Source organism: Mustelus asterias, chromosome 23 (assembly GCF_964213995.1).
Source record: "Mustelus asterias chromosome 23, sMusAst1.hap1.1, whole genome shotgun sequence".
Lineage (NCBI taxonomy): Eukaryota > Metazoa > Chordata > Chondrichthyes > Carcharhiniformes > Triakidae > Mustelus > Mustelus asterias.
In genome coordinates this window covers 30,393,509-30,537,687 of record NC_135823.1, presented here as the reverse complement: position 1 = coordinate 30,537,687, position 144,179 = coordinate 30,393,509, and the positions used below count along the sequence as shown (strand labels likewise).

Here is a 144,179-nt window from a genome sequence, read left to right as displayed (position 1 = left end):
GATTAATGAAGGCCAGTACGCCGTACGCCTTCTTGACCGCATCCTCCACCTGCGAGGCCGATTTAAGAGTCCTATGGACCCGGACCCCAAGGTCCTTCTGATCCTCTACACTGCTAAGAATGGTACCCTTCATATTATACTGCTGCTTCATCCCATTGGATCTGCCAAAATGGATCACCACACACTTATCCGGGTTGAAGTCCATCTGCCACTTCTCCGCCCAGTCTTGCATTCTATCTATGTCTCGCTGCAACTTCTGACATCCCTCCAAACTATCCACAACACCACCTACCTTGGTGTCGTCAGCAAACTTACCAACCCATCCCTCCACTTCCTCATCCAGGTCATTTATGAAAATGACAAACAGCAAGGGTCCCAGAACAGATCCCTGGGGCACTCCACTGGTCACTGACCTCCATGCAGAGAAAGACCCCTCCACAGCCACTCTCTGCCTTCTGCAGGCAAGCCAGTTCTGGATCCACAAGGCAGCAGCCCCTTGGATCCCATGCCCTCTCACTTTCTCAAGAAGTCTTGCATGGGGGACCTTATCGAACGCCTTGCTGAAGTCCATATAGACCACATCCACCGCTCTTCCTTCGTCAATGTGTTTGGTCACATTTTCAAAGAACTCAACCAGGCTCGTAAGGCACGACCTGCCCTTGACAAAGCCGTGCTGACTACTTTTGATCATACTAAACTTCTCTAGATGATCATAAATCCTGTCTCTCAGGATCCTCTCCATCAACTTACCAACCACTGAGGTTAGACTCACCGGTCGGTAATTTCCCGGGCTGTCCCTGTTCCCTTTCTTGAATATAGGGACCACATCTGCAATCCTCCAATCCTCCGGAACCTCTCCCGTCTCCATCGACGATGCAAAGATCATCGCCAAAGGCTCCGCAATCTCCTCCCTCGCCTCCCACAGTAACCTGGGGTACATCCCATCCGGTCCCGGCGACTTACCAACCTTGATGCCATTCAATAGTTCCAACACATCCTCTTTCTTTATGTCCACATGCTCGATCCTTTCTGTCCACCGCAAACCAGCAGTACAACCACCCAGATCCCTTTCCACCGTGAATACCGAGGTAAAGTATTCATTAAGCACCTCCGCCATTTCTAACGGTTCCGCACAAACTTTTCCCCCTTCACCTTTTAAGGGTCCTATGCCTTCACATCTCATCCTTTTACTCTTGACATATTTGTAGAAAGCCTTGGGATTCTCCTTAATCTTACCCGCCAAGGTCTTACCCTTCTCGCTCTCCTAATTTCCTTCTTAAGCTCCTTCCTACATCCCGTATACTCCTCTAAATCCTTAACACCTCCTAGCTCTCTGAACCTTCTGTACGCCTCTCTTTTCTTATTCACCAGGTTCATCACAACCTTCGTGCACCACGGTTCCCGTACCCTACCAACACCCCCCTGTCTCATCGGAACGTTGTCATGCAGAGCTCCAGACAAACATTCCTTGAAAATCCTCCACTTTCCTTCGGTACTTTTCCCCAAGAATGCCTCCTTCCAATTTACCCGTCTAATTTCCTCCCTGATGACACTGTATTTCCCTTTACTCCAGAGAAACACTTTCCTAGCCTGCCTGATCCTATCTCTTTCCAATGCTATCGTGAAGGAGATAGAATTATGATCGCTATCCCCAAGATGCTCACCCACCGAGAGATCCTCCACCTGTCCAGGTTCATTAGCCAGCACCAGATCAAGTACAGCCTCTCCTCTAGTAGGCTTATCCACATACTGTGTCAGGAAACTCTCCTGGACACACCTAACAAACTCCTCTCCATCCAAACCCCTAGCCCTAGGGATATTCCAATCTATGTTTGGGAAATTAAAATCTCCCATCACGACAACTCTGTTATTCCTACATCTCTCCAGGATCTGTTTCCCCATCTGCTCCTCAACATCTCTGTTACTATTGGGCGGCCTATAGAAAACACCCAGCAAAGTTACCGACCCCTTCCTGTTCCTAACCTCCACCCACAGAGACTCCGTAGTCAATCCCTCCACGGCGTCCACCTTCTCTACAGCCGTGACACTATCCCTGATCAACAGTGCCACTCCCCCCCCTCTCTTGCCTCCCTCCCTGTCCTTCCTGAAACATCTAAAACCCGGCACCTGAAGCACCCAGTCCTGTCCCTGAGACATCCAAGTCTCCGTAATGGCCACCACATCACAATTCGAAGCAGCAATCCACGCTCTAAGCTCATCCACTTTATTCACTACACTCCTGGCATTAAAATAGACACATCTCAGACCTTCAGCCTGAGCACTTCCCTTCTCCATCACTCGTCTAACCTCCCTCTTACCCTGTCTACATTCCTTATCTATTTGCGAGCTAACCTCCTCGCTCTCAGTCCCCTCATTTTGATTCCCTCCCCCCAACCTTTCTAGTTTAAAGTCTCTCCAGTAGCCTTAGCCAACCTTCCCGCCAGGATATTGGTCCCCCTGGGATTCAAGTGCCACCCGTCTTTTTTAAACAGGTCACACCTGCCCCTAAAGAGGTCCCAATGATCCAAGTACCCAAATCCTTGTCCCTTGCTCCAGTCCCTCAGCCACGCATTCATTCTCCACCGATTCCTGTTCTCACTCTCCCGCGGCACAGGCAGCAATCCCGAGATTACTACCTTTGCATTCCTCTTTCTCAGCTGTCTACCTAACTCCCTATATTCTCTTTTCATGACCCCTTCCCTCTTCCTACCTATGTCAGCAGTACCTATATGCATCACGACCTTCGGCTCCTCTCCCTCCCCCTTCAGGATTTCTGGGACTCGACCAGAGACATCCCGGACCCCTGCACCAGGGAGGCAAACCACCATCCGAGAGTCCTGTCTGTGTCCGCAAAAACGCCTATCTGACCCCCTCACCGTAGAGTCCCCAATTAGCACTACCCTCCTTTCCTTACACTTTTGCACTACTGGGCCAGGCTCAGCTCCAGAGACACTGCCACCGCTGCTTCCCCCAGGTGGGCTGTCCTCCCCAGTAGTACTCAGACAGGAGTGCTTATTATTAAGGGGCACATCCACCGGGGTGGGTTTGGGGGGTTATGTGAGGTTAGGAAGGGTTTGGGAGGGTTAGGTGAGTGTAGGAGGGGTTTGGGTTCGTAATGTGAGTGTAGGAGGTGTTTGGGGGGGTTATGTGAGTGTAGGAGGGGTTTGGGGGGGTTATACGAGTGTAGAAGGGGTTTGGGGGGTTATATGAATGTAGGAGGGGGTTTGGGCGTGTCATGTGAGTGTTGGAGGGGTTTGGGGGGTTATGTGAGTGTAAGAGTGGTTTGGGGGGTTATGTGAGTGCAGGGGGCGTTTGGGGGGTTATGTGAATGTTGGAGGGGTTTGCGGAGGTTATCTGAGTGTTGGAGGGGTTTGCGGGGGTTATGTAAATGTAGGAGGGGTTTGGGGGAGTTATGCGAGTGTCGGAGGGTTTTGAGGGGTTATGTGAATGTAGGAGGGGTTTGCAGCGGGGGGTTATGTGAGTGTAGGAGGGGTTTGGGGGGGGTTATGTGAGTGTCGGAGGGGTTTGGGGGGTTAATGTGAGAGTAGGGGTTGTTTTGGAGGGTTATGCGAGTGTAGGAGGGGTTTGGGGGGTTATGTGAGTGGAGGAGGGGTTTGGGGTGGTAATGTGAGTGTAGGAGGGGTTTGGGGGTGTTCTGTGAGAGTCGGAGGGGTTGTTTTGGAGGGTTATGTGAGTGTAGGAGGGGTTTGGGGGGTTATGTGAGTGGAGGAGGTGTTTGGGGTGGTAATGTCAGTGTAGGAGGGGTTTGGCGGGGTGGTTATGTGAGTGTAGGAGGGGTTTGGGGGGGTTATGGGAGTGTAGGAGGGGTTTGGGGGGTTATGGGAGTGTAGGAGGGGTTTGGGGGGTTATGTGAGTGTACGGTTGGTTTGAGGGGTTATGTGAGTGCAGGGGGTGTTTGGGGGGTTATGTGAGTGTTGGAGGGGTTTGCGGAGGTTATGTGAATGTAGGAGGGGTTTGGGGGAGTTATGCGAGTGTCGGAGGGTTTTGAGGGTTTATGTGAATGTAGGAGGGGTTTGCAGCGGGGGGTTATGTGAGTGTAGGAGGGGTTTGGGGGGGGTTATGTGAGTGTCGGAGGGGTTTGGGGGGTTAATGTGAGAGTAGGGGTTGTTTTGGAGGGTTATGCGAGTGTAGGAGGGGTTTGGGGGGTTATGTGAGTGGAGGAGGGGTTTAGGGTGGTAATGTGAGTGTAGGAGGGGTTTGGGGGTGTTCTGTGAGAGTCGGAGGCGTTGTTTTGGAGGGTTATGTGAGTGGAGGAGGTGTTTGGGGTGGTAATGTCAGTGTAGGAGGGGTTTGGCGGGGTGGTTATGTGAGTGTAAGAGGGGTTTGGGGGGGTTATGGGAGTGTAGGAGGGGTTTGGGGGGTTATGTGAGTGTACGGGTGGTTTTGGAGGGTTATGTGAGTGGAGGAGGGATTTGGGGGGCTATGTGAGGGTAGGAAGGGTTTGGGATGGTTATGTGAGTGTAGGGGGGGTGGTTTGGGGGCTTATGTGAGTGTAGGAGGGGATTGGGTTCGTAATATGAGTGTAGGAGGTGTTTGGGGGGGTTATGTGAGTGTAGGATGGGTGTGGGGGGTTATGTGAGTGTAGGAGATGTTTGTGGGGTTATGTCATTGTCGGAGGGATTTGGGGGTGTTATGTGCGCGTAGGAGGGGTTTGGCGTGGTTATGTGAGTGTAGGAGGGGTTTGGGGGGGTTATATGAGTGTAGAAGGGGTTTGGGGGGTTACATGAATGTAGGAGGGGTTTGGGGGTGTTATGTGAGTGTAGGAGGGGTTTGGGGGGTGTTATGTGAGTGTTGGAGGGGTTTGGGGGGTTATGTGAGTGTAGGAGTGGTTTGGGGGGTTATGTGAGTGCAGGGGGCGTTTGGGGGGTTATGTGAGTGTTGGAGGGGTTTGCGGAGGTTATCTGAGTGTCGGAGGGTTTTGAGGGGTTATGTGAATGTAGGAGGGGTTTGCGGCGGGGTGGTATATGAGTGTAGGAGGGGTTTGCGGGGGGTTATGTGAGTGTAGGATGGGTTTGTGGGGTTTATGTGAGCGTAGGGGGATTGAGGGGGTTATGTGAGTGTAGGAGGGGTTTGGGGGGTTTTGTGAGCGCAGGAGGGGTTTGGGGGATTATGTGAGTGTAGGAGGGGCTTGGGGGGGTTATGAGAGTGTAGGACGGGTTTGGGGGTGTTCTGTGAGTGTTGGGGTGGTTTTGGAGGGTTATGTGAGTGTAGGCGGGGTTTGGGGGGTTATGTGAGTGGAGGAGGGGTTTGGAGGGGTTATATGAGTGTAGGGGGGGTTTGGGGGGGTTATGTGAGTGTAGGACGGGTTTGGGGGTTTATGCGTGTGTAGGAGGGGTTTGGGGGGTTATGTGAGTGTAGGAGGGGTTTGGGGGGGTTATGTGAGTGTAGGAGGGGTTTGGGGCATTATGTGAGTGTAGGAGGGGTTTGGGGTGGTAATGTGAGTGTAGGAGGGTTTGGGGGTGTTCTGTGAGTGTAGGGGTGGTTTTGGAGGGTTATGTGAGGGTAGGGGGGATTTGGGTGGTTATGTGAGTGTAGGAGGGGTTTGGGGGGTTATGTGAGTGTAGGGGGGGTTTGGGGGGGTTATGTGAGTGTAGGACGGGTTTGGGGGTTTATGCGTGTGTAGGAGGGGTTTGGGGGGGTTATGTGAGTGTAGCAGGGGTTTGGGAGGGTTGTGTGAGTGTTGGAAGGATTTTGGGGGGCTATGAGTGTAGGAGGTGTTTGGCGGGGTTATGTGGGTATAGGAGGTGTTTGGGGGTTTTTGTGAATGTAGGAGGGGTTTGGGGGTGTCATGTGAGTGTAGGAGGGGTTTGGGGAGGTTATGTGAATGTCGGAGGGGTTTGGGGGTGTTATGTGAGTGTAGGAGGGGTTTGGGGGGTTATGTGAGTATAGGAGGGGTTTGGGGGGTTATGTGAGTGTAGGAGGGGTTTGCGGCTGGGTTATGTGAGTGTCGGAGGGCTTTGGGGGGGTTATGTGAGTGTCAGAGGGATTTGGGGAGTAATGTGAGTGCAGGAGGGGTTTGGGGGGTTATGTAATTGTAGGAGGGGATTGGGAAGGTTATTTGAGTGTAGGAGGGGTTTGGGTGGTTATGTGGGTGGAGGAGGGGTTTGGTGGGGTGGTTATGTGAGTGTAGGAGGGGCTTTGGGGGGCTTATGGGTGTGTAGCAGGGGTTTGGGGGGGTTATGTGAGTGTAGGAGGGGTTTGGGGGGTTATGTGAGGTTAGGAAGGGTTTGGGAGGGTTAGGTGAGTGTAGGAGGGGTTTGGGTTCGTAATGTGAGTGTAGGAGGTGTTTGGGGGGGTTATGTGAGTGTAGGAGGGGTTTGGGGGGGTTATACGAGTGTAGAAGGGGTTTGGGGGGTTATATGAATGTAGGAGGGGGTTTGGGCGTGTTATGTGAGTGTTGGAGGGGTTTGGGGGGTTATGTGAGTGTAAGAGTGGTTTGGGGGGTTATGTGAGTGCAGGGGGCGTTTGGGGGGTTATGTGAATGTTGGAGGGGTTTGCGGAGGTTATCTGAGTGTTGGAGGCGTTTGTGGGGGTTATGTGAATGTAGGAGGGGTTTGGGGGAGTTATGCGAGTGTCGGAGGGTTTTGAGGGGTTATGTGAATGTACGAGGGGTTTGCAGCGGGGGGTTATGTGAGTGTAGGAGGGGTTTGGGGGGGTTATGTGAGTGTCGGAGGGGTTTGGGGGGTTAATGTGAGAGTAGGGGTCGTTTTGGAGGGTTATGCGAGTGTAGGAGGGGTTTGGGGGGTTATGTGAGCGGAGGAGGGGTTTGGGGTGGTAATGTGAGTGTAGGAGGGGTTTGGGGGTGTTCTGTGAGAGTCGGAGGGGTTGTTTTGGAGGGTTATGTGAGTGTAGGAGGGGTTTGGGGGGTTATGTGAGTGGAGGAGGTGTTTGGGGGGTTATGTGAGTGGAGGAGGTGTTTGGGGTGGTAATGTCAGTGTAGGAGGGGTTTGGCGGGGTGGTTATGTGAGTGTAGGAGGGGTTTGGGGGGGTTATGGGAGTGTAGGAGGGGTTTGGGGGGTTATGTGAGTGTACGGGTGGTTTGAGGGGTTATGTGAGTGCAGGGGGCATTTGGGGGGTTATGTGAGTGTTGGAGGGGTTTGCGGAGGTTATCTGAGTGTTGGAGGGGTTTGCGGGGGTTATGTGAATGTAGGAGGGGTTTGGGGGAGTTATGCGAGTGTCGGAGGGTTTTGAGGGTTTATGTGAATGTAGGAGGGGTTTGCAGCGGGGGGTTATGTGAGTGTAGGAGGGGTTTGGGGGGTTATGTGAGTGGAGGAGGGGTTTAGGGTGGTAATGTGAGTGTAGGAGGGGTTTGGGGGTGTTCTGTGAGAGTCGGAGGCGTTGTTTTGGAGGGTTATGTGAGTGGAGGAGGTGTTTGGGGTGGTAATGTCAGTGTAGGAGGGGTTTGGCGGGGTGGTTATGTGAGTGTAGGAGGGGTTTGGGGGTGTTATGGGAGTGTAGGAGGGGTTTGGGGGGTTATGTGAGTGTACGGGTGGTTTTGGAGGGTTATGTGAGTGGAGGAGGGATTTGGGGGGGCTATGTGAGGGTAGGAAGGGTTTGGGATGGTTATGTGAGTGCAGGGGGGGGTGGTTTGGGGGCTTATGTGAGTGTAGGAGGGGTTTGGGTTCGTAATTTGAGTGTAGGAGGTGTTTGGGGGGGTTATGTGAGTGTAGGATGGGTGTGGGGGGTTATGTGAGTGTAGGAGATGTTTGTGGGGTTATGTCATTGTCGGAGGGATTTGGGGGTGTTATGTGCGCGTAGAAGGGGTTTGGCGTGGTTATGTGAGTGTAGGAGGGGTTTGGGGGGGTTATATGAGTGTAGAAAGGGTTTGGGGGGTTACATGAATGTAGGAGGGGTTTGGGGGTGTTATGTGAGTGTAGGAGGGGTTTGGGGGGTGTTATGTGAGTGTTGGAGGGGTTTGGGGGGTTATGTGAGTGTAGGAGTGGTTTGGGGGGTTATGTGAGTGCAGGGGGCGTTTGGGGGGTTATGTGAGTGTTGGAGGGGTTTGCGGAGGTTATCTGAGTGTCGGAGGGTTTTGAGGGGTTATGTGAATGTAGGAGGGATTTGCGGCGGGGGGGGGGTATATGAGTGTAGGAGGGGTTTGGGGGGGATTATGTGAGTGTCGGAGGGGTTTGGGGGATTATGTGAGAGTAGAGGTTGTTTTGGAGGGTTATGCGAGTGTAGGTTGGGTTTGGGGGTGTTCTGTGAGAGTCGTGGTTGTTTTGGATGTTTATGTGAGTGTAGGAGGGGTTTGGGGGGGGGTTATGAGAGTGTAGGAAGGGTTTGGAGTGGTAATGTGAGTGTAGGAGGGGTTTGGGGGTGTTCTGTGAGAGTAGGGGTTGTTTTGGAGGGTTATGTGAGTGTAGGAGGGGTTTGAGGGGTTATGTGAGTGGAGGAGGGGTTTGGGGTGATAATGTCAGTGTAGGAGGGGTTTGGCGGGGTGGTTATGTGAGTGTAGCCGGGGTTTGGGGGGATTATGGGAGTGTCGGAGGGGTTTGGGGGGTTATGTGAGTGTACGGGTGGTTTTGGAGGGTTATGTGAGTGGAGGAGGGGTTTGGGGGGTTATGTGAGGGTAGGAAGGGTTTGGGATCGTTACGTGAGTGTAGGGGGGGGGGTCTGAGGGGTTATGCGAGTGTAGGAGGGGTTTTGGTTCGTAATGTGAGTGTAGGAGTTGTTTGTGGGGTTATGTCATTGTCGGAGGGATTTGGGGGTGTTATGTCGTGTAGGAGGGGTTTGGCGTGGTTATGTGAGTGTAGGAGGAGTTTCGGGGGGTTATTTGAGTGTAGCAGGGGTTTGGGAGGGTTGTGTGAGTGCAGGGGGGCTTTGAGGGGTTATGTGAGTGTTGGAGGTGTTTGTGGGGTTATGTCATTGTCAGAGGGATTTAGGGGTGTTATGTGCGTGTTGGAGGGGTTTGGTGGGGTTATGTGAGTGTAGGAGGGGTTTGGGGAGGTTATGTGAATGTGGGAGATGTTTGGCGGTGTTATGTGAGTGTAGGAGGGGTTTGGGGAGGTTATGTGAATGTAGGAGGGGTTTGGGGAGGTTATGTGAGTGTAGGAGGCATTTGGGGAGGTTATGTGAATGTAGGAGGGGTTTGGGGAGGTTATGTGAATGTAGGAGGGGCTTGGGGAGGTTATGTGAATATAGGAGGGGTTTGGGGGTGTTATGTCAGTGTAGGAGGGGTTTGGGGAGGTTATGTGAATGTAGGAGGGGTTTGGGGGTGTTATGTGAGTGTCGGAGGGGTTTGGGGATGTTATGTGATGTAGGAGGGGTTTTGGGAGGTTATGTGAATGTAGGAGGGGCTTGGGGGTGTTATGTGAATGTAGGAGGGGTTTTGGGAGGTTATGTGAGTGTTTGAGGGGTTTGGGGAGGTTATGTGAGTGTAGGAGGGGTTTGGGGGTGTTATGTGAGTGTCGGAGGGGTTTGGAGATGTTATGTGATGTAGGAGGGGTTTGGGGAGGTTATGTGACTGTAGGAGGGGTTTGGGGGTGTTATGTGAATGTAGGAGGGGTTTGGGGATGTTATGTGAATGTAGGAGGGGCGTGGGGGTGTTATGTGAATGTAGGAGGGGTTTTGGGAGGTTATGTGAGTGTTTGAGGGGTTTGGGGAGGTTATGTGAGTGTAGGAGGGGTTTGGGGGTGTTATGTGAGTGTAGGAGGGGTTTGGGGGGGTTATATGAGCGTAGGAGGGGTCTGGGGAGTTATGTGAGTGTAGGAGGGGTTTGGGGGGGGTTATATGAGTGTAGGAGGGGTCTGGGGAGTTATGTGAGTGTAGGAGGGGTTTGGGGGGTTATGTGAGTATAGGAGGGATTTACATTGAACAGTACAGCACAGAACAGGCCCTTCGGCCCACGATGTTGTGCCGATCTTTATCTGAAACCAAGATCAAGCTATCCCACTCCCTATCATCCTGGTGTGCTCCATGTGCCTATCCAATAACCGCTTAAATGTTCCTAAAGTGTCTGACTCCACTATCACTGCAGGCAGGCCATTCCACACCCCAACCACCCACTGCGTAAAGAATCTACCTCTGATATCCTTCCTATATCTCCCACCACGAACCCTATAGTTATGCCCCCTTGTAATAGCTCCATCCACCCGAGGAAATAGTCTTTGAACGTTCACTCTATCTATCCCCTTCATCATTTTATAAACCTCTATTAAGTCTCCCCTCAGCCTCCTCCGCTCCAGAGAGAACAGCCCTAGCTCCCTCAACCTTTCCTCAACCTTGGGGGGGTTATGTGTGTGTAGGAGGGGTTTAGGGGGTTATGTGAGTGTCGGAGGGGTTTGCGGAGGTTATGTGAGTGTTGGAGGGGTTTGCGGGGGTTATGTGAGTGTAGGAGGGGTTTGGGGGGTTATGTGAGTGTAGGTGGGGTTTGAGGGGTGTTATGTGAGTGTTGGAGGGGTTTGGGAGGTTACGTGAGTGTAGGAGGGATTTGGGGGGTTATGTGAGTGTTGGGGGCTTTGGGGGGGGTTATGTGAGTATAGGAGGGGTTTGGGGGGTTATGTGAATGTAGGAGGGGTTTGGGGGGATTATGTGCGTGTCGGAGGGTTTTGGGAGGTTATGTGAGTGTAGGAAGTGTTTAGGGGGTTTATGTGAGTGGAGGAGGGGTTTGGGGGGTTATATGATTGTAGGAGGGGTTTGGGAGGATTATTTGAGTGTAGCAGGGGTTTGGGAGGGTTGTGAGAGTGTAGGTGTCTGGGGGGGTTACGTGAGTGTAGGAGGTGTTTGGGGGGGTTATGCGAGTGTAGGAGGGGTTTGGGGGTGTTCTGTGAGAGTAGGGGTTGTTTTGGAGGGTTATGTGAGTGGAGGAAGGGTTTGTCGGGGGGTTATGTGAGTGTAGGGGGGGTTTGGGGGGTTATGTGAGTGTAGGAGGGGTTTGGGGGGGTTATGCGAGTGTAGGAGGGGTTTGGGGGTGTTCTGTGAGAGTAGGGGTTGTTTTGGGGGGTTATGTGAGTGGAGGAGGGGTTTGGCGGGGGGTTATGTGAGCGTAGGAGGGGTTTGGTGGGGTTATGCGAGGGTAGGAGGGGTTTGAGGGGTTATGTGAGTGTACGGGTGGTTTTGGAGGGTTATGTGAGTGGAGGAGGGGTTTGGCGGGGGGTTATGTGAGCGTAGGAGGGGTTTGGGGGGGTTATGCGAGGGTTGGAGGGGTTTGAGGGGTTATGTGAGTGTACGGGTGGTTTTGGAGGGTTATGTGAGTGTAGGAGGGGTTTGGGGGGTTATGTGAGTGTAGGAGGGGTTTGGCGGGGGGATTATGTGAGTGTTGGAGGGGTTTGGGGCGGTTATGCGAGGCTAGGAGGGGTTTGGGGGGTTTTGTGAGTGTACGGGTGGTTTTAGAACATAGAACATAGAACATTACAGCGCAGAACAGGCCCTTCGGCCCACGATGTTGCACCGACCAGTTAAAAAAAAAAACTGTGACCCTCCAACCTAAACCAATTTCTTTTCGTCCATGAACCTATCTACGGATCTCTTAAACGCCCCCAAACTAGGCGCATTTACAACTGATGCTGGCAGGGCATTCCAATCCCTCACCACCCTCTGGGTAAAGAACCTACCCCTGACATCGGTTCTATAACTACCCCCCCTCAACTTAAAGCCATGCCCCCTCGTGCTGGATTTCTCCATCAGAGGAAAAAGGCTATCACTATCCACCCTATCTAAACCTCTAATCATCTTATATGTTTCAATAAGATCCCCTCTCAGCCGCCGCCTTTCCAGCGAAAACAATCCCAAATCCCTCAGCCTCTCCTCATAGGATCTCCCCTCCATACCAGGCAACATCCTGGTAAACCTCCTCTGCACCCTCTCCAAAGCCTCCACATCCCTCCTGTAATGCGGGGACCAGAACTGCACACAGTACTCCAAGTGCGGCCGCACCAGAGTTGTGTACAGTTGCAACATAACGCTACGACTCCTAAATTCAATCCCCCTACCAATAAACGCCAAGACACCATATGCCTTCTTAACAACCTTATCTACTTGATTCCCAACTTTCAGGGATCTATGCACACATACACCTAGATCCCTCTGCTCCTCCACACTATTCAAAGTCCTCCCGTTAGCCCTATACTCAACACATCTGTTATTCCTACCAAAGTGAATCACCTCACACTTCTCCGCATTAAACTCCATCCGCCACCTCTCGGCCCAACTTTGCAACCTGTCTAAGTCTTCCTGCAAACTACGACACCCTTCCTCACTGTCTACCACACCACCGACTTTGGTGTCATCAGCAAATTTGCTAATCCACCCAACTATACCCTCATCCAGATCATTAATAAATATTACAAACAGCAGTGGCCCCAAAACAGATCCCTGAGGTACACCACTTGTAACCGCACTCCATGATGAATATTTACTATCAACCACCACCCTCTGTTTCCTATCCGCTAGCCAATTCCTGATCCAATTTCCTAGATCACCCCCAATCCCATACATCTGCATTTTCTGCAGAAGCCTACCATGGTGAACCTTATCAAACGCCTTACTAAAATCCATATATACCACGTCCACTGCCTTGCCCCCATCCACCTCCTTGGTCACTTTCTCAAAAAACTCAATAAGGTTAGTAAGGCACGACCTACCTGCCACAAAACCATGCTGACTATCACCTATCAATTCATTACTCTCCAAATAACTATAAATCCTATCCCTTATAATTTTTTCCAACATCTTGCCGACAACAGAAGTGAGACTCACCGGTCTATAATTCCCGGGGAAGTCTCTGTTCCCCTTCTTAAACAATGGGACAACATTCGCTAACCTCCAATCTTCTGGTACTATACCAGAGGCCAACGACGACCTGAAGATCAGAGCCAGAGGCTCTGCAATCACTTCTCTTGCCTCCCAGAGAATCCTTGGATAAATCCCATCCGGACCAGGGGATTTATCTATTTTCAGACCCTCCAGAATATCCTGCACATCCTCCTTATCAACTGTAATACTGTCTATTCTACTCCCCTGCAACCCAGTGTCCTCCTCAGCTATATTCATGTCCCCTTGCGTGAACACCGAAGAGAAATATTGGTTCAATGCTTCACCAATCTCCTCCGGTTCCACACATAACTTCCCTCTGCCATCTATAACTGGCCCTAAACTTGCCCTAACCAACCTTCTGTTCTTGACATACCTATAGGAGGGTTATGTGAATGTAGGAGGGGTTTGGGGGTTTATGTGAGTGTAGGAGGGGTTTGGGTTCGTAATGTGAGTGTAGGAGGTGTTTGGGGGGGGTTATGTGAGTGTAGGATGGGTGTGGGGGGGTTAAGTGAGTGTAGCAGGGGTTTGGGAGGGTTATGTGAGTGCAGGGGGGCTTTGTGGGGTTATGTGAGTGTCGGAGATGTTTGGGGGGGTTATGTCATTGTGGGAAGGATTTGGGGGTGTTATGTGCGTGTAGGAGGGGTTTGGGTGGGCTACGTGAGTGTAGGAGGGGTTTGGGGGGGTTATTTGAGTGTAGCAGGGGTTTGGGAGGGTTGTCTGAGTGTTGGAGGGATTTGGGGGGGTTATGAGTGTAGGAGGTGTTTGGCGAGGTTATGTGAGTGTAGGAGGGGTTTGGGGGTGTTATGTGAGTGTATGAGGGGTTTGGGGAGGTTATGTGAATATAGGAGGGGTTTGGGAGTGTTATGTAAGTGTAGGAGGGGTTTGGGGGGGTTATGTGAATATAGGAGGGGTTTGGGGGTGTTATGTGAGTGTAGGAAGGGTTTGGGGAGGTTATGTGAATATAGGAGGGGTTTCGGGGTGTTATGTGAGTGTAGGAGGGGTTTGGGGAGGTTATGTGAATGTAGGAGGGGTCTGGGGAGTTATGTGAGTGTCGGGGCGTTGGGGGGTTATGTGAGTATAGGAGGGATTTACATTGAACAGTGCTGCACAGAACAGGCCCTTCGGCCCACGATGTTGTGCCGATCTTTATCTGAAACCAAGATCAAGCTATCCCACTCTCTATCATCCTGGTGTGCTCCATGTGCCTATCCAATAACCGCTTAAATGTTCCTAAAGTGTCTGACTCCACTATCACTGCAGGCAGTCCATTCCACACCCCAATCCCTCTCTGCGTAAAGAACCTACCTCTGATATCCTTCCTATATCTCCCACCACGAACCCTACAGTTATGCCCCCTTGTAATAGCTCCATCCACCCGAGGAAATAGTCTTTGAACGTTCACTCTATCTATCCCCTTCATCATTTTATAAACCTCTATTAAGTCTCCCCTCAGCCTCCTCCACTCCAGAGAGAACAGCCCTAGCTCCCTCAACCTTTCCTCAACTTTTGGGGGGGTTATGTGTGTGTAGGAGGGGTTTGGGGGGTTATGTGAGTGTCGGAGGGGTTTGCGGAGGTTATCTGAGTGTTGGAGGGGTTTGCGGGGGTTATGTGAATGTAAGAGGGGTTTGGGGGCGTTATGTGAGTGTAGGAGGGGTTTGGGGAGGTTATGTGGGTGTAGGAGGGGTTTGGGGAGGTTATGTGAGTGTTGGAGGGGTTTGGGAGGTTACATGAGTGTAGGAGGGGTTTGGGGGGGTTATGTGAGTGTAGGGGGCTTTTGGGGGGTTATGTGAGTATAGGAGCGGTTTGGGGGTTTGTGTGAGTGTAGGAGGGGTTTGGGGGTTATGTGAGTGTAGGAAGGGTTTGGTGGGGTTATGTGCGTGTTGGAGGTTTTGGGAGGTTGTGTGAGTGTAGGAGGGGTTTGGGGGGGTTATGTGCATGTCGGAGGGTTTTGGGCGGTTATGTGAATGTAGGAGAGGTTTGGGGGTGTTATGTGAGTGTAGGAGGGGTTTGGGGGGTGTTATATGATTGTTGGAGGGGTTTGCGGGGTTACGTGAGTGTAGGAAGTGTTTGGGGGGTTATGTGAGTGCAGGGGGCATTTGGGGGGTTATGTGACTGTGGGAGGGGTTTGGGGGGTTATGTGTGTGTAGGAGCGGTTTGGGGGGTTATGTGAGTGTAGGAGGGGTTTGGGGGAGTTATGTGTGTGTCAGAGGGTTTTGGGGGGTTATGTGAGTGTAGGAGGGGTTTGCGGCGGGGGGTTATGTGAGTGTAGGAGGGGTTTGGGGGAGGTTATGTGAGTGTCGGAGGGATTTGGGGGGTAATGTGAGCGCAGGAGGGGTTTGGGGGCTTATGTGATTGTAGCAGGGGTTTTGGAGGGTTGTGTGCGTGTTGGAGGGATTTGGGGGGTTATGTTAGTGTAGGAGGTGTTTGGGGGGGTTATGCGAGTGTAGGAGGGGTTTGTGGGTGTTCTGTGAGAGTAGGGGTTGTTTTGGAGGGTTATGCGAGTGTAGGAGGAGTTTGGGGGTGTTCTGTGGGAGTAGGGGTTGTTTTGGAGGGTTATGTGAGTGTAGGAGGTGTTTGGGGGGTTATGTGAGTGTAGGAGGGGTTTGGCGGGGTTATGCGAGGGTAGGAGGGGTTTGGGGGGTTATGTGAGTGCAGGAGGGGTTTGGGGTTTATGTGAGTGTAGGGGGTGGGTTTGGTGGGTTATGTGAGTGTAGGAGGGGTTTGGGGGGGTTATGCGAGGGTAGGAGCGGTTTGGGGTTTATGTGAGTGTAGGGGGTGGGTTTGGTGGGTTATGTGAGTGTAGGAGGGGTTTGGGTTCGTAATGGGAGTGTAGGAGGTGTTTGGGGGGGGTTATGTGAGTGTAGGATGGGAGTGGGGGGGTTGTGTGAGTGTAGGAGGGGTTTGAGTTCGTGATGTGAGTGTACGAGGGGTTTGGGGGTGTTATGTGAGTATAGGAGGAGTTTGGGGTGCGTTATGTGAGTGTTGGAGGGGTTGGGGGGTTATGTGAGTGTAGGGGCGGTTTGGGGGTTATGTGAGTGTCGGGGGCGTTTGGGGGGTTATGTGAGTATAGGAGGGATTTACGTTGAACAGTACAGCACAGAACAGGCCCTTCGGCCCACGATGTTGTGCCGATCTTTATCTGAAACCAAGATCAAGCTATCCCACTCCCTATCATCCTGGTGTGCTCCATGTGCCTATCCAATAACCGCTTAAATGTTCCTAAAGTGTCTGACTCCACTATCACTGCAGGCAGTCCATTCCACACCCCAATCCCTCTCTGCGTAAAGAACCTACCTCTGATATCCTTCCTATATCTCCCACCACGAACCCTATAGTTATGCCCCCTTGTAATAGCTCCATTCCCCCGAGGAAATAGTCTTTGAACGTTCTCTCTATCTATCCCCTTCATCAGTTTATAAACCTCTATTAAGTCTAAGCCTCCTCCACTCCAGAGAGAACAGCCCTAGCTCCCTCAACCTTTCCTCAAACTTTGCGGAGGTTATCTGAGTGTTGGAGGGGTTTGGGGGTGTTATGTGAGTGTAGGAGGGGTTTGGGGAGGTTATGTGAATGAAGGAGGGATTTGGGGGTGTTATGTGAGTGTAGGAAGGGTTTTAGGAGGTTATGTGAATGTAGGAGGGGTTTGGGGGGTTATGTGAGTGTAGGTGGGGTTTGGGGGGTGTTATGTGGGTGTTGGAGGGGTTTAGGAGTTTACGTGAGTGTAGGAGGGGTTTGGGGGGGTTATGTGAGTGCAGGGGGCTTTTGGGGGGGTTATGTGAGTATAGGAGGGGTTTGGGGGGGTTATGTGACTGTAGGAAGGGTTTGCGGGGGTTATGTGAGTGTAGGAGGGGTTTGCAGGGGTTATGTGAATGTCGGAGGGGTTTGGGGGGGGTTATGTGCATGTCGGAGGGTTTTGGGAGGTTATGTGAGTGTAGGAAGTGTTTAGGGGGGTTATGTGAGTGTCGGAGGGGTTTGTGGGGCGGGGGGGTGTTATGTGAGTGTAGGAGGGGTTTGCAGGAGTTATGTGAATGTAGGAGGGGTTTGGGGGGTTATGTGAGTGTAGGTGGGGTTTGGGGGCTGTTATGTGAGTGTTGGAGGGGTTTGGGGGGTTACGTGAGTGTAGGAGGGGTTTGGGGGTTTATGTGTGTGTAGGAGGGGTTTGAGGAGGTTAGCTGAGTGTTGGAAGGGTTAGCGGAGGTTATGTGAATGTAGAAGGGGTTTGGGGGAGTCATGTGTGTGTCGGCGGGTTTTGGGGGGTAATGTGAGTGCAGGAGGGGTTTGCGGCAGGGGGGTTATGTGAGTGTAGAAGGGGTTTGGGGTAGGTTATGTGAGTGTCGGAGGGATTTGGGGGGTAATGTGAGTGCAGGAGGGGTTTGGGGGGTTATGTGATTGTAGGAGGGGTTTGGGAGGGTTATGTGAGTTTAGGAGGGGTTTGGGGGAGGTTATGTGAGTGTCGGAGGGATTTGGGGAGGTTATGTGAGTGTAGGAGGTGTTTGGGGGTGTTCTGTGAGAGTTGGGGTTGTTTTGGAGGGTTATGTGAGTATAGGAGGGGTTTGGGGGGGTTAGGCGAGGGTAGGAGGGGTTTGGCAGGGTTATGTGAGTTTAGGAGGGGTTTGGGGGAGGTTATGTGAGTGTCGGAGGGATTTGGGGAGGTTATGTGAGTGTAGGAGGTGTTTGGGGGTGTTCTGTGAGAGTTGGGGTTGTTTTGGAGGGTTATGTGAGTTTAGGAGGGGTTTGGGGGAGGTTATGTGAGTGTCGGAGGGATTTGGGGAGGTTATGTGAGTGTAGGAGGTGTTTGGGGGTGTTCTGTGAGAGTTGGGGTTGTTTTGGAGGGTTATGTGAGTATAGGAGGGGTTTGGGGGGGTTAGGCGAGGGTAGGAGGGGTTTGGCAGGGTTATGTGAGTGTAGGAGGGGTTTGGGGAGGTTATGTGAGTGTAGGAGGGGTTTGGGGAGGTTATGTGAATGTAGGAGGCGTTTGGGGGGGGTTATGTGTGTGTAGGAGGGGTTTGAGGGGGTTATGTGAGTGTAGGAGGTGTTTGGGGGGTTATGTGAGCGTAGGATGGGTGTGGGGGGGTTATATGAGTGTAGGATCGGTGTGGGGGGGGGGTTATGTGAGTGTAGGAGGGGTTTGGCGGTGTTATGTGAGTGTAGGAGGGCTTTGTGGGGTTATGTGAGTGTCGGAGAGGTTTGGGGGGTTATGTCATTGTCGGAAGGATTTGGGGGTGTTATGTGCGTGTAGGAGGGGTTTGGGTGGGCTACGTGGGTGTAGGAGGTGCTTGGGGGGGTTATTTGAGTGTAGCAGGTGTTTGGGAGGGTTGTGTGAGTGTTGGAGGGATTTGGGGGGGTTATGAGTGTAGGAGGTGTTTGGCAGGGTTATGTGAGTGTAGGAGGGGTTTGGGGAGGTTATGTGAATGTAGGAGGGGTTTGGGGGTGTTATGTGACTGTAGGAGGGGTTTGGGGGGTTACGTGAGTGTAGGAGGCGTTTGGGGGGGTTATATGAGTGTAGGAGGGGTTTGGGGGGTTATGTGAGTGTCGGAGGGGTTTGGCGAGGTTATGTGAATGTAGGAGGGTTTTGGCGGTGTTAAGTGAGTGTAGGAGTGGTTTGGGGAGGTTATGTGAATATAGGAGGGGTTTGGGGGTGTTATGTGAGTGTAGGAGGGGTTTGTGGGTGTTATGTGAGTGTAGGAGGGGTTTGGGGAGGTTATGTGAGTGTAGGAGGGGTTTTGGGGCGGTTATGTGAATGTTGAAGGGATTTGGGGAGTTATGTGAGTGTAAAATGGGTTTGGGGGGTAATGTGAGTGCAGGAGGTGTTTGGGGTGTTATGTCTTTGTAGGAGGGGTTTGGGGGAGTTATTTGAGTGTAGCAGGGGTTTGGGGAGGTTATGTGAATGTAGGAGGGGTTTGGGGGTGTTAAGTGAATGTAGGAAGGGTTTGGGGGTGTTATGTGACTGTAGGAGGGGTTTGGGGGGTTACGTGAGTGTAGGAGGCGTTTGGGGGGGTTATGTGTGTGTAGGAGGGGTTTGGGGGGTTATGTGAGTGTCGGAGGGGTTTGGCGAGGTTATGTGAATGTAGGAGGGTTTTGGCGGTGTTATGTGAGTGTAGGAGTGGTTTGGGGAGGTTATGTGAATATAGGAGGGGTTTCGGGGTGTTATGTGAGTGTAGGAGGGGTTGGGGTGTAATCTGAGTGTAGGAGGGGTTTGTGGGTGTTATGTGAGCGTAGGAGGGGTTTGGGGGGTTTATATGAGTGTAGGAGGGGTTTGGGGGGTTATGTGAATGTCGGAGGGGTTTGGGGGGTTACGTGAGTGTCGGAGGGGTTTGCGTAGGTTATCTGAGTGTAGGAGGGCTTTCCGGGGGTTATGTGAATGTGGGAGGGTTTTGGGGGGTCATGTGAGTGTAGGAGGGGTTTGCGGCGGGGGGCTTATGTGAGTGTAGGAGGGGTTTTGGGGCGGTTATGTGAGTGTTGAAGGGATTTGGGGGGTTATGTGAGTGTAAAAGGGGTTTGGGGGGGTAATGTGAGTGCAGGAGGTGTTTGGGGGGGTTATGTGATTGTAGGAGGGGTTTGGGGGTGTTATTTGAGTGTAGCAGGGGTTTGGGAGGGTTGTGTGCGTGTTGGAGGGATTTGGGGGGGTTATGTGAGTGTAGGAGGGGTTTGGGTGTTTATGTGAGTGTCTGGGGGGTTTGTGGGGGTTATGTCAGTGTCGGAGGGGTTTGTGGGGTTATGTGAGTGTAGCAGGGGTTTTGGGGGGAAATGTGAATATCACGGGGGATGGGGGAGTTATGAGAGTGTTGGGAGGGGTGGTTGGGGGGGGATATGTAAGTGTAGGTGGAGTTTGGGAGGGTTATGTGAGTGTAGGGGGGGTTTGGGGTGGTTATGTGAGTGTAGGAGGGGTTTGGGGGGTTATGTGAATGCAGGAGGAATTTGGGGGTTATGTGAATGTAGGGGGTTTTTGGGGGGGTTATCTGAGTGTGGGAGCAGTTCGGCGGAGTTATTTGAGTGTAGCAGGGGTTTGGGGAGGTTATGTGAATGTAGGAGGGGTTTGGGGGTGTTAAGTGAATGTAGGAAGGGTTTGGGGGTGTTATGTGACTGTAGGAGGGGTTTGGGGGGTTACGTGAGTGTAGGAGGCGTTTGGGGGGGTTATGTGTGTGTAGGAGGGGTTTGGGGGGTTATGTGAGTGTCGGAGGGGTTTGGCGAGGTTATGTGAATGTAGGAAGGGTTTGGGGGTGTTATGTGAGTGTAGGAGTGGTTTGGGGAGGTTATGTGAATATAGGAGGGGTTTCGGGGTGTTATGTGAGTGTAGGAGGGGTTGGGGGTGTTATGTGAGTGTAGGAGGGGTTTGGGGGGTTTATATGAGTGTAGGAGGGGTTTGGGGGGTTATGTGAATGTCGGAGGGGTTTGGGGGGCTACGTGAGTGTCGGAGGGGTTTGCGTAGGTTATCTGAGTGTTGGAGGGCTTTCCGGAGGTTATGTGAATGTGGGAGGGTTTTGGGGGGTTATGTGAGTGTGGGAGCGGTTTGGGGGAGTTATATGAGAGTAGGAGAGGTTTGGGGCGTTTATCTGAGTGTCGGAGGGGTTTGGGGAGGTTATGTGAATATCGGGGGGCTTTAGGGGGTTATGTGAGTGAATGAGTGGTTTGGGGGGGTGTTATGTGAATTTAGGTGTGGTTTTGGGGTGTTATGTGAGTGTAGGAGGGGTTTGGGGGGGTTATGTGAATGTAGGAGGGGTTTGGGGAGGTTATGTGAATGTAGGAGTGGTTTGTGGGTGTTATGTGAGTGTAGGAGGTGTTTGGGGGCTGTTATATGAAAGTTAGGAGGGGCTTGGGGGGGTTATGTGAGTGTAGGAAGTGTTTGGGGGGTTATGTGAGAGTCGGAGGGGTTTGCGGGGGGGGTGTTATGTGAATGTAGGAGTGGTTTGGGTGGGTTATGTGAGTGTAGGAGGGATTTGGGGGATTATGTGAGTGTAGGAGGGGTTTAGGGGGGTCATGTGATTGTAGGAGGGGTTTGGGGGTGTTATGTGAGTGTAGGAGGGGTTTGGGGGGTTATGTGAGCGTAGGAGGGGTTTGCGGGGAGGTTATTTGCGTGTAGGAGGGGTTTGGGGGGGTTATGTGAGTGCTGCGGGGATTGGTGGGTTATGTGTGTGTGGGAGGGCTTTTGGGGGGGTTATGTAAGTGTCGGAGGGGTTGGGGGGTTACGTGAGTGTGGGAGGGGTTTGGGTTGGTTATGTGAGTGTAAAAGGGGTTTGGGGGGTAATGTGAGTGCAGAGGTGTCTGGGGGGGGTTATGTGATTGTGGGAGTGGTTTGGGGGCATTATTTAAGTGTAGCAGGGTTTTGGGAGGGTTGTGTGCGTGTTGGAGGGATTTGGGGGGGTTATGTGCGTGTAAAAGGGGTTTGGGGGGGTTATGTGAGTGTAGAAGGGGTTTGGGTGTTTATGTGAGTGTCTGGGGGGTTTGTGGGGGTTATGTTAGTGTCGGAGGGGTTTGTGGGGTTATGTGAGTGTAGCAGGGGCTTTGGGGGGAAATGTGAATATCACGGGGGATGGGGGAGTTATGAGAGTGTTGGGAGGGGTGGTTGGGGGGGATATGTAAGTGTAGGTGGAGTTTGGGAGGGTTATGTGAGTGTAGGGGGGGTTTGGGGTGGTTATGTGAGTGTAGGAGGGGTTTGGGGGGTTATGTGAATGCAGGAGGAATTTAGGGGTTATGTGAATGTAGGGGGTTTTTGGGGGGGGTTATGTGAGTGTGGGAGCAGTTCGGGGGAGTTATTTGACTGTAGGAGAGGTTTGGGGAGGGTTTATCTGAGTGTAGGAGGGGTTTGGGGAGGTTATGTGAATGTCGGGGGGCTTTGGGGGGTTATGTGAGTGAATGAGTGGTTTGGGGGGGTGTTATGTGAGTTTAGGCGGCACGGTAGCACAGTGGTTAGCACTGCTGCTTCACAGCTCCAGGGTCCTGGGTTCGATTCCCGGCTCGGGTCACTGTCTGTGTGGAGTTTGCACATTCTCCTCGTGTCTGCGTGGGTTTCCTCCGGGTGCTCCGGTTTCCTCCCACAGTCCAAAGATGTGCGGGTTAGGTTGATTGGCCAGGTTAAAAATTGCCCCTTAGAGTCCTGAGATGCGTAGGTTAGTGGGATTAGCGGGTAAATATGTGGGGGCCTGGGTGGGATTGTGGTCCGTGCAGACTCGATGGGCCGAATGGCCTCCTTCTGCACTGTAGGGTTTCTATGATTTCTATGATAGGTGTGGTTTTGGGGTGTTATGTGAGTGTAGGAGGGGTTTGGGGGGTTATGTGAATGTAGGAGGGGTTTGGGGTGTTATGTGAGTGTAGGAGGGGTTGGGGGAGGTTATGTGAATGTAGGAGGGGTTTGGGGGTGTTATGTGAGTGTAGGAGATGTTTGGGGAGATTATGTGAGTGTCGGAGCGGTTTGGGGGGTTATGTGAATGTAGGTGGGGTTTGGGGGTGTTATGTGATTGTAGGAGGGGTTTGGGGTGGTTATGTGAATGTAGGAGGGGTTTGGGGTGTTATGTGAGTGTAGGAGGGGTTTGGGGAGGTTATGTGAGTGAAGGAGGGGTTTGGGGGGTTATGTGAATGTAGGAGGGGTTTGGGGGTGTTATGTGAGTGTAGGAGGGGGTTGGGGGGTTTATGTGCGTGTCGGAGGGTTTTGGGAGGTTATGTGAGTGTAGGAAGTGTTTAGGGGGGTTATGTGAATGTCGGAGGGGTTTGCGGGGGGGTTTATGTGAGTGTAGGAGTGGTTTGGGTGGGTTATGTGAGTGTAGAAGGGATTTGGGGGATTATGTGAGTGTAGGAGGGGTTTGGGGGGGTTATGTGAGCGTAGGAGGGGTTTGCAGAGGGGTTATTTGAGTGTAGGAGGGGTTTGGGGGGGTTATGTGAGTGCTGCGGGGGTTGGTGGGTTAAGTGTGTGTGGGAGGGGTTTTGGGGGGTTTATGTGTGTGGTGGAGGGGTTGGGGGGTTACGTGAGTTTGGGAGGGGTTTGGGGGGGTTATGTGAGTGTAGGAGGTTTGGGGGGGTTATGTGAGTGTAAAAGGGGTTTGGGGGGTTATGTGAGTGCAGGAGGGTTTTGTGGCGGTTATTTGAGTGTCGGAGGGGTTTGGGGGGTTTATGCGAGTGTCGGAGGTGTTTGGAGGGTCTTGGTGTGTCTAGGGGGGTGGGTGTGGGTGGCATGTGAGTTTAAGTGAGTGTAAGGGGTATCGTGTTTTTGTGAGTTTGGGGGTTTGAGTTTTGAGTGTAGGTGAGTGTGAGAGGGGTATGGGGGTATGTGAGTGTGAACGGGTATGGGGTTATGTGTGAGTGTGGGAGTTTGTGGGGGAGGATCTGGGTGAGTATGAGGGGCTATGGGGGGGGTGTTGTGTGTGTGGGAGTTGTTGGGGGAGGGTCTAGATGAGCGTGAGGTGTTATGGGGGGGCATGTGTGAGTGTGGGAGTTGTTTGGGGTCTTCAGGTGACTATGAGGGTATGGGGGGTATCTGTGGGAGTGTGGAAGTTGTTGGGAGAGGGTCTGGGTGAGTCTGAGAGTTGTTTGGGGTCTCTCAGTGACTATGAGGGGGTATGGGAGATTGTCAGTGTGAGGGGGTATGGGGGGATGTGAGTTTGAGGGGGTATGGAGGGGTATCTGTGTGAGTGTGGCAGTTGTTGAGGGAGGGTCTGGGTGAGTGTAAGGGGCTATGGGGGGGTGTTGTGTGAGTTGTTGGGGGAGGGTCTGGGTGAGTGTAAGGGGGGTATGGGGGGGTTTGTGTGAGAATGAGTGTTGTTTGGGGTCTCTTGGTTACTATGAGGGGTATGGGGGTGTCAGGGTGAGGGGGGAATGGGGTTATGTATAAGTGTGGGGGAGTTGTTGGGGTAGGGTCTGGGTGAGTGAGGGGGTATGGGGGGTATCTGTGTGAGTGTGGCAGTTGTTGGGAGGAGGGTCTGGGTGAGTGTGAGAGTTGTTTGGGGTCTCTTGAGGGGGTATGGGAGGGTGTCAGTGTAAAGGGGTTATGGTGGTATGTGAGTGTGAGGGGTATGTGTGAGTGTGGGAGTGTGAGGGGTATGTGTGAGTGTGGGAGTTGTTGGGGGAGGGTCTTGGTGAGTGTGAGAGTTGTTTGTGTCTCTAGGTGACTATGAGGGTATGGGGATATCAGTGTAAGAGGGGTATGGGAGTATGTGTGAGCGTGGGAGTTGTTGGGGGAGGGTCTGTGTGTGTGATAGTTGTTTGGGGTCTCTAGGTGACTATGAGGGTATGGGGGGGGTGTCAGTGTGAGGGGGTTTGGGGTTATGTGTGAGTGTGGGAGTTTTTTGGGGTCTTTAGGTGACTGACGGTATGGTGGGGGGGTATCTGTGTGAGTGTGGGAGTTGTTGGGGGAGGGTCTGGGTGAGTGGGAGAGTTGTTTGGGGTCTTTAGGTGACTATGAGGGTGTGGGGGGGGGGTATCTGTGTGAGTGTGGGAGTTGTTGGGGGAGGGTCTGGGTGAGTGGGAGAGTTGTTTGGGGTCTTTAGGTGACTATGAGGGTATGGGGGGGGGGTATCTGTGAGTGTGGGAGTTGTTGGGGGAGGGTCTGTGTGAGTGTGGGAGTTGTTGGGGGAGGGTCTGGGTGAGTTTGGGGTCTCCAGGTGAATTGCAGTCAGCTCCCTGCGGGTTGGAGTGTTGCTCTCTGGATGGTGCGGTGCCTGTGTGGCCCTGGGCTGCTCTGGCTGTGAGGTGTGAGCATGCCCGCAGCCTTATCGGGAGTTGATTTGGCGTCAGGAGCGTCCCCAGCTTGGCCACTGACAGCTCGCTGAGTACATGCGCAGTGTCTGTGTGCTGGATGCGATGGGTTGGTGGCGGATCAGGTAGCGCTGGACACGGATAAAACCCTGAGAGAGTGGCTGAGCCAAGACTCGGCTTGTGTGGATCACTCCCAGAACACAGTGTGTGCGTGTGTGGAGAGAGAGAGAGAGCAGAGGTAGAGAGCTGGACCCAGACTAACTCCCAGCCACACTGACAAGTCTGTAACGCAGCAAGAGCCTGGAACCCGGAGCATGGGAGTCACTCGGTGGAATTGTCTGATCTCACCCACAGTGTGAGGAGGGAGAGGGAGGGGGGGCTCTGCTTTTCCCCGAAGAATTCCTTCTCTTGATATTTCCTCTGTGTCAAACCCCTGGGGATCTTTAACGGAGCGTGTTGGTTCACTAGGATGAACAGGTACAACCACTTCCCAAGTTTGGATGCTGGATTTACAGCGGGATCCCTTCCCCTGCCCGTAACATGCTCCCAGAGCTTTGGAGAATGAGGGATATTTGGTCTGTCTCGCCGCCACCACCACTACTCGCCTGAAGAGGTGGTGGGAGGAGGGAGGAGGACAGTCCGAGAAGCAGGTGAGCAAATAATAAATAAATCAATAAAACACCTTCTAATTTGATTTTAAAACATTAGTAACTTTAAGATGCTTGAAACGGAAGGAGAGGGTTCACTGGAACACTTGTCCCAACACTTCAATCCTCCAGCCTTCCAAGTCCTGCGCACTTTCCATTTAAAAATGACAAGCCTGTATTTTAAATTCAGCATGAAAGGTAACCCCCCCCAAAAAATATTGAGTCAAGTTGTCCTGTTGAAATAGCTGTTTTCAAATCGAGACAAATAAAAGTTAGCTCACAAGAGCTGAATTTAATGTGAAATAACGGACCAGTGGAACATATACCGTTAACTGCAAAACTGTTCTTAGCCCCAAGCAAGGTTTTAGGTGGAAGCGAATTCCACAGCCCCCCATCTGATCCAGGGCATTTTGGTTTAAATTTCATTATTTGCTTGTACTGCCCGCGTGACATTTATATATCCAGTCTGAATTGCTGTAGCGGAGGATTTATTGTTTTGGTCTGTTGTTATCAAGTGCCTTAATTAAATATGAAGTGGCAACGGGAGCGCTTATTCAAACCGTTCTTGGGTGGGAAAAAAAAACACCGTAGAAGTTAAACTGACACGTAACTTTTTTTTTAATGATTCCGATTTATTTTGGAATCTGACGTTAGTCGCCCGAGTCTTCTAAACCACAAAGTGTCCTCGTTAACTCAAGATCAATAATCTTAGTCAATAAATTTATCGGGCGTATTGTAAAATAAGATCATCTGCATTGCTGGAATTCAAACGTCTTTTAGCAAATCCATCAGCTGAGATGTATATACCTTAGTGAGGAGAGCATGCACCTGGGTATATCTGTATATATATCTGTCTCTATTATCTGTATATCAATCTGGCTGACTGGATCTGTCTCCCCCTGTCTAATGAAGCGCAATTGGTAAAATGCTATTTGAATTTAATACAAAATATCCAACGACAAACTCGTGCAGCTGAATTTAAAATATTTTCCATTATGTCAATTGTGTTTTTGACTGCAGATTGTTTTATGTTGGTTTCTGTGTATGTTGGGGTATTGCAGACTACCCGCTCACATTAACAACTGTGGGAACAATCCCATGCAGAAAAAAAAGGCTTGCATTTGTTTGGGAAAAGAAGCAGACACGGGTATGTTACTTTTAAGGATTGTTGCTTTTTGGCCAGTTGTATGTGCATCAAACCCAGGTGATTGGTTCTGCTACATGTGATTTCATCTCCGCCTACTCCCCTCCCCCACTTCAGTCTATGGGGAGTCTGTTGACACTCAACCCCAATGGTGACTGCTCTTTTACCTAAGTACTGATCACATGGCTCAACAGTGAATCTATGGAAGGAATGGTTTGGGGGAGGGTCAAAAGGGTGATGATGATGGTGGGCGGGGAGGGGGAGGGGTGGTGGGAGAAGATGCTGGGTGGCAAGGGGTGAAAAATAGAGGGGCGGACAATGAAAAGTAGGAGAAAGAGGTGTGAAGAAGGACAGGTAGAGAGGCAGGGAAAGTTCAGAAAGAGCTGGAAGGATACGTAGAGGGTTGCAGGGATGTGGGCAGCAGGGAGAAACATTACAACAGGATGAGAATTTTTTTTTAAAGTGCGCAGAGTGAGAGACACAAGAAGAAGCAAGTATTAGCCAAAATAACTTGTCAATCCAATAAAAGACAGAAATAAATGGTCACAGGAGATTGAAACACATGGTCATGCTTCACGTTCCAGAAAAGGAACGGTCTCGGTAAATTAAGTAAGCCAAATACTGATGCAACAAAGAAGCAAAGGAAGTACGTAGAAGGGTTCATACCAAATAAGCTGTAAACCGATCCAGAGTCTGGAATACAATATTCATGAAAATGAAATAAAACATCTCAATAAAACACAGAAGGAAGAAGGAATGCTATAATGGGAAATTTATAAGCAATCGTCAATATGTGAATACAGAAACAAGAGGACTCTATGACAAAAGTGTTAAATGGTTAAATTAAGAACTCAATCTTAATTTTGTCAACACTTTATCTATTTAAAGCTTTAAGCATTTTTAATAGAATTACATAATTGAACTGCATTCTGGAAAAAAAGCTATTCACTCATCTTAGTTCCCTAAAGAGAGAAATGCCTCTTACTGATGTCTTACTGCTGACTTGTGCAGCAAAAGGTTCTTCCTTAAAACTAACATTGAAACATTCTCCAAATCCAGACCTTCTGACTTCTACTAGCTCTGTTACTCAGCCCTTGATAGGTGTCGTACCTGACAGTCCTAGAATATTACATGCTGTTAGCAAGAACCTAATCCTGGGGAGAATGTCTGAATGGATGAAATTATAAACGTCTGTAATTTTTAAGCAAAGATTGTGGTTCTGTTTCAAAAGTCTTGTTGCATTATTATCAGCTGTCAATCAACTACAGTGCTTTAATAAGCCACTGGGAGAAGGGATTTTGAATCCCAGTCCCTTGACTGACATTTGGAATGAATTCAGGAAAGCCTTAGAGGCAAGTCTGCTAGAGTCGGCTAAGTCAAATTGAGGGATGGGAGAGAGGCACGATGGTTGGCTGGCTAACCTGTCTCCTGATGCGCTGATTAAAGAATGTAGTTTGGACAATGTCTGCTCATAAATACACAGGCTATAGTGTCCAGACATCTGATCCAGGAGCACAGGATTGATAGAGAGCACCGAGCTACTAAGGGGAAAGAAAAAAACTGGGAAGAGTTCCAATATAATGTTTTTTAGCCATTGGAATGGCTTTGGAGTTATGATATGTATTTGGCTCGACACACATTTCTGTGGGAATACTAAAGCAGTCTGCATACAGAAAGCAACAGTGGCTATCCAGTTTACACTGACATGCTCAAACCAATCCCACCCTCACACAGTCACTCTAAACATCACAACAACATGTATTTATACTGCTCCTTCGTCAGAGTCAAAGATCCCAAATTGCTTCGCAAGAGTGTTACCAAACAAAATTTGGCACCAAGCCACATCAGGGGTTAGAAGCAGAAATGACCAGTAAAAAACTTGGTCAAAAGGGATTCAAGGAACATCTTAAAGGAAGTGAGATGGGCAGATTTTTAAGGAAAGGTTGACTAAACTCTCTTGAATTTAGGAGAATGAGATGTGATCGCATTGAAATGCAAGATTCTTTGAAGGGATTTGGCAGGGTGGAAACTGCAAGATTGGTTCCCCTGGCTGTGGAATCCAGAACACATTGGGGAACCCTCAGGATATGTGGTTGATCTTTTAGGACCAAGATGAGGAGAAAGTTATTTTCTCAGAGGGTTGTGAATGTTTGGAATTGTGTACCTTAGAGAGTTGTGGAGTATCTTCAAGGCTAGGATAGATAGGTTTTTGATCTATCAGGGAACCAAGAGATATGGGGAGTGAGTAGAAAAGTTGATTAAAGCAGAGTATCACCATGAGAGACCATAGTCTACTCTTGCTTCTATTTCTCATGTTCTAATGAGTCATAGTCATAGAGATATACAGCATGGAAATAGGCCCTTTAGCCCAACTCGTCCTTGCCGACCAGGTTTCCTGAACTGATTCCCAATTGCCTGTACTTGGCCCATATCCTTCTAAACTTTTCCCATCCATGTACCCGTCCAAATGAGGGAATTCCAGAACTTAGGAGGCCAGGCAGCTGAAAGATGACTATGGATGAAGGTGCGATTGAAATCAGAGAGAGGTGTACGAAGTCAGAATTGGAGGAGTGCAGAAAATTTGGAGGCATGTGAGGATTGGAGGAAGTCACGTAGATAGGGAGTTAAAGGAGTTTTAAAACATAATGCCTCACAGGTCCTTTTCTCTCCAGCCATAGTCTCTCTCTCTCCCTCTGTGGAACAGAGCTGTGAGGAGGGGCAGGATATATATTGAGCCACAGGTAGAATCAATGGTCGAAGTGTGCCTTGCCTTCTACCACCTTCACTGCTTACAAAGATTGATTCAGAACCTTGATGACTTTGTTGATTAATTCATATACAGAATAAGACATGGAAAATAATTGGGAGGGGAGAACAATTTTACGTTTTAAAAGGAGAGTTTGTGTTGCAGAGTGGCTCAGACTCAAAACTCAGACAGTCCAAGACCAGAAAAATGACAAGTGTTATTCACAAAATATGCCACGTTCTTAAAGTCCATGGAAGGCTTTCATAAACTCAGTCACTAGACCCCACAAATTAACTCCAAGATCTTAATCAACTTCCATTGACCACAATCAATCCATTTGATAAATCCTTTTGCATTTGGATGAACAATAAATTACAATACAGCAGGATCCTTCAGCAACAATGAAAAGAAACAGTGGTCTGGATTTAATGTAGCCCATCAAATTGGGGAAACATAGCCCACTTAATGGTGAGAGAGGCCCTGTGTCAGGCCCCCTGTGGCGGTGGGGGGAGTGGCGGCAGGGAGGGGGGGACGCTGAAAGCTGTGAACATCTGCACGCACCAAGGAAATGCCTAACTTTCCAGCAATTTTGCAAGGCATGTGGCAGCAGCAGTGCAATAGTGTTCACTGATCCAAACAGACTGTACACAACAGCTACCTTCAAGCAACAAGAATGACCATCCAGTATCCTGTCAACAACATACGCGAGGTGATTGACAAACCAGAAAATGACACTGATGTGCACAGTGGAACGATGAGTTGTGAACACATGCTTCACTCTGCCAATCTCATGGAAAACAAAGACAGCATCATTGCCATCTCAAGTGTTTGTCAGGTTTCAAATTATTTTTCCTAAGAAAGTTGGTTACTATTCATTATTGGCCAAGATTGACACAGGTGCAACTGTCAACATTCTACCTCTGCAGATTTTAAAAGATATGTATCCACAGACACTGAAGCCCAAGACAAAATCTACCACTGCGCAACTTTCAGCATACACTGGTTCACTATTTCCATGTGGAGGATGCATTGTCCTGGAGTGCAAATACAGTCAATCCTCCTGGGTATCACACTGATGTTCTACATCCTGGAGACTAAAGGCCCATTGATTGTTGGTCTACGTGCCATAGCCTCGCACTAGTGTCAATCCATGGAATCAGTCAGACCTCATGTGACAGATCAACGTCAGAAACTTCTTCAATTTTCTTTGTTCATGACCTAACATTGAAATATCAACAATCTTTTGAAAATTTAGCAGTTTCAAGGGAACTGTTATGTAACGCTTGCAGGAAAATGGTGGTCTGTCAATTGATCTGGTACATTTTGTGGAACGCAAATGCCAACAGCTACAAGAAGAAATGGTGAAAGATTCTAAACTCAAGAAACTGTGGAAAGCCATCAGTGAAAGGCAGCCTGATTCAATTTGCATTTTCACAAACATATGAGATCATTTTGGCCTTTCAAGGAGCTAGGCATCTCCCGGGGAGTCATGTTTAAAGGCAGGCAGGTCATCATTGTGACTTGATATTCTTTAGCAACTTCATCATTCACACATGGGTATAGAACAGACAAGAAGACTCTCGAGAGACAGTCTATTGGCCAGGTTTGAACAATGACAGTGAAGTTGTCATCAAGAATTACAAGGGTCATTGTCCTAGATTCTGCATGAAGTTCCTACCCATCCTTGATCCAAAATTGCATACGATCTGTTTCATTTCCTTGGCACTAACTTCAGCGTTTTTGTCAACAAAGTACCCCATTATTCGACAATTGCACAATATGTTAAGCACAACTGTCGTGCAAACTCTAAGTGCTATTTTCAGTTTATTTTGTGTGCCAAGAGTGATCATCATGGATAACAGTCTGCAATTTATTGATATGCCATTTCAGGATATGTGTGAGAAGTGGAATATCGATTACACTATTTTTTCTCCTCATTACTCGAGATCAAATAGCCTAGCTGAATGAATGATATACACAGTGAAATCTTTAATCTCGAATGTAGACAGACCAAGCAAGATCTTCACATTGCAATCTACACATCCCCTCCCCCTAACCTGCACCTCTTGGGACACTAAGAGCCAAGTTAGCATGGCCAATCCACCTAACCTGCACATCTTTGGACTGTGGGAGGTAACTGGAGCACCCGGAGGAAACCCACACAGACACAGGGAGAACAGGCAAATTCCACACAGTCACCCAAGGCTGGAATTGAACCCAGGTCCTTGGAGCTGTAAGGCAGCAGTGCTAATCATTGTGCCACCATGCCGCCCTGATACTGTGCTGCTGATATCTTGAAGCTTTCTACCTATGTGGGTAGTCTAAATAAATGAGCCCACAATGGTTTCAACCAATCTCTTTTGCGTGATTGGTGTCCGTACATCAGTATAACAACGCTGGGGCACAAGGAACTGTTGGCATCTGATTGGCTGGAAGCTCTAGTGGGCAGTACTTCTATTGCTGGGGGACCTCAATTGTGGGGAAGGCCAATGCTGGGCTCATTCGAGCCTCCTCCTCAGAACTGATGAGGGTTCTCTGTGGTTCTCTGACCAGTAGATGAGTCCCCTATCTTCCTGACAGAATCCCAACCATTGACTATCATATAATTTTCTTTTTTTGTTGCAGACACGCTATTTTGGACCTGGGGTGTCATTCTGTTACAAAGAATTAAGTAGAAATTTCAGCACATGAAGGTTTAGGACAGATGTTGGGAAGTATTCCTTTACTTGGAGAGTGCAAGACAACAATAACTTGAACTGTTAGCTGTGGCCAGTACATGGGGCCCATGGAAGAGACAGCTAGTTGCTCCAACAGGAAGATGGTAGAGTAGGTATTCTGGAAGGAAGAGCCAAATAACTATCTTCACTTGAATTTACTTAGTGATCATTGTACCCTGTAAAGACCTCTTCTAAATTACCCTTTAACTTCCTCATTTCACAAGAGAAGATCCAGCCTGGTCATTCCTGATTGCTATAATCTCACAATTCTGGTATGATCCTGGAATATCTTCTCTGCATCTCTCCAATGCTTCTATATCTATGTCACAATATGGTATCCAGAACTGTACAGAGTATGCCGGATGTGTGGGCTTAACAAGATTTGATACAAGTTTAGCATAACTACTCTTTCTTAATTCCAGCTCTCTGCAAAAGAAAAACTTAGCTCTCGTTTTGTTTCTGTCCTTGCCTTATTACCTTTTCATTATCTGTGTACTCTCAGATCCCTTTGCTCTATATTGTGTTTAGATTCTTATTTTCAAAGTAATATGTGATCTCCTTATTTCCTTAATAATTTTCCTTTGATTTAATACCTCACACTTATTTATGTTGTAATTCTTGTGCCAGTTATATGCAAATTCTGCAAGTTTATTAATGTCTTTCTTGAATGAGTGTAGTCCTCCCGGCATTAACTATCCATCTAATTTGGCGACATCTGCAAATTCAGGAATTGTGTTTTTGAATTTTAAAGTCCATAATCATTAATGTAGATTTTGAACAACACCAGCCCCAAAATTGGTCCTTGAGGGACCCCACATCTCCAATCTAACTACCGTTTCCTCTTACTCTCTGCTTTGTGTCTTGTTTGTGACCCACTCAGATACTTGTCTGCAGAATCCACTTGCCACCTTCATTCATTTGCCCAATATGTGCGACCTTGTTGAAGGCCCTTGGGAAATCTAGATATTTACATATACGACAGTACTTTTGTCTACTCTTTCTGTTAACTCTTCAAAGAATTCTGTATGGTTGATAAGAAATCCATGTTGATACATTTTTTGGTTTCCAGATTCATTGCTATGTTCCCCTTTAGTAAGAATTAATTCCTGCCACAGATGTTAAACTGACTGGTCCATAGTTCCCTGGACATGTTCCATCTCCTTTCTTAAATATAGGTATAATGTTAGCTGCCTGCCAGTCCTCTGGCACGACACATTTTCTAACAAATTATTTAATATGTGTCAGGATGCCGCTGCGACAGATTCTCTCAGTTCTTTTAAAATGCATTGTTTGCATTTTATCCAGACCGCAGGTTTTATCCTCTTTGATTAGTTTATTTAATACTCTTTTTTTATTTTAAATACAGTTACATAATTTCTAATTCTATCATCTGATGTCATGTCCACCTGGCAAATACTGAAGCAAAATAATTATCTAGCATTTCTGCCGTTTGTCTATCGCTTCCTGTTATTTAATCTGGCCCATCCCTTAGTGGCCCTATTCCCAGCACGATTTTTTATTTTATCCAGGTGTCTGTGGAATACTTTGCTACTTTGTTTTATGTTCCTTGATAATTTAATTTCATGGGTCCTCTTTGTCTTCCTCAGTCTTTTTTTAAATTTCTCTCCTGATCTCTTTATATTCTTCCTTTTCATGTCCTCCCCTGTCATCCAAACACAAAGTGCATGTCTCTATCCTTCCCCTTACATGTCTTTATTCATGATGCCTCATTGTTTGCAAGTTTTTCTTTAGCAGAGTATATTTTTCCTGAGCTCTGTTGAGTACCATTTTAAATGTTTCCCATTGTTGTTCCTGATGATTTTTGGGCAATATTCTTGTCCAGTTTGTTTTTCCAAGGTTTATTCTCAGCTTCCCAAAGCCAACTTTTTTTCGGTCTAGTACTCCAATCTTCCACGTGCTCATGTTTTTCCCAATTATTATCGGAAACAATGTTATATTATGCCTTGGAATTTTGAAATTGGGCTTTGAATTTCTGACTGCACTGTGGCATTTCAGAGAATGGCATTATTTGACTAATTAGTGTTAGCGTCAAATGTTCCTAAAAAAAAAGCGGAGTAAGCACATCTGGATGCAGAATAATGCTGTGGATAATCTTTGAAGAACATCCTTCTCTCCTATAGAAGTGTAAACCTTCCACATGTCTTGTGGTCACTCTAACTAAGGTTGACAATTTAGTGCCAACATGTGACATGCTATAGTATTATTATGTTGTTTTGTACCCATGAGGAATTGGGTTCACCATTTCAAGCTGGTGTCAATGTAGGATCTTAACAACTCAGTTGAGAGTGAGCAAGAAGACTATATTGAATTTGAGCCTATTTGCCAGAGTGTCGGACAGAGTGCTAACCCAGCATATCACTCACTTTGTTCACTAGTTTGCGAGACCTGATGTTGTCAGATAAACAGAAAGCTTTGAACTTTTCACTGTCATACTTTCAGGTTCTGAAACTGATGTTTTTCAGAATGATAATGAAGTACTGGGAGACTGTTGTCAGGGCAACACTTCACATTCTAGAACTAATGTGTTTTTTTTTATTTTTCTTCTTGTGGTTGGAAGTAATGGCTATGTGTCACAAGCAATCACCCGGCTCTGATCACAGGAACATGTATTGGTTAAGGGACTTTTGTCAGTGGAAGAAATTGCTGCACAGATTTCTGTCATCAGTTAGCTTGATGTGACATCTCTTTATTCCAATTTATTGCCCTTACCTCTCCGCTGGAGGTTTTGCCCCTTTTAGTGGGGTACAATCCCATGCCTGCCGATTGTCAGCTAAGTTTCCAGTGTGCAAGACTGGACTGTTAGCAGGTCCTTCAATTAGCTCTTCAACACAATGTCCTGGCCAACATTCATCCCTCAACCAACACTAAAAGAAAACAAATTACACGGTCACTTTATTGAAGTGTGCAAATTTGACTTCCGCATTTGTCTGCATTATTGCAGTGACTGTGTGTCACAATTACTTAGTCGGCTGTGGGATCTGCTGGGTTTGTGAGAGGCGCTATATAAATGCGAGTTCATTCTTTGTGGCAATATCATAGTTGAGTGTGATCTAATCCTTTTGACATTCAGAGATATGACTGTACAGATACTGTAGCTGGAGCTATTGGAGAAGAATAAGAAGCAATAACCCAGGGTGATTTCTTTTCCCCATAGAGCCGAGTCCAATTGTACTTCCTATTAAATGTGGCTGAGAGGGTTTATCATCACACCTCCACCAGTGTGGAACTCCCTCAGTACTGAACTGGAGTGCCAGACTAGACTTTACCATCAAGTGCGTGGACTGGAGTGACTGTGCAGCATAAGCAGGAGTAGAATTAACCGGGGCTGTTGCTACAGATAGGTGTTCACCAAGCCCTTTATGGAACTGTGTGCATCAACATCACACACTCAGCCTTGGTACCCCCTGCCTGGGCACTCACCATCTATGTTTGTGCATGAACAATCCTGGGCAAGGCGGCGCCATTAGAATTGAGCCTCAGTGTAAGGAAGCACCTGGGTAAGAAGATCAGGGAAAACAACTTGGCCAATTTTTACTGTCGGTATTTTTGAACCAGTTATTTTCCCATCCTTGCCGGCGACTTTGACTTAAACCTGTCATTAGTTATTATACAGTGGGACTGAGTTTCTCAACAGCACAGCTTATATTTGTGTATTCAGTATGTGCAAGCAGTAACATCAGACATAAAACATACCAAGACGGTAACTGTTATTTCTGCAGCTAGAATGTGCCAAAAGATGCACAGGTGAAGTGGATTGGCATACTAAATTGTCCCATAGTGTCCAAAGGTGTGTAGGTTTAGGTGGATTAGCCATGGTGAATGTGCAGGGTTATGGGGATAGGGTGTTGGGGGGTGGGGGAGGGGGGGGGTTGGTTGTTGTCAGTGGGGGCAAGGAAGTGGGGAAGAGGTGGTGGGCCTGGGTGAGATGCTGTTTTGGAGAGTCAGTGCAGAGTTGATGGGTCAAAAGGCTTCCGTCTGCGCTGTTGGGACACTATGGATTCTAAGACCTGCATCTCACCTTTAGAAGCCTGCAGGAAGCTGAGAGCTATCTGCAGGTGAATAATGAAAGAGAAACTAAATGTAATTGGTATATAAGGATCAATTGCTATAATGGAAGGTGCTTAGTGCCTGTGAGTGCTGCTTTGTGTTTGCAGCAGGCCAGAAACAGACATTCTGTGCAGTGTCTCTTCCTCAGTCATTGCATGGCAAAAGGAGGTCTTCTCAACCTTTTGTCCTTCTGTAGTTGAGATCACTATGTAAGCTAATGCAGACTGACCTCCATGGGCAATCTTCGCTTTCCCTTGATCCATCGAGAATGCCTACAAGAACTTCCAATAATCTGAGCACCTTTAATGTAGAAATATTTTCAGACACTTTGTTGGGAGCCGGGGGAAACAAAAAAGTAGAAAGAACCGATCAATCATGGGAAAACTAGGAGAACTGACTGGTCTAAGAGCTAGGTGGAGAAAGTGGATTGGCTTTATACTGTGCCGTGATGCTCTTCGGATGCCCCAAGGGTCTTTACAACCAGTGATGCATAGGCACTCTTGTAATGTAATATAAAGCAACCAATTTGCGCACAGCAAGGTTTCAAACACTACTAATTAAATAAACTACCAGCTCACCTGTTTCTAACCCTGTTGTTTGAGGGATACATATTGACAAAGACACTGTAAGGACGCTCCAGCTCGTCTCCAAAGTTTTGCTGTGGAATGTTTCACTACAACATGAGAGAGCAGATGGGGCCTCATCTGTAAGACTGCTGGTGGGATTTTCCAGCCCTTCCTGCCAGCGGGATCTTCCGGTCCCGCCAATGGTGAACCCCAGCAGAGGGTTCCCCAGCAGCAGAACGGGCAAGCCATGCAAAATGCCACAGACGTCAGCAGGACTGGAAGATCCCGCTGGTGGCCAATAGCAAGTGGTCTACGCCTCCAGGAAACATGCCACTGACGGGCTGGAGAATCCCCCCCCCCCCCCTCCCCCACCCACCCTGTGTCTCTGATAGTGTACCACTCATTCAGTACTACACTGGAGTGCCAACCTAGAGTATTGTACTCGGGTCTCTGGAGTGGGTCATAAACCCACTCCCAGAGACCTGAGTGCAATACTCTAATGCTAAAATAGGTGGGAAAGCAGGCAGTGAAGAGGATATAAAAATTTTATCGACGGATATAGATAGGCTAGGAGAATGGGTCAAAATTTGGCAGATAGAGTTTAATGCGGATAAGTGTGAGGTTATTCATTTTGGCAAAAAAAATAGAAAGGCAAATTATTACCTAAATGGAAAGCAGATTCAAAATGCAGAGGGATCTGGGCGTCTATGTTCATGAATCACAGAAAGTCGGTATGCAGGTGCAGCATATAATAAAAAAGGCAAGTGAGATGTTGGCATTTATTTCAAAGGGACTGGAGTATAAAAGTAGAGAAGTGTTGTTGCAATTGTTGGTGAGACCACATCTGGAGTATTGTGTCCAGTTTTGGTCTCTTTATTTGAGGAAGGATGTGGTGGCATTGGAGGCAGTTCAGAGGAGGTTCACCCGATTGATTCTGGGGATGAAAGGGTTGACGTATGCAGAGAGATCAAACAGTTTGGACTTGTACTCGCTGGAGTTTAGATGGATGAGAGGGGATCTGATTGAGGGATATAAAATACAAAAAGGGATTGATAAAGTAAATGTAGACCAAATGTTTCCTGTTTTGGGGCAATCTCGAACAAGCGGTCACAGGTATCGGTTGAGAGGCGGTAGATTTAAAACTGAGATGAAGAAGAACTATTTCTTGCAGAGGGTGGTGAATTTGTGGAACTCACTGTCCCATAGTCCGGTTGAGTCTGAATTATGGTTTCAAGAAGGAGATGGATACATTTCTAATAAAAAAAGGATATGGATATGAGGAACAGGTGGGGAGATGGATTTCAGACCAGGGAGAGACCAGCCATGATCTGATTGAATGGCGGGGCAGGTTTGAAGGGCTGAATTTGCCTACTTCTGCTCCTAATTCCTACATGCCTATGTTCTAACTCTGAGATGGGAGTGATAACCATGCTGAGGCACAGCTAGCACCCAACTGTGGACTGTGTAAAGCTGCAGTGGCTAAAGGTGTGTCAACAGCTGTGGAACACAGGGTTGCACAAATGGCCAGAGTCAGGGGAGCAGATGGTGAAGGAAGTGGTACAAGGTTGGAGGAAGCTGCAGAGATACTGTGAGACGAGGTCACGGAAGGAATTGAAGATGAGGATAAGCAGACAGATAATGTAGGTCATGATCCACCTCAGAAAGCCAGGCGGTGAAGGATAAGACTGGAGTCTAATCCCTACCTACTTTCCAAGCTTTTATTTAGAAAGATACACAAAGTTACAATCATTCACCTCCAAAACTAACAGCCATAATTTCAAGATATATAGGAGTGCAAGCGAATCCCCAGTTAATGCCTACCACCTGAATATAATTAAAGGCTCACTTAGCATACAATTAACAGTCATCAAGGAGAAGAAGTAATGTGCAAGTGGGACAAGATATAAATAACTGAAATTTATACACGTTGAATTTTGTGGGGGATGGGAGGCTGACAAGAAGAACATTGAAGAAATTAAATCAAATGAATCTGTCGATAAGGGTTTCAGCAGTGACTGAGGCAGCAAGGCACAGCGCTGTGGAGCTCGTACTGTAAATAGTTTGGTGATGGGTATGGCGGTAAGAATCTGTAGGCACTCGAGATGGCAAAAGCATTTGGTGGGTCAGAAACTTACTCACAGAGGTGACTGACATGGTTCAATTGGAGAGTAAGGCATATTTTTTGAGGGAAGTATTCCGGCTTCAAAAAAGAAATGAGTCACATTTCCATGGAGAAATAGAAATAAGATCATGAGAGAGAAACTGGGAACATAGGAATTGGAGTCAGCCATTTAGTCTTTTGAACCTGTTCTGCTATTCAGTGAGATCATTCCAAACCTATGACCTCATTCCATATTCCTCTCTTTATCCCATACCCCAACCTTCAATTAACAAAAGTCCGATGTAGAATTAACCGGTAATCCAGCACCAATTGCCATTTATTGAAGAGAGTTCCAAACTTCTGCCACCCTTTGCGTGGAGAAATGTTTCCTGACTTCACTCTTGGAACGCTTGATTCTAATTTCAAGCTATGCCTTCTTGTCCTCCACTCTCCAAGCAGTAAGAAAGAATTTCTCTTTCTCGCTGCCCTATCAGTTTCCCAGAATATCTTTAAGACTTTGATCACATTACCTCTTAACCTTCCGAATTCCAGGGGATACAACACTCATTTGTGTAGTTCAATCCTTGGAGTCCCCAATACCGCTCCTAGCGGGCACCAATAGTCACATGCTGCCAGTCAGAGAATCTGCCCAGTCCTTTCTCCCTGCCACTCTGCTAATTTCCTCAAGTCAGTAATTTGTCTTCAACTCCACGAGCTTCAATATTTTTCACCTCTACCCCCTCCCCGCAAAAAATACATTTTTCACCTGTTAGGTTCTTAAAGGGACAGCATCGAGAAGGAATGTGTGGAAATCTTTGACAAATGTTTTTGATTGGGGGAGGGCCTGAAGTGCCATTTGTTATGCTGATCCCATGGGTGATTTGGATGTAATTTATGTTACCGAGTTACATGTTTACGAAAGCACAAGGGAAAGGTTTGCCAAACACTTTGTCATGTCGACACTGCCCGCTAATCCTCTTGTAATTCTGTTTTGGAACTTGCAATTCCTGTAAAGTTGAACATAGAGGAGATGATTCAGATGCCTCTGTTGAAAGATATATCCAGTTAATACAGCTCTCCCACTCTGCCTCTTTGCCTTTTCTCTATTGCTTTGCAAATATTTCCTTTTCAAATCCATGTATCCCATTCTCTTTCTGAAAGCTGCTATTGAATCTGCTTCCTCGGCTCTTTCAGGCCATCGTTCCAAATCATCACAATTTGTTGCATAAAAAATTTCCCCCCCCCATCTTCCCTCTGGCTCTCTGGCCGATTACTTTGAATCTGTGTCCTTTGGTTACCAACCCTCCTGCCAGTGTAAACAGTTTCTCCTTGTCAACTCTGTAAAAACCTCTCACAGTTTACCAATACTCTGAAGGATAGGATTCCAGTAACGATCACTGTTAAGTGCAGTGATTAGGTCACAGAGAGTAACTGTTCCAGTCACCATGCATCAATTCTATGGATTATCCTGGCCGCTGACATTCTGTTACTAATGCTCAGTGCCAGAAAAAAGGAGTATTTTAAATGGGTTAACAGTGCCCCACCTAGTGCGTCTTACATTGTTCCTGCAATTTCTTTAATTGACAGTTAGACCGGACGATTCTTGGGCTGTGGTCTCTCTTTACTCTTGCATCTTGAGCTGCGAAGCTATTTTAGTGCCTTAGAGTCACTCTCAGAAGCCCATTCTAAGTGCAACGCCTTCCTGTGCAATCTGTAACTATATCTTTCTGCACTATGCATCTCCACATCTTCGTTCAATGTCATTTCGCCAGAACTTATAACTGTTATCAGTGCTGACTTCATTTTATTAAGACTATATATAGACACTCACTTCTTAAAGAGGAAGTGTATGCTGCATAATTGTCACACAATCCTAAATGTTATGAAGAGAGTGATCCGTTTGCTTACTGGCATTTAATAATTCTTCCATTTCCCTCTTTCTGTTCAATAATAAAATTCAAGGCGCAGTGGGATGTAATTCAATCAGGGAATATTCCAATGGACTGATTGTGTTCCGTTCAACAGCCACGCAGTGCTCACTCTCTGAAGCAAGGCTGCACTGAATACTGATTGGGTTGAAAAAGAATGATGGCGTCTTCACCTCTTCCGCAGCCCAAGGGCATTTGGTCCACATGCATCCCAGTTGCTGGCTTGACAGAGGTCAACTCATTCAGCAAATAGCAGAGAATCAAGCCTGTGACCTTGCTACTCCCATAAGGACAGAAGTAAACTGCCCATCCTCTCCAGCTACCCTACCTTAGATTGTGGTATTTCAACCTCATATACCCACCTTAGCTCCATATCTCTTAGTAGTATTCTTACCCAACAAAAATCTATCAACCTCAGTCATGAAAGTTCCAACTGACACCCTTTCACAACTTCTTGAAAAAAATGAGTTTGGGAATTATTTTACCATTTGTGTTAAAAAGTACTTCCTGATTTCCCTCCTCAATGACCTATCAGAGGAGATTCTCCTCACTGTGCTGAATCCATTTAACATTTTATGCATCTCAGTTAGATCACCGCTACTCCATTCAAGGGAATAATGGCCAAGTTTCTGTAACCTTTCCTCGTAACTTAAACCTCTTTAGCCCTGGCATCGTTCTGGTGAATTCACCCACTGCACCTACCTGAGGTGCCAAGCCAGAAACTGACCACAATGCTCTGAATGGCGCCTGGCCAGGGCACCAGACAACGGAAGCATGACTTCCCTTGGTAATCCAGTCCCCAAAAACACCTCTGTGACTCAGTAGCCTCATTGGCTGATGGTGGATTTAAACTCAGTGAGGAGATCTCCATAACCCAGCCATCAGGATGCTGTATTCCAATGGGCACAGTAAGCTGTGTTGGGTTCGCCCATTCTTTACAATTTCAGGTACAAAACTTTTGTGGCAGTGGCGTAGTGGTATTGTCGCTGGACTAGCAATCCAGAGACCCAGGGTAATGCTCTGGGGACCCCGGTTCAAATCCTACCACGGCAGATGATGAAATTTGAATTCAATAAAATATCTGGAATTAAGAATTTACTGATGACCATGAAACCTGTCAATTGTCGTTAAAAACCATCTGGTTCACTAATATCCTTTAGGGAAGGAAATCTGCTGTCCTTACTGGTCTGGCCTACACGTGACTCTAGATCCACAGCAATGTGGTTGACACTCAAATGCTCTCTGAAATGGAGGGCAGTTAGGGATGGGCAATAAATGCTGGCCCCAGCCAGTGATGCCCCCTACATCTTGCAAAAATGAATTAAAAAAACACATCCAGTTTTTTTGGCTTCATTTCTAGACAGTACTTTTTAAATCTATGTAGATAACTGAGAGACTCCAGAAAGTGTGCAGATTCTAGCCTTCCGTGTCAGATAGGAGTGTGTGATTAAGCCACAGAATCTTTAGTTCCCCAGTTGTTGGGTCCTCTCCCATTTTTATAAGCACCTTATAAACGTTCCAACCCCCACAAAGTGGGTAATGATGATGAAGGCTAATGGCCTCATTATACCCACTTAAACGATCCAACTGCCATTATTACAACAACGAGCTAAACCAGCTCCCACAGCTTACCCACCTTCTCACCACAACAGTGTAAATCTCATCCTATCTTCTATTGTCTTCAGCTCTGATGAAGGGGGTCACCCAGAAAGAAACATTGTTTCTTTCCCCACTGATGCTGCCAGACCCAATGAGATTTTCTCGAATTTTCTGTTTTTGTTGTAGCTAATATTTAATCAAGCCCTGTTTCCCACCCAGAGTATTGCAAATTCAGAATTGACTTGTAGTTTGCACTGTAAAACTGGTCTGTTTTTAGGTTGATATGGTTCATAATGAATTTGTCAAAGTTGGTTAATGTGCAGAGTCTGGGATGACTGCATTGGGAGGTCTGTTGCTGACTTGAAATTGAGGATCAGCCATGATCACATCAAATGGAGCAGGTTTGATGGGCCGAATGGCCTATTCCTGCACCTCTTTCTCATGTTTTTATCTCTCTGTAAAATAAAATAGTAAAGTGTTGGTCGGTGTGGAATTAAGTCATTTGCAAGAGGTTTCTAAGTACAATCAAAGATTATCTTGCATTTATGTAGCACCTTCACAACCTCAAGATATCCCCAAGTGCTTTACAGCCAATTGAAGTAACTTTGAAGTGCAGTCACGGTTGTAATGTAGGAAACAGGGCAACCAATTTGTGCACAGCAAGCTCCCACAAACAGCAAGGGAAATGCTGTTCTTGCGATGTTGGTTGAAGGGCAAATATTGGTCAGGACGCTGGGGAGAACTCCCATGCCCTTCTTCAAAATGGTGCCATGGCATTGTTTAGGTCACAGGATCACCACGGACCATCAAGTCCGTGCCAGCTCTTAATGGAGTGATTTCAGTTTGTCTCATTCTCCCACTTTATCCCCATAGGCGTCAGGTACCCATCCAGTTCCCTTTTGAAATCATTATTCATCCCTGCTTCCCCCATCCTCCGAGACATATCCCACCACCCCCCCCGCCCCCCTCACCATTGCATCTCATGCCCAGAACTGTGAATCTCTATCCTCAAGTCCTTGTACCATCAGTTAACAGGAACAGTTTTCTTTATTTATCTTTATTCCCCTTACCTAAACATGCCACAATCTTGTACACCTCCATCATTAATCAGCATGGTGGCACAGTGATTAGCACTGCTACCTCACAGTGCCAGGGACCCGGGTTCAATTCCGGCCTCAGATGACTGTGCAAACTCCACACAGACATTCTCCCTGTGTCTGCGTGGGTTTCCTCCGGGTGCTCCGGTTTCCTCCCACACTCCAAAGATGTGCAGGTTAGGTTGTCTGTCTGTGCTGAATTGTTCCTTAGTATCAAGGAGATTAGCAGGGTAAATAACGTTGAGTTACGGGAATAGGGCCTGGATGGGATTGTTGTCAGTACAGGCCTGGTGGGCTGAATGGCCTCTTTCTGCACTGTAGGGATTCTGTGATTCTATCAAATCTACCCGCCATGTCTTTTGCTCCAGACAGGAGAGGCAGATTGCACCTGGCCTGTGATGAGCTGTCAGGGTGAACTCAGTCTGGCTGTGGCATGGAGGGATCAGTGCCCCACACCTGGGACATTTTCCACTGATGACCACTGGCCAATTCATCATCGTGTCCGACGGGTGACAGTAGGCTTGAGTTCAGCCATGAATCCACCTCACCGTCAACGAAGCTGGTGATGCCAGCCAGGCTTGGGCACAAAGAGTGGGTGAGCCGGGTGAAGAACCACATGCATGTGGAATCGTTATCTCAACACAGCTGGCACCTTCAGGAAGAAAGAGAACAGGATGGGGAAACAAAGATAAAATTCAATTGGGAAAGCTGTTTATATAAAAACAGTAACTCAGGTTCAGGCACAGGGTGACTTTTTAAATTGCTCAGGACATGTTATTGAAATCCCTCTCCCTCTCACACCACCCATGGTGCCTACATGTACATCATACCCCACTGTTTTTATAAATGAGGCATTGAAATCAAACATTGTGACATACTTGATCCTTGTTAATTGTTGCCTTTCACTTTTAAAGGGTAATTTTATTTTCCATCTTGGTTTTGCCTGAAAATGTCAGGAAACCTTAGACACACCAGCACATCTTTCAGCTGTCAGCTATGGAAAACTGTAGAAGGTACATCCGCCATTACTTAATTAGCACAGTCAGCAAATAGAATAGACTCCTCACTGGTGACATGAGTTCAGAACTGTCACCCTATTTCGGACATTTGTCTTTCTGAGTATCGCTGCCACCGATGGGCAGTTGAACGCTGCGGATTTCCAGCTAGGACTTGACTGGAGGTGGCATCCTTACAGCCATCAGCGAGTGACAAACATTGGGCTGGATTTTTATCCCCAAAGTGCCAGGAAGGAGGGGATCTGCATTTCATAGAATCACAGAATCCCTCCAGTGCAGAAGGAGGCCATTCTGCCCATCAAGTCTGCACTGACCACAATCCCACCCAGGCTCTATCCCCATAACTCCATGCATTTACCTGAGTTAATCCCCTGACTCTAAGGGGCAATTTAGCATGGCCAATCCACCAACCCGCACATCTTTGGAGTGTGGGAGGAAACCGGAGCACCCGGAGGAAACCCACTCAGACATGTGGAGAACATGCAGACTCCGCACAGATAGTGAACCCCAGCCAGGAATCGAACCCGGGTCCCTGGCACTGTGAGGCAGCTGTGCTAAGCACTGTGCCACCGTGCCACATTTCTGGGGGCTGGGTGCAGGATGCAGTTGGGCTACATGGCCCAGAGATAAGTTCAGTGGGAGACACAGGGCCTGCCAGGCACTGAGGCGGGCTTTTTAAAAGGCCTGCCTTGGTGCTGTGGGCCTTTCTTCCAGTTATAATGAGAAAGGTAAAGCCCTCAAGTCCTCACCCCTCACACCTACCTTGCAGGCCCCATGCCCCGTTCATGCTGCCTCACACCTCCCATCCACACCCAATGGCCCCTCATGCTCCCATACCAAGGTATGACCCCTACCCACTCCCTATTGCTTCCCATGTGAAGATGTGCCCCCACCCACCCACTACAGTTCCTCATGGTCCCCCTGCCCACCCCCTATTGCCATTATGCTCCCTATCAAGATCTGCCCCCACCCAATCCCTATGGTTCCTCATGCACCCCATGCCATGCTATGCCCATTCACCCACTATACATGCTGTTGAGCCAATGACCCCTATGGTAAAAATAGGATTGGTGTATGTATCTTTTGTAATCACCATTGATAACTTCCCACTTTCTTTTATTACTACAGGCCAATAAAAGTTTCAATCATCCAGAGATACTCTGTTAATAAACACTAGACTATCCTTCACCAATGTTCCAAACTGCCTGTGACAATGAATATCTCTTTGCTATGTATGATGGGATCAAGAAAGTGGTGCTACCGGCACCGAACTTGCCCCTGAAATTGGCAGACAGTGATGTTCTCAGTGACAGAAGTCCCGCTGGTTTGAAGTTTAATCGTTGAGCCTGCAAGCACTTGACATCATTGTCTGGTGTAAGTAAACATTGTTAAATCACTCAAGCGATCAGAGAGACAGAGCTGTCAATCAAGCAATGTTTTCCCTGGGACTCAGATGTTTCTGTACTCTAATGGATTTCTGGGCTTTCAGCCAAGAATGAGGTTTGGCTGAGAACCCAGAAATTCATGAGAGTAGAGCAGCTCTTTGGGACATTTTGCATCCACCTGGAAGCGTAAGCCAAACGTTCAATCTGAAAGATGACACCAAGTACTGTATTGGAGTGTCGGCCTAGATTTTGTTCTCAAATCTTGAGTATAGGACTTGAGCGCACAACTTTCTCACCTAGAGGTCAGAGAGTGCTCCCTATTGTCTTTCATCAATGACCTCATGTCATCCTAAACCCCAAACTACCATCCAATGCAAATGTTAGCCCTGTTTTAGCCTGTGATATGGCACAGAAGAAACAAAATGCTCCTTATATAGAGGACATCATGGTAAGCTTTTAATGGAATAAGACTGTTCCATACTTTGTGCAAAAAAACATTCAATTCTCTGAATTGTGTCATTGTAGAGAAATCTGTGGCAGGCACTTAGTCATCAGGATAATGCCCTTTAGTGATTCGTCATTTCATACATGGCTCATTGACTCAATTGATCAGAGGTGGATATTAAGACATTGTAACAAATGTCATTATATTAACTTAGTTCTCTGTCTGAAGGTAGTGAAGAACATGAAAGTTCAATGCCGAATGAGCAAAAGACAGTACAAGAGGCTGTCCATGCTTTACACAAAGAGGTTACTGTTCCACAATCCTTAGAGGTTGACATGCTCAGAAAATCCGTTCCCAAATATTAAAGTAAGCAATCACAGTAACTATGGAATGAATGTCAGGATGAGGGGTTGAGTGGGAGTTATGATGGGGGTGGAGTGGAATTGAGGGGGAACAGTGAGGTAGTAACAGTGAAGAAGAGTGTAGAGAAAGAACGAGGTTAGAGAATGGAGGGAGAGTGGGGAGGATTTGGGGAATGGGGAGGGGGAGTGGTGACAGAGAATGGAGAAGGGGAGCGGGAAGAGTGGGGAGGGGGGTGCTGAGGGATAGTGGGGAGGGAGGGGGAATAGGGAGTGGGAGGTGGGGAGGGATAGTGGAGAGGGCGAGTGCTGAGGGCGAGTGGGGAGGGGGAGTAGGGGGAGTGGGGTAAGAGGGAGTAGGGGAGGGAAAGTAAGGAGGGAGAGTGGGGTTGGGGAGTGAGGAGGGGTAGTGGGGAAGAAGAATGGGGAGGGGGAGTAGGAGTAGGGAGTGGGGTGGGGGGGAGAGTGGGGAGTGGGGAGGGAAAGTGAGGAGGGAAGGGGAGGGAGGAGGGGGAGTGGGGAGGGAGCAACAATCCATTGAGGGCTTGGAATGAGGATGGAGATTGAGGTGGGCGTTCGTAGTGTTACAGAAATACCTCTGTCTGTGTTAAGTTGATGTTGCAGAGTTCCTGAGACAGAGACTGCGGGGAGGACCTTCACCCCACCATAGGCCATGACCGAGAGAGAGACAGGCTCATTGCTTCATGCTGCTGGCCAGTGTGCAGTTCCCTTTCTCTCCTGTCCCTCCTCCCCTGGGGAACAGCCATCCTGCATGCAACTGATATGATGCAAATTAAATGATCGTGTAAGACCAATGGTCAGAGACTGGAATTTCTCAGTCAGCCTGCTGAACCTATGTCCACATCTCAGAACAGGTTAAATAGTGGTTTAAGGAAAGGAGATTAAATGGATATGGGAACTGGGCTGTCATATGAGATAAGAACTACTGCGTTTGTGGAGGATAAGCACCAACATGGACTGGTTGGGTACATGTTGCAGTTTCCGTGTATGTATCAGCAAGAAAATAACAGATTCAAAATTACATCATTTAACATGGTCTTTATGGGAAATACATCTTCTCACCCACTGGGTCACCCAAAGTCAAAGTACATGTTTCTAGGTATAAAATGATGTACCTGTTGCAGCATTTGTCTGTTTCACTTATTCAGATTTCTGTATGCCACGTGCACCTGATTGGTACAAATTTCACATTCATGAAATATCATAGCTCGGTGGATTGTACCAATCAGCAGGTTGGGGTCAGGAGCACTGGTTGTGAAGTTCAAAGCATTTCCCAACCCAAACTAAGCTTCCATTAAACCCTGTAAAGAAGGCCTGCAAAACCCACATGGTCATGCCTGGACTGGAAGCAAGCATTGTAATATTACAGGAGGGACCGTGCACCTAGGCAGCACATTTCACCACCTCAGCTATCTGAAAGTGTTTTACAACCAATTAGTTATTGGAAAATTACAGACGCTGTTGTAATGAAAGAAGCATTAAATACATTAGACATTGCAAAAAGATGTTTTGAACATACTTGTCCACCTAGAAATGCCTGTAATAATGGTTTTTGTTGGAGGTCCATGCAGGAAGCCTCACTACCAGTTAAGGAAATTAGACAGAGTAACTGCCAACAGTTTCCAGCATATATCTATGCCTATGCCGTCCAGATATTATGATGTGGAATTCATGACGTGAGCACCACAAGTGTAACTTTCAAAAGGGTGGCACAGTGGCGCAGTGATTAGCACTGCTGCCTCAGAGTGCCAGGGACCTGGGTTCAATTTCAGCCTAGGCTGACTGTGTGTATGGAGTTTGCACATTCTCCCCGTGTCTGCATGGGTTTCCTCCAGGTGCTCCAGTCACAGTCCAAAAGACATGCTAGTTAGGTGCATTACTGTGCTAAATGCTCCCTCAGTGTACCGGAACAGGTGCTGGAGTGTGGCGACTAGGGGATTTTCACAGTAACTTCATTGCAGTGTTAATATGACTGAGAAGGAAAATGTTATATGATTGAGGAGGAAAATGCTCCATTCACGGAACATGTTGCATGTTAGTGTTTGCAAGGCACTGTCAATGGGAATTCCCATTGACAGCAGCGGGACCAGAGAATCCCGCCGCTCGCAAACAACTCTCCACCTCCTGCAGGCGGGAAACATGCGGCTGGGAGGCCAGAGAATCTCGTCTGTTGTGTCCAAAGTCCTTAAATTAAATTCGATAAAGCCATCTGAAGATTGATACATCTGAGGAGGAAGCCAGTGAGTGAGGAAGGTGCAGGCCCTGATTTATTCAAGGTGTTCCAAATAGATGCGGCAGTTGCCCTTATTTATATTCTTAACCGAGAACACAAAGTAATTATTATTTACTTAAACGTTAATAATTGTGGTGGATGTTACACATCCCGTGGAAACCACTAACACAAAAGAACTTCCCTAATGACCCCAAACAGAAGAAACTGATGGACAAGATTTCACTTTTTAGAACTTTTACTGTAACTATCAAGCAACAATCATCAGGAATTAAATATGAATCAACAGGCAAATTATATTCAGTAAAAACTATAGATTACACTTTAAATAGCTGAAACAACAAGTTCCTTTATTCACAGAGGAGGTCGGCAAAGTGTCCCATCAGCAGCTTACACCAGTCAAGTACCACGGGTATAATTTTCATCCAAGGGCATCCCTTTCCAGATCCCTCACATGTCTGGCTCACGGACTGAATCTCTCTGGCCCTCTTTCCCAGTTGTGCCACTATTTCCTTCCTTGGCTCCTGCACAGCCACTGGACTATTTTGACTACTGGTTGAAATTTCGCCCCTGCGTGTGCTTTTTTCCACTCAGCTGCCTTTTCCCTGGTAACTAAAGCCCACCAGGCTGATTGCTCAGATGTCTGATATCACAGCCAGGAAACTCAATTCACAACCCTCCCGCTCCCCTGCCCTGCATTCCCAGATGGAGCTTTATTCTTTCAGTTGGGGACTGTCTCAAAAGAAAACAGGTTTTGAAACTTCAGTCAGTGCAGACAACAGCTTGCAAACGACAAATTTCACCATAAGGGATTGCATTATTATTCAAGTTTGGAGCAATAAAAGTCCTGCTTCAAGCATGCAAATATAAGTAGCACCTAATGGTAACGATTTAGTGTTGCTGAAATTGTAGTTGGTACGTATAGATGGCATTGAAATATCTGTACTATTCCAATATTGGAATGAAGGCTTTGAGCAAATGTCCTGAATTTAAGTGTTTTAAGAAAGATCCTACTTTGGTACAGTTACATATGGTTACAAAGATGTTTGTTAAAGAAAGTCGAATGAAGAACAAAGTGAATTTTGTTTTGGATTATTCTGTCTGAAGCCAAACCCCAAAACAAAATACTCCAGATGCCGGAAATCTGAAATAAAAACAGAAAATGTGAGAAGTATTCAGCAGGTCAAACAGTGTCTGTGGGGAGAAAAACAGAGTTAATGGCCAGAATGTTACAGCCGTTCACACCGGTGGGATTTTCCCATCCCGCTGCAGTGAACAGGGATTTGGCTGAGCACCAAATTCTCCGACTTTGCTGCAGCGGGAGTGTGGCGTGAATGGCCGGTAAGATCACGCCCAATATTTCAAGTTGCAAACCCCATATAAGATGCTTATGTATTTTCATTTATTTAAGCATGAGCTATATTCCTTTACGATCGTTATAAAGCAGGCTATTTACTTTGCAGGAAACTTTTCTTCACTCTCTCTCTCTGGGAAATCTCTTGCTTCCAATTGAGACTTAGGCCGGAATTTTCCAGCTGTTTCCGCCGGCGGATATTCCGGTCCTGCCGACAGGAATCCCGGCAGTGGAGGGTGCGAACAACAATGGGTAGAAACCCATTGGCAGTGGCGGGGCTGGAAATCCCACCGCCGGCTATTGGCGGGCCACCTCCACTGCCACAAAGCACGCTGTGGAGGAGGGAAATCGCACCCTCTGTTTCCACACCAGATCATTTTCAACAGTTTAATCTTTAAGCCAGTGAGCAACGCCCACAGGACACCTTCACAATAGCTAAGGATTTTTCTCTCATCCAAAACCAATGGAAATATTTAAGTCTAATCATGACAGGGTATTAGGGTATATCACTGCCTGATTGCAAAATGAGGAAACCAGTGTTAAAGCCACATCACTATTTTCACTTACATTAGCAACTGTGGGAGGGTATATTTGACAAAAGTCTCATGTTAGAGGTGAATATAGAGCTCCAGTCCTAGCTCTGGTGGGTGAAATTGAACACTGGAAAGCCACACATGATTTGTGGTAGCTTCCAACTTCATTTCGAGAGATGGCAAGGACGGCTGGTGTTGGAAATAGACATTCCACGCCAGCATGTTGTCTAGAAGAAACAAAGCTGGGAACAACATTCTCAGAGACACCAAGTGAGCTGAACAAGAGGGCACAGGTTCAGGGTTTCTGAAGGACAACTCAGTGACAGAAACCAGGAAGTATTTCTTTACCAATTAAATGATCAACAGATGGGAGAGATTTCCTGGAAGGGTGATTGAGACCAGAGCAGTAGCCATGAAAGACGGAGCTGCGTGCTGTAATGGGAAGACTGTAGCGTTGGTATTCTGGAATGATGACAGGAAATAGGACAAAAGCTCTTCTTCATTTACAACCTCCCATTCTTGCAGAGAGATCGGTAATTAATGTACACTCCACAAGTGTATTAGAGGAAATTCACTCTGCCCTCTGGCACAGGTGGTGCTCAATGTGGGCATGCCTGATGCCAACAACATCGCTTTAGTGCAAATGGATCTCCAATAAGTTAGAAAAAGAGAAGATCTTGTCAAAGCAATGTGATATTAAAGAATTGATGCACGGCTTATGACAAAGCTGATAGTCTTGATATAAATACAACTCAGTAGCTGTTAAGTAACTGGAGACCATCACTGTGAATGTTTACTGTCACTGGCACCTGGAAGTGTCACTCAAATCCGGGACTCGGCTCCTCCAATTTGTTGACTCAGGGACGATTTAGAAGGAAATAAGACAAAATATCAGAAATTCAGGAACTGCACAGTAGGTCCATCAGTACCTCGAAGATTCACACATTAAAGATCCTTTCGCACAGACTGGTTTTCTCCTTCAGATGCTGGTTGACCCGCTGTGTATTACCATCACCTCCTGATTTTACCTCTGACATTTTCCATTCTTTTACCTCTTCTGGTCAGCGTCCCCACCTTACACACCCCAGAAACCTGAGTTCATCCAAGATTCTGCTGCCCGCATCTTAACTCATTCGGAGAGCACCGTCCCTCCATCTCACCTATGCTCGCTGATCTACATTGACTCTCAATCCAGCAATGCCTTACTTTATGAGTTCTCATCCTTGCTTTCAAATCTCCTCACTCCTCCCTGTTACTGTAACGTCCTCCAGCCCGGCAAATCCTGCAGATCATTGTGCTCCTCCAATTCTGGCTTCTTCCAAAATCCCAACTTTCTTTGCTGGTGGCCAGGGTGCCTTAACCCAGAGCTCTGGGATTTCCTCCTAAACCGCGCAGGTCCTTTTTCTTAGCATATCTTCACACCTGCATTGTTTTTTTTTTAACCCTGTGGGGAGTAGTGAGGGAAGGATTCCCAATCTGATTCAACCACATTGTCAATGCTCCTTCCATGACCAACAAGTCACAGCATTGGACTTGAACCTGGAGCTTCTGATCCAAATGCAGAGGCGCTACCCACTGCACCCATTTGTCTTTTCCTGGTATCTCCTCATGGTGTCAGATTCTGTTAGGTAATACTCCCGTGAAGCCTCCTGGGATGTGTTATTATATAAAGGTGGAGGTGGGGTGGGGGGAGGGGGAGCACGATGGCACAATGGTTAACGATGTTACCTCACAGCGCCAGGGACCCAGGTTTGCATCCAGGCTTGGGTGACTGTCTGTGTGGAGTCTGCACATTCTCCCCGTGCCCACGTGGGTTTCCTCCGGCTGCTTCGGTTTCCTCCCACAGTCTGAAAGACATGCTGGTTAGGGTGCATTGGCTATGCTAAATTCTCCCTCAGTGTACCCAAATAGGTGCCAGAGTGTGGCGACTAGGGGATTTTCACAGCAACTTCATTGCAGTGTTAATGTAAGCCTACTTGTGACACTAATAAATAAACTTAAAAATATGAATGCAATGTGTTGTTATTGGTGCTTTTCTGAGTTGATTACTTTGTGGTTCCTGATTTTGGCCTTTTGCTACGTGAGGCGTTAGCAATGAATTGGCCGCGGGCTGTACTGTGATGAATAATCTGCTTTTCTCTGAGCTACTTTAATGATTGGAAAGATGAAGAGAATCTTTCAGAAAACTGTACAGCAAATCCACTGGGGCAAGGGATTGGGGAGGAGGTAACCTAGAAATGTCAGCCCCATCACACGTCATGGCTTACTAAACACTGGTTCAATTTCAAAATGCATTATAAACTGTGTCGGAGGTGGTTAAATCCCAAGCAGCGGCCTCACCTCAGCTGGGGTTCTGGGAAAGTTCTGGAACAACTCTGACAGCAGCACAGTCTCGGAGAGAGTGGCTGCGCAGCCGAAAATAGTAAGTGTTCACTCAAACGGCAGAATCAGTTCCCGTTCCGTTCTTATTTTAGTTCAAACTGCAACATTTCTCTGACTTCACGCCATTGAAAAACAGAATGACAAAACTTGCGTTTATTTATTTTTGTCGTTCACAACCTTAGGACATTTCAAAATGCTCTACAGCTAACGGAGTACTTCTGGAGTGTAGTTACTGTTATTATGTAGGAAACATGTCAGCCAGAGCCCAGGAGAGGGGGGGGTGTGGGGGGAGGGGGGGGGGTGCGCATAAGGTGCAAGACATTATAGCCCGTACTCTGGGGCCCAGCCTCATTCGTCCAGTAACCTGTCAATTAGGATGGTCTTTGTGTTGGATTGGCTGTTTTGGATTCTGACAGTTTCCAAAGAGCCAACCAGAAGCATAGATCATCCTGATTGACAGGACACTTGGCCAATGATTGCTGTTGTTCTGAACAATCATTAGCTGTGTAGGATGTGTCAGATTCTCCAGTTCTTCCTTTCTCTTTTAAGTTCAAGTTAATTTATTAGTGTCACAAGTAGGCTTACATTAACACTGCAATGAAGTTACTGTGAAAATCCCCCAGTTGCCACACTCCGGCGCCTGTTCGGGTACACTGGGGGAGAATTTAGTGTGGATGATGTATCTCATCAACATATCTTTCGGACTGTGAGAGGAAACCGGAGTACCTGGAGGAAACCCACGCACATAAGGGAGAATGTGCAGACACCACACAGTGACCCAAGCTGGGAATTGAACCCAGGTCCCTGGTGCTGTGAGGCAGCAGTGCGAACCACTGTGCCACTTCTTTCATGGACTGTTCTCTTTCTGTTGGACGTTGTCAGGCACTTTCCTCACTCTTCACTTAAGACCTGGCTGGAGCGCAAGGTTAGGTGAAGCAACTAGTGCCTCACTTCTTTGTTTAGTTTATCCCCAGAAGGTCTTTTCTAATCTCCTCCCTTGGTGGTGTGCCCTGACCCTTCCTGACCCGACCTAACTTCTCCTCCCTCGGGTCGTAGGTGTGGCCTGGACCCTTCCCGACCCAATGAGATCCCTCTTTCACCGAGTTGATGGTATGGCCCTAGCCCTTTGCAATATCTCCTCTCCAGATGGTGTGAGTGGGTGGTGGAGTAGTGGTGTTGTCGCTGAACTAGTAACCCAGAGGCTCAAGGTAATGCTCTGGGGACCCAGGTTCAAATCCCACCATGACAGACGGTGAAATTTGAACTCCATAAAAATCTGGAATTAAAAGTCTAGCGAAGACTGTGAAATCATTGTCAATTGTTGTAAAAACCCATTTGGTTCACTAATGGCCTGCAAAGAATGAAATGTGTCATCCTTACCTGCTCTGGCCTACATGTGACTCCAGATCCAGAGCAAAGTGAATGACCTATCTTAAGGGCGGCATGGTGGCACAGTGGTTAGCACTGCTGCCTCACAACGCCAGGACCTGGGTTCAATTCCGGCCTTGGGTCACTGTCTGTGTGGAGTTTGCACATTCTCCCCGTGTCTGTGTGGGTTTCCTCCGGGTGCTCCGGTTTCCCCTCCCATAGTCCAAAGACGTGCGGGTTAGGTTGATTGGCCATACTAAATTAAATCTAGTGTCAGGGGGATTAGCAGGGTAAATATGAGGGGTTACAGGAATAGGGTCTGGTGGGATTGTGGTCGGTGCAGACTCGATGGGCTGAATGGCCTCCTTCTGCACTGTAGGGTTTCTATGATTCTATTATTCCAATTAGGAATGGACAATAAATGCTGGTCCAGCTAGCAACGTCCACATCCCATGAATGAATTTTTTTAAAGTCCCTAGGTTTTTGTCCTTCTCCTTTGAGTCAATGGTGGCTGTGGGGTGTGCGTCATCAGATGCGAATGCAATGTCAGTATTAGTACAAGCCAACACCTTAGCTTGGTCATTATCTGCTCTCCTTTTCCTGGTGACTATGAGGTCCGTACTCTCAATCTGGCTCTGCTGCTTAAGCAAAAGGCAAAAAAGGTTTTATTAGCTAGCTCAGCTGCTCGGCGTGTTCTGATGGCCATTTTTATTAATTGCTCATTTTTATAATTATCAATTTATTGCTTTGGCCTTGATTTTTGTTTTGCCCAAGAGCTTGTTTATGTTTCAATCATACCTTAACTTCAATTTTTGCAAATAAGAGCTTGCAAAGATCGTGAACCTGAAGTGTTGGTTCTGTTCCTCTCTCCACTGATGCTGCCTGACCTGCTGAGTATTTCCAGTATTTTATATTTATATTTCCGATATTCAGCATCTGTGGTACTTTGCTCCCGTATTATTTGCTGGGCATTTGTAAATGTGGTTAGTTTCAATTTAAAATGAAAAAAATAGTTATCACTGAATTTAAAAATGGCATTTTTCTGTTAACAAAGTCTATTTGCATGGACAGAAACAGCGCTTTATTGCAGGTGAATTGGTTGTGCTGATTTACTCAAAGGATTTTTCCATTTTTAACCTCGCAAGTCTAACTAGGAATCATGCACCAGTCAAATATGTCACCGTTAATTCAAGATATTCTCATTTGTACATGGGATTGTTGTTTGCTGTGCTTGTGAAGTTCAAGTCTGTTGGATGTTGCTGTCTTGATATTACATCGGGTCAGGTTCAATGAAGCGGACCTGGTTACATATAATATCAACAACAAAGTTGTGTGTAATTGCCTGACAAAGCAGTGGTTGTAAAGTACATCACATGGAAACCTGCGTTCCCAATAGGCTTTATAAATAGAGACAGAGAGTAAAAATTGCAAAGAGGTTTTGCTGGACCTGGATACAACAGTTCAAACTCCACTGTGACTATGGTTCCCAATTCAGGACACCTGAAAGATGCAAAGGCTTTGTCCAGGGTTCAGAAGAGATATACTAGAACGGTTCCAGGGATTGAAAGATTATAGAGAAACTGGGGTTGTTAGAATCATGGAGTCATAGAGCAAAACAGCACAGAAACAGGCCGTTCAGCCCAACTGGTCCATGTTGACCATGGTGCCCTCCCAGTTGGTCCCAATTGCCTGCGTTTGGCCCATATCCCTCTAATCCTTTCCCATCCATGCGTTTATCCAAATGCTTTTAAATAACTGCCTGTTCTTCTCAGAACAAGAAGCCTGAGGGGATTTAAAATGATGAGGAGTGCAGATGAAGCAAATAGAATTTGTTGGCGATGGATTGATAATCATATGGCCCCCACTTAACTTCATTTCAGTTGATTGAAAAGAACAAGAGGCGAGAGGAGGAAAGGCTTTTACATAAAGAGTGGTTAGGATTTGGAACACACTCCCTCCCTAATATTGTGGTGGATACAATTTCAAAATAGTCTTCAAAGGGAAATTGGAGAGAAGCTTGGAGAAAAGAACTATAGGGAAAGAGCAGGTGGCAGAGGTCATGGAAGGACTAACTGAATTTCTCTTCCAAAGAATTGGCGCTAACTTGATGGGTTGTATGGCCTTCTTCTGTGCTGTACTATTTTGTTCTATAGGACCATCACGTGCGAAGGAAGCTGTTGAGGGTTAAAGGGGGTGAATAGAGGGACTGGAAACAAGCACCAGTTCCTGTGCTTTCTCTCCCTATTCCTGAAGACAACTAGTTTGTTGACACTAATGTGATCATAGCCATTTAATTGACATGCGCTGAGGAATTATCCCTCCTGTTCTTCTTGAAAAATAAAGCACTTATACATCTACCTAAAAGGTTGACTGGGCCTTGGTTTAATGTCTCATCTGAAAGATGGCATCTGCAGCAGTGCAGGAGTCCCTCATTATTGTACTGGAGCATGAGCTTTGATTTTTTTTTTCTCAAGCCTCTGAAGTGGGACTTCAATCTTCTGCCTCAATGGTGAGCATGCTGCCTACTGAGACACAACTGATAACTAATCGCAACAGTAACACTCAGCCTACTCTTAGATAATTAGCACATATCGCCTTCCACTGTGCAGTCAATTTATGTCATTGGGTTGCTGTTGTTCAATAGCTGCGCATCATCTTTGATAAATTGCTGCTGGTCCAATACATTGCAAGGCCAATATCAGGGCGCAATAGAAAAATAATGTAAAAACGCTACACTGTAAGTAGAATGTAAGTGGTGAGAACACGTTTCCTCCTAGCAACTCACAGTATCCAAGGAAGGTTTGGGGAGGAGTGTGTGGGATAATGGAATTCTTCATCATTACATCAATCCTTCTCCCCATCCATATTTTCTTTTATTTGCCTTGTCCCTGAAGATGGTAGTTAGAATGCTAAGCAACCCGCTTTTGTATCTTTCAGGGTCACTAGATGACAAGGGTGCTGGGGCCAGCGTCACCTCAAAAGGATTTATCCCGGCATCCAAAGGTAAAGGGGCCTTTCCAGAAAGATCCACCTGGAACCCAGAACCATCGATTAACCCCCCATGCAGTAACAAAAAGGACAAATGCCCTCTTTTGGTGAGCACCTCTCAATCTTGGTCAAACATGTTATACCTTTGGCTGTGAGGTACAGCAATGCTGAATGCAGATATCAATTTGTGTCGTAAAGGATGCGCGTTGTGACAGGATAATACTCTGACCAATTTTGCCGCCGGGTTTGCTAACTTAGCCAGTCACCACCCAAGAGGTGGACATGTTTTGAGAACAAGAGCAAGCCATTCAGCTCCCCGAGTCTGCACTGCCTGCATTTGGTAGCCTGCCCAGCTCTTTGTATTTTCTACTTCAACTTGAAGCTGTCCCATGCAATGTGAACGGATATTATGTAGAAACTACAGCACAGTGACAGGCTATTCAGCCCAACTGGGATATGTCAGTGTTTGTGCCCCACACAAACTCCACCCACACCTCCTCACCTCTCTGAAGCAACAAATGCCACGAGTCCTTTATCCTGAGTATGGTTATGTAATATTCCTTAATTGCATCTATGCTATTCATCTCAATTACTTCTTGGGAGGAATTTTCTCATCCCGCCTGCCACGGAAATCATAACGGGCAGGACAGGACCATGCAAAGGTCCATGGACCTCCGGTAGGATTTGTCGGTCTTGAGGTGAGCGTGGCCGGAAAATCCCATCTTTTATGTTTGAGGTAAATCTTCATAGCTCTTCAATTATTAAACAATGAAGCTCCTTTCCTGCAGGCGTATAGAATCACGGAACAACAGAATACTACAGTGCAGAAGAGGCCCTTTGGCCCATCGAGTTTGCACTGACGCATGAAATGCCCTGACCTGCCCATCTAATCCCACTTGCCAGCACTTGGCCCATAGCCTTGAATGTTATGATGTGCCAAGTACTCATCCAGTTACTTTTTAAAGGGTGTGAGGCATGCCGCCTCCACCCCCCCTAGGCAGTGCATTCCAGACCGTCACCACCCTCTGAGTAAAAAAACTTTTCCTCAAATCCCCCCTAAACATCCCACCCCTCACTTTTAACTTGGGTCCCTTCGTAACTGACCCTTCAACTAAGGGGAGCAGCTGCTCCCTATCCACCCTGTCCATGCCCCTCATAATCTTGTACACCTCAATCAGGTCACCCTTTAGTCCTCTCTGCTCCAATGAAACAACCCAAGCCTATCCAACCTCTCTTCATCACTTAAATGTTCCATCCCAGGCAGCATCCTGGTAAATCTCCTCTGCACTCCCTCCAGTGCGTTCACATCCTTCCTATAATGTGGCGACCAGGACTGCACACAGTATCCCAGCTGTGGCCTCACCAAAGTTCTGTACAAATCCAACATGACCCTCTGCTTTTGTAATCTATACCCCGATTGATAAAGGCAAATGTGCCGTATGCCTTTTTACCACCCTATTAACCTGCTTTCCGTCTTCAGAGATCTATGAGCAAGCAAGAGAATGGACTGAGTAAAATGGAAGGGAATCGGAGGTGTATGGTAGTAAAGAATAAAAAGAAAATGGTTAAGGATTGGATATGGATGAATTCTAGATTTATTGTGAGCACAAAATTCCAACTTGATTTATCAACGTCAATAGGAAACTAGGAACCAGCTCTCCCTTGTCTGTGCTTATATAGGGACACAGGAACAGGACTAGGCCATTCAGCTCCCCCCCAGCCTGTCCCACCACTAAATTAGAAGAAGGAAAGACTTACATTTATTTAGCCCCTTTGACAGCATCAGGATGTCACAAAGCACTTTACATCCAATGAAACACTTCTGAAGTGTAGTCATTGCTGTAATGTAAGAACCGTGGAGGCCAATTTAACCCACAACAAGCTCCCACAAACAGCAGTGAGAGAATGACCAAGAGAATGGGGATTTTTTGCAATGCTAGTTGAAGTGTAAATATAGGCGGAAGAACGTTCCTGCTTTGAGATGAATAGTGCCATGGAATTGTTCACCAATAAGGACTCCGTTAAATGTCTTTATCCAAAAGACAGCACCATGGACAGTGCAGCACTCATTCAGTATGCCAGTGATAGGCCTACCTTTTGTGTTTTAAGGCACTGAAATGGAACTTGAGTCTCAACTTTATAATTCAGAGGCAAGAGTGCTAACCACTAAACCATGGCTTTCACTTGAAAACTGACACATCAAACATGAATTCAAATTTTAATGCTTTGAGATAACTGTGCATGGACATTAGATTTAAATGCTTCGAATCAAATTCTGATGACCAGATTTGGATACTTTCTCGACAAACAGGAAAAAGAAGTGAAAAACTTGCATATTCACTTTTCACAACCACCTCAATTTTCACACCACAAAATCCCATAAACAACGGTGATGACCAGATACTTTTCTTTTTTGTAATGTCAACTGAGGAATAAATACATTGGTCAGGACATCGGGGATAACCTCCCTGGGAGAGAAAGAGATTGACACTTGAGAGGGAACAGTGAGAAATCGAGAGAACAAGACAACATTGAGATGGATGGGAGAACAGGAATAGTGAGAGAAAGAGACAGATGGAGGTAATCCAGTGAAAAGACATGCAGATGAATTGACGGAAAGGGTTGGAAACCAACTTTTGGAGACAGGGATTGCAACGGAAAAGAATTTGTGAAAACAGGAAGCAAGAAGATACAGATTACTCAGACAGAGCTGCAGTAGAAAAAGAAAGCAAACTGTAAAACCGGCAAGGAAAGGTTGACGAGAGAGAGAGAATTGAATTGCATAGTCAAAGGTTAGAGAAGCACCTCTAATAATTGGTTTCTAGGAGCAGAATTTTCCCATCCTGCCTGCCACGGGAATCGTAGCGGGCGGGGGCAAACCATGCAAAGGTGGGATTTTCCGGTCTTGGGGCGAGCGTGGCCAGAAATTCCTGCCCCCAAGGGCAAAATGTTCCCATCCCGCCCGCCACGGGAATCATTCATAATAGGTGCGGGGGAGGGGGGGGGGGACCAGGGAAACGTCCGTTGACCTCGGGTGGGATTTTCCGGTCTTGGGACAAGCGCGGCCAGGAAACTCCATCTTTAGGCGATAGATCATGTAGTGTGTTCTTGCATCTCACAATAGGTTTTAATGTTGGCGTAATTGTCTATCTATTACAATGTGACTGGGCTTTTATCCATTGAATTTTAAAACAGCTTCCTTCTATTTTAGTTGATACATGAATGCACTGTGATTTTGGTGAGAAGCAGCGAACTAAAGCAGTCAGGAATTATAATGGGAGTGAGCAAACAATGGGAGGGAGAATGATGAGCATCTTACAAGTGGATGTCATGAATCAGTAGCATCATGGTTTACAGGATTAAGGATTAATCTCGTGGGGGGCTTTGCAGTTACATTTCCGCACTATATCCATAAATAATTAAAGATTCAAATTTTCTGTACTCTGAGCAGTTATCCCAGTTGTTCCTTTTTGCATTCAACAAATCTCAGAGCTATCTTTACATATTTGTTTAATTCTCTGTCTTTTATCCTGAGAAGTCACAAAATGATTTAAGAGAGTTTTTAAGTGAGCACTGGGAGGAAAATATTGCTGCTTTGAAAATAAATTGATTCTCCGGAGAGGAAACGTATAGTGCTGCTATTTTGATGGAGATGTTGGGATATTATAGGTGTGTGTCTCAGAAGCAGGAGTCAATGCGCTATAGAACATGTTTGTCCCTGTGATTCACTAACAGTAGCAGCACGATGATATACCGAGGTTTGCTGTTCACATTGATGCTGCATGTGTTGCCATTTACAAGCCATACAAAGAAAATGATGGAAGCTTAACGACCCTTCCAGCCTCTCCCATAAAATAGTCTTGCAATAGAAAGGCTCTTCACCTCACCTAAAACCTCCTGATTCCCTTGGATGGGCAAAAAGAAAACGATAAAATTCCAGACCAATTTGGAGAAAGAAAATTTGGGAAATTCCTCTCTGATCCATCCGGGAGATCACTCCGGCCCTGGATGCACTCCACTACCCACCGCTGATGTCCAGCCTAAGCCCCGTGTCTGCTTACAGCAACTCAGGGAGCTGAATTTTGCTTTGGTTGTTGAGGTGACATTGAAGGCAGATGGACCTGCAATTTCCCACCATGGTCCCACCAGGATTGGGCAGTGGGCGGTGTGAGGTGGGGGGGGGGGGTGCAGGTGGGGGGGTGTGGTGGGCGATGGCTTCCCATCCTTCGAGTGAGAGATGAAGGCAACCTCTTGGTGGGAGACCTGTGGGCCAACACATCATCCAACTAGGAACCCACCCCGCTTCAGAATGGTAGTCTGGCAGCTGCGGCTGCTTTGATTTTAATAATGTATCAAATCTTTGCACCAGGTTTCTCCATGTTGGGACAAGCTTTCCCCTACCTACCGTGGCAGCTGCCACTTCTGATGGTGGGGGTGCTGATCTCTTAGTGGTGGGGAAGGATGGAGGGGTTGCGGAGGGGGGGGGGGGGGGTCTTATCAGTCTGTCTGCCATAGGAACCCCTTCTCAATCCTTATCTGAATGAGATTCCCAATAGTCGAATCCTGGCAAATGGCCCTGGTGTGTGTGGGTTCCCAATTTGCATTTTGTCCCGAAGATGGGATCGGGACCTAAAGATTAAAATCTAATCCAAAGGATTATTGTCTGCTGCATGAGGCAGCAGGCAGTTACAGAGATCCACTGGGAAAAGAACCACCTTCTGATATCTAACCTAGATCTAGCCTGATGCAACTTAGAACGATGTTCCCTGGTCCTCCCCAGTATTTATCACCAGGCCTGTTTTCAGACACAAGGCTAGAAGCAGAGCGGACAAGTGTTTCTGTTGGCCCACCCGCTGTTCTCAAATGGTCCTCAGCTAAACAGGATGGGGCTCAGCTACAATACCAGTGGCTGCTGGGATTCACTCGGAGCTTTATTTCTTGGCAGATTCCCTTTCACTGCTGATATGCAAAAGCAATCTACAGATTAAGCATAATCCTCGTGCTAGATTTCTTGACTGGGACCTAGTTTGACCATCTCAATGGACTGCACCATTGTCTGAGCAGACCCCACTTCACCTTTTCGCCCCCGTTCGCTTGTATGTAGGAAAGGAAACAAGGAAGGGTTGCATTCATGGAATCTTAGAATCATGGAACCATGCAGAACAGAAGGAGGCCATTCAGCCCATCATACTTGAGCTGGTTGTTTGAAAGACTTAGTCCCACAATCCAACCTTTTGCCAATAACACTGTGAATTAATTCTCTTCAAGCACATGTCCAGTTGTCTCTGAAGAGTTCAAAATAAATCTGGTTGCATCAGCCTTTGAAATAGTGCATTCTGGATTTTAAGATCTCTCTGTGCCTCATTTCCCTCCAGACAGCACCTTTCCTGACCTCAGAATGCCCAAAAGTGCCTTACAGCAAACTAAATGCATAGTCACTGGTATAATGTAGGAAAGCCAAGGCATTGGGGAGATCAAGGGAGACTAATCAGAGAGGGGGGAGGGGGGGTAGTAAGGAATAACACATTCAACAAACTTAGAATGTGACCAACTTTTTAAAAATCCTAATTAAAATTGTACTTTGAGCACTTATTTTGGTAGATTCTGGTGAACAATATGATAAAAGGATGACTTTAAGGTGGTGGTATGACTGGAAATTAATATGCTGGATCAGATTAGGTTAATGTGCTTTGGATTAACACCGACAGAATGGAATCAATTCCCATTTCAGCTGAGGTAGACTTGGAGCCTGCCTCCTGGCCCCAACTCTGAGAGAAGAAGGCAATAGCAAATCCCCATTAACAAAGACTGTCAAGGAACTGGCTCTAGATGGAGCATGGGCAGTTGGTGAGCCAAGGACCTGCCTTAAGTCAGAGCACACCTGAAGGAAGGATCAAGAAAGAAATCGCTTATCATATTTCAAAAGCACTTTGTTAAAATAGCAGACAGGGAATATCATACGAGTATTTTCATTGCATCTGTTACTTATATCGCTTAGGGAGATCTCTGCTCGTCGTTCAATGTCAGGAGTGCATCAGGAATTCTGCGGAAATCTAAGAGTTAGAAGAGAAGTCAGTGAGCTCTTTATAACAAAACGACAAAACGACACAGTAGCACAGTGGTTAATACTGTTGCCTCACAGCGCCAGGGACTCGAGTTCAATTCCAGCCTTGGGTCACTGTCTGTGTGGAGTTTGCACATTCTCCCCATGTCTATGTGGGTTTCCTCCGGGTGCTCCAGTCTCCTCCCACAATCCAAAGATGTGCAGGTCAGGTTGATTGGCCATGCTAAATTGCCCCTTAGCATCAGGGAGAATTAGGAGGGTAAATACATGGGGTTATGGGGATAGGACCTGGATGGGATTGTTGCCAGTGCAGGTTTGATGGGCCGAATAGCTTCCTTTTGTATTGTAGGGATTCTATGATTCTATAAAATGACCAGCATTATGGGAGCAATCTTCCTTGGATGTACAACCGGCAAGGAGCCTGGCCCGGTTTCTCAATTTGGGAAACTGCATGCACTCTGAACGTTACCTCTAGTAGACAGGGCCCCAAAGATGTTTGCACATTTACTAAGAGGAATTAGGGGAACGGCACTGAACTGGTGCCCTACTAGTCCTGCCAGTGACTCCTTTGTCTATTACCTGGCTTTGCTTGTAGATATGACTGGGCCAATTCTTCTGGCTAAAAATGAGGGAAGCCCAGTCCGTGCTTTTATCTTCAAACCTGGAATTGAACACCTCGTTCCGAACTATGAAGTTTGGGCCATTAATATTTCCCAATTGCAACAAATGGTGAGGGAATTGCTTGGTTAAGCATTTTATAAATAAGTGAACTTTGTTACCACTGCAGAAAACATTTTATAACAAATTACGCTCCTTGGGAGCTCGTTGGAGCTGTGAGATAGAGGCAAATCTACCTATCAAGGTGATGGATAGTGGACAGGAAAATAGAGGATCCCAAATTGTTCACCTCAGCATGAAGTGCCACACATGTGGTGTAAACATTGACTAAAGCTCTCCTTTACCAGTCTCTGAGTCAGAAGGTTGTGCATTCGGATCCCACAAAAATCAAAGTTAATAACCCACTGCATTACTAAACGAGTGCTGCAGTGTAGGAGGTGCCATCTTTCAGATATGGCCTTAAACCGAGGCCCCGTTTGTCCTCTGAGATTAAAAATCTCATGGCGCGGTTTCAAAGATGAGCAGGGGTATTCCCTCCCTGTTGTGGTCAGTGTTTACCCCTCACTCAGCATCACTATAATCGCTAACTGCTCATTATCATGTTGTTTGTGTAAATCTGCTGTGCACAAATTAACTCTTCTCTTGCCTAGATTACAACAGTAACTTTACTTCCAGAAAGTACTTAATTGGTTGTAAGTGCTTTTGGACATCTGAGATGATGAAAGGTGCTATAAAAATGCCAGTCCTTCTTTCTTACTTAGTGCACATTCACATCAAGCCTCAAACAAAGACTCCCTTTCTTCCAATTCCGACACCTACCATTCTTTGAGTGAATGACTATTTGTTAGTTTGTTTAGGATAACGTGATCGGCGCAGGCTTGGTGGGCCGAAAGGCCTGTTCATGTGCTGTACTGTTCTTTTATGCTCTGGACTCATGCCCAAAAGGAAGTGGATCGAGACAGGCATGGGGTCACTTCAGTGAGGTTTCCTTACAGCTGCCAGAGAGGGGAGACTTGCCCTCACATCTGTCTATGCTGAATTTAAATCAAGGCCCCAGAGGCGAAAGGACAGTGTGTCACTGCTATTACAAACCTTTGGGTCAATGGTAGCATTTCCTCATGAGAAGGTGCAGGATTCGAACCCCGCATCCAACATGTCCTAGTGAGTGTAGTTCAAAGTTCTGAATTCTGGATTGACTATCCAGTGTGGCGCACTCTTGCCACAGAGGTGGGTATGATGCCACCCCCTCCACCGTCACCCCCACCACCTTATCATATGGGTTGTGGAGATCCAGAAAATCCACATTGGATTCACCACCCTGGTGACTGGATGGCTGCTGTCAGACTGTGAGACAGCGCGTTATCCTTCAAATCCTGGGAAATTCACACTTCTTCAAAGCTGACATCTGATATGAAAATAAGAACTGCCAGACCTGACCCAGACCCATTGACTGGCACTCCTATCCCCAGCATTCTTTGTATCCACCTAATGGAATGAGATGAATAATTCTGAGGTATAAAGTAGGTATTAGCTAATGGGCAACAGAGCGACAAACTTAAACATCTGAAGATTTAATAAAGAGATTCACAGTTCAGCGCAACATTATGCTGAAATATTTGTTGTGTTTAAGTAATAATGGGCGGCCACTGTGCTACCACAGATAATAGAGAACAAACAGGTCAACCTGAAAGATGAGAACCCAGGTTAAATCCATTAAATTGACTCGCTATCCTCAGTCCCCTGGTACAGTACAGCTTATTTTCCCAGTTCAAGGCTCGGCACAATCTGATTCAGTTGTAAAAAGCTGCCAGAGGCATTCGTCAAACAAGTGAAACACAAACACACAAACAGAACAGCCTGAATGCCGTAAAACATCCCAGCGAGGCACATCTATGTCCAGAAGCGTCTTGGCCCAGAAGGTGAGATACCACCGAGACTGAAAAGTGTGGAGGCGATAAGATAGGACCTGCATTTCTGTAGCACCTTGTATAACCTCTGGGCACCCCAGTACATTGCCTATCCAGTGAAGATCCAGTGAAATTTGCACAATGCAAGCTCCCCATAATGCAATTCAATAATGACCAGGTAATCTGATTTATTTATCAGAAAAGTTGGTTGAAGAATAAACGTTGTCCAGGATACCAGGGACAACCAACCCCACTCCCCTTCCAAACAATCTCCCTCCCCACCCTCCACCCAACCTGCTGTTCTTTGGATTAGTAAGAAGTTTAACAACACCAGGTTAAAGTCCAACAGGTTTATTTGGTAGCAAAAGCCACAAGCTTTCGGAGCCTTAAGCTCTTTCTTCCTTGGAGCCGGCAGTTTGCGGTGTCGATGGTAGTCATGATGTGGAGATGCCGGCGTTGGACTGGGGTAAACACAGTAAGAAGTTTAACAACACCAGGTTAAAGTCCAACAGGTTTATTTGGTAGCAAAAGCCACAAACCTTCGGAGCCTTGAGCTTCCAAGGAAGAAGGAGCTTAAGGCTCCGAAAGCTTGTGGCTTTTGCGACCAAATAAACCTGTTGGACTTTAACCTGGTGTTGTTAAACTTCTTACTGTGTTTACCCCAGTCCAACGCCGGCATCTCCACCTCATGACTACTTTGGATTTGTGCCATGGAACTTCTTAAGCCCACGTTAGAGAGGGCCTCAGTTTAACAGCTCATCTGAATGGCAGCACCTCCAATTGTGTGGCTCTCCCTCTGTGCCTCACTGCAGTGTCAGCCCAGATTTTGGGCTCAGGTCTCAGCAGTGAGAGTTGAACCCACAACCTCCCAGATTCAGCGGTAAGAGTTCCAATTTTAGATTCACGTGATCAATCCTGTAGGTTTAACAGAGCGAAGCGAAGGGAGGTGAGGAGGCCTGATGATGTAGATGTCCTGGGAAAGACCAGGTTAGAGAGGAGACAAGACAATGGCTCCTGATTCCAGCAAAGCAAGGATCTAAGTAACAGCTAGAATCTCTAAATAAAGGATATCAATGAGGCATTGAACATATTCAAAGAACAAAGAAAAGTACAGCATAGGAACAAGCCCTTCAGCCCTCCAAGCCTGTGCCAATCATGATGCCCTAACTAAACTAAAAGACAACAAAGAAAAAGAAAAATTCAAACCTTAAACTCATTCTATAGATACTTGAAGAGAAAGAGGTTGGTGAAAACAAATGTAGGTCCCCTACAGACAAAAACAGGGGAATGTATAATAGGGGACAAAGAAATGGCCAAGCAACTGAATACATACTTTGGTTTTGTTGTCACAAAAGAGGACACAAATCAAATGTTGGAGAATGCAAGATTTAGTGAGAGGGAAGAACTGAGAGAGATCAATATTAGTAGAGAAATGTTGCTGGGAAAATTTATGGAATTGAAGGCGAATAAATCCCCAGGGCCTGAAAATCTACATCCCAAAGTACTTAAGGAAGTAAATGTATGCGCATTTAGAAAGGAATAAACTCATTAACGATAGTCAGCATGGTTTTGTGAGAGGGAGGTCATGCCTCACTAACCTGGTGGAGTTTTTTTGAAGAAGTGACCAGAATGGTTGACGAGGGAAGGGCCGTGGATGTCGTCTACATGGACTTTAGTAAAGCGTTTGACAAAGTCCCTCATGGTAGGCTGGTGAAAAAGGTTGGATCTCATGGGATAAAGGGGGAGGTGGCTAGATGGGTGGAGAAGTGGCTTGGTCACAGAAGACAGAGGGTGGTAGTGGAAGGGTCTTTTTCCGGCTGGAGGCCTGTGACTAGTGGTGTTCCGCAGGGCTCTGTATTGGGACCTCTGCTGTTTGTGATTTATATAAACGATCTGGAAGAAGGTGTAACTGGGGTGATCAGTAAGTTTGCGGACGACACAAAATTGGCAGGACTTGCAGATAGTGAGGAGCATTGTCAGAAGCTACAGAAGGATATAGATAGGCTGGAAATTTGGGCAAAGAAATGGCAGATGGAGTTCAATCCTGATAAATGCGAAGTGATGCATTTTGGGAGAAATAATGTTGGGAGGAGCTGTACGATAAATGGCAGAACCATAAAGGGTGTAGATACGCAGAGGGACCTGGGTGTGCAAGTCCACAGATCCTTGAAGGTGCTGTCACAGGTGGAGAAGGTGGTGAAGAAGGCATATGGCATGCTTGCCTTTATAGGACGGGGCATAGAGTATAAAAGTTGGGGTCTGATGTTGCAGATGTATAGAACGTTGGTTCGGCCGCATTTGGAATACTGCGTCCAGTTCTGGTCGCCACACTACCAGAAGGACGTGGAGGCTTTGGAGAGAGTACAGAGGAGGTTTACCAGGATGTTGCCTGGTATGGAGGGGCTTAGTTATGAGGAGAGATTGGGTAAACTGGGGTTGTTCTCCCTGGAAAGACGGAGGACGAGGGGAGATTTAATAGAGGTGTATAAAATTATGAAAGGCATAGATAGGGTGAACGGTGGGAAGCTTTTCCCCAGGTCGGTGGTGACGTTCACGAGGGGTCATAGGTTCAAGGTGAAGGGGGGGAGGTTTAACACAGATATCAGAGGGACATATTTTACACAGAGGGTGGTGGGGGCATGGAATGCGCTGCCAGGCAAGGTGGTGGAGGCGGACACACTGGGAACGTTTACAACTTATCTAGACAGCCATATGAACGGAGTGGGAATGGAGGGATACAAAAGAATGGTCTAGTTTGGACCAGGGAGCGGCACGGGCTTGGAGGGCCGAAGGGCCTGTTCCTGTGCTGTATTGTTCTTTGTTCTTTGTTTTTTGAAGTGGCTCGAGAAATAGTGGGTGCATTGGTGGTCATCTTCCAGGATTCTGTAGACTCTGAAACAGTACCTGCAGATTGGAGGGTAGCTAATGTCACTCCAATGTTCAGAAAGGGAGGTAGAGAGAAAACAGGGCATCATAGACCAGGAAGCTTATCATTGGTAGTGGGGAAAATTCTTGAATGCATTATCAAGGACTTTATAGCAGAGCATTTAGAAAACACTGGCAGGATCAGACAGAGTCAGCATGGATTTATGAAGGGGAAATCATGCTTGACAAATCTGTTGGAATTCTTTGAAGATGTAACAAGTAGAGTTGACAAGGGGGAACCAGTCGATGTGGTATATTTGAACTTTCAGAAAGCATTTGACCAAGTCCCGCTCAAGAGATTATAGTGAGAGATTAAAGTGCATGGGATTGGGGGGAGTGTATTGAGATGGATAGAAAACTGCTTGGCAGTGAGGAAACAAAGAGTAGGAATTAATGGGTGCTTTTCAAATTGGCAGGCAGTAAATGCGCCTAGTTTGGGGGCGTTTAAGAGATCCGTAGATAGGTTCATGGACGAAAAGAAATTGGTTTAGGTTGGAGGGTCACAGTTTTTTTTTAACTGGTCGGTGCAACATCGTGGGCCGAAGGGCCTGTTCTGCGCTGTAATGTTCTATGTTCTATGTTCTATGTAAGTAGTGGGGTATCACATGGATCAGTGCTGGGACCCCAGCTATTCGCAATATATATTAGTGATTTGGATAGGGGAACAAAATGTAACATCTCAAAGTTTGCAGATGATACCAAGTTGGGTGGGAGGGTGAACTGTGACAAGGATGCAGAGGTCCTTCAGAATGATCTGGCCAGGTTAGGTGAGTGGGCTAATTAACGGCAGATGCAGTATAACTTGGATATATGTATGGTTATTCACTTTGGAAGCAAAAACAAGAATGCAGATTACTACCTGAATGGCTGTAAATTGGGAGAGGGGAGTGTGCAATGGGACCTGGGTGTCCTTGTGCACCAGTTACTGAAGGTAAGCATGCAGGTGCAGCAGGCGGTAAAGAAGGCAAATGGTATGTTGGACTTCATTGCGAGAGGTTTCGAGTACAGGAGCAGGGATGTGTTGTTGCAATTATACAGGGCCTTGGTGAGGTCACACCTAGAGTATTGTATGCAGTTTTGGCCTCCTTTTCTGAGGAAGGAAGTTCTTGCTCTCGAGGAAGTGTAGCGAAGGTTTACCAGGCTGATTCTGGGGATGTCGGAACTGATGTATGAGGAGAGATTGGCTAAGTTAGAATTGCTTTCGCTGGAGTTCAGACGAATGAGGGGGGACCTCATAGAGACTCGTAAAATTTAACAGGACTAGACAGGGTAGATGCAGGTAGGATATTCCCGATGGTGGGGGAGTCCAGAACCAGCGGTCACAGTCTGAGGATTCAGGATAGACCATTTAGGACAGAGGTGAGGAGACATTTCTTCACCCAAGGAGTGGTGAGCCTGTGGAATTCATTACCACAGGAAGTAGTTGATGCCAAAACATTGAATGTATTCAAGAGGCGGCTGGATATAGCACTTGGGGCGAATGGGATCAAAGGTTATGGGGAAAAAGCAGGATTAGGCTACTGAGTTGGATAATCAGCCATGATCTTGATGAATGGCGGAGCAGGCTCGAAGGGCCATATGGCCTCCTCCTGCTCCTATCTTCTATGTTTCTATGTTTCCTTGGCTTTTCGGAATTAGACCAAATGCTGGATGTTGGGAGTTTTATTTAACATGGCTCTCAGTATTTGTCAATAACTGAAGATAGCCTAAATAAAAAGTAAAGGTAGGTTTACTGCTTGTTATGTGCTCAGTGGTGACACTGCTGGACAATTAAGGAATTGCAGTGGAATCTCAGTGCATTACAGTGTATTTCACACTTTTACGATATTTTTTATTACACACTGTTGGCTGCCACTAGATTTGAACCTTTGTTATTTTTGCCTCTATACTTGACTCTTGTGTTTTTTTCCTACTCTGTCTCTCAATGCCTATTTTGCTGGACGATTAGTTTAAACATTTCTCATCTTCCACTTTCAATTGTTGGCCAATCAACTGCATTTTGAGTATTTTCGTTTACATTTGCTGTTTGAATATTTTGGCCGCGGTTCTCTGCTTGGCCTGAGGTGGTGCCAGAGAGCCCTCATTGGAATCAATGAAGGGGGACTAATTGAAGCTCAGAGGGTACCATGAATAAACAATAAAGGATATTGTAGCATTCACAGCATAAAACAGGCCATTAACAGGATAGAATAATTAAATGGAGTATAAAAGCTAAAATATAAGTACAAAATAAATGTAGATTTTTTTATACATGATACATGAGTAGACAGAAAAAGATGGAAATGGACAACGTAGAGGCAAAGGTCTTTAGTTTGGAAAGGGTCATGCATTGGTGCAGGTTTGGTGGGCCGAAGGGCCTGTTCCTGTGCTGTACTGTTCTTTGTTCTTTGTTATCAAACAGAATTCCATAATTGTTTAATAAATAACTGCATAATGTATTGGATAGGTGAGCTTCTGCTATGATAGTCACTAATATATCTAAAAAGAAAATAAGGAGAAACTTCTTTACTAACTTGGAGATGCAGGAGAATGAGGTGCTTACTGGTTAGAAATAAAGTCTACTTTATTTTGAGTCTAAATTTTACAATAAATATTCTAAAAGTAAGCTTAAGGTATGGCTGGGCAGCACGGAATGCCAATCCTGTGATATGTGGGAAGTTGTGGGCACTTCAAGTGGCCTAGACAAGCGCGTGTACAAGAAGTGTCACCAGCTGCAGAAACTTGAGCTTCATGTTTTAGAACTCGAGCTGCAGCTGGACCCATTGCTGCAATTCTACAATGCTGAGGACCATGTGGATAGCATGTTTAGGGAGATGGTCACACCACAGGTGAGAAACCTGCAGACAGAGAAGGAATGAGTGACCAGCAGAAAGTCTGGGAGGACCAGGCAGGTAGTGCAGGAGTCCTTTGACTGTATCTCACTCAAAAAAACAGTTGTCCATTTTGGACGCCAGATGGTTCCTCAGAGGAGTGGAGTAAGAGGCAGGTTCAAGGCAACACAGGTGGCCCAGCTGCACCAGCAGGAAGAAGAGGTTTACATGGATTTTAGCAAGGCTTTTGACAAAGTTCCACATAGAGCAGACTAGTCAAAATATGGTATTTAGCAGAATGTAGCAAGCTGGATACAAAATTGGCTGAGTGACAGAAAACAAAGGGTAAACTGTTAATGGATGTTTTTGTGACTGGAAAGCTGTTTCCAGTGAGGTTCTACAGAGCTCAGTACTAGGTTCCCCACTTTTTGTGGTGTATATTAGCAATCTGTAAATGTAAGAGGTAGGATCAAGAAATTTACAGATGACACAAAAATTGGCCACATGGTTGATAGTGAGGAGGATTATTGTAGACATCAGGAAGATATCAATTGACTGGTCAGTTGGGCAGAAAAGTGAGTGATGCATTTGAGATACTTCCTTTTTTCGCTGAGGCATAGAAAATAAGACAGGAAGGTTATGCTGCAACTGTATAAGTCATTAGTTTGGCCACAACTTGAGTATTGTGTGCAATTCTGGTCCCCTCATTACAGAAAGGTTGGAATTGCATTAGAGAAGGGTGCGGAGGAGGTTTACGAGGATGATACCAGGACTGGAAAATTGAAAGATTGATAGACTGGGGTTGTTCTCCTTGGACCAGAGGAGGCTGAGGGGAGAGGTAATTGAGATCTTCAAAATTGTGAGGGGGTTGGATAGATTGTATAGGAAGGACCTATTTACTTCAGCAGAGAGGTTAGTGATTGGCAGAAGGCTTAGAGTGGAGGTGAGGAAATATTTCTCACCCAGAAGGTTGTGAGGGTCTGGAGCTCACTGCCTGAGTGGGGAGCAGAGACACAAACCCTCAACTCATTTTAAAAGGTGTCTGGATCTGTACCTCATGTGCCGTAACCGGCAGACCAAATGCTGGAAAGTGGGATTAAACTGTGGGTGGCTCGTTTTTCAGCCGGCCCAGACATGATGGACAAAATGGTCTCTTGCTGTGCCATAAACTTTCTTTGATTCTAATTAAGGGTATTTAGATGTGGAGCTCTTACCATGTAGAGTAGTTGAGGCAAATAGCAAATAGCATATAAGGGGAAGATAGGTAACATGAGGAAGGAAGGAATAAGGGGATATTTAGATAGGGTGAGATGAAGTGAGGTGGGAGGAGGCTTGTGTGGACCCATTTCTATGCTGTAAATTCTTCACAATTTTCTGCATAGTTCACACACGTACAGAGAAGGGTCTGCGCTCTGAATCTCAGTTGCACAGAGCACTCTAGCTGACCTCCACCTCCTCAGACTTGCCAGGGTTGCTGAACTGGCTGAGTGCTCAGTGACCCTTGCTAAGTAGATTGCATCTCACAATCCAATATGCCGTCACACCCGATATACAGTCAAACCCTTTGTCTAAAGTCAATGTTGCTTCAGGGCAATTTGCTGCTCCAGATTATCACCCAGATGGTCGAGGTGAAAATTCCCCCCATTGTTTTGACCCATTATGACCTGGATGAAATATGGGGGAAGGTGGACAACAAGGGGGCATAGCTCTGGGACATCACCCTCGAAAAAAAATCAGCCCCTTTGAGAGAGCGAAAAAATTTTTTTTAAATGTTACAGTAAATGTAACAGGTAAAGATTGGCAAGTTAATGGGTATGATAACCTGCGCTGGAAAATGTTCCCCTCTTCTCACTAACATGTAACCGTTGACAGCAATGTTTGGTGTGGTGATTTGCCAGGCGTCTATTAGTCTAAAAATTCTCCCATTGCTGAGAAGACAGTGTAGTTTCAAATTTCTCCAGTGCTGTGTACAAAGGATGTTTTATTTCCTGAAAATCTAAGGAAGGACTATTGTCCGATTATTTGAAAGATTGATGGGGGTCAGGAAGGAGCCACAAAGCTCTTTGCGATGATTTAAAAAGCATCGTGTCCCTCAAAGCTAAAGCTCCACTAGCTTCCACATTACCATGGACTCTGATAGCTAATGAAAGACAGCTTAAAACAATGTCCTTCCATTAACACCCAGCTCTGACTGACTGGTAGCTGTTTAGTGCTGGCATGTTCCATCAGTCACTTTTTAATTCAATGTTTCTTATTACCTCAGTGATATGAGTTTCACATTGTAAGTAAACAGGGCCCCAGGGAGAACATCAATGCTGATGGACTTCCCCTCAATCTGAGCAAGTCATTATTGAAGTGAATGAACTATTTAGTCTTCATTTGGATTCTGGCAGCCTGTCTGATTGAGGTTGTGTATTGACATTTGGCACGGAGCAAAGAGAAAGTTTAATATGATATCGCAGGCTCACCACAGGGTAGATGAATTAGTGTCTGCCGGTGTGCACAGAAGCAGCATTGCGCACTCCTGCACAAGTCCATTGAGAGGCCACTTTTCTCTGTGAGCCCTAATGTTGTAAAATACTCACCTTCCATCTATTCCCTTGGTCCTTCGCTGTCAGAATCAATGAGGGAAAGTGGGGAGGCAGGAATCAATGGAAAAGAGATGTGGATTAAACAGGGGGAAAAGCAAGGAAGAAGCAAAGGGAATAGGGTGGCATGGTGGCACAGTGGTTAGCACTGCTGCCTCACAGCGCCAGGGACCTGGGTTCGATTCCCAGCTTGGGTCACTGTCTGGGTGGAGCTTGCACATTCTCCCCATGTCTGCGTGGGTTTCCTCCAAGCACTCCGGTTTCCTCCCACAGTCCAAAGATGTGTGGGTTAGGTGGATTGGTCATGCTAAGTTGCCCCTTAGTGTCAGGGAGACTAGATAGGGTAAATGCATGGGGTTACCGGGATAGGGCCTGGGTGGGATTGTGGCTGGTGCAGACTTGATGGGCCAAATGGCCTCCTGCTGCACTGTAGCAGTTCCATGAAAAGAGAAGGGAAAAAGAGCAAGGAAAGGCAGATCTGAATCAATTTCAATTCAGCTCTTTAATGTATTCATAAATAGAGTAAATAAAGCACCCTCCAGTGGGACAACTGCACACAAATGGAATACGGGTCCAAGATAGGGCCTCAACACTGTGGGCCCGATCCTTTGGCCCTTGATCCCTCAGAGTGTGGCCCCACACTCTGAGTGTGAGAGCATTAAATTTACACTGAAATGCCTCATCTGCTATTTTAACCAAAGACTTGACCCATTTAAAATGATCCTGCTTGCACTCCATCCAGGTACAAACACTTCTGTCTAAAGAGCCTAATGTCAAAGCAAAAAACACCAGGAAGACGTGATGGAAAAGAGAGCGATTGAGAGTAAAGGTTCATTGATTAAAGAAAGGCAGAGAATGAAAGGAAAACTGTCAGGAGCACCAAGGGGAGACACTTCCAAATTTATATAGACTTCCAGAAGGCATTTATATGATTCCATATAAGAGACTGTCAGCTAATTTTAAAGCTCATGGAATTATATACAAATGAATGGCCTGTTTAGAAGATTCGTCAGGCAGTGCAGGGATAATGAATATGTACTCCAATTAGTAGATAGTGACGTGGTGATGTTCCACAAAGATCTGAGCTGGGGTTTATTCATTAACGACTTAGACAACACAATAAAGAGTCATACACTTAACACAAAGATTGGTGGTACAGTAAGCAATCTCGTCAGCAAAATACATGGATAAATTAAGGGATTGGACAATAATGGCAAATGGATTTCAACAAAGGTAATTTTAAGGTCATCCACTTTGGACTGAAAATGGATAGATCCAAGTATCTAAGGACGTGGTAGGGTAGTGGTATTGTCACTGGGCTAGTAATCCAGAAAGCCAGCATACGTTCTGGAGATGCAGGTTTAAATCCCACCACAGCAGATGGTGAAATTTGAATTCAATAAAAAACTGGAATTGAAAGTCTAATGATGTCGATTGCTGTTAAAAACCCTCCCGTGTCCTTTAGGGAAGGAAATCTGCCATCCTTACTTGTATGTGAATTCAGACCCACAGCAATGTGTTGACTCTGAAACAGTCTAGCAAGCCATTCAATTTAAGGGCAATTAGGAATGGACAATAAATGCTGGCCCAGCCAGCACCACCCACATCCTAAGTCAGAATTTTTTAAAAATTATGTAAATGTTTAAAAAGCTAGGAGCAGTGGAGATTTAGAGTTCAATAAAATGTAGTAGAGATAAAAAATAATCAAAAAGGCTGGAAAGCTAGAATATAAAAATTATGCTTGCAGCTCTACAAAGCTTTGGTTAGAACGTGTCTGGGATACTCTGCACAGTTTTAGGCAATGGATATACTATTCTTGTTCTTTAGATACAGATTGACCAGAATGTTACCAGGGCTCTAAAGGTTAGATTTTAACAGATTATATACACAAAAAGCTGGACTTGTGGATAGGAACAGGAGTAGATAATTTAATGCATCAACCCTCTCCAGTCATTCAGTAACAGTGGGGGCTTATGCGTTGTGGGAATACCTTCACCACAGGGCAGCACAGTGGCAAGCACTGCTACCTCACAGTGCCAGGGACCCGGGTTCAATTCCAGCCTCGAATGACTGTCTATGTGGAGTTTGCACATTCTCCCTGTGTCTGGGTGGGTTTCCTCCCACAGTCCAAAGATGTGCAGGTTAGGGGGGTTAACAGGGTCAATATTTGGAGTTCCAGGGCTAGGGCATGGGTAAGATGCTGAGTCGGTGCAGACTCGATGGGCCGAATGGCCTCCTTCAGCACTGTAGGGATTCTAAGACATGGACTACAGTGCTTTAAGAAAAAGCACCTCCCCACACCATCTCAAGGACACCATAATGCTGGCCTTGCCAGTGATGCCCACATCCCTGAATGAATAAGTATTCTGATAACCCCTTCCCCCCCCCCCCCCCCCCCCCCCCCCCATATTCCCTGATCCCTTTAGCCCCAAGAGCTATATCTAATTTCAAAAGAACAAAGAAAATTACAGCACAGGAACAGGCCCTTCAGCCCTCCAAGCCTGCACCGACCATGCTGCCCGACTGAACTAAAACCCTTCCGGGGGCCATATCACTCCATTCACATCCTGGTCATGTATTTGTCAAGATGCCCCTTAAAAGTAATTATCGTATCTGCTGCCACTACCTCCCCCGGCAGCGAGTTCCAGGCATCCACCACCCTCTGTGTAAAAAAACTTGCCTCGTACCTCTCCTTTAAACCTTGCCCCTCGCACCTTAAACCTATGCCCCCTAGTAATTGATTCTTCCACCCTAGGAAAAAGCTCTGACTATCCTCTCTATCCATGCCCCTCATAATTTTATAGACTTCTATCAGGTGGCCCTTTAACCTCCGTCGTCCCACTGAGAACAAATCAATTTTCTCCAACCTTACCTCAAAGCTGATGCCGTCCGTACCAGGCAACATCCTGGTAAATCTTTTCTGTACCCTCTCCAAAGCCTCCACATCCTTCTGGTAGTGTGGCGACCAGAATTGAACACTATATTCCAAGTGCAACCTAACTGAGGTTCTATAAAGCTGCAACATGATTTGCCAATTTTTAAACTCAATGCCCCAGCCGATGAAGGCAAGCATGCCTTATGCCTTCTTGACTACCTTCTCTACCTGCGTTGCCACTTTCAGTGACCTATGCACCTGTACATGCAGATCCCTCTGTCTATCAATACTCTTAAGGGTTCTGCCATTTACTGTATATTTCCTATCTGCATTAGACCTTCCAAAATGCATTACCTCACATTTGTCCAGATTAAACTCCATCTGCCATCTCTCCGCCCAAGTCTCCAATCGATCTATATCCTGCTGTATCCTCTGATGGTCCTCATCGCTATCCACAAATCCACCAACCTTTGTGTCGTTCGCAAACTTACCAATCAAACCAGTTACATTTTCCTCCAAATCATTTATATATATTACGAACAGCAAAAGGTCCCAGCGCTGATCCCAGAGGAATGCCACTTGTTACAGCCCTCCATTCAGAAACATACCCTTCCACTGCTACCCTCTGTCTTCTATGACTGAGCCAGTTCTGTATCCACCTTGCCAGCTCGCCTCTGATCCCATGCGACTTCACCTTCTGCGCCAGTCTGCCATGAGGGACCTTGTCAAAGGCCTTACTGAAGTCCATGTAGACAACATCCACTGCCCTACCCTCATTAATCATTTTCGTCACTTCCTCGAAAAACTCGATCAAGTTAGTGAGACACGACCTCCCCTTCACAAAACCATATTGCCTTTCGCTAATACATCCACTTATTTCCAATAATCTCTCCCTCAATGTCAACAAAACGAAGGAGATTGTCATCGACTTCAGGAAGCGTAAAGGAGAACATGCCCCTGTCTACATCAACGGGGACGAAGTAGAAAGGGTCAAGAGTTCAAGTTTTTAGGTGTCCAGATCACCAACAACCTGTCCTGGTCCCCGCATGCCGACACTATATTTAAGAAAGCTCATCAATGCCTCTACTTTCTTAGAAGACTAAGGAAATTTGGCATGTCAGCTACGACTCTCACCAACTTTTACAGATGCACCATAGAAAGTATTCTTTCTGATTGTATCACAGCTTGGTATGGCTCCTGCTCTGCCCAAGACCACAAGGATCTACAAAAAGTTGTGAGCGCAGCCCAATCCATCATGCAAACCAGCCTCCCATCCATTGACTCTGTCTATATTTTCCGTTGCCTCGGCAAAGCAGCCAGCATAATTAAGGACCCCACGCACCCCGGACATTCTCTCTTCCACCTTCTTCCTTTGGGAAAAAGATACAAAAGTCTGAGGTCACGCACCAACCGACTCAAGAACAGCATTTTTCCTGCTGCTGTCAGACTTTTGAATGGACTTACCTTGCATTAAGTTGATCTTTTCTACACCCTAGCTAACACTGTAACACTACATTCTGCACTCTCTCGTTTCCTTCTCTATGAACAGTATGTTTTGTCTGTATAGCACGCAAGAAACAATACTTTTCACTGTATGTTAATACATGTGACAATAATAAATCAAATCAAATCATGTGGGAGTAAATCCTGTGTCGAAGACTCCTCTCCAATAATTTCCTTACCACTGATGTAAGGCTCACCAGCCTGTAATTACCTGGTTTATTCTTGCTACCCTTCTTAAACAAAAATATTTGGCTTTTCTCCAATGCTCTGGGATCTCTCCTATATGTGGAGATGCCGGCATTGGACTGGGGTAAACACAGTAAGAAGTCTCACAACACTAAGTTAAAGTCCAACAGGTTTATTTGGTAGCACAAACCACTAGCTTTCGGAGCACTGCACCTTCATCAGGTAAGTGGGAGTTCTGTTCACAGAAATTGCATATAAAGACACAAACTCAATTTGTGTCTCTATATGCCCTATTTGTTAACAGAACTCCCACTTACCTGATGAAGGAGGAGCGCTCCGAAAGCTAGTGGCTTGTGCTACCAAATAAACCTGTTGGACTTTAACCTGGTGTTGTGAGACTTCTTCCTGTGTATCTCCCCTATAGCCAGTGAGGATACAAAGATTTCTCGCAAGGCCCCAGCAATTTCCTCCCTTGCCTCTCTCAGTATTCTGGGGTATATCCCATCAGGCCCTGGGGACTTGTCTACCTTAATATTTCTCAAGAACCCCAATATCTCCTCCTTTTTGATCTCAACATGACTCAAACTATCTACGCACACTTTCCCAGACTCATCAGCCACCAGGTCCTTCTCTTTGGAGAATACCGATGCAAAGTACTCAATTTATACCTCGCCCATTTCCTCTGGCTCCACGCATAGATTCCCTCCCCTGTCCTTGAGTGGGCCAACCCTTTCCCTGGCTACCCTCTTGCTCTTTATATATGTTTAAAAAGCCTTGGGAGTTTCCTTAATCCTGCTAGACAATGACTTTTCGTGACCCCTTTTACCCCTCCTTATTCCTTGCCTATGTTTCTTACTAGTTTCCTTGCATTCCACACTTGCTTCATGTACTCCCAGCTTCCTAGCCTTGACAAATGCTTCCTTTTTCTCTTTGACTAAGCACACAATATCTCTCGTTATCCAAGGTTCCCGAAACTCGCCATACTTATCCTTCATCCTTACAGGAATGTGCCGGTCTTGAATCCCTATCAACTTACACTTGAAAGCCTCCCACATGCCAGATGTTGATTTGCCCGCAAACATCTGTCCCAAATCTACATTCTTCAGTCCCTGCCTAATATTGTGGTAATTAGCCTTCCCCCAGTTTAGCACCTTCACCTGAAATCTTCATAAAATCAGACAACGTTTTGGCCTCAACTACATTTTGTGATAGTGAATTCCACACATTATTGGGTTGGATGAAGCAGTGTGGGAGGTCACTTGTGTAGAGCATTGACTGGCTAGACGAGTTAGGTGAAATGTGCTGTAAATTCAATTTAATTTTGGGCAATACACAAATGGTTGTGATAAACTTTGCAGAGGATAGCTGGGAAGACAGCATCAGCTTAAGCCTCGAGGTGATGTGTCCAAGGGAGAGGTGGCACTGATACCCCACATATAGCCCTGGGCGCTTTGAATATTATTAGAAAACCGTTGGTACCTACCCTCTCTCTGCTGTGATTCCGAACGGACGCTTCAGTGCTGGATGGAGCGAGATGCACAAATATTGTCAATTTCTTTCACCACGCGCTGGGGAAGTTTTTTTTGGAGTGGGGAGGCGGAGCTTTACAAATCTCGGAGTGTTCGTCAGTGATGAGAATTGCAACATCTAGTTTACTAAGTCTGTCAAAATGAAACTGAGATGAGGGACCTGAAATAAAAACTGAAAATGCTTGAACTGCCCAGCAGGTTTGTCAGTGCTGGGAGGGAATTGGATTCAAATCCAGTCATACATTTGGAACATTTCATATCTCTTCCCTTTCAATTGCTGATCAATTTGCCATGAACTTCCAGGATTGTTTTTATACTTTGTTTAATAAAAGCGCTTGATCTGATACCAGATAAACATAATCTGCAGAATTCCTGATCCGCACCCACTGTGCTGAACTGTGGAAACCCAGACCCTTTTCACACTTGTTTTCATGTAAAGCCTTCCTTGATCTCAGGCCGTCCCACAGCACGTTACAGGCAATGGAATACTGTTTCAAGTGCTGTCACTGTGCGATGTAAGAAACGCAGCAGCATATTTGCAAACAAGGTTCCAGAAAAACTCTTGAGCTAAGTGAGGCAGATTCAATCCTGGCTTTCAAAAGGAAAAATTAATAAGCATTTGGAGAGAAAATTTGCTGGGCTACAGAGGAACGGCAAGGGTGTGGGGCTAGCGAGCTTTTCTTGAGCCCAAGCATGTCCATGATGGGCCAAATGGGCTCCTTCGGTCTGTCACCATTCTATGGCCTGAGTTTTACACTTCCTGACTCGGACAGGTTTTGAGATGGTGGCGGGCGTGTGAAATCGCCTAGACGGGATTCCCTCCAGGATCCTGCCTGCCCCTACTCGGACATGATTTTACAGAGGGGCGGACAGAGCCTTAGATGGGAATCCCGCCCTTTCCCTGCTTAAAATTTCTCATCCTCCATCTTGGGTGGGTAAGTGATGTGGGGGTGGGGAGCCTCCATCGGAAGGCCCTTTCTGACGGCTGCGGCCCTCCTCTCTCAGACCGGATACAGTCAGACCTCACCCCTGCCCCGCGTATCCCACACTAGCGCCTCCCTTGTGACCGCTCCCAGGAATCCCCTGGCCTCCAATCCCTGGGACCCCTGCCACTTACCTTCACAATGGCTCCTTGCACTTAGTCCCAAGCACGGCACTGCAAGACCTCCTCCGGTGACTGCAGCGCTGTGCCTGGGTGAATTGGCGAGCTATTGGCCAATCTGATTGACCGGTAGCTCTCCATGGTGGAACTTCATTCTAACTGTGGTTGGTAGTCCTGTCTACTGCAATCAATGCTCATTGGTGCGTAAAATAAAGATTGCCCACTTTTAGGTGCTGGTCAGAGGATAAGTGTTGACCACAACACCAGGAGACCTCCTCAGCTTTCCTTTATATGGTAAAAGCAAAATACTGCAGATGCTGGAATCTGAAACAAAAATGCTGGAAAATCTCAGCAACATCTATGGGGAGAGAATAGAGCCAACGTTTCGAGTCTAGAAGACTCTCCATCAGAGCTAAGAGCAAAGAGAATCAGCAGAGATTGATACTATTGGGGTGGGGGCCGGAGGGGTGGTGGAGGGAATGCAAGTGAGGATACAGAAGGCTGAGAAGATGCTAAGAGTGTGCACTAAGTGATCAGAATGCGAGTATGGCAGAACAGAGGTGCAGATGGTTAAAGGACTGCCTGACGAATGTCGCAGTTGCACTGAGGGGTGGGTGGAGGGTGTGGAAAGAAGGGGAGCTGGAATGGAGAAGTGGAAAAATAGAAGTGAAAAAGGATGATAAAATGGATGAATGAGATGAAATAATATAAATGGAAATGGGGTGAAGTTGGAGGAGAGAGTTCATGCTCTGAGGTTGTTGAACTCAATGTTCAGTCCGGAAGGCTGTAAAGTGCCCAATCGGAAGATGAGGTGCTGTTCCTCCATTTTGTGTTGGGGTTCGCTAGAACATTGCACAAGGCCAAGGATGGACATGTGGACAGGACAGCGGTGTGGTGTGTTGAAGTGGCAAGCAACAGGCAGGTCTGGGTACTGCTTGCGGATGGACCAAAGATGTTCAGCAAAGTGGTCACCCAGTTTATGTTTGGTGTCTCCGATGTAGAGTAGACCCCTTCAGTGCAACTGCCACATTCGTCAGGCAGTCCTTTAACCATCTGCACCTCTGTTCTGCCATTCTCGCATTCTGGTCACTTAATGCACACTCTTAGCATCTTCTCAGCCTTCTGTATCCTCACTTACATTCCCTCCCCCCCCCCCGCCTCCCCCCTCCCCCCCCCCCCCCTCTCCCCCCACACCCCAATAGTATAAATCTCTGCTGATTCTCTTTGCTCTTAGCTCTAACGAAGGGTCACCTAGACTCGAAACGTTGGCTCTATTCTCTCCCCACAGATACTATTGGGGTGGGGGGGGGGAGGTGGGTGGTGTCAGACCTGCTGAGATGTTCCAGCATTTCCTGTTTTTGTTCCTTTCTATGGTGCTGTGGAGTCCTTTAGGTCCAATGATAAGTTGGCTTAACATCTGATCTGGAAGACACTGCCTTTGTATGGACATTCCCTCAGCAACGCACTGAAGTGTCAGCTTGGATCATGTGCTGAGGACTCTGACATTGGACTTAATCGTGCCCACAACATTCTGACTCTAAATCAACCTAGAGCTTTGAGATTACACTTCAAAGGTACGTATTGTAAATTGCTTTGAGACATCCTGTGGTCATGAAAAGTGTTATATAAAAGCAACTTCTTTCTTCCTCCTTGTCAGGAAGGTGCAGCAATAGACGTTGAATCATCCTGTGTCAAATTCAGGATTTTGTGTTTTATTCATTCTCATTTCAATTGAATCACTGAATGGTGATTAAATTGGCTTAGGCATAAACTTCTTTTCAATTGTTTTCTTTTAAATCCTGATTAAGCAGTCCATTTCTTTGCGCAAAAAAATACAAAAGTTAAACAGATTAAAGAAACTTATTTCAAGCAGCCCACTCCCCTACCCCCGCAGCCCCCACCCTCTCTCTCCACACCACCTCCCTTCCATCAACCCCCCCTCCCCCCAAGCACCTGGAACTTTTACAGGTGTAAAAGACTTTAGGGTTTTTAAAGCGAAATTTTAACTGCACAAGCGCCGCCAATTTTGTATTTCCTGTCAATTTAGATTCACTTGGTCAGCTATTATCATCCAGATTGGCAGCACACAGGGCAAGCTGCTTTTGCCCAAAGGATACCTAACCCTTGTCCATTTTGATTTGATTTGACTTATTATTGTCACATGTATTAGTATACATGTGTCTTGCACGCTATACAGACAAAACATACTGTACTTAGAGAAGGAAAGGAGAGAGTGCAGAATGTAGTGTTACAGTCACAGCTAGGGTCTAGAGAAAGATCAACTTAATGCGAGGTAGGTCCATTCAAAAGTCTGATGGCAGCAGGGAAGAAGCTGTTCTTGAGTCGGTTGCTGCATGACCTCAGACTTTTGTATCTTTTTCCCGATGGAAGAAGATGGAAGAGAGAATGGCCTGGGTGCGTGGGGTCCTTAATTATGCTGGCTACTTTGCCGAGGAACCTATAAAAAACTACATCTTAGGCAGGAGAAGATATTTGGACTCAGTGTAGGACAGTGTGTGTTGGAACGCCAGTCTTGTAGGGACTGAAATGGAAGAATGGGTGTCCACACGACTAAATCATGATTCCTGTCCCATCACAGTAACAGGACAGAAGGAAACACTGGCGTTTTATAGAGATTTTACAACCACCGGATATCTGAATACACTTTATAGCCAGTGTAGTTTGAAGTGGATCCACTGTTATCACACAGGAAACGTGATAGCTAACATGTGCAAAGCAAATTCCCACAAACAACAATGACCAGATAATGTGTTTTTTGTGATGTTGATCGAAGGATCATTCTTTTGGCTAGGGCACCAGGAATAGTTCTCTTGCTCTCAGAATCCTTCACATTAAACTAAATAGGCAGATGGGACCTCGGTCTAAAGTTTTTTTTCCAAAAGACAATGCAGCATTCGCATAGTACTGCACCTGCGTTTCAGCCCAGATTTCTTTGTGCTCAAGGTTGACGATATATGAGGCTGCTTGTCAGCTACTTGGGGGAGGGGCTTCCTAAAAGAGTTAACGCAAGGTTGTCACTGGATCTCTAGCCAGAAGACAAGCCTCTTTGGCCTTCATTAAATACCATCCAGAGAGTTACAAAAAGCCATGAATAGATAGTTATGAAGTGGCAGAAGCCTTGAACTGTGTCACACACTTCTCCTCAGAATGTTCAGACAGACCATGTTATATATTTAAATAGTTGCATGATTGCTTTAAGAGCAGGTCATGTGATTTGATGGTGATGTTATTGGCGTGTTTCACAGGATCCTGCTTTTATTTTCAGTTTCTGTTCTGTGCAGGCAACATCTCTTCCAATAAACCTGTTGTGTGTTACTTTGAATCCATGCGTGCAAACCATGTCTTTTTCTTTTTGTTTAAAACCCACAACCCCTAACATAGTGAGGACATTACAGACCACAAAGAGAAGAAATGGCACAAATGATAGATGCATTGTTTCCTTTTAAAAAATATGAAACCAGCCTATTTCACCAGCAGATTTGGTACATGGCCCAACATTTCATTAAGCCAAATTGGATGAATGCAGTCCACTCTTCACTGCTGAATAAGGAGTTGACTACAACATTCATTGACAAATGTGGAAAAAAACAAGTATGATTATCGATCATGCAGTAACAGTATCCAGTTAATACAACCCTCCTGTCAGCTAATCAATTCAGCACCATCTTGAAGTAGTTTAATTGGAATTAGAGACAGGAGTGTGGGATGTGAGTGGTGGGGGAGAGGGACTTGATTGGAACTGCCCAATTGTCCCTTCCCATTATCTTTTCATGGACTGGAGTTACAATTCCCATCCCCCCCATGCCTCCCCGCCCTGCCCCCTCCCTCACACCATTTATTGTCCATTTCAAGTTGACCAAGGGATATTAAACATCAACCATAGAGTGGGGGTGAGAATGGGATGAGGTCTGTTGGCTGAAGGATATTCGTGTGACATTCAGATTTTTAACCCGACAGTTTGAATGCCCATTTTTTGTTCTCAGTCCAATCCACAAATTATCATTTTTTTGGGTGGCATTTATACTCCCACATACAGTGTTGCTAATTGACAGCACCAGCTTAAATTTCACATAGTAAAATGCCTCAATGATCTTTACAGGAGTGCTTTTCAAATACAATTTGACATTGCCTTGCACAAGGAAATATTAGGACAGATAAACCAAACCTTGGTCAAAGAGAGAAGTTCTCAGGAGCATCTTGAAGGAGGAGAGAGAGGTAGGTGGGGGAGGTATAGGGAGGAAATTCAATTCTCTACCACTAAGAAGGACAAGGGCAGCAAACAGATGGGAACGTCACAACCTACAACTTCCTCACCAAGTCACACGCCAACTTGACTTGGAACTTGACTCACCTTTCCTCCATGGTCGCTGGGGTCAAAATTCTGGAATTGCCTCCCAATACAGTACTGAGGGTGTGCCTACATCTCATGGACTGCCATGGTTCAAGAAGGCAACTTATCTTCTCCAGGACAATTGGAAAATGGCAATAAATGTTGGCCTTACCAATCATGGCCACATCCCATGAACAAATAAAAAATTAAATAATCTGTACCGTGCTCATTTGCTTATCTATCTAGTGCAGTCAGACTGATCTACAAGGATAATTTTGGTAATCGGTTGTTCCAATCTGGGTTTTTGAAGTTTTATGTTCTCACTCAATGTGCTTTAATCTGCTGCTGAGTTGATAGGCCCCATGTCTTGGGATCTTCAAATTGTTTGAAGTTGGTTTGGATAGTGAGGTCACCACATTGGTCAATAATCTCCTCCTGAGATCCACAGGAATCCCACTGTAACTCTCTAGCGGAATGTTCTGGAAACAGACAGCGACTCTGATATGCCGGTTGGCTGCCAACTCTGGGAGTTCACAGCTGGCCTTGAGTGGAGTAGAACGTCCACCTACAAGGCTAATGAGAGTGGCAACCCCCATGCCAGGAATTCTGTCTTCCCTAATCCTGATGTGGAGATGCCGGCGTTGGACTGGGGTAAACACAGTAAGAAGTTTAACAACACCAGGTTAAAACCTGTTGGACTTTAACCTGGTGTTGTTAAACTTCTCACTGTGTATTCCCTAATCCTGACATAAGACTGGATTCCAAAACAACAAAGATGGATAAGGCGATTTGCCTTCAGAAATCAGGACTGGATCCCATCAGTTTGGTCCAGTACATGAAAAGCAACCTGGAGGCCTTTGAGAATTCCAAAGTCACATGTCCTGTTGGCAGCTAAGGGGCTGCTAGGGGCTGTCAATCCTCAAGGCTTGCCCTGGAGTTCCCAGGAATTAAAGATTAATCTTCAGGACACTGCTGCAAGTAAATACTCAGGAGAAAAAAAATCTATCGGAGAATTAGAAAACCTTTCTTTAAAAAGTAAAATCACTTTGAACACTTTTGTTTATTAATTATTAACATTTTGGTGATGTGAAAGAAGGATGCTTGACCGATCCATTACGAACCATCTAGTCTGGTAATGCAGAGCTTATTCACCAACTCCTGGACCCATGTTCAATTCCAGCCTTGGATGACTGTCTGTGTTAAGTTTGCACGTTCTCCTCGTGTCTGCGTGGGTTTCCTCCCACCTCCAGGTGCTCTGGTTTCCTCCCACAGTCCAAAGATGTGCAGGTTAGGTGGATTGGCCATGCTAAAATTGCCCCTTAGTGTCCCAAGATGTGTAGGTTAGATTGATTTGCCATGGCAAATGTGGCAGATTATGGGGATAGGACCCGTGTAAGCTATTCTGTCAGAGAGTCAGTGCAGACTCGATGGGTTGAATGGCCTCTTCTGTACTGCAGGGATTCTGTGATTCTTTTCAATTGGTTGTACCATAAGGATTGACAGGTTGGGTGACCAATGGCAAGAGTGTGGGTGTGGGTCACTTGGAGGCAGGAGTTCATATCATGACACCACCAGGAATGTGTCCCACCAGAGTTGGCAAACTTGGGCAGGCAGATTCTAGAGTTTTATTGATGGTGGTAGCTGTCAATCCCACGTAAATTAGGTGTAAAATCTGGTTGGGTTAGCACTGGAGAGCGCTGACAGGCATTATCTTAGTATAACCAGCAGGGCCATAGCTGGAAGATATTTAGGTCCATGGTTTAGTCCTCAGGATCTGGGCAATAAGGTTAGATCAACAACGCAGAACTGTGTGATTCAGTGCAATTTCAGTGAATCATTGAAGTGCAGTCAGTGTTGGAAATGTGGCAATTGATTTGTGCACAGCAAGCTTCCACAAACAGCAATGTGCTAAAGACCAGTGACCAGTATGGATGAGGGATTAATATTGACCAAGGCATCAGTATTGTGTCCAGTTTTGGTCTCCTTATTTGAGGAAGGATGTGGTGGCATTGGAGGCAGTTCAGAGGAGGTTCACCAGATTGATTCTGGGGAGTTTAGAAGGATGAGCGGGGATCTGATCGAGGTATATAAAATTTTAAAAGGGATTGATGAGGTAAATGTAGACTAAATGTTTACTCTTATGGGGCAATCTCAAACAAGAGGTCACAGGTTTGGTTAAGAGGTGGTAGATTTAAAACTGAGATGATGAGGAACTACTTTTCGCAAAGGGTGGTGAATTTATGGAGCTCGCTGCCACATAACGTGGTGGAGTCTGAATTATTGAATGGTTTCAAAAAGGAGCGAGATATATTTCTGATAAAGAAACAGACTAATGGGATATGGGGAACAGGTGGGGAGGTGGATTTGAGACCAGGGAGAGATCAGCCATGATCTGATTGAAAGGCAGAGTAGGCTCACTGAATTGCCTACTTCTGTTCCTAATTCCGATGTTCCTATAACTAAGAACAAAGAACAGGAGAGCATAGGAACAGGCCCTTCAGCGCACCAGGCCTGTGCCGACACAGATGTCTCTCTAATCTACTATTTTCTTGCTTCCATGTGATCCATATCCCTCTATCCTCTGTCTATTCATGCGTCTATCCAGCTGCCTCTTGAAAGTTGTTATAGAATCTGCTTCCACCACCTCCTCTGACAGCACGTTCCAAGCATTCACCGCCCTCTGTGTGCAAAACTTGCCCCTTATAGGTGGTTGGTAAATTGATGGAAAAGGTCCTTAGGGATGGGATTTACTACCATTTAGAAAGATGCGGATTAATCCAGGATCGTCAGCATGGATTCGTGAAGGGCAAGTCGTGCCTCACAAATTTGATTGAATTTTTTGAGGAAGTAACTAAGTGTGTTGATGAAGGTAGGGCAGTTGATGTCATATACATGGATTTTAGTAAGGCGTTTGATAAGGTCCCCCATGGTCGGCTTATGATGAAAGTAAGGAGGTGTGGGATAGAGGGAAAGTTGGCCGATTGGATAGGTAACAGGCTATCTGATCGAAGACAGAGGGTGGTGATGGATGGAAAATTTTCGGATTGGAGGCAGGTTGCTAGCGGAGTGCCACAGGGATCAGTGATTGGTCCTCTGCTCTTTGTGATTTTTATTAATGACTTAGAGGAGGGGGCTGAAGGGTGGATCAGTAAATTTGCTGATGACACCAAGATTGGTGGAGTAGTGGATGAGGTGGAGGGCTGTTGTAGGCTGCAAAAAGACATAGATGGGATGCAAAGCTGGGCTGAAAAATGGCAAATGGAGTTTAACCCTGATAAATGTGAGGTGATTCATTTTGGTTGGACGAATTTAAATGTGGATTACAGGGTCAAAGGTAGGATTCTGAAGACTGTGGAGGAACAGAGAGATCTTGGGGTCCATATCCACAGATCTCTAAAGGTTGCCACTCAAGTGGATAGAGCTGTGAAGAAGGCCTATAGTGTTTTATTAACAGGGGGTTGGAGTTTAAGAGCTGTGGGGTTATGCTGCAACTGTACAGGACCTTGGTGAGATCACATTTGGAATATTGTGTGCAGTTCTGGTCACCTCACTATAAGAAGGATGTGGAAGCGCTGGAAAGAGTGCAGAGGAGATTTACCAGGATGCTGCCTGGTTTGGAGGGTAGGTCTTATGAGGAAAGGTTGAGGGATCTCGGGCTGTTCTCTCTGGAGTGGAGGAGGTTGAGGGGAGACTTAATAGAGGTTTATAAAATGATGAAGGGGATAGATAGAGTGAACGTTCAAAGACTATTTCCTCGGGTGGATGGAGCTATTACAAGGGGGCATAACTATAGGGTTCGTGGTGGGAGATATAGGAAGGATATCAGAGGTAGGTTCTTTACGCAGAGAGTGGTTGGGGTGTGGAATGGACTGCCTGCAGTGATAGTGGAGTCAGACACTTTAGGAACATTTAAGCGGTTATTGGATAGGCACGTGGAGCACACCAGGATGATAGGGAGTGGGATAGCTTAATCTTGGTTTCAGATAAAGCTCGGCACAACATTGTGGGCCAAAGGGCCTGTTCTGTGCTGTACTGTTCTATGTTCTATGTTCTATATCTCTTTTAAACTTTCCCCCTCTCATTCTCAACCTATGCCCCCGAATAACTGACCTTTCGATCCTGGAAAAAAGACTCTGACGATCCACTCTATCCAAGCCTGTCATAATCTTATAAACCTCTATCAGGTCCCCCTTTATCCTCTGAAGCTCCAATGAAAACAATCCAAGTTTCTTCAACCTTTCTTCATAGTCCATATCCTCCAAACCAGGCAACATCCTGGTAAATCTCTTCTGTACCCTTTCCAATGCATCAACTGGTAGTGTGGCGACCAGAATTGTACACAATGCTCCAAAGTCTTATACAGTTGCACCATGATTTTCCAATTCCTATACTCAATGCCCCAACCGATGAAGGCCAGCATTCCATACGCCTTCTTGACCACCTTGTCAACCTGAGTTGCCACCTTCAGGGAACTGTGGATCTGTACGCCTAGATCCCTCTGTATGCTAATATTTCTAAGGGCTCTACCATTTACTTTCCTTCTGCAGTAAACCTTCCAAATCGCATTACCTCACATTTGTCCGGGTTAAGTTCCATCTGCCATCTTTCAGCCTAGATCTCCAGTTGTTTTATATCCTACTCTATCCTCTGACAATCCTCACTATCCGCTACTCCCCCAATTTTTGTAACATCTGCAAATTTACTAATCAGACTACCTACATTTTCCTCCAAATCATTTATATATATATTACAAACAACAGAGGTCCCAGTACTGATCCTTGTGGAACACCGCTTGCCATAGACCTCCAGTTAGAAAAGTACCCTTCCACTGCTAGTCTCTGCTTTCTATGCCCAAGCCAGTTTTGTATCCAACTTACCAGCTCACCTTGGACCCCATATGACTCCACCTTCTGTATCAGCCTCCCATGAGGAACCTTATCGAAGGCTTTACTCAAGTCCGTGTATACAACATCCACTGCCCTGCCCTGGTCAATTTTTCTTGTCACTTCCTCAAAGAACTCAATCAAGTTTGTGAGACACAACCTCCCCTTCACAAAACCATGCTGCCTATCGCTAATAAGCCTATTCTCTTCCAGATGTGAGGACATCCTGTCACTAAGAATCTTCTCCAATAATTTCCCCACCATTGATGTAAGGCTCGCAAGCCTGTAATTTCCTGGATTGTCTCTTCTGCCTTTCTTAAACAGAGGAACAATGTTAGCTACTATTCAATCCTCTGATACCTCACCCGTGACTAAAGAGGATACAAAGTATTTGGCCAAGGCCTCAGCAATTCCTTCCCTCGCCACTCTCAGTATTCTGGGACAGACCCTATCTGGCCCTGGGGACTTGTCCACCTTAATGTTTTTCAAAACCTTCAATACCTCCTCCCTTTTTATCTCAACATGTCCTAGAATGTCAACATCCTCCTTTCTACACTCACCATCCACCATATCCTTCTCCTTTGTGAATACTGATGCAAAGGAGTCATTAAGGACCTCACCCACCTCATCTGGCTCCACACACAAATTCCCTCCACTGTCCTTGAGTGGACCTACACTTTCCTTATATATGCACTGTCCTTGAGTGGATCTACTCTTCCTCCTCATATATGCATAAAATGCCTTGGAATTCTCCTTAATCCTGCCTGCCAACGACATTTCAGGCCCCTTTTTGCCCTCCTAAGTCCCTGTTTAAGTTCTTCCCTGCAATCTTTGTATTCCTCAAGAGACTCATCCATTTTCAATTTCCTGAAATTTATGTATACCTCCTTCTTTCTCACTTACTCTCTTGTCATCCAGGGTTCCCGAATCTTGCCATCTTTATCCTTCATTTTTACAGGGACATACTTATCCTGAATTGTTAACAACTGACTTTTAAAAGATTCCCACATATCGGATGTGGATTTACCCTCAAACAGCTGCACTCCCCCCAACTCCAGTCCACATTCCCTAGCTCCTGCCTAATACTACCGTAGTTAGTCTTCCCCAGTTTAGTACTTTCTCTAACTCTCTTACAAAATAGTGCCATGTGATCTTCTACATCTACCTGACAAATTGGGGCGGCACGGTGACACAGTGGCTAGCACTGCTGCCTCACAGCGCCAGGGACCCAGATTCGATTCCCGCCTTGGGTCACTGTCTGTGTGGAGTTTGCGCGTTCTCCCCGTGTCTGCGTGGATTTCCTCCGGGTGCTCCGGTTTCCTCTCACAGTCCAAAGATGTGCAGGTTAGGTGGATTGGTCATGCTAAATAGATCGGGTGGACTCTCAGAGGCTTTTTCCCAGGGTGGAAATGGCTGCTACGAGAGGACACAGGTTTAAGGTGCTGGGGGGTAGGTACAGGGGAGATGCTAGGGGGAAGTTTTTCACACAGAGGGTGGTGGGCGAGTGGAATCAGCTGCCGTCAGTGGTGGTGGAGGCAAACTCAATAGGGTCTTTTAAGAGACTCCTGGATGAGTACATGGGACTTAATAGGATGGAGGGTTATAGGTAGGCCTAAAAGGTAGGGATATGTTCGGCACAACTTGTGGGGCCGAAGGGCCTGTTTTGTGCTGTAGTTTTCTATGTTTCTATGTTTCTAAATTTTCCCTTAGTGTACTCGAACAGGTGCCGGAGTGTGGCAACTAGGAGATTTTCACAGTAACTTCATTGTTTTGTGAATGTAAGCCTACTTGTGACACTAATAAAGAAACTTTAACGTTTTACTTTATCTGAAAGATGGGATTTCCAACAGTGCAGCACTGCCTCTGTACTGCCGGGTTGGATTTTGTGTTCAATTCCTGGAGTGGGGCTCAAACACACATCCCCCCCGCCCAAGTCAGAGGCAAGCGTGCTACCCACTGAGCCACACGTGATGTTTTATGCTGTTGATGATTCTACAGTGTCACACAAAGTCAAGATCTACCAAGGTGTCAAATGTGAAGTGTGTTTGAACAATCCCCCTTCGCTATCATGTTTTGTTGAGATTACAGCTGAGGCAAATCATTGCAACAGAGTTCAGGGAGCTTTATTCCAAATTTAGCTACATGATACCTGATCTGGGAGTGATTGATGCAGACCTGAAGTGGAAAATGTTCCAATCCTTCAGCGCAATTGAATACTACAACTCAACAAAAAAAAAGAATTGACAATACATATTTTTTAGAAAAAAAAGATTAGATTTGCTCTCGAAATTCATTACTTTGCAAAGAGCAGGTGACTTTTTTTTAAAAAATGAATATATTTAGGAAGTCACGATAATTTGAAACATTCGGTTAATGGATGCTGAAAGTTGTAATTTAGAAAACAAAATGCTTGAAAATCGGTTTAAGGCTCGAAAGCCTCGAGGGAGCACAATCTCAGCACAATAAAACATCTCAAAAGTGATTGCAGGAAATTATTGTTGCCATTGCATTGACAGAGACTGGACCAAAAAAGAAATATGTATTTCCTTCCAAATAAATGGATTCTCAACCCCTCGCAACGCAGGAATCAGAAAGGTACTTATTGTTAAACTCCCTTGAATTACCACTCACAAAGTTATTTGCAGTGTTACACAACTTGTCACACAATATCATGGGACTCTGATGTGCATAGGGTACTGTTACTGCAGGTCTAGGTTACAGACTTATCATTGGTGTGCTACCGAGCCAAACCAGATGACCAAATGACAACATTTAGTTCTTTTAATAGACAGTGAAAGTGCATTTATGTTCATTTCTCTTTCTATCTTTTCCTCCCCCCCCGCCCCCCCACATGGAACAGAAGAACACGGGTCAATCAATCAGCCCCTTAATTCTCCTTTACAATTTAATCAGATCATGTTTGATCCGTACCTCAATCTCATTTACCTGTCTTTGACCCCCTATTTCTTGATGCCCTTACCTAGCCTATCAATCGCAGACTTGAAATCTTCAATGAGGTAACAGATAGGCAACCCTGCTCCTGGGCCTTTGCCAAGATTCCTGGGGGGCAGGGGGTTACACAGGGTAAATGTTGGGCAGACATTTCCACTCATGGCAGAGCAGAGTGTAAGACCAGAGCACATAGTCACAGAATAAGGGCGTGCTTACTTAAGATGGATTTGAGGAAGAAATCCTTCTTTCAGAGAATGGTGAATCTTTGGAATTCTTTACCCCAGGAAGCTGTGGTGGCTGAGTCCTTGAACATCCTCAAGGCCGAGATCGATGGGTTTTTAATCAGTTGGGGAATTCTTTACCCCAGGAAGCTGTGGTGGCTGAGTCCTTGAACATCCTCAAGGCCGGGATCGATGAGTTTTTAATCAGTTGGGGAATTAAGGGTTACGGAGAGAAGGCAGCAAATTGGATTTAGTGAGTGTTAGATCAGTTGTGATCTTATTAAAGGGTGGAGCAGTCTCGAAGGGCTGAATGGCCTACTCATGTTCCTATTTCTCTATGTCTGGAACGTGCTGCCCAGGGAGGTGGTGGGAACAGGTTAGATAGAGGCATTTAAGGGGCAATTAGAAGAATACATGAAGAGGATGGGAATGGAAGGATATGGGCTCCGTAAATGCATACAGTTTTAGTTCAGGCAGGCATCATGATCGACGCAGGCTTGGAGGGCTGAAGGGCCTGTTCCTGTGCTGTACTGTTCTTTGTTCTTACGATCTTCATGCCATTTTTAGGCCTGTCGCTAAGAGATGTGCAGGAGGAGTAAACACTCCTCCATGGACTTTCCCTCCACATGGAAATGCCTGAAGTGACCAGTGTCACTTCTTTGCTGTGGGATATGTCTCTGACAGATCTTCATAAGGTCATACAGACCAAAGGCAGCCAGCTGGTCCATTGTACCTTTGCTGAGTTTGTAATTTCTATGGAATTTTGTTGAAAATCTAATGCAGTTTAAATGTTTGGAGAGACTGGATACAAAATGATGCCATAAAATTAAGTGCCCAGTTCAACTTATTCTCAGTCTGTTATTGATCCAATCATAAATCATAGAATAGAATCTCCACAGTGCAGAAGGAGGCCATTCGGCCCATCAAGTCTGCACGGACCACAATCCCACCCAGGCCCTATTCCCTCAACCCCTGCTAATCCCCTGACACTACGGGGCAATTTAGCATGGCCAATCAACCTAACTCGCACATCTCTGGACTGTGGGAGGAAACCGGAGCACCCAGAGGAAACCCATGCAGACACAGGGAGAAAGTGCAGACTCCGCACAGACAGTGACCCAAGGCCGGAATTGAACCCGGGTCCCTGGCGCTGTGAGGCAGCAGTGCTAACCACTGTGCCACCGTGCCACCCAGTGCCCCTGGAGTGGAGGTGTTTCACGACTACATGTTGAAAAATGACACCTTACACCCACTCCCTTCCCATTTCACTGTCATTTCGTTAAAACAGCACAGCATATGCTGAATTGTACTTTCTTTTGGACGAAGTGCATATCTCGCAGACACGGGTCCTACCACTCTGCTTACAAGCCTCCATCAAAGCTGCCTATGGCTGATTGTAACTGGGTGTGTGTAAGACTGTGGGTATTCCTGCCTTTTCCAGTGAACCCAAACCTACAAGGGGGTCGGCCAGGGCGGGGTGGGGGGGGGGGGGGGGGGGGGAGGGGAGTAAACTGGCCACTGATTTGCAGTGGCAAAGGTGGAGTTGACAACTCACACTGCGTATTTATCCATGATTTGGTTAAATGGCAGCAGCAGGCTTTGAGGGGCTAATTGGCCTACTTCTGTTCCTAAATATGTAAAGGGATTACTCAGTTGACCTTGATGCTAGTGACACAGCAGAACTTCTTTTTTTGAGTGTGTGACGTTTGCATTTCTTAATATTGCACATTTTAACCATAATTATTTTTATTTCAGGGTGCTGCTGACGACACACTGACAGGGCGAGCCAAGCGGCCTGGACTCCCTTCCATTGTCAGAGACTCGACTTTGTTCCTTTCCTTTGGGGCGGGGGGGTGGGGGGTGGGGGGTGGGTGGGTGGGCGGGCGGGCGGGGGGGTGGGCTGGGGGCCTTGTCGGCTGACAGACAGGGGCCCCCTCAGCTGAAGACATCCTGCTCTGCGGACAGGAATGACTGGCGCTTGTGACAACCGTTACAGCATCGTGTCCTCAGACGAAGCCGGGCTGAGGCTCACCACCATGCCAGGAATCAATGGCTATGGCAATGGGAAAATCCACACCAGGAGGAAGTGCCGCAGCCGCTTTGTCAAGAAGAATGGCCAGTGCAACGTGCAGTTTGCAAACATGAGTGACAAGCCCCAGCGGTACATTGCCGACATCTTCACCACTTGTGTGGACGTGCGCTGGCGGTACATGCTGCTGATTTTCTCGCTCGCCTTTGTCATTTCATGGTTGGCTTTTGGCCTGGCCTTCTGGCTTATCGCACTGATACATGGAGACCTAGAGAACTCTATCGAAGATGAGAACTTCATGCCCTGTGTTTTGCAGGTGAACGGATTCATTGCTGCCTTCCTTTTCTCCATTGAAACCCAGACAACTATCGGGTATGGCTTCCGCTGTGTGACGGAAGAGTGCCCGTTGGCCATCTTCTTGGTGGTCTTCCAGTCCATTGTAGGTTGCATAATAGACTCGTTCATGATTGGTGCCATAATGGCGAAAATGGCACGGCCGAAGAAACGAGCCCAGACCTTACTTTTTAGCCATAACGCAGTGATAGCCATGAGGGACGGCAAACTCTCTCTGATGTGGCGGGTGGGAAATCTGCGGAAAAGTCACATAGTGGAAGCCCATGTCCGCGCTCAGTTAATCAAGCCACGGATCACTGAGGAAGGAGAATATATCCCCCTTGACCAGATTGACATTGACGTGGGATTCGATAAAGGATATGACCGTATATTCTTAGTTTCCCCGATAACTATTCTCCATGAGATTGACGAGGAAAGTCCACTGTATGGTATTAGCAAGCAGGATCTGGAGATGGCAGACTTTGAAATTGTGGTCATCCTTGAAGGAATGGTGGAAGCTACAGCGATGACCACACAAGCCCGCAGCTCGTACTTGGCCAGTGAGATTCTATGGGGCCAACGTTTCGAACCGGTGCTCTTTGAGGAGAAGGACCAGTACAAAGTGGACTACTCACATTTCCATAAAACCTATGAGGTGCCCACAACCCCCCGATGCAGTGCCAAGGAACTGATGGAAAGCAAGTTTCTTGTTCCCAGCACAAACTCCTTCTGCTACGAGAACGAGTTGGCTTTTATGAGCCGAGATGAGGATGACGAGGGTGATGACGATGAAGACAGCAGGGTCCTGGATGACCCGAGTCCCAACAGCAGCCGGCATGAATTTGACCGATTACAGGCAACTTTAGCATTGGATCAAAGGTCTTACAGAAGGGAGTCTGAGATCTGACCATTGACAGTTTTCATGACTCTTTTGTCAAATGTAAGAAACAAGATACCAATCATCACGAGTGCCATAAAGGATTTTAAAGCTTGCATAGAATTAGGGATTTGATTGTAATGGTGGAGGGGATTCTCACTTATGAAGTCTATCTGATTGATAAGGGCAGAGCAACAGAATAAGCTAACATTCAATGTGAGTAAAGATAGAATTACTACTGTCATGTTTTTTTAAGAGATTATGTAACATTGAATAATTCCCTTTCAATGGATTTAGACATTAACGTAGAAGGTCAAGGAATTGGTATCAGCAGGACATTGCATCAAGTATTTCAGTGATGGGTGTGACTGTGAACTTTAAGGGGCATAGACCTAGAACCAAACCATGATGTTTAGACTTGCAAATAGGCAATTCCAACCTGTCAGACCAGATTTAGTACTCCCTCTGTGGGGTTTTTATTTTCACCATTTGACATTTTGCTTTGAAAGAAGGGACCTTCGAACCAGCTGACGTATGTACAGAGGGCAGAGATGGGAACTCTGGAACCAATATCCAGTCAACCACAGAGTGAATGTGGCTCTGTGTCAGCAAGCACAATTACCTGTGCACTTAACTGGTGTGAAGAGCTAGACATTGTATGAGGTGAAAATTGCGCAAAGCACCTGAGGCATACAAAGGAAAAGATGTCATTCGCGCTCAAGATGTCACATCAATGTCGATCAAGCAGAATACATTTTTGTAAAAAAATAAAATTCTTTATCTTTAAATACAAATTGCTTCACAAGATTATACTATTGTACAGACCCAGCTAGACTGAGTGCTATATATATATAATGTATATCCCTAGCTAAGGAGAGTGCTGTTCCCCTATATTTTATATATAGATATACACACACACATATACACACACACACATACATACACACACAATATGTACACTGTACAGTTGGGAGGAATGGTGTTATATACTGTATAGACCTAGCCTGGGTGAGTGCTATGGTTAATTACTATCAGGGAGTAATTGAAGGGGAAGGAATGTCTGGAGGGATAGCATTTTTCCACTTTAGTTGGAAATAAAAGGAATTCTGCAAGGATCAGCTCCCAATTGTGCAGTTTCAATGGATGGGAGCCTAGGTTGGAGAATTGGCCACATATTTTCATAGCCTTATCTCAAGCCTACATTCTCCTGCAACAAGGCCCTCTTCTGCACGTGGAGGCCCACAGAATTACTGCTGTAATGTTCAAACTAGAATTTTAATCAATAGTTGTTCCTTTTTTTACAAAGACGCCAGAATGCATGGAAGTGCCCTCAGTGTGAGTTCCTCTCCACCAGGCTGCCTCAGTGAGGCGAGCACCTTCGCAACCAAGAGCAACTTCACAAAGAGCCAGGGAGGCTTCAGAGATAATTCATGGCCCTGGATTGGGGTGGGGTGGGGGCTATGGGAACCACACCATCAGCTAGAAGTACAGGTTTCCCGATTAGTTTTACACTTGGCTCCAGCGGAATGGACTGACTTTCTGATTCCCGCCAATTTTCACCTTTAAAATTGTTTTGGGGATTTGGGCTCCTCTGGCAAGATCAACACTCATTGCCCATCCCTGGGAGATGAAGATGGGATGAACCATCTTCTTTCACTGCTGAGGTCCATGTGGTGAAAGTGTACCCATAGGACTCCCTGCTGAAGACCTAGAGGCCTCCTTGTAAAAAAAAATCATCAACTGAAAATTTAGGTGAACAATGTATAGTTGAGAGAGTAGTTTAAACTAAAGGTGCTCTCCCATGCCAGGACTTTCCTACCCCTTTAAGCTTTTTGTTGATTTTGGTGCACTCTTTAGCATTTGCAATGCCTTCTGGGAAGGCACTGTCTTTGACACCTGTTGTGTGAAATCCTTGTACCTACCATAAGGGTGTGATACCACTGGGATGTTTGTGGCTTGTCTCACACTAGGTAACCATGGTGACAGCATCATCAGCTTCTCTGCTGCAGCCTTGCACCTGTAAGACTGAATTAATTGCTTTAACTATCTTCAATCGTGCTAGCCAATCTTCTTGTTTTGGACGTAGCTAATGAGCTTAACCTTATAGTCCCGTTATTTTGGCTTATCTCCTCAATTTTTGCGATATGTCTCAGCATAGAAGCTTGTGATTAAAAAAGGTATTTCTCTTAAAGGGATAAGGTGAACTTTGACCTCTGTAGAAGTCTTCCTCTTCACCCAGATTGTAAATGTAAAGAATGACTCTGGGTTCTGTTTTATTTTATTGGGTGATCAAAGAATTTATTAAATTAAAGAATTCTAATACAAATTGGAATGTGTCTTTTCTCGGTATTATTAGTCCTTCAATGCTGTAACAAGAGATGACAAAAGAAATTGTTCAAAGGGATTACTTTACTAAATCTGTGTACAACATTCTCAATGCCTATTGAATAATATTGTACACGATAGAAATGGAAAAGGTTGTCATCAAAGCTCATCCCAGATAGAAGGAGCTCCAGGTCCCTTCATCCACCAGAAAATCCAACTGTTCTTTAAATTGTTCCACAAAGCCTTTGCCTGGACTACACTGCCTTGAGTCCATGGGAGGTTATACAGAGTTTCCGAATCTGTCTCTGGTCCTCTTCCAGGAGTGTTCAAATGGAGGCATTCTCCGTCCTGTTCACTTGCAACTGGTTTTTATTCTAACTTGCAGAACGTGTGGAAATGTAAAAGCTGCAGATTGGAAATATCTTGCATTGACATTGTGCCATTTTCACTCCCAAAACTTTTTGTAGGCAGTGAACCACATTGCAAGTGTGGTCGGTGTTGTTTTATGGGAAAACATGGTGTACAGTAAGGTCCCATGAACAACTGTGAGATAAATGAGTATTTGTTAGAATAGCTTATTTTACCAAACCTGAGAGAATAATGTTGATTCCCTGATGGGTGTACCCATGAATTCCTTCTACTTGGATGAGTTAAGGCCATGTTCGTCTTGATCATGTGTAGTATTGCTCAATGGACATTGAGGGCATTCACCATTATTCTTAAAGATTTGGGAAGAACTCTCCTACTCTTCTTTGAGTAGTGCTGTGGAATCTTATAGCACTCCTAAGCAGCCGAATGAAACTTAAGTTAAATAACTCACTGATAGCTGCTTCTACTGGAGTAGGGCTTGAATCCATGACCTTCTGACTCAGAGACAAGAGCAACAGTGGACCATAGCTGGCACAATGAGGAAGGAAAGAGAGTACTTCCTGTAAAAGTTTGTTTTATTAAACTGCCTCCCTCCTCTAATTATGTTCAATGGATCTTTGAGATTCAGTTTGAAAGGTCTACAGAATAAAGACATAGCTGAACATAGGGGTTGGTTGGCTCAGTTGCCTAGAGTAAGATGCAGAATGACACCAAAGATGGGGGTTCCATTCCTGTACTGGCTGTGTTACTATATGAAGGCCTGTCTCCCCAACTTGCCCCAAACTGTCTCTCAAGCTATACCTAACCAATCGTCTCTGTCTCATGGAGAGAAATGCCCATTGTCCTTTATGGGCAATGGCTAATTACCATATCTGTAAATCTATAGAATAGCACAGACCAGGGGCACAAAGAATAGAATTACAATGAATTACAGAATTACAATGAATACAATTCAGGATATTGGGACTGGCACCAGAAATACAATGCATGAGATAGTCCATATAATAGTCAATGAAAGAGACCAGTATATAACTGGGGAAAAAGTAACAGGGCAAAACCAAGCAGCAATCCAACATGGGATTCCGAGTTATCAACAATTTAAACTTGAATATATTATGGGATTCATTTCCTTTCATGACAATATACTCAACATTTTTCCCTTAATAGTTTATATCATCCCAGTTGCTAACTCATTCACTTTAAACTGGTTGACACCTCTATTAAAGTAACATGCAGTGGCTGTTTTTTTCTCGGCCTCCCACCAATGTCACACCCATTTTGTGCAGTGACCCCTCAGTTGTCATCCTGTGAGGCCCCCCCAAAGCTTTTCAGGTTCGAGCAGCAGAGGACGCTTTGTTGCAGCATGCTAGTTGTGGGAAAGGAAGGGAATCGGCCTGCTCCTGCAGTTCAGGCCAGGCAGAGGCAGGACGGAATTCTCATCCTGCAGGCCCCACCAGAATGGAAGGAGGAAGGGTAGGGGATCTTTTCAGTATTGATTGCCGTGATTCCCCAAATTAGGCCATTGACTGCTGGGTGAAAATGGTCTGAAGATCCTGATTTCAGCCTCCTGTCCTGAGCTTGTTGTTCTTTCATTTAACACAAGGCTGGCCTTAGGCTTCTTTGAGGCGTCCAAGATATGTCCCCCAACTTTCAGCAGCCGGTTGCCTATTTTTGGATGAGACGTAGAGTGGCAGGAGTTTCAAATCATCCTCAAGGATTTTTGCATGAATATATTAGCCAATGTACTATCAATAAAATCATCTTTGAGGGATAAATTAAGCTTCTTGACTTAATTACATTTTTACTCTCACTCTCAGCTATTTATATAATTCCAAACCTATATTTATTGTGGAACTGTTATTGCTAATTTTTTTGAAGTGTTGTTTCACACTGGTAAAAAAAATTAAAATGGCAACAGATTTGTCAAAGTAACTTCTCTAGTCCAGTAAGTGCTACATGCTGCCGTTCAGTCACTCCATGACTAAATAGCCTGTTATTTTACCCAGTTGACATTGTATTACTACTCTGCAGGTAACCAGTGACTAACCGCTGTTGGTATATTGCATTTACCAGGGGAGGTGGCAAAGTGGTGGTATTGTCACTGGACTAGTAATCCAGTGACCCAGGGTAATGCACTGGGGACCTGGGTTCAAATCCCACCACAGCAGATGGTGAAATTTGAACTCAATAAAAATCTGGAATTAAAAGTCTAATGATGATGATTGTCATAAAAATCTGGTTCACTAATGTCCTTTAGAGAAGGAAATCTGTCATCCTTACCTGGTCTGGACTAGAATCATAGAACTCCTACAGTGCAGAAGAGGCCATTCAGCCCATCGAATCTGCACAGACTCTCTGACAGAGTATCTTACCCAGACCCTGTCCCCCACCCTATCCCTGTAACCTCACACATTTATCATGGCTAATCCATTTAACCTTGGACACTAAGGGACAATTTAGCGTGGCCAATCCACCTAACCTACACTTCTTTGGACTGTGGGAGGAAACTGGAGCACCTGGAGGAAACCCACGCAGACACGGGGAGAACGTGCAAACTCCACACAAACAGTTCCCCAAGGCCAGAATCAAACCCGGGTCCCCGGCGCTGTGAGGCAACAATGCCAACTACTGCACCACGATGCTTCCCTATTATATGTAACTCCAATGTGATGCCTCCTTAAGGGCAATTGCCCTTGCCAGTGACGGTCACATTCCATGAAAGAATTTTGTGGATAACAGGTTTTAAGACATGGTTGCCTCACAGCTTAAGGAAGTGCAGTCAGAGAGAGAATGGATGACCACCAGTACGAAGAAATTGGGGGGGGGAGGGTGGGAAGTGGGTGCTGAGTGTGGCAGATAGGTAGTCAGGAAAGCCCCAAAGTGCATCTCACTCAAGAACCATTTTTCTGTATTGGGAAAACGGTGAGAGTGATGGTTCCTCTAGAGGGGGCGACCAGAGCGAAGTGGGTGGCTCGGTTGCACATGGGGAGAGGAGTAAGATTGGAAGAGCAATAGGGTAAGAGACTCGATAGTGACGGTTGCAGACATGCTTATCTGTGACCGCAGACATGACTCCAGGATGATGTGTTTCCTCCTTGGAACAAAGGTCAATGCTGTCATTTAACGGCTGCAGGGCATTCTGAAGGGGGAGGGTGAACAGTCAGAAGTCATGGTTCACATTGGCACCAAGGACATAGATAGAAAGAGGGATGAGGTCCTGCAGCAAGAATTTGGAGAGGAGGTAACAGATTGAAAAGCTGAATGTCAAAGGTTGTAATCTCTGGATTACTACCAGTGCCACGTGCTAGTGACTACAGGAACAGGAGGATACAGAAGATGACTGTGTGGCTGAAGAGATGGTGCGGAAAGGAGGGCTTTAGTTTCCTGGATCACTGAGTGCATTTCTGGGGAAGGTGGGGCCTGTACAAGTTCAGCAGGTTGCACCTGAACCAGAACGGGACCAACATCCTTGCAGGGAGGTTCACTAGTGCTGTTGGGGGTGATTTAAAATAATTTGGCAGGGGAATTGGTTACAGAATGAAGGTACAGTGCGGGGGGGGCGGGGGGAAGGGATGATGCACAGCCAAATATAGAGGAAAAGCTATGTCAATCTGGAAGGCAATGCAAAGAGAAGCATGTTAAGGCACAAGGAAATATGGCAAGGCCGGATTGCATTTATTTAAATGCAAAAGCTCTTCCAGGTAAGGCTGATGAACTGAGGGTGTTCATTAACACATGGGAGTATGATATCATTGCTATCACAGAGACGGTTGAGGGAGGGGCAGGACTGGCAGCTCAATATTGCAGGGTATAGAAAGGCAAGATTGAGGTGTATGTGTGGTGAGGGGGAGGAGGAAGTTGGGGGGGGGAGGGGTGCAGAATGTCAAAGAGGCAGTGGTGTTACAATATTGATCAGGGAGTCAATTACTGCAGTGAGGAGGGATGATACCTTAGCAGGCTCCGCAATTGAGCTCATAAGGGTGGAACATTAAAACAAAGAGGGCAATCATGTTACTGGGAGTGTACTATAGTCCCCCAAACAGTCATGGAGAAGACATAGGAGATGGATGTGTGGGTTAGGTGCATTGGCCATGCTAAATTGCCCGTTAGTGTCCCGGCATGCGTAGGTTAGAGGGATTAGCGGGGTAAATATGTGGGGTTACGGGGATAGGGCCTGGGTGGGATTGTTGTCGGTGTAGACTCGAAGGGCCAAATGGCCTCCTTCTGCATTGTAGGGATCCTATGATAGAAGAGACAGGAGAGCAGATACGTGGACAAATCTCAAAAAATGAACAAAAGGGCCAGCTTCTGTGCTGCATGACTTATGAAAAGTGTAAAAGTGACAGGGTAATATGGGATATCCCCCTAATAGTAAGGCATTTCAAATTCCCCAATATTAATTGGGGCAGGCAAATTGTGAAAGGCTTAGAAGGGGGGGGGGGAGAATTCTTAAAGTACATCCAGGAGAGAAAGTCTCACAAGTGGGTGTGGGTGCGGTACTTGAACTAATTTTAGGGAATGAGACTGGGCATGTGGTAGAGGTGTCTGTGGGGGAGCATTTCAGTGATAGTGATCATAATTAAGTAAGATTTAAGGAAGTTATGAAAAAGGACAAAGATGGACCAGAAATAAGGGCCGCGATTCTCCCATTGCGACCCGCAACTTTTCTGTCGGGTCGCGGTGGGAGACGCGCGTCTCCGGCCTTGAATGGGGATTTGCGCATGCACTGGGAACGCATGCGCATCTCCCAGAGCTGGCGCACAGTCGGTGGTCAGACCATGCTGGAAACCGGCAAGAAGGCAGGTAAGTAATTTGAATCTTTTTTTAATATGTCTGAAATATGTTTATTAGTTCATTATCGGGACCTTTCACATCCTGATTGAATCTCCCACCCCACCAGGAGTACTTCATTCCGGTGGGGATCAGACTAGCTCCCCACGTTCGGGGAACTAGCGGGAGACCTCGCCGAAATGAAGGGGGGGGGCAATCGGGGCCCCCCAGGGGGTCGGGCGGCAGGAGGGTGGTGCCCGCTGGGCATGGGCACCCTGGCAGTGCCAGCCTGTGCCCCCTGGCACTGCCCAAGGGGCAAAGAGCCCATGCCTAGGGGGAACCTTGGCACTGCCCATCGGGCAGTACCAAGGGGGTGGGGCCTATTGTAGGTGGGAGCTAGGGGCGATCGGTGGGGGGGGTCCCGCTGCCACTGTGCAGGCAGGATCAGTCTGGGATGGAGGGAGGGCAGTGATTGGGGCAGGCTGTGGGGCGTGGTCTGCCGGGGGTGAGGGGGGGGGGGGCCTGCCTCCGAGGGGGTCTGGCCCGGGAAAGGGGGCCTGCTGGGGTGAGGGGATGGGGGAATTGCCATTACTGGGGTGTTGGGCTGTGCATTGGGGTGCTCCGGGACAGGGAGTGGGGGGCTGGTCAGGGCTGGCCCGGGAATTGCTGTGGGGGCTGCAATCGGGCCGATAGGGGGACTGGAGGGGCAGCACTGCGGGGGTCCTGGGCTGGCCAGCGACCGGGCTGGCCAGCGAATGGGGAGTCTGGCAGATTCTGGTCACCCTATTATAGAAAGGATATTATTAAACTAGAAAGAGTGCAGGAAAGATTTACTAGGATGCTACCGGGACTTGATGGATTGAGTTATAAGGAGAGGCTGAATAGACTGAGACTTTTTTCTCTGGAGTGTAGGAGGCTGAGGGGTGACCTTATAGAGGTCTATAAAATAATGAGGGGCATAGACAAGGTAGATAGTCAATATCTTTTCCCAAAGGTAGGGGAGTCTAAAACTAGAGGGCATAGGTTTAAGGTGAGAGGGGAGAGATACAAAAGTGTCCAGAGGGGCAATTTTTTCACACAGAGGGTGGTGAGTGTCTGGAACAAGCTGCCAGAGGTAGTAGTAGAGGCAGGTACAATTTTATCTTTTAAAAAACATTTAGATAGTTACATGGGTACGATGGATATAGAGGGATATGGGCCAAATGCGGGCAATTGGGATTAGCTTAGAGGTTTTAAAAAAAAGGGCGGCATGGACAAGGTGGGCCAAAGAGCCTGTTTCCATGCTGTAAACCTCTATGCGCATGCACAGAGTTCCAGCACTGTCAGACTCCAGCGTGAATAGGCCCCGTCCCCCTGGGTTTTTAATGAGATTCACGATTGGGACCTCTTCAGTGCACAGAGTGCGGAGATTCAGGTGAGAAGCTGAACTGACAAAACAGCCGGGATTTAGAACAGCTCTCCCTCCAATTCAGCACTTTTGGGAGAATCGCCCACTAGATTGCTGAACTGGGGAAGGCTGATTTTTAAAGAATAAGGTCGGAGGTGGGATTTTTCCAAAAAATAATTGGTATCATTTTGGGCAAGAAAGCCAGTGTGATTTGTGTTGGTATGCTAATTAGATCACAATTAGGTCACAATTTTTACACTTTTTTTGGGAGAGTAGTGAGCTTTGCACTGGTTCTGAGAGGAGTGAGGCCTGTATGTGTCAGTAAGCCTGGCTTCACAGAGATTGGGCATGATATTCCAGCCCCGCTTCACTATAACACGTTCTGCGGCCAGGATCTGGTCAAAGTGGACTGGGAGTAGCTACTTGTAGGAAAATCCACATCAGAGAAGTGGGAGTCATTCCAAAAGGAAAAAAGAGAGAGTACAGTGCCGACATGTTCCCATAAAGGTAAAGGATGGGACCAACAAGTTTAGAGAACACTGGTTTTCCAGGGAATATATGCAGGATTGGATAATGAAAAAAAAGGGAGGCTTGTGGTCGATTCAGGGGGGTTCAAAACAGTGGATAACCTAGAGAAATATAGAAAGTGCAAGGGGTACTTAAAAAAGAAATTAGGAGAGCAAAGAGGGGACATGAAAAAACACTGGCAAACGAAGTAAAGGGAAATGAGTGGTAGGGAAATTATTGGAAAAAGTTCTGGGGGACAGAATTAATCTGCACTCGGAGAGGCAAGGATTAATCAAGGATAGTGAGCATGGCTTTGTCAGGGGGAGGTCATGTCTAACAACTTTGGTTGAATTTTTCGAAGAGGTGACGAGGTCTGTAGATGAGGGCCGTGCAGTTGATGTAGTCTACATGGACTCCAGTAAAGCTTTTGACAAGGTCTCGCATGATACACTGATCAAGAAGGTAAGAGTCCATGGGAACCAGGGCAATGTGGCAAATTGAATCCAAAATTGGCTTAGTGGCAGAAAGCAGAGGGTAATGGTCAAAGGTTGTTTTATGACTGGAAGCCTGCGTCCAGTGGTGTATTGCAGGGATTGGTGCTGGATCCCTTGCTGTTTGTGATGTACATTAATTATCTAGATGTGAATGTGGGGGGTTATGATCAGTAAGTTTGCAAAGAACATGAAAATTGTTGGTGTGGTAAAGAGCAAGAAGGAGAGCCTAAGATTACAGAATGATATAGACGGACTTGTCAGATGAATCGAACAGTGGCAAATGAAATTTAACCCTGCATTTTGGGAGGACTAACAAGGCAAGGGAATACACAATGAATGGCAGGATGCTAGGAAGTACAGAGGACCAGAGAGATCTTGAGATGCGTGCCCAGAGATTCCTGAAGGCAGTAGGACAGTTAGATAATGTGGTTAAGAAGGCATGCAGGATACTTTATTAGTCAAGGCATAGGATATAAAAGCAGGGAGGTTATGGTGCAGGTGTACAAAATATGCAGTTATGGTAGCCATGGAAGGTTGCGATTGCATTGGAGAGAGTGCAGAGGAGATTCATCAGGATGTTTCCGGGGCTGGAACGTTTCAGCTATGAAGAAAGGCTGGTTAGGCTGGGGTTGTTTTCCGCTGAGCAGAGAAGGCTGAGGGGGGGGATCCCATCGATGTGTACAAGATTATGAGGGATATAGATAGGGTAGATAAGAAGAAACTTTCCCCCTCAGTATAGGGGTCAATAACCAGGGGGCATAGATTTAGGGTAATAGGTAGTAGATTCGGAGGTGATTTGAGGAAAAAACATTTTCACCCAGAGGGAATCTGGAACTCATTACCTGAAAGGTGGTAGAGGCAGGAACCCTCATAACATTTCTGAAGTATTTAGATGAGTATTTGAAATGCCATAGTATACCAGGCCACGGACCAAGTGCTGGAAAATGGCATTAGAATAGTAGGTGTTTGATGGTCGGCACGGACAGAAAAAATACATGATTAGCTCTGCATTAGGAACACAGGAACATAGATACTGTTTAGTCCCTCAGACTTGTTTCACTGGTCAGTTAGACCAGGATTGATTTGTATCTTAACTCCATTTACCCACCTTGGTTTCATATTCCATTACACCCTCACCTCAAAAAAATCTACCAATTTCAGTGTCCATGTTCTCTGAGATTGCGAACCCCAGCCTTAATAGCTTTTTGGTGGAAAGATTAGATAAAAGAATCAAAAAGATGAGGGTCCATTGGAAATTGTTGGTGAAATGACTTTGTTGAATGAGATGCGTTTTAGGGTGTCCTGAGGTTTACAAGTTAAAATGAAGTTCTTTCCTTCATTTATAGAACCATAGAATCCCTAAAGTGCAGAAGAAGGCCATTCGGCCCATCCAGTCTGCATCATCTCTCCGAAAGAGCATCTTACCCAGGCCCACCCCCAGGCCCACCTGTCCTATCCCTGTAAATCCACACATTTATCAGTCAATCCCTCTAGCCTACACATCTTTGGACACTTTACTAGGGGCAATTTACCAGAGCCAATCCACCTAACCTGCACACCTTTGGACTGTGGGAGGAAACCGGAGCACCCGGAGGAAACCCGCGCAGACACGGGGAGAAAGTGCAAACTCCACACAGACAGTGACCCAAGGCTGGAATTGAACTCAGGTCCCTGATGCTGTGATGCAGCAGTGTTAACCACTGAGCCACTGTGCCGCCTGCAACTCTTTGGAACTTTATCAGCAATCTTTGTTTGCTCGTTGGGGGAGGTGTTCTGCTAAATATTTAAATTTAACCGGGATTTTAGCACCATTGAGTGTAACTCTGGAAGGGCGTTTAGCATAATGTGGCTCTCACATCAGCCTCAATGGATAGCAGTCTCACTTTGGCAACTGAATAGTGAGGCTCCTTCCATTTGCTAGCTTCTAAAAATTCATTCTTGGAATGTGGGCGTTACTGGAAAGACACCGTTTATTGCCCAACTCTAGTTGCCTTTGAGATGGTGGCAGCGAGCCACTTTCTTGAAGCACAGCAGTCTGCGTGCTAACAGTGCTGGTAGGTAGGGAATTCCAGGATTTTGACCCAGTATTGAAGGACCATAAACGTCAGTCCCTAATCTCAATGGTGTGCGACTGAGGAGGGAAACATGGAAGCGATGGAGTTTCCTTCCACCTGACGCCCATGTCCTTCTCAGTGGTGGAGGTTGGAGATGGTTTATTTCACCCCAGTTGTTTTTGTTGAGGAAGCATTGGTGAGTTGCTGTGGTGCATGTATAGGGAGGGGGGAGTGGGGGGTGAAGAGTACACAACTGTGTCATACTGCACCAGTGTTGAAGGAAGTACATGGCTGCAGTGTGTACTATCCATCGTATACATTATATGCTTGCATTTGTGATTTGCTTATATAAACTGAGCAGGGATAGCCCTTACTGGACACATTTGCCATGTTGTTCCAAACTCAAGATTGTGGGGGCGGTGAGGGGTGGGGATGGGGGTGGGGCAGGCATTCTTCCCATTTCAGAGAATCTCCCAAGATAAAAATGACAATAGCACAACAGGTCACGTTGCTATGGGAATGACCACGGCCTACCACAAGGATAATATAAGGCTTTGATTTAAAACATCAACAGTTTCTTCACCGTTAAAAGCAGTAGATATATCAGAGGTGTCTTATACTGTGTTCATTTCATTCAAGGTAAAACTTATTGTTCTAGATTTCTCTTCTGAAATAAATTAGAAATAGACAGTCAGCAGACAAATTATATTGTCTTTTTTTTCAAGGTCTCCAAGAGAATAACTCCTAACTTTTCTCTCTTACTCCTTTCAATCTCTAAATATGTCATCCCACCCACTCTCCCTCCCTCTACATTTTTACTGCCACAAAATCAAAAAGCAAGACTCATCATTGCACCGTCTCCCACTTTCAATCACTGTTTTCCTGGAACTCTGCACACTCTGAAGCTTGGTCCTTTCTTCCTCCTACACTATAAAGAAAGAACTTGCAGTTACACTGTACATAACCTCAGAATGTCCCACAGTGCTTAATGACCGGTGAAGTATGTTAGGGAGCACAGGTTCAAAGTGAGAGGGGGAAAGCTTAAGGGAGATGTGTGGGGGATGTTTTTCACGCAGGGATGGTGGGTGCCTGGAACGAGCTGCCAGAGGAGATGGTGAAAGCAGGAACATAGCAATATATAAGAGGCATCTGGTTGGTTACATGAATAGGGAGAGAATAGGGGGATATGGACCGAGTGAGGGCGAAATGTTTTTTAAGTTTAGTTAGAGCATCATGATCGGAACAAGCTAGGAGGGCCAAAGGGCTTGATCCTGTGCTGTACTTTTCTTTGTTCTTTTTGTATCATTGAGACTGTGGCAGGGAAACGCATCAAACAATATGTTCTCACCAACAGCCGTGAGATAAATGATCAGATAACCTGACTGAGTAACGTTGATCAAGGGATCCATGTTGGCTGCAACACATTGTAATTACTGGGAATAAAAATATCTCAAAAATATATTAATTGGCAGATAGTATGATCAGACCTTCTCAGGGGCCATTAGGAATGAGCAACAAGTGCTGGCCTTGTCAAAGACACTCACAGCCCTTGAAGGATGCTTACAAGGGTCAACATCTCTTGCATTTGCTGGACAGCAACTTTTGTGCACATAATAATTGCACTTATTCAAAAGTGATCCAGTGGTTGCAAAGCACTTTGGGCATCTTAAACCCATGCTAATGGGGCAGCACGGTGGCACAGTGGTTAGCACTACTGCCTCACAGCGCCAGGGACCCAGGTTCAATTCCGACATTGGGTCACTATCTGTGCGGAGTTTGCACATTTTCCCCGTGTCTGCGTGGGTTTCCTCCAGGTGTTCCGGTTTCCTCCCACGGTCCAAAGATGTGTCGGTTAGGTTAATTGGCCCCTGGTCCCTTAGTGTCAGGGGGGATTAGCAGAGTAAATATGTGAGGTTATGGGGATAGGGCCTGGGTGGGATTGTTGTCGGTGCAGGCTTGATGGACTCCTTCTGCATTGTAGGGATTCTATGATTCTGATTCTAATTGCTATTTCAATGAACATTCAGTAAAACCCAGTTCAAAAGAAGAAATCTGTAGGCAACTGACTGAGATGCCTCTCTTGCAATGTACATGGAAATGGAACTAAGGGGAATGGGAGCATCAGCAGTCATAAGAAGCTTAGGAATAAGTGCTGATATTCAGATGTCTTCTTCACATACAGAGTGGTTACCACAACAAGGGGATGGACCAAAGGTTTTCTATTAAGAAACAGTTGGATCCTGCAACGGGAAGACTGTAGGTCCTCCTGGGTAGTTGACCCAAAGTTGGTGCCTTATTTACCTTATGACCTTTGGAATGTTCTCACCTGGCCATGCTAATTCATTTTCTCCAATTATTCAATGCCTTGAAAATTAATCTTCTCTTCTTCCTACATTTGGCTGCAATCTTGCATTTACGTAGCACTTAGAACATAAAATGTCCCAAGATCTTTTACAGGAGCATTAGGGAATAAAATTTGACAACAAGTCACACACAAGGAGATATTAGGTCAGAGTGCAAATGGCAGGCTTCTAAAACCACTAGCTTGGCAACCTTCACCACTATTCCTTGATTCACATCAGCTTCTGTCTAACTCTTTCCCATCTCAGTGATGTCCTGCATTAAAAGTTTATTTATCAGTTTCAAAAATAGGCTTACATTAACACTGCAATGAAGTTGTGGTAAAAATCCCCTAGTCGCCACATTCCGGCACCTGTTCGGGTACACTGAGGGAGAATTTAGTGCACCTAACCACAGTCTTTCGGATTGTGGGAGGAAACCGGAGCATCCGGAGGAAACCCACACAAATACGGGGAGAACGTGCACACTCCACACAGACAGTGACCCAAGCCGGGAATCGAACTCGGGTCCCTGGCGCTGTGAGGCAGCAGTGCTGTGCTCCTGTGTCACCATGTCATGAACCAGGACCCTAAAACTGGGATCCCTCGGGAAAGCTGGAACGTGCGGATTACCTAATCCAAGGCATCACTGCTGACATTCGTGGACTCACAGAACACACAAGTTGACATTGTTGTGGAACTGTTGCGAGTTATTTTTTACAGTTTCACTGGATTGTTTGCACACATATTGAACCAAAACAAGAAATAATTAACACATCCAAAAATAATTTGTTGGGCAGCCTCTCTGACAACATAAGACTTTAAGAAACGTGAACATCCATCACAGTAATGGGACAAAAGTTCAGAAGATCATTTACCTTAAATGTTAACTCCGTTTCCCACTCCATGGATATGACCCATTTTAAAAATTTGATTATTTTGCCCTCCAAGTAATTTTCTCTCTTTGAGTAATATCAAGCTAAGGTTAAGTCCTTGGGCTTGAATGAGGTTGAGGTTACTTCAGTAGCTTATTGCAATGATTGTGGCAACTCAGTTACCTCATTCGGCAACTTACAATTTTTACAGTGAGTGTTTTATTGTTGGGGAATCATAGAAGAGTTGCAGCACAGAAGAAGGCCATTCGGCTCATTGTGTTCCTGCTGGCTCTCTGTAAGAGCTACGAAGTTAGTCTCACACGGCCAGCCTTTTCCTAGTAGCCCTGTGATTGTTTTCTCTTCAGGCACTTATCCCTTTTGGAAGCTTCGATTGAATCTCCCTCCATTACATTTTCTGGCAGCTCACTCCAGATCCTAACCACTCTCTGGATAAAAAATAGCTTTTCCTCCACTTTTATGCCAATCACCTTAAATCTGAGTCCTCTTGTTGCTGGCCCCTCTGCCAATGAGAACAGTTGCTCATGATGTAATCTGTCCAGAATGCTCCTGATTTTGAACACCTCCATCAAATTGCAACCTTCTCTCCTCCGAACAGTCCCAGCTTCTCCACCATTTCCACGTGACTGAAATCTCTCATCCCCAACAATGATCCTCGTGAATCCCCAATGTCTTCACATCCTTCTGAAAGTGCGGCGCCCAGAAGCAGACACAAAACTGGATTCAGTGTGACCAGTTCTGAATGTTCCCATTAACTTGCTTTCTCAATCTGCACAGCCACCTGCTATGATTTGTGGACATCTGCTCTCAGGTTCCTCTTTTGCTGCACTCCACTGAGAATTGTATCGTATATTTAATACTGCCTCTCTTCACTCTTCTCATCGTAGTGTATCACTCAAACGTCTCTGCATTCAATTTTATCTGCCACGTATTCGCTCCTGCCACCAACCTCTATGTGTCCTCTTGAAGCCTATCATTATCCTCCTCATGGTTCAGAACACTTCCAGGTCTGGGTCATAATGATGCACATTCACAGACTTCGTCAGAAACACAAAGGTATATATTAACAAGGAAAAACTGTAGAGAGGATGACAGCCCTTCAGCTGCCCCAGTCCCTACATGTCTTCTACATGTCATCAGATTGTCTTCTGCCTCAGAGAGGACTCCACCGCCCCCCCCACCCCAGGGTGATTTAAAAAAAATTAATTTGGATGAGGTGGGCGTTGCTGGCTGGCCAGAATTTATTGCCCATGTCTCATTGCCCTTGAAACTGAGTGGCTTGCTAGGCCATTTCAGAGGGCAGTTGAGGGTCAATCACATTGCCGTGGCTCCGGAGTCACTTGTAGGCCAGACCAGGTAAGGACAGCAGATTTCCTTCCCTAAAGGATCTTAGTGAATCAGATGGGTTTTTCCGACAATCGACAATGGTTTCACAGTCATCAGTAGAATCTTAATTCCAGATTTTTTTCATTGAATTCAAATTCGACCATTTGACATTGGTGGGATTCGAATCGGGGTACCCAGGACATTAGCTGTGTCTCTGGATTAATAGTCTCGTGATAATACCATGAGGCCATCATCTCCCCATTACCCACTCTTGGTCCCAATTGGTCCCTCAAACCAGGTGATCCTGTTCTGCTGTGTTGCCCTTAAAGGGACAATCACCACAGTCACATGCAAATTTCAAACTATGCTCTGCACATTCAAGCCTACGTTATTAAGATAGGTCAAGAAAAGAAGTGGTCTGAACACTGACCCCTGGGTACTCTGTTGTATACTTTCCTTCAGTCCAACAAAGAAAACTATTCACTGTTTCTTATTACTCGGTCAACTTTCTTTCCAGGTTACCAAAATCTCTTTAATTCCATGGACTTCAACTTTGTTGACAAGCCTATTATCAGGCATTTTATCAAATGCCTAGGTTAAGGTCATAAGGCAGGACCCCACAGGGGTTAAAAAGAGTAGAGGGTAAAACAAAGGGTGGTGTCAATTTTAACCAACAGTGTGTTTTTAGTGGCAGGAAGGTTATGAAAAATAATGACTGGGCCTAAGGTTAAGACCCTGGGGTCTCATTTCAATGCTATTTAGACCATTTCAAACCCAGAACAGGTGGCAAGAGGGAGTAGAACAGCATTTCGAGCCATACCCCATGGATACTGGCACTGGTTAGCACTGCTGCCTCACAGCACCAGGGACCCATGTTCGATTCCTGGCTTGGGTCACTGTCTGTGAGGAGTTTGCACATTCTCCCCGTGTCTGCGTGGGTTTCCTCCAGGTGCTCCGGTTTCCTCCCACAATCCAGAGATGTGCAGGTTGGGTGGATTGGCCAAGCCAAATTGCCCCTTAGTGTCAGGGGAAATAGCTAGGGTAAATGCATGGGGTTATGGGGATAGAGCCTGGATGGGTTTGTTGTCGGTGCAGACTCAATGGGCCAAATGGCCTCCTTCTGCACTGTAGGATTCTATGTCTATGTCTAATACAGGTCTACAAATTAAATATCTGCAAAATGAAAAAGAAAGCATGCATAGCTCAGTTTTAAATTTGCCTGCCAAAATTCCAGAGAACTGATGGGCAGGGAGTTTCTGAAAAGCCTTGTGGAAGTGGTCTGGGTGACATAACCCCACACATTTACCATGGCTAATCTATCTAACCTATACATCTTGGGACACTAGGGTCAATGTAGCATGGCCAATCCACCTAACCTGCACATCATTGGACAGTGGGAAGAAACTGGAGAACCCGGAAGAAACCCACGCAGACATGGGGAGAATGTGCAAACTCCACTCACTCAGTGACACAATGTCGGAATTGAACCTGGGTCCCTGGAGCTATGAGGTAGCAGTGCTAATCTGTGCCACCTGTAAAAAGAGACATTATGCTATAGTAAAGGAAGCAAGTCAGAGTGAGTTCACCTATGTTGAGTGTCAAGAGAGTAAAGTAAGGCAGGATGGTCTTTACCTTAATGCTAAAAGAAGTTCTTTGAGTTGTTTGGTGGGCTTCCGGGGAGCCAATGACCTGCCTTAGGCTGAGCGGAAAGACCTTACCTTACTTTGCCAGGTGTTTGACTGGAACCTCCACATGCCAATGCCTGTCCTGTCACACACAGCTCTCTGCAGGGAACAGTTGGAGTGCGATCTTACTGCCCGTTTACTCCAGGCTCCCACTGAAGTGAAGTCGAGGAATTTGGCGCTAAGCCAAATCTCGGTTCACTGCAGCGGGATGGGAAAATCCCACCAGCAGGAATGTGTGGGAAAAAAAAGGTCTAGCCTTGGCATGGAAAACTAACCTCCAAAATTGTTGGGGGTGAGAATGGAGAAAACATCATGCAGCAAAATTGGCACAACTAACTCCAAATCATCTGAACTGCCCATCATTTTCCACAGTGACCACCCTGTACTCCATTCATTTCACACTCACTCTCTAATCATCAACAGATAACCATGATTGCATACACAAACAATTCGAATGCCTTATTACAGTACTTCCTTCTAATTATAAGTATCTATTATTCCAAAAAGCTTTCACCATCCACTTCCTTGTAACATATTATCTTTGGGTGTTAAGTGATGCAAAACTATCTCTCTGAAGGGTGCCATCAAAATATCATTACGAGTGTCACTCACCTGGAACAGAGTGTTATTAAAGACGACAGTTTTCAGGGCATCCCACTCTACATTATAACAATGGCTTCATTTCCAAATGACTTCGTTGGTTCTAAAATGCTTTGCGGCACTTGAGGTCATGAAAGGTGCTATAGAAATGCAGCACTATTTTTTTTAGCGAGTATAGAAATAGGAAAATAGGCAGTTCAGTGCGTGGCTCAAGAGTTGGTGCAGGAGGGAGGGTTTTAGATTCCTGGGACCATTTCTGGGGAAGGTGGGACCTGTACAAATGGGACGGTCTGCACCTGGACCACATTGGGGCCAACATCTTTGCAGGTAGGTTTGTCAGTGCTGTAGGGAGGAGTTTGAACTAGTTTGGCAGGTTGGGGGGGAGGGGGTGGCGGCGGTGGTACAGAGCATGGAACAGAATCTCCACAGTGCAGAAGAGGCCATTCAGCCCATCAGGTCAGCACCGACTCTTTGTCAGAATATCTTACCCAGGCCCTCTCCCCCATCCTATCCCTGTAACCCCACACATTTACCATGGCTAATCTATCTAACCTATACATCTTGGGACACTAGGGTCAATGTAGCATGGCCAATCCACCTAACCTGCACATCATTGGACAGTGGGAAGAAACTGGAGAACCCGGAAGAAACCCACGCAGACATGGGGAGAATGTGCAAACTCCACTCACTCAGTGACACAATGTCGGAATTGAGCCTGGGTCCCTGGAGCTATGAGGTAGCAGTGCTAATCTGTGCCACCTGTAAAAAGAGACATTATGCTATAGTAAAGGAAGCAAGTCAGAATGAGTTCACCTATGTTGAGTGTCAAGAGAGTAAAGTAAGGCAAGATGGTCTTTACCTTAATGCTAAAAGTGTAATAAGTAAGACTGATGAGTTAAATGCATGGATTGACACATGGAAGTGTGATGTTGTTGCCATCACAGAGACATAGCTGAGGGAAAGGCAGGACTGGCAACTCAACATTCTGGGGTATAGGATCTTTCGGTGAGACAGAAGAGGGTGTAAAAAGGGAGGTGGTGATGCACTATTAATTAAGGAGTTAATTGCTGCAATAAGGAGAGATGATATCTTGGAAAGATCCCCTCAAACAAGGCTTTGTGGGTAGAATTTAGGACTATAAAAGGAGCAGCCACATTATTGGGAGTGTATTATAGGCCTCAAGAGTCAGCAAGAAATAAAGGAGCAAATATGTAGATAATTCAAAGAGATATGTAAGAGTAATAATCAGGTAACTATACTAGGGGATTTCAACTTTCCAAACATAAATTGGGATAGTCATAGTGTTAAGGGTTTAAAGGGGGGAGTTTTCTCGAAATGTACCCAGAGGAGATTTTTGTATCAATAGATAGAAGGCTGAACAGGGATGACAGTGCTTGATCTGGTTCTGGGGAATGAAGCTGGACAAGAGTTCAATGTGGCAGTGGGGGAGCATTTTCGCGATAGTGACCACAACATAGTATGGTTCAAATTTGTTATAGACAAGAAGATGGCCTGCAAAAGACAGCTTTGGGTTGGGGACGGCAGATTTTATTAAAATAAGGCAGGATCTGACCAAAGTTGACTGGGAACAGCGCCTTGCGGGAAAATCTACAGCGGAGCAGTGGGGGATATTCAAAAAGGAAATGGGGAGAGTACAGGTCCAACATGTACCCTTTAGGGGGAAATGTCAGAGCAATAAGGCCAGGGAACCCTGGATGTCTAAGACAATTCAGGGCTGGATAAAGAAGAGGAGAAAAGCTTTTGGCAAGTCCAAAGGGAGCATATTCAGCTGCAGCCCTGGAGGAATATAAAAAGTGCAAGGAAGCAATTAGAAGAACAAAAAAAGGACATGAAAGAGGACTTGCGAACAAGATCGGGGAGAATCCCAAGAATTCTACAAATACATTAAAGGGAAGTGGTTAACCAGGGAAAGAGCAGAGCCCATTAGAGACCGGGGGGCAATCTGTATGTGAAGCTGCAGGATATTGGAAGGGTGTTAAATGAATATTCACTCAGGAGAAGGAGGACATAGGGACAGAATTCAGGAAAAGGGACTATAAGAACCTTGAGCAGTTTGACATAGGAAGTGAGGAGATATTGGAGGTTTTGACAGGCTTAAAAATGGACAAACCCCCAGGCCCGGATGAATTTCATCCCAGGTTGCTGTGGGAGGTGAAGCAGGAAATTGCAGGGACACTGACTCAAATTTTTAATTCCTCTCTGGCCACTGGGGAAGTACAGTAAGAGTTTTAACAACACCAGGTTAAAGTCCAACAGGTTTATTTGGTAGCAAATGCCATTAGCTTTCGGAGCTCTGCTCCTTCGTCAGATGGAGTGGATATCTGCTCTCAAACAGGGCACAGAGACACAAAATAAAGTTACAGAATACTGATTAGAATGTGAATCTTTACAGCTAATCAAATCTTAAAGATACAGACAATGTGAGTGGAGGGAGCATTAGGCACAGGTTAAAGAAATGTCTCCAGACAGGACAGCCAGTGAGATTCTGCAAGTCCAGGAGGCAAGCGGTCAAGGGCATTCAGCCTCTGATCTTCGGGTAAGCGTTCTCCAAGACACACGACAGCGCAGAGTCGCTGAGCAGAAACTGATAGCCAAGTTCCGCACACATGAGGACGGCCTAAACCGGGATCTTGGGTTCATGTCACACTATCGGTAACCCCCACAGCTTGCCTCCTGGACTTGCAGAATCTCACTGGTTGTCCTGTCTGGAGACAATACACATTTCTTTAACCTGTGCCTAATGCTCCCTCCACTCACATTGTCTGTATCTTTAAGACTTGATTAGCTGTAAAGATTCGCATTCTAATCAGTATTCTGTAACTTGATTTTGTGTCTCTGTGTGCCTTGTTTGTGAGCAGATTTCCACTCCATCTGACGAAGGAGCAGCGCTCCGAAAGCTAATGGCATTTGCTACCAAATAAACCTGTTGGACTTTAACCTGGTGTTGTTAAAACTCTTACTGTATTTACCCCAGTCCAACGCCGGCATCTCCACATCATCACTGGGGAAGTGCCAGAGGGCTGGAGGATGGCTAATGTGATTCCACTTTTCAAGAAGGGTGGCAGAGATGAATGAAGGAATTACAGACCAGTGAGTCTCACCTCATTGATAGGGAAATAATTGGATAAAATTCTGAAGGCATGCATTATTTAGGAATAGTCAGCATGGCTTCATCAGAGGGAGGTCATGCCTATCTAATTTTTCGAAGAGGTGACCAGGTGTGTGGATGAGGGTAGTGCAGTTGATGTAGTTTATATGGATTTCAGTAAAGCCTTTGACAAGGTCCCACATGGAAGACTTGCACATGGGATCCAGAGTAATTTGATAAAGTGGATTTAAAATTGGCTTAGTAGTAGGAGACAGAGGGTGATAACAGAAGGTTGCTTTAGTGAGGAAGGCAGTGTCCAGTGGCATATCACAGGGATCTGGGCAGGCTGCCCTATTATTCGTCCTTTATATAAACAACATAGATGACTACATGGGGAGTAAGATTAATAAGTTTGCAGATGACACAGAGGTTGGCCGGCTGGTTAACAGTGATGCTGAGTGTCTTGGGCTACAGGAAGATTTAGATGGAATGGTCAAATGGGCAGATAAGTGGCAGATGGAATTTAACCCTGAAAGGTGTGAGGTAATACACTTTGGAAGGAGAAATTTGACAAGGAAGTATTCAATGAACAACATGGCACAAGGAAATTCTAAGGAACAAAGGGACCTATGTTTGTCCATAGATCTCAGAAGGTGGAATAGCCTGTTAGTGGGTGGTGAAAAAGGCGTATGGCACACTTGCCTTTATCAATTGGGGTATAGATTACATAAGCAGGAGGTCATGTTGGAGTGGTGTAGAACTTTGGTGAGGCCACAGCTGGAGAACTGTGGGCAGTTCTGGTCGTCACATTATAGGAAGGATGTGATTGCACTGGAGGGAGTGCAGAGGAGTTTCACCAGGATGCTGCCTGGGATGGAGCATTTAAGTTATGAAGAGAGGTTGGAGAGGCTTGGGTTGTTTTCATTGAAGCAGAGAAGACTGAGGGGCGACCTGATTGAGGTGTACAAGATTATGAGAGGCATGGACTGGATGGATAGGGAGCAGTTGTTCCCTTTAGTTGAAGGTTCAGTCACGAGAAGTCACAAATTTAAGGTGAAGGGTAGGAGGTTTAGGGGGGATGTGAGGAAAAGCCTTTTTACCCAGAGGGTGGTGAGGTCTGGAATGCACTGCCTGGAATCATAGAATCATAGAATCTGTACTGTGCAGAAGGAGGCCATTTGGGGTCCATCGAGCCTGCACCGACAACAATCCTACACAGGCCCTATCCCTGTAACCCCATACACCCTGCTAATCCCCGTGACACAATGGACAATTTATCATGGCCAATCCACCTAACTTGCACATCTTTGGACTGTGGGAAGGAACCGGAACACCTGGAGGAAACCCACGCAGACACGGGGAGAAAGTGCAAACTCTACACTGACAGTGACCCGAGCCAGGAATTGAACCCAGGCCCCTGGTGTTGTGAGGCAGCAGTGCTAACCGCTGTGCTAGTGTGCCACCCCAAAGGTTGATAGAGGTGGGTTGGAAGGTTGGTAGAAGCGGGTTGCCTCACAACCTTTAAAAAGTATCTGGATGAGCACTCAAGGCTATGGGACAAGAGCTGGTAAATGCGATTAGGTAGGTAGGTTAGGTGTTTCTCATGTGTCAGTGAAGACTCTATGGGCTGAAGGGCCTCTTCTGCACTGTGTGATTCCATGAGACCAAAACTGCCTGCAATACTGCAGGTGCAGTCTCTCCAAGGCTGTATAGAATTGCTGTAAGGCATCTTTGCTCCGATACTCAAATCCTCTTGTAATAAAGGCCAACACACTATTGGCCTTCTTAATTGCTTGTTGTACCTGCATGTTAGCTTTCGGTGACTCATGAACAAGAATATCCAAGTTCCTTTTAAGTTCAACAGTTCCCAGCCTCTCACTATTTAAGAAATAGTCTGTGCAATAAATCGATGAGGTTTCAGAATATAAAGGCTTTATTGCTAAAGCAACGAATATATACAAATAGGGTCTGACTTCATAACTTGGCAACTGTACACTGCTCCTCCTTAGCTCCAACTGCCAATCCTTCCCAATCTGGGATACACGCTCTCACACTCAATTGACTCAACTTCCTACCTCAACACTCCATAGGGTTCAGGCCAACCGCGTGGATCTCAGGGAATGCTCCCTTAAAGGGGCCACGCTACCACAGTCTGGATTTCTGTTTTTCCGACCAAAATGGATAAGCTCACATTTTTCCACATTGTATCCCATCTGCCAACGTTTTGCCCACTCAGTCAGTCTCTCCAAATCCTGTTGGAGCATCTTTGCAGCCTCCTCACAACTCACACTATTGCCTCGTTGTGTGTCATCTGAAAACTTAACATTTAATCCCCACATCCAAATCATTAATATATATTAGAATCATAGAATCCCTACAGTGCAGGAGGAGGCCATTCAGCCCATTGAGCCTGCACCAACCACAATCCCACCCAGGCCCTATCTCTGTAACCCCACAAATGTACCCTGATAATCCCCCTAACACTAGGGTCAATTTAGCATGGCCAATCAACCTAACTCGCACATTTTTGGACTGTAGGAGGAAACTGGAGCACACCGAGGAAACCTACACAGACACAGGGAAAATGTGCAAACTCCACCCAGACAGTGACCCGAGGCCAGCATTGAACCCAGGTCCCTGGTGCTGTGAGACAGCAGTGCTAACCACTGTGCCACTGTGCCACCCGGTGACTATTGTGAATAGCTGGGGTCCAAGCACTGATCCTTGCGTTGCCCTACTAGTCACAGCCTGCCAACTTAAAAATGACCCATTTGTCCCTGCTCAGTTTTCTTTCTGTCTGTTAACCAGATATTATGCTGTATGTTTAAAGAAAAAGACAAGGGTCTTCTCGATGAGGGCACTGCACTTTATGTTATGCATTTGGATGTACATACGATACTCTCCATTGTTAACTATCTGCTTCAACCTCTCTAACCCTCTGCACACTTACTGAAGAGCTGTCCATGTGTTGCATTAACCACCTGGAGCCTTGTTAGCTGAGCAGTAGCATGATGCCACAGAGATCACAATGGATAATAGAGAAATGAAATTAACACAGATAAGGTGCATTTTGTCAGTGTAACAAAAACATAGCAACATGATCCAAAGAAAATGCAGCAATTGTGGAGCACTGTGCGAACTGAGTCCACATAGCTTAAGGTGGCAACAATCCACTGCTACCTAATACCCAATGTATTGTGCCCCATGCCAGGCACGCGGTGTCTAATGTCACTGTAGTGAATTAAATTTTAAATGTGGGTTAATCAACGCAGCAGGCGTTCCACATGCGTGAGCATCTTGGAAGGGCTTGCTGATGGATTTGAAGGAGCACCAGAAGTTCATGTCAAATAACAAAAATGAAAGGCAGGGAATTCCTCCAGTCAGAAAGATTTTCATTTCTGTCACAACTCCAGGATGTCCCAAAGTGTTTGACAGCCTATGAGATACATTTGAAGGGTTGCAAGTGCTGACGAGCAGGAAATCTGCGCACAGCATGATCCCACAAGCAACAATAACATTATGGCCAGATGATCTGTTTTTAGTGATGGCTAATGTTCTGGGGACCAGGGTTCGAATCCCGCCACTGCAGGTGGTGGAATTTGAATTCAATAAAATGCTTTTTATTGAATTCCTGTTTTTATATTCTAGTCCTCTGGAAATGAATGCTAACATTGCATTTGCTTTCCTAACTACCAACTCAGCCTGCAAGTTAACCTTAAGAGAATCCTGAACTAGGACTTCAAAGTCACTTTGCACTTCTGATTTCTGAATTCTTTCCCTATTTAGAAAATAGTCTATGCCTCTATTCTTCCTACCAAAATGCATAACTTCACACTCTCCATATTGTATTCCATCTGCCACTTCTTTGCCCACTCTCCTAACCTGCCCAAGTCCTTCTGCAGCCTCCCCACCTCCTGTCCCTCCACCTATCTTTATATCATCTGCAAACTTAGCTACAATGCTCTCAGTTTATGATTGTGACCAGATGATCTGTTTTTAGTAGTGGCTAATGTTCTGGGGAACTCGAGTTTCAATCCCTCTATGGCAGATAGTGGAATTTGGATTCAATTTTTAAAAATCTGGAATTAAGAATCTACTGATGACCATGGAACCATTGTTGATTGTCGGAAAAACCATCTGGTGCACTAATATCCTATAGGGAAGGAAATCTGCCTTCCTTACCTGGTTTGGCCTCCATGTGACTCCAGAGTCACAGCAATGTGGTTGACTCTCAACTGTCCTCTGAACAAGGGCAACTGGGGATGGGCAATAAATGCTGGCCAGCCAGCGATGCCCATGTCCCACGAAGGAATATAAAAAAATTGACAAAGAAATATTGGCCTGTACACTGAGGGTAACCCCACCCATTCTCTTGTTCGAAATAGTGCCATGGGATCTTTCACATTCCCCTGAAAAAACAGACAAGGGATGGAAATGTTTCTGAGGTAATGTTGGAGTGGCTTCCAGTATGTGCAGCAGCTGATACTCAGTTCCATTGCACTCAATGGAATCAGGTGCTGTGTATAATGGACAGACAATCCAATTCCACTCAGGACAAGCTTATCTACTCTAAGACCTCAGGTTAACAGTTCACTGAAAGTTGGAATTTCTGGTTATGCAACACTCCCTTAATGTTGCACTGGACTATCAACCCAGATTTTGGTGCTAAGGGCCAGCCGACTCAGGAGGTTTCAAAATGATGGGTGTGATCATTTCCGACAGGTCCAATTTTTACCGGGAGAGGGAAGAATATGAGTGTGAATCACGCAGCAGAGTCATTGGAAATTAATGCCGAGTTTAAACAGATACCATTTTTGCTGTTTCAATGGCCTAAACCAGTGGCTCCCAACTTTGTATCTGTCACGCCGCAGGGTTTCCTGGCAGCATGGGGTGGAGTCAATGGGAAATCTCATCGATAGCAGCGGGACCAAAAGGTTTTGCCACTGGCCAAAGGCGTGCCTCCCGCTGTGAGAAACAGGCCGCGGAGAGATCAGGGATTCCCACCCAATATCATCACGCAGAGTCAGCGTGGCTTCACAAAGGGGAAATCATGCTTGACAAATTGGTTAGAATTCTTTGGAGAAAGGGGAACAAATAGATATAATATACTTGGATTTCCAAAAAGTGTTTGATCAGGTCCCTCACAAAAGTCTACTTAATAAGAAAGGAGCTCATGATATTGGGGGTAGTAGATAAGAATGTATAGACTAGTAGAAGACAGGGAGTTGGTATAGAAGAGGCATTTTCAGGATGGCAACCTATAGCTAGAGGAGTGCCATAGGGATCAGTGCTGGGGCCGCAATTATTTAGAATATATATTAATGACTTGGACATGGGAAGTGAATATACTATTGCCAAATATGCAGATGACACAAAAACAGATATGAAGGCAAGTGGTGAGGATAGCACAAAGACTCTACAGAGGGATATAGACAGATTAAGTGAGTGGGTAAAAACTGGAATACCATGTAGGAAAATGTGAAGTTCTGAATTTTGATTGAAGAATAAAGGAACTGAATATTATTTAAAAAGAGAAAGTCTACAGAAAGCTGCAGCACAGTGGAATTTGAGGTCATCGTGTATTAATCACAAACAGCTAGCATGCAAGTTCAGCAGGTAATATGGAAGGCAAATGGGGTGGTAGCCGGCTGAGGTTGAGTTGGGTAAGTGGGTGGCTGGGTTGGAGGAGGTTAGGGGTCAGTGTGAGTAATTGGTGAGTCAGTTTTGTAGTTACCCAGTTGGACTATGTCTTAATTTAGCCAGCATTTCCTGGACAATTATTCAGATAAGTACATCAGAACTATCTGAAGTCTCTAATTATAAGTCAGAGATTTTCACAGAAGGTTCCATGGAGCAGGGAGTTGTCCAATGGAAATTGAAACTTCCTGGGCAATTCCCTCAAGAGGTCCAGGACTTCCATAGGGTCATGATTGTAGACAGTGCGGAGGGAAGTGGCAGGTTACAGAGGGACATAGATAAGCTGCAGAGCTGGGCTGAGAGGTGGCAAATGGAGTTTAATGCGGAAAAGTGTGAGGTGATTCACTTTGGAAGGAGTAACAGAAATACAGAGTACTGGGCTAATGGTAAGATACTTGGTAGTGTGGATGAACAGAGGGATCTGGGTGTCCATGTGCATAGATCCCTGAAAGTTGGCACCGAGGTTGATAGGGTTGTTAAGAAGGCGTACTGTGTGTTAGCTTTTATTGGTAGAGGGATTGAGTTTCGGAGCCAGGTCATGTTGCAACTGTACAAGACTCTGGTGCGGCCGCACTTGGAGTATTGCGTACAGTTCTGGTCGCCGCATTATAGGAAGGATGTGAAAGTGTTGGAAAGGGTGCAGAGGAGATTTATCAGGATGTTGCCTGGTATGGTGGGAAAATCGTATGAGGAAAGGCTGAGGGGCTTGAGGTTGTTTTCATTAGAGAGAAGAAGGTTAAGAGGTGACTTAATAGAGGCATACAAGATGATCAGAGGATTAGATAGGGTGGATAGTGAGAGCCTTTTTCCTCGGATGGTGATGGCTAACATGAGGGGACATAGCTTTAAATTGAGGGGTGATAGATATAGGACAGATGTTAGAGGTAGGTTCTTTCCTCAGAGAGTAGTAAGGGCGTGGAATGCCCTGCCTACAGCAGTGGTGGACTCGTCAACATTAAGAGCATTCAAATGGTTATTGGATAAACATATGGATGATATTGGAATAGTGTAGGTTAGATGGGCTTTAGATTGGTTTCACTGGTCGGCGCAACATCGAGGGCCGAAGGGCCTGTACTGCGCTGTAATATTCTATGTTCTATGATGTGCATCTCAATTGTACTTCTAGTCCCTGACAATTCGGAGACTGGGCATTTGGGCCATAATAAATTATTGTACAAGTGTATGTCTTTTAGAAAATATGTTGCACATTTATTAAATACTTGACTCAAAACAGACAGCAGAGAGATTGGATAACATCTGATGAATCATCCCCCACAATTGTAGTACAGCACTCTGCCCATTTAGAAGCAATCAGGTGAGTCTTGTGTTACAGAAGACTAACTGACATTATTTCCATAAGACATGCACAGAACTTATTTCTTAGTCTAAAATGTAGTAAGTGTCACACAGTGCCTTGAGCTTTTGACAATAAGAGGAGTCAGTCATAAGGCCCATCGAGCATTCATTTAGATCATGGTTGATCTCATCTTGGTCTCAACCCACTTTCCCACCTATTTCTCATAATCCTTGACTTTGTGGAAGTCCCATCATGCAGGCCTCCATGGGAACAGTCCAGAAAGTTTCAACTTCCAACGGGCAATTTCCCTGTTCCCCAGGACCCTCCACAAATACCTCTGATTCTGAGTACGAAGGTCTCTGGCCCTCTGCAAAATCCATTCTCATCTCTGTCTTAAATGGCTGGTTCCTTATTCTGAGCCCCTTAGTTCTAGAATTCCCCATGAGAGTGGATCCTCTCAGCATCTATCCTGCCACGTCACCTCAGAATCTTATTTGTCTCAGTAAGATCAACTTTCAAATTTCTAACCTCCAATTATCATGGGACCAATCTTTTCTGATAAGACAATCCTTTCATCCCAGTAATCAACCCAGTGAACCTTCTCTGAACTGCCTCTAATGCAATATCCTACTTTAAACAAGGAAATCAGACTGTCTGCACTACTCCAGGGGTGATCTCAACACCCTGTACAGTTGTAGCATGACTTCCCTATGTTTATACATCCATCATCCCCCATTGCAGCAAAGGCCAAAATTCAACTTGTCTTTCTAATGATTTGCTGTATCTGCATGTTAACATTTTGTGTTTCACATATGAGCACACCAATATCTCGCTGAGCTGCAGCATCCTGAAGTCTCTCTCCATTTAAATGATATTTTGCTTTTCTCTTCTCCCTACTGAGGTATGTAGCCTCACATTTTCCCACATTATACGCCATCAGCCAAATCTTTGCCCATTCACTTAATCTATTTTTATCCCTTTGCAGACCCTGTATCCTCCTCACAGCTCACTTTTCCACCTATCTGTGCGTGGTCAGCAAATTTGGCAACAATACCCTCTGTTCCTTCATCCAAATCATTAATATAGATCATAAATCATTGAGGCTCCAGCATTAATCCCTGTGGCACCCACTAGTTAGCTCGTCAAACTGAAAATGACCCATTTATTCTGACTCTGTTTCTTGTTATTAACCAATCCTCTATCCATGATAATATATCACCCCCAACACCATGAACTCTTATCTTTTAAAATAACCTTTATTGTGCCATCTTATCGATGCCCCTTGGAATCCAAGTATACAGGTTCCATCCTGCTTGTTACCATCCTTAAGAAATTCTTAATAAATTTATCAGACACCTTTCATACAATCAAACAAAGCCAGGGTGGTTGTATTACGATTTTCTAAATGTCCTGCCACTTTTTTCTTAATAATGGATCCTAGCATTAATTCTGTGGCAGATATTAGACTAACTGGCCGACCGTTTCCTTGAATAAAGGTGTTTCAGTTTTCCCAATCCTTTCGGAGATTTACAAATTTTAGAGAATTTTGGAAGATTACAACCAATGCATCTACTTCTTACGAGACCCTAGGATGCAGGCCGTCAGGTCCAGTGGGCTTGTCAGCCTTTAGTCCCAGAAGTTTATCTAGTACGTTTTTCTCTGGCGATAATGCTTCTTTTAATAAATAATCATTTTGCATTCCTTTTTGGGAAAAGTAGTTTTCACAGGCAAAATGCAATTGGATCGAACTGGAAGGGTCAATTTAAAATCTATTTGATGTGGGACACAGCGAGACAGCTTTCTGGTGGCACGTTGGTTCTCCTAAGGCAACCACAAATAAATAGGAATGGATGGGTGCCAATGAATCTGCAATTGAAATGTTCTCAAGCTTAGCCGTGAAAGATAGGATTGGTTTTGGAGGAAGATAGCAAGATGTTTAAAGGAGGGCCATTCAACTTCACACCCAATTCCTCATTCAAAGGGTTGCTTACCCTCAGACCGAATAATACAGGCTTGGATAACTTTAGCTCATGTAAGAGCTACTTTATGGAACTAATCTGTGGCTCTCTCCAATCAGTTTTTAAGTTTATTTTATTAGTGTCACAAGTAGGCTTGCATTAACAGTGCAATTAAGTTACTGTAAAAATCCCCTAGTCGCCACACTCCAGTGCCTGTTCGTGGACACTGAGAGAGAATTTAGCATGGCCAATGCACCTAACCAACACGTCTTTTGAACTGTGGGAGGAAACTGGAGCACCCGGAGGAAATCCACGCAGACACGGGGAGAACGTGCAGACTCCGCACAGACAGTGGGAATCAAACCTGGGTCCCTGGTGCTGTGAGGCAGCAGTGCTAACCACTGTGCCACCGTGCCGCCCCAAATTTAAGACTCAACCTCCAAGGAGAATTGAACGCGTGACCACTGGTTTACAGGACCAGTGCTCTAACCACTGAGCTGTGAAGCCAATGGCCTGGATGTGAAAGATGGTCATTTCATTTGGAATGATCTGCGTGGGTTAGGTACCTCAAATCAAAAGCACTGATCCTACCATTATTCTTTGCTGGCAAACTTGTCGTTGATGTTCTTTGCATATGTGCTTTGGATATATCCCCACACCCAAGACTTCACAAGTCCAGTAGAGATGGAGACAATCAGGAATTTGACTCCTGACACCTTCAGAAACCACCTTTGCATTCTTCACTCTGCAATCTCATAGATCCCTTTTTGTATTCACCCAGAATTGGACAGAGTTTCTTCAAAAGCCTCCCTCAGCAGAAAGGCACTGAAACCAGCACAGATAAAATGGTTCTCGTTCTTTGGCTGGACCAGTCATGTTTTATTGGCTTAAGTGTCTCTGTTCATGAGAGTATTGTTTTGGTACTTTGATGACTCACGAGAAAGATTTCTTTAAATTACCCTTCAGTTTTGATTGACTGATGGGTGAACAAAATAGCTTTGGCTTCTTGTCCCAGAGTAACCTACTCAGTTCCTCTCTCAGTCCTTTCTCTCCCTGTTTTATTGGGTGGTAGTACTCTGAGTGGTGATGCTCAGTTAATGAGGTACAGGAAGGTAACTGAAGGACTACCAATGGCTAATGCACACTGCAGGCTGCAAAAAGATGAACTCTGAACCCATTCATCTCAAGCTCTGCTTTCGACTGCTTCAGTGGCGATGTTAGCCCAGAGGACATGGGGCTTAAGGGGATGGCCAAAAGATTCAAAGTTTGCAGGTTAGGTTGATTAGCCATGCTAAATTGACCCTAGCATTTGGGGGATTAGCAGGGTAAATGTGTGGAGATACAGGAATAGGGCTTGTGGGTGGGTTTGTGGTCAGTACAGATTTGATGGGCCGAATGGTCTCCCTCTGTACTATAGGGATTCTATGGTATATTCTATGATCCAGATGTGAAAGGAGGAAAACACAACAGTGATAAAATGGTATTATCTAAAATTCACTGCTGGAGCAGGTGGGGGAAACAGATTCAATACTAACTTGCAAAAAAGATTGGAGAGAAAGATGTGCAGGGCTATTTGGGAGAAGTAGGGGAGTGGGAGGAAGGGAGAGGGAGTAGGAGAGAGGTGTCGGGGGTGGGGAGGAGGAGGCGGCGTGAGATTAATTTGATAGCTCTGCCAAAATATCTGCACAGGAATTATGCTGTACCATTCTGTGGTTCTATAATATGTCCTCAGCAGTGGAAGAGGGAGGGATTTCAGCTAAACGCAATATACCCTCATACACATTCATCCCCTGAAGTGATTAGTCGTATGTTTGTCTGCCACCCTGCTTAATTGCATTGCTTGGCAATTTTAAAACAGTTTTATACATCAGCAAAAGTTATAATTGCATTTGGTATTCATTTTTTTCTCAAAATAGTCCAAAAAGTGAATTTATAATGACAAATAACTGGCAACCCCACTGGAGCCAGGTTGGAAATCAATTTAGAGAGAAAATGACTTGCCATATATCTCCAACACTGTGTGAGTTGCCCAGAGACCCATAGATTGTCAGCCCTTGTATCTAATTTGATTTGGCTTGCCATTCACAATTTTCCACTTCTCTGTTCCCTGGAGTGTCACAGTTGGTGAAGTGGCCCAGGCAGATGGTGCCTCTCTCCAGCAGAATTCCAAAATCTTCACTTCCACCAACAAAATAGCGTTCAGGAATGAGAGCGACCATTTGGTTTGCAAAGAGGGGACTGTGATGGGGGCATATTTTTGACCCTCCACCGAGATGTGGAGGAATTTCTTCAGCCAGAGGGTGGTGAATCTGTGGAATTCATTGCCACATGAGGCTGTGGAGGCAAGGTCACTGAGTGTATTTAAGACAGAGATAGATAGGCTCTCGATTGGTAAGGGGGGTCAAAGCTTATGGGGAAAAGACTGGAGAATGGGGTTGAGAATCCTATCAGCCATGACTGAATGGCAGAGCAGATGTGATGGGCCGAATGGCCTAATTTTGCTCCTATATCTTCTGGTCCAAGTATTTATATAACTCCTGTTTGAAAGTTGCTGCTGAATTTCCTCTCCAGCAATACATTCCAGGTCACAAGGTCACAAGGGCCTTTCACAATTCAATGGAAATTCTGAAGCTTTGTTACTGTTGTTGAGCTCTTTTTTGTTGGGATCAATATGAAAGCATTATGTAAGCACATCACCCATTTTTCTCAATACGAATTTCCACTGACAGTCACATTGGAGGGAGGACATTGAAGCTCTAATATATGAGGATGCGTTACTGACAAGTTGCTTGTACTTCTTCCTATTTAGTATACTGCATTTGCTGTTCACAATATGGCCTCCTCGACACTGATGAGATCAAACATAGATTGGCAGATTGCTTTGCTGGGTCCCTCCACTTCAGTCTCCAAGTGTGAATCCCTAAGCTTCCAAAATTTGTTATTCATCTATGGGACATGGGTGTCGCTGGCTGGCCAGCATTTATTACCCATTCCTAGTTGCCCTTGGAGGGCAATTGAGACTCAGCCATATTGCTGTGGCTCTGGAGTCACATGTAGGCCAGACCAGGTAAGGATGGCAGATTTCCTTCCTTAAAAGACATTAGTGAACCAGATGGGTTTTTCTGACAATCGATAATGGTTTCATGGTCATCATTAGATTCTTAATTTCAGATGTTCTTTACTGATTTCAAATTCCACCATCTGCTGTGGCGGGATTCGAAGCCGGGTCCCCAGAACATTGGCTAAGTTTCTGGATTAATAGTCCAGCAATAATACCACTAGGCCATCTCAGTCATTGCTGGTCATTTTAATTCTCCACCGCACTCCCACTCTGGGCTCTCTGTCCTTGACTTCCTATACTGTTATAATGAAACTCCAAGTACAAAACCTTCCCTTTCAGTTAAATACTTCCCAGCCTTACAAACTCAACATTGAGTTCCACATCTGAAAGATCATAGCCATCAATCCCATTTTTTGAGGCAGTAGGTAGGTGCTGCTAATGGTTCTGCTGTTTTCATTCACAGCCCCCTGGACCCATCTTCTGTTTCTATGCTTGTCCCGTTACCATCCCTTTGCCTTTCGCCATCATCCCTTTGTCATTTAGTCATTTACCTCTAAACTCCTCCGCAATCAGAGACCCTTTTGTAATTTCGCCACACACGTCCCTGTGCCCCCACTATCTTTTCCCCGCCTCCATATTTGCTTAAATTCTTTTATCTCTCGAACTTCTGTCAGCTCTGACAAAAAGTCTTCAACTTGAAGCTTTCGCTCGGTTTCTCTCTCCAAAGATGCTGCTCCTAATGTGTTGATTATTGCACAGCCTTACAAGAATTTACAGCACAGAAAGTGACCATTCAGCCCAAAGGATCCATGGGCGCATTCATGCTCTACAGAACCTCCTATCACCCTACTAAATCTCACCTCATCAACATAACCTTCTATTTCTTTCTATCTCACGTAGTTATCTCAGTTTGCCTTCAATGCATCCATGCTACTTGCTTCCACCATTCCATGGGTAGCAGTTTCCACATTCTAATCACTGTCTGGGTGAAGAACCTTCTCCTGAATTCACTATTGGATTCATTAATCTGTCTTATATTTATAGCCTCAAGTTTTGGTTTCCCGCACAAGTGGAAACACACATCAACTTTATCAAACCCTTTCATGATCTTAAGTATTGTTTTCTCCTATCAAAACAGATTGGAATAATAGGTGGATATGAAAGCCAGCCTGTGGTAACATCTGCTCTTCTGGCCTCCCAGCAGGTTACACTACTCATCGAAGAACAAGATGACCCCCTTTGTTCTCCAGAGGAAGCTTACTGGGTCATTCTTGAACTTAAGAATTGTGTTTTGTTAGTGAAAGAGCTCCTTATTTTCCAACCGCTGTGTGTTCTTTTAAATCTGCTATAAATAAAGTATACTCATGGCACATCACACTGGTTTGGTCTCCTGCAGGATTTTACATTACTATTTACAAGAGTGAAATACCAAGGCAACTTAAAGGGGTAAAAACAACCAAGCAAGATGTTCATTGTACTTGTTCTCTTTAAGGCTGAACTCAGCATCATGAAGGATATAGTTGCCACAGCTATTAGTTTCCTATCACAATGTTCCTTCAGCTATGCACAAAACAAGACTCCTTACATAGCCATGATCATGTAACTGGCAAGATCAGTTTCATTGAGTTCAGTGATTGACAGTCCTGGGGAGATTTGAGACCGTATTTTTCTGATGCGTTGTGTATTTCATTCTGAGGAAGTTGAGTTAGATTGTGTAACAGGATTTTAATTGGATAGGTGGAGATAAACTGGTAAAACCATAAATCAACTATGATTTTTTTTTAAATTAAGAAATTGGGAATGACTTCCATTGAAATAATATCTTTAAAATGTAGCAAAATAGCTTGAGGTTCTTCACAGAGTCAATTATCAAACAACATTTGGCACCAAACCACATGAAGGACTATTAGGGCAGTGGCCGAAGGGTTGGTCAGAGAGATAGGTCTTAAAGAGTGCCTTAAAGGAGGAGAGAGAGGTAGAGAGACAGAAAGATTTGGGGAGGAAGTGTCACAGCCTATACCTTATATAAGCAATGAGTGACATGCCTGTCAATGGCGAGCCAATCAAAATCGAGCAGCAGACGAAGGCAGAATTGCTTAAACCTAAATATCTCAGAGGATTGTAGGAAGCTACGGAGACAGAGCATGGTGAGGCCATGTTGAGGGATTTAAAAACAAGAGTTTGAATGTTAAAATTGAGCAGTTGCTGGATTGGGAGCCAACATAGGTCTGCAAGAGCAGGGATAAATGGAATGAAAGATCAAAACACAAAGAGTAGGATGCTACCAGGACTGAAAAGGGAGAAAATCTCCAGAGGAAAGAATTATGACAAGAACTACTTTCTCAACCCAATCGCCAGATAGATTGTTCCCACTGCCTTGCCACCCTGTGGCGGCAGTTTCTGTCCTTCCTGAATTTGCCATGTATTACAATACTATAGATGTCCAACCCACAGCAAATGGTTGACTCGCAACTGCCCTTGAGCAACTAGGGATGAGCAATGAATGCTGGCAAGGCAGTGATGCCCATGTACCATGAATGAATAAAAAGAAAACAAACACAGAAAGTGCTGGAAACCCTCAGTAGGTCTGCCAGCATCTGTGGAGAGAGAATAGAGTCGACGTTTTGAGTCTGGCTGAGTCAGCGCTCTGACAAAGAGTGATCCAGACTCGAAATGTTGGCTCTATTCTCTCTCCACAGATGCTGTCAGACCTGCTGAGATTTTCCAGCATTTTCTTTTTTTATTTCAGATACGTGTATCCGCAGTATTTTGCTTTCATCTAGGTGTACAGCCCAGTCAGGAGGTAGTGATCAAGTGATGCCAATCTTGGCTTTAAAAAGCTTCAAGGCTGCTGGAGGGAGAGAAGATTGAGGAGAGAAGTCGCACTGGTTTTCCAGGGTCTGGAAAAGAATGGTTGGACCAGGACAGTGTACAATGATGGTTCATTTTGGTACACGGGTTGATAACCTCTGACTGTGCTCTGTGGGGTACGAGCAGATAAACATTGAACCAGCCCAGTGGAAGTTCCCCTTCCCACAACTTCAGTGGAGGTGACAGTTCAGTTAATTTGTGCAAGGTAATAGCAGGGCCCTCAGCAGTGTGAGGATGCTGCAACTGCAATATCACAGCTTTGAGGGACTGAGCGGGGAGAGTTCAAGGGTCACTGATTATAAAAACAAAAATCAAATGCCCCAGATACAGGGCAAACCGGAAAACACTCAGCAGGGCAGGCAGCATATGTGAGGAGAGAATTTAGGGTTCAGAGAGTTCCACTCTCTTGAGCATTTTCTGTTCTTAGCACAGAATATAATAACATTGATCAAAGTTTGGAGGTTGGCGATTAGAGGTTAGGTTAGCTGGCAATTTTTTCCAGTCTTGTGCAGTGTTGTTAAGGAGGCAATAGGAAACCCTGTCTTGAAATGGATCAAGTGGACTCAAAAGCAACGGTGAAGAAAAGTCCTTATATTGTCTTAGTGTCCAAGAAGCAGGCTCTTACCTTGAGTGATGGTTGTTCCTCTCTTGTGATGAGTAACCCCCAGGTCAATATCCCCTCTTTTGGTTCAATTTGTTCATTCTTTTTTGTTCTTGGCTTTCTGAAACAAGGTGCAAGGAAGATGCTTCCTAAACGGACAGTGTTTGGGCTGTCAGTAGTGGGTGAATGCTGAAGCTGGTGAAACTAACCTCAAATTGACAAGGGTATTGCTGGCACAATGTTTTAAATGAAACACTGATGAGGTGTCTGACCTGAGGACAGGTCTGTCCTTCTTGCAATGCTGACTGGGATGCAATAAATTTCCCGCTTTTTCTGGCCTTAGTTCAGATGAATGTATTTTTAATGAAACCTACTGTTGACCACAAGGAGAAACAGGACTTGGAAAAAAAAATTGAGTCATAATTCATTGCATGAAGCATTTTGATATATTTCTATCTGATAATATGCTACAAAAGGCCAAGTGTATTATGTATTATCTATTTTTAAAGAGTTAATGCATTTATCTAAATAAACACTGTCTGAAATCCTCTGAAATGGATTAACTGTATGCTTACTTGCATTCTCCCTTGCTCTCTTGCCTTTTGTTCTGAATGTGGTTCTGAGAGATACATTAGAGGAAGACATTGCCTGGGTTTTAACATGGTCTGCATGTGTAGGTGACAGAGTTTCAGGTGGGAAGCTCGGAATTCCACTTGGCGGGATTTTCCAGCTGCGCTCGCCCCGAAAAAGTCCTGCCCATGGACCTTTGCATGGTCGGCCCCCTGCTCTCCTCCAGCCTGCTACGATTTCCGTGGTGGGTGGGACGGGAAAATGTCTTTTGTACTTGACTGGTTCCCACCCTGAAAGTTGGCCTTATTGACAAACTTGATTTCCAATCAGGCAAGACGACTCAGAGCACCATGCAGGAAAGGTTAAATTTAATCAAGGACTCCCTGGTTTGGTGAGGGGGTTAGGGAACTGAATGACCCTGAGGAGGGAGCAGTCAATCCCTGACTCTGGGAGTAGGGGGAGGTCTTGATTGATCTCTAGAGATCTGATCTATGACCCTGGAAGAGTGATGGATCCCTCGGGTGTGATGTCTGATCCCAAGGGTCTGTTCCTGGACCCAGAGGGCTTTGTAGGGGGGGTGTTTTGAAGGAAAGAGTCAGGATAAAGTGCTACTGCTTTTCCTAGACCACCAGCAGTGCTGTAAAGGCCGTTACTTCTTCATTACCTGTTCTCGACTCCTTTCAGTTGCTGGTTTACCTGTAAAGCAGGTTAAATTGGAGGTGACCAGTCTCATTAAAATAGCTTATCTTCTGGGAGCAGGTTCACTGCCTACCCTTTGCCTACCCTCATTAAACCTGAAAGTGTTGGGTTAAAGGTGTGTTGGGGTTGGCTTCAGAGTGTTAAAATTTTAACTCCTGCCCTGACCAGCTTTGTTAACTTTAGCCCTATTATTGTGGAACCACTCCCAAAAGACATAATGACTGGGAGAGAAAGCAACCAGTGAATGGCATTGCCAATCATTAATGGGAAATTCATTTATTGTAACTTACAACAGCACAAGGCAGCATACAAATCAGCCCACAATCTAAGGACAGTATGGTATTGAGACCATCTTATACAAGTTAGAAGTTATATTAGAGGGGTCAGCAATGGCTCTGGTTCAGTGGGTCACACCTTCATCAATAAGGCTGAAGTTTTCCAGCCCCCCTCGTGGTGTTTTTTCTTCCGACATGGAGGTGGCTCGCCGTTGACCATAGGGATCTACCGGTCCCACCTTAGCCAATGCCAATTTACCCTTCCCATCGCCAGGGAACCAACAGCAGAGTTGTCTTGAGTGCTACTGGAAGATCCTGCTGGCGGGAAGGGCTGGAAAATCACGCTTCAAGTTTTAAAGGCTGTCAGTTTTGGTCTCACCACTGAGATTTGAGCACAAAAGTGCCAACTGATACTCGAGTGCAGCATCACTCCTCATTGAAGGATGTTGTGACCAGTGAGCACTGCAGGATATGCTGTGTTTTATCAACAACCCAAACAGAACCACCTCTAAAAGATGCACATTCAAGTGTTTTTGTGGCATGCTCCCAGTGGAAGAGGGTGATTGTCAGCAACTGACATCTCCTTGTACAAATAATGCTGAATAGTGAAGGATGAATTCCTGTTAATACTGTGCATCACTGGCTGGCCAGTGCTTCAAGTTGTTAGTGCCAATGTACGCCATGAAGGGACATCGATGCCAGCTTCTTGGTTGAAATAAAGATGAGCATCCTGATAAAGAAAGAACTTTGATTTCTATAGTACCTTTCACACCCTCTCAATATCGCAAAATGTTTTTCTTTTGAAGTATGCTGCCTGTCATAAGCCAAAAAATAGGGCAGCCATTTTGTGAACAACTGAGTCGGACAAACAGGCGTGTGATAATGATCAGGTCATTTGTTTTGCGTGATGTTGGCTGAAGATAAGCTATTGCCCCAAGACCCCTGAGGAGACCAGTTCTGTTTTTCCTCTTGAAAAGCGCTACGGGATCTGTGAAAGTCACCTGAGAGGTCAGACGGAGTCCTCGGTTTAACCTTTCACACAAGCTGCGCCGCTAACAGTGCAGCACACTCTCAGTACCGAACTGCAGAGTCAGCTCGGGCGGCACGGTAGCGTAGTGGTTAGCACTGCTGCTTCACAGCTCCAGGGTCCCGGGTTCGATTCCCGGCTCGGGTCACTGTCTGTGTGGAGTTTGCACATTCTCCTCGTGTCTGCGTGGGTTTCCTCCGGGTGCTCCGGTTTCCTCCCACAGTCCAAAGATGTGTGGGTTAGGTTGATTGGCCAGGTTAAAAATTGCCCCTTAGAATCCTAAAATGCGTAGGTTAGAGGGATTAGCGGGTAAATATGTGGGGGTAGGGCCTGGGTGGGATTGTGGTCGGTGCAGACTCGATGGGCCGAATGGCCTCCTTCTGCACTGTAGGTTTTCTATGATTTCTAATGTGCTCAAACTGCGGCACGGTGGCACAGTGATTGGCACTGCTGCCTCACAGCGCCAGGGACTGGGGTCCGATTCCCGGCTTGGGTCACGGCCCTCTGAGAGAAAGAAATTCTCCTCATTTCTGTCTGAAATAAGCTACCTGTTATTTTTAAACAGTGACCCTTAATTTTAGATTCTCTGACAAGAGGAAACATCCTCTCCACATCCACCCTGTCAATACCCTCTGGATCTTAAAGACTTTGATCAAGTCACCTCTTACTCTTCTAAACTCTAGTGGATACAAACCTAACCTCTCCAACCTTTCCTCATAAGACAACCCACTCATTCTGTCAGGGACTCGGGTCCGATTCCCGGCTTGGTCACTGTCTGTTCGAAGTCTGCACGTTCTCCCCGTGTCTGCATGGGTTTCCTCCGGGGGCTCGGGGTTTCCTCCCACAGTCCGAAAGACATGCTGGTTAGGTGCATTGGCCATGCTAAATTCTCCCTCAGTGTACCCGTACAGGTGCCAGAGTGTGGCGACTGGGGGATTTTCACAGTAACATCATTGCAGTGTTAATGTAAGTCTACTTGCGGCACTAATAAATGAACTTAAACTTTGGTGCTGGAGTTGAACTTATAACCTTCTGAGCCAGAGGTGGGATTGCAACCCACTGAGGCACAGCTGATGTGATGTCGAAACATGTGCAGGTTAGGTGGATTGAACATGCTAAATTGTACCTCAATGTCAAGGGATTAGCAGGGTAAATGCGTGGGGTGATGGGGATAGGGCCTGGGTGGGATTATTGTCGGTGCAAGCTTGATGGGCTGAATGGCCTCCTTCCGCACTGTAGGGATTCTATGATTCTATGATGCCTGATTTTAAATCATAGATCCAGAAGATGTTCATTTCTCCTAATGTTCAACAACTTGCAATGGGAGGCAAAGATTCCTGCAATGTATAATTGGTTGTGCTTTTCCGGTTCCACTTCAGTGCACCTCAGCTGATCTTGTTTCACGTGGTTTAATCCAGCCTTAGCCATCGCCTTGTACAAATAATGCTGAATCATGAAGGACGAATTACTGTTAATACTGTGGGTCACTGGCTGGCCAGTGCTTCAGCACAATCCAACAAGTTTAACATTTCATGCGGCTTTAATCCAGTTCCAGTCTAATAAACTTCAATTCACCCAGCTCCATCTGGTTCAGTCCAGCTGCAGTCTGCTCCAGCTTAGTTCATTCTATCCCGTGCGGTATTATTCTAATTCCAATTTGATACACATCCACTCAACCTTTTTCAATGTGTATCACTGGCGTTCTGTATAAACAATTCAAATCTCTTGTGCATTTTGGCAGAAAGCGCCACCAAAGCCAAGCCAATATTTGTTTTGCGGAGATGAAGGGCTAATGAAGGCAGTTCGGAAAGCCAGCCTGTGATGATCCAGGTTAGGAGAGCAGCAAGATGTTACTGTGACTGCGTTTTCTAAACTGGCAGACTTTTAAGAGGAAGTGGAGATGAAGGGAGGGTTCCTGAGGTTAAGAATGTGTGTGAATCAGAAGTGGCTTAATGAATTGTGATTTTAGCAAAGGCGCAGTGAGGAGAAAGAGGGCAGGGTCCTGGGGCCAACATCATCCCACTACCTGGGCCATTGTTTCTCTTGGCAGGATTAACAGCTGAAGGGCTCTCACCCACAATCGATGAGGAGACAATTGAGGAGGGTTAATGGCTTATTAAGATCCCGGAATTTTCCAGCTGTTCACATTGGTGGGATCTTCCGGTCCCGACATTAGTGGGTCACATAGGGATCATAGACCATGCACAATGTGGGAAATGGTTTTATTCCTTGATGGGATGTGGCGTAGCTGGCTGGGCCAGCTTTTATTGCCCATCCCTTGGAGTGCATTTAAGACTCAACCACATTGCTGTGACTGTTGAGTCAAATGTAGGCCAGACCAGGTAAGGACTGCAGATTTCCTTCTCTAAAGGTCATTAATGAGCCAGATGGGTTCGTAACAACAATCAACAATGGTTTCACGGTCATCAGTAGACTTTTAATTCCAGATTTTTATTGAATCCAAATTTCATCATTTGCCATGGTGGGATTTGAATCCGGGTCCCCAGAGTATTACCCTGGTCTCTGGATTACTACTCCAGTGACAATACCACAACTCCACTGCCTCCCCAGTGGCAATGATTTTGTTGAATTGGCCTATTAGTGGCCAGATCCTGGGCTGACCATCCACTTAAGGACAGCGGATGTGCTCTTTAAGGCCAATAGGAAGCTCTCTCCAGCTCAGAAGGAGGGGTGGAGGGGGGCTGGGGGGGATGGAGGGCACCTGCAGGTAAGGGAGAGAGAGAGGGCATACCCATCTTGAGGATGCTGCGTGGCAATGTTTAAAAATTTGAAATTAAAAAATGGTGTCAGCAGCCAGGCCACTATTGTGGCGTGTGAGGGAAGGTGGAATGGTTTGGTGGGGGGATGGCGACCAGTCCACAGGGTGACTTGTGGCCTCGGTTATTGCCACGCAAATAGGGAGGGACTGAATGTTGGCCAGGAGTGCTGCCCCTCCTGGCTGCCACCTCCAGGCAGTCGGCCTATTCCCCCAATGCCTCTGGGGCTTACAGACCGACTGGAAAATTCCAGCCAGCCTCCGACAATAGCTGGGGAGTTTTCTGGGCCACCGTCAATGGGATTTCCCATTGCTCCCCAGACCAACAGGAAACCCACACGGGGTGCGCCATCGACAGGGCCAGAAGATCCCGCCAGTGTGAATGGCTGGAAAATTCCAGGATCTTCATAAGCCATAATGAAGCCATTAAAAGCCTTGACTGGCTCCTCATTGATTGTGGGCAGGAGCCCTTCAGCTGTCAATTCTGCCAAGGGAAAGAAATGGCCGTGGTAGTGGGATGAATTTGACAAACAGGCATGTTGGCTGGCAATGCAAATCTCTCCATCTGCCTGCCTCCGTGTAACACTCTTATAAGTGGGGGAAAACCCTGCCCAGAACGTCCAGTTTGGAACATAAAAGAAACACGAAAGGACAAGTCATAGGAATTCAATAGCCAGGCCAATAAAATGATGATGGAGAGAGGATGAAAGCTGAAGGCAGAACTGAAGGTGGATCACTGACAAGAAAGAGAGAAAGAATTTGCGTTTGTGTAGCAGTTTCCACAACGACAGAACACCTCAAAGCACTTCAGAGCTGACAAAGTGTTTTCATGTTAGTCACTCTTATATAAATCTAGGTCGCATGGCAGTCAATTTGCACATCGCAATTATCACTGAGAGAAATGGCCAGCCATCTCATTTCAGTGAAGGATAAATACTGAGCAAGACATCAGGGGGATTCCCATGCTCCTTTACAAATAGTGCCACGGGATTGGTTACATGTACCCACCTGAGAGAGAAGGCAGGACCTTGGTTTAATGCCTCATTTGAAAGACAGCACCTCCAACATTGCAACATTCCCTCAGTGCTCCAGTGGAATCTCAGCCTCATTTATGTGCTCAAAGTCCCTGTAGTGGGTCAGATCCACAACCTTCCAACGCAGAGAGAAGATCGCTACCAACTTAACTGAGACAGGCCTGACACCTTGAAAGCTAAGAAGATGAAATATGTTTCCTGTATTACCAATGTGAACTTATATGGCTTGTAATCATTCAATTAGTTCCCAGCTATAAATACACCTGTTTCTCTTTCCAAGTATTTGGCAGCAGATTTCCTCTAGAATTACAACCTTCCCTCGAGCCAAACCATTAAGCCTATTCCTGTATGTATCTCTCAGCTCGCTGCCACTGAAATCACCTTGTCGGTGTTTCTTGATTTGCATCACTGGCCAGTTTAAACACACACAGGTACCATGAGTCACACGTGTAATCAGTTCAGGCAGCCTCGTCCCAGCTCCCAGTCTATTTTCACTCACCGCAAAAACCTTCCTAGCTCATCGCTGCAAGCCTAATAATCTCCCAGGCTTTCCTGGTGGGTAGTCAGCTGTTTCAAACACAACGGTGCTTGCTAAAGCTGAGTTGTTTTAACCTGGCCAATTAGGGCCACCGCCCCCTGACGGGATGTAGTTTAAATCAATAAAGAGTTACAGAATGAACTAGATACACTTTGCACCTTATCACATTCTTCAGACATCCAAAAGCAATTGAAACTGGTTCATTCCCAAGTGCTGCTGTTATGTTGGCAAGTGTGGCTGCTAACAGCGCACTGCAAGGTCCCGCAAACAGCAAGTTATATCACTTACTATTTAATTCTTTTTGAGTGGCATTGACTTAGGAACACTCCCTGTGCTTCTTCAGATAGTGCCGCGGGTCCTTTTACTTTCACGTGCAGAGGGAGGTGGTGCCTTTGTTTAACATCACACCTGAAACGCTGCACCGCTGAGAAATGTTGTGTTTCTCTGTATTGGACTAGAGTTTCAGTTTCAATTATCTGCTCTAGTCGATCCTGGGATAACGACCCCCAATCCTTTGACTCGGAGATTATTGGGTTCAAGACTCACTCCAGAGAGAGCACAAAATCTCGGCTGACACTCCCAGTGCGGTACTCAAAGTGTGCTGCGCTGTTGGAGGTGCTTTCCTTCAAGTGGCAGCATGGTGGCACAGTGATTAGCATTGCTGCCTCACAGCGCCAAGGACCAGGGTTCAATTCCGACATCGGGTCACTGTCTGTGTGGAGTCTGCACGTTTTCCCCATGTCTGCGTGGGTTTCCTCCGGGTGCTCCGGTTTCCTCCCACAGTCTGAAAGACGTGCTGGTTAGGTGCATTGGCCATGTTAAATTCTCCCTCAGTATACCCGAACAGGCGCCAGAGTGTGACAACTAGGGGATTTTCACAGTTGGCGGGGTATTACGGCCCCGCTCGAGCAAGACCGGAAAATCCTGCCCGAGATCAACAGACATTTCCATTGTTCACTCCTCGCCCGCTCCGATTCCATGGCAGGCAGGGCTGTAGAATTCCGACACATAACTTCATTGCAGTTTTAATGTAAGCCTACTGATGAAACTAATAAAATAAACTAAAAAAGTTAACTAAACTAGACAAGGAGACCAGTACTGTGCACAATACCCCAGATGTGGTGTCACCAATGCCCTGTACAACTGAAGCATAACCTCCGTACTTTTGTAATCAATTCTCCTCACAGTACACAATACATTCTATTAGCTTTCCGAATTACTTGTTGTATCTGTATACTAGCCTTTTGTGATTCATGCACTAAGACACCCCAATCTCTCGGCATCTCAGAGCTCTGCAATCTCTCCCAATTTCGATAATAAGCTTTTGTTTATTCTTTCTGCCAAAATGGACAATTTCACATTTGCCCACATTATACACCATTTTCCAGATCTTTGCTCATCACTGAACTATCAATGTCCATTTGTAGTCTCCTTATGTCCTCTTCATAATTTACTCAAAGTCATAGTTTACAGCATGGAAACAGGCCTTTGGGCCCAACTTGTCCATGCCACCTTTTTTTTAAAACCCCTAAACTAATCCCAATTGCCAGTGTTTGGTCCATATCCCTCTATACCCATCGTACCCATGTAACTATCTAAATGCTTTTTAAAAGATAAAATTATACCCGCCTCTACTACTACCTCTGGCAGCTTGTTCCAGACACTCACCACCCTCTGTGTGAAAAAATTGCCCCTCGGGACACTTTTGTATCTCTCCCCTCTCGCCTTAAACCTATGCCCTCTAGTTTTAGACTCCCCTACCTTTGGGAAAAGATATTGGCTATCTACCTTGTCTATGCCCCTCATTATTTTATAGACCTCGAGAAGGTCACCACTCAGCCTCCTATGCTCCAGAGAAAAAAGTCCCAGTCTATTCAGCCTCTCTTTATAACTCAATCCATCAAGTCCCGGTAGCTTCCTAGTAAATCTCTTCTGCACTCTTTCTAGTTTAATAATATCCTTTCTATAATAGGGTGACCAGAATTGCACACAGTATTCCAAGTGTGGCCTTACCAATGTCTTGTACAACTTCAACAAGATGTCCCAACTCCTGTATTCAATGTTCTGACCAATGAAACCAAGCATGCCAAATGCCTTCTTCACCACTCTGTCCACCTGTGACTCCACTTTCAAGGAGCTATGAACATGTACCCCTAGATCTCTTTGTTCTGTAACTCTCCCCAACGCCCTACCATTAACTGAGTAAGTCCTGCCCTGGTTCAATCTACCAAAATGCATTACCTCACATTTGTCTAAATTAAACTCCATCTGCCATGCGCCAGCCCACTGGCCCAATTGATCAAGATCCCACTGCAATTGGAGATAACCTTTCTCACTGTCCACCATGCCACCAATCTTGGTGTCATCTGCAAACTTACTAACCATGCCCCCTCTATTCTCATCCAAGTCATTAATATAAATGACAAATAACAGTGGGCCCAGCACTGATCCCTGAGGCACACCGCTGGTCACAGTCCTCCAGTTTGAAAAACAACTCTCTACAACCACCTTCTGTCAAGAAGCCAATTTTGTATCCATTTGGATACCTCACCCTGGATCCCATGAGATTTAACTTTATGCAACAACCTATCATGCGGTAGGTACCCTGTCAAAGGCCTTGCTAAAGTCCATGTAAACAATATCAACTGCACTGCCCTCATCTACCTTCTTGGTTACCCATTCAAAAAACTCAATTAAATTTGTGAGACATGTTTTTCCACTCACAAAGCCATGCTGACTGTCTCTGATCAGTCCTTGCATCTCTAAATGCCTGCAGATCCTGCCTCTAAAAATACCATCCAACAATTTACCCACCACAGATGTGAGGTGCACTGGTCTGTAGTTCCCAGGCTTTTCCCTGCAGCCCTTTCCGACCTAAATTTCAAGTTTATTTATTAGTGTCACAAGTAGGCTTACATGAACAGTGCAATGAAGTTACTGTGAAAATCCCCTAGTTGCCACACTCCGGCGCCTGTTCGGGTACACTGAGGGAGAATTTAGCACGGCCAATGCAC

The 144,179-nt window shown here is 46.0% G+C and overlaps 1 protein-coding gene and 1 long non-coding RNA gene across 2 annotated transcripts; both read left to right on the top strand.

Moving 5' to 3' along the window:
• Positions 1-24,549: 24,549 nt before the first annotated feature.
• LOC144510608 (uncharacterized) lies at positions 24,550-95,515 on the top strand. Its single transcript, XR_013500656.1, has 3 exons — positions 24,550-25,106; positions 57,100-57,257; positions 95,420-95,515. It is a non-coding gene; the product is annotated as an uncharacterized LOC144510608 (long non-coding RNA).
• Positions 95,516-95,564: 49 nt separating this feature from the next.
• Positions 95,565-99,235, top strand: LOC144510607 (ATP-sensitive inward rectifier potassium channel 12). Its single transcript, XM_078240189.1, has one exon. The coding sequence runs from the start codon at positions 95,632-95,634 to the stop codon at positions 96,931-96,933; it is 1,302 nt and encodes a 433-aa protein (XP_078096315.1). The 5' UTR covers positions 95,565-95,631; the 3' UTR covers positions 96,934-99,235.
• The last annotated feature ends 44,944 nt before the right edge of the window (positions 99,236-144,179 follow it).

What these genes read in the sequence shown, in the direction of transcription:
- LOC144510607 (XM_078240189.1), top strand. Translation starts at nt 95,632, where the DNA reads ATGACTGGCGCTTGTGACAACCGTTACAGCATCGTGTCCTCAGACGAA.